A 144,179-nucleotide genomic window follows, 5' to 3' on the forward strand; every position below is an offset into this window, starting at 1 on the left:
ACTCTGCCTCCCAGGTTCAAGCAATTCTCCTGCCTCAGCCTCCCAAGTAGCTGGGACTACAGGCGCACACCACCACGCCTGGTTACTTTTCGTATTTTTAGTAGAGATGGTGTTTCACCATGTTGGCCAGGATGGTCTCGATCTCTTGACCTCATTATCCGCCCATCTCGGCCTCCCAAAGTGCTGGGATTACAGGCGTGAGCCACCGCGCCCAGCCGCCACAGGTTGTTCTTGTTATATTGAAGTTGAAATATGTATTGAAAGATGGGATAGATGAGAAGAGTCAGAATTGTGGTTGTGCTGATTGTTAAGCTGTTGTCTCTTAACTCCAAACTCTTCTATATTCTGCTTTGTGGTGCTAGGATTGGGATTTTGCAAGCCAGATTTCTCCCTAGCTAGCAGGCCCACTGTTAAGTTCAGTCAATAGGGGATGCTAACCGAAGTCCAGAAGGCTGAGGTTGAAAAGAGGTCTTATTTCTTGTTTGGTTACTCTTTTGTTACCATCACTCCAGCAATACTTCTTTATCTCAGTAATGGTAGATGATGGCAGTGGCACTTGGTTCCAGTTTCCAAGTTTCCACCCACTCTCCTAGGACAAGCCACGTTGTCCTCTCTCAAAGATACCAGAACTATCTGGGTAGCATCTCTCCTCAGGTTCTAATCCCAGCCCTGCATGGTTTCTCCTTCAAACTTCTAATAACCTCAATTTTTGTCTTTCTGTTCTCCAAGCCTGGAGATAGTCCTGGTTGCTTTCAGAAATAACTCTGTATTATATCAGTGTTACCTTTTTCCCTCTTAGTTCTCTAATAGCTGTTTAACTAGTTCCCATTAAATTATTGTCTTAGTCCATTTTGTGCTGCTATAATAGAATACCACAGACTGGGTAATGTGGAAAGAAGAGAGATTTACTTATTGTTCCTGGAGGCTGGGAAGTTCAAGATCAAAGGGTTGGCATCTGTCAAGGACCTCTTTGCTGAGTCATCTCTTGATGGAAAGTGGGAGGCAGAAAGGAAAGAGAGCATGAGCTAGCAAGAGGGGGCTGAACTCACTTTTATAACAAACCCACTCTCACAATAACGAAACTACTTCCATGTTAATGACATTAGTCCATTGCCCTCATGACTTAATCACCTCTTAAATGTCCCACCTCTCAACACTGTTGCATTGGGGATTAAGTTCCCAACATATGAACTTTGGGGGACACGTTAAAATAAACAGCAGTTATTTATTCAAATAGCTGGTGCAGTTTCTAATAACTGACTGGACCGTAACTGAAACAAGGTCCAAAATTTATTTCCTATAATATGGTAACATGAATATAGTTAGAATCAGGCCTTGCATCCAATACCAGGGGCACACCCCTCTGAAAGAAAGGTGACCTTTAGTTTCGAATCCTTGTAAACTTGCTAATAATGATAGACTTCCAGGAAAACAGCTAATGGTGTTTACTAGGAGGAGAGTTGGCACTTATGAAATGCTTTTAGCAAGATATACCTGGTCTATCCAGAATTGCTTATGGCAACAAAAAAACAAATAAAATCCCTTAGAATCTATTGATATGTGGGACATGGCTCCCTGGAAAATATCACACAAGTTATGTAGCCATCTGAATACAGAAGTTCCATGACTGAAACGACTTTCTTCTAAGTAATGGAGCTGCAGGTTTTTTTTTTTTTTTTTTTTTTTTTTTTTTTTTTGTGACGTCATGTGTTAATCTAGGCACATGTGTCCTGATGAGAAAGGGCCTGGGAATAAGTTGGCTAGCCTGGACCTGTGTGCTTCACTTGTGTCTAGCACAAGTGTCTAGCACATACTTATATCCTTGAAATTATTTGTAAAGCTTCATGCTGGGTAAGATCTCTGATTCAAGAGTCTGATTTAACAGTTGATCCTTTATGGTATTGCATAGACCTTTGCTCAGAATGCTATAGGTGCTTCTGAGCACTGTCTGATTTAACAGTTGATCCTTTATGGTATTGCATAACCTTTGCTCAGAATGCTATAGGTGCTTCAGCAAAATACAGGAGTACACAAGCAAGAGGAAGACATAGGATACAGGTATTAGGAGATCCAATGGGAAGAGAAGTGAAGGGTAACCCTAGGACAATGGTTAGAGGATGAGATGGCAGCCAGTTCAGACTGCATCAGGAGGACTCAAGAAATAGGTGGAGAGTTGTCTTCAGCAAGATGCCTTCTGGCTTTGGACCATCTTTTAAAATCTAGGGGTACATGGGAGAGTTTGACCTAGATTCTTTTATATACTTGGCTTGCTGCCAAAGCTCTTCATTTCCTCTTTATCTACTAAATGTGAGGCAAAACATTAAAACTTTTAGAATATCTATTTGATCTTTTGAGTCTTTAGGACTCAAAAAAAGCTGGCCACAAGACTAAATTTATATCAATTACATTAAAAATAAAAACTGTTCATCAAAAAGTACCATAAAGAAAGTGAAAACATAAGCCGTGTGTGTGTGTGTGTGTGTGTGTGTGTGTGTGTGTGTGTGTGTGTGTTTGGGGGAGAGATATGTTTGCAACACATATACGTGAAGGATTAATATCCTGAATATATAAAGATATATAAAGAACTGCTAAAAGTTGATAAGAAAAACACAAATAACCAAATGGAAAAATAGACAAAAACCATGAACAGGCATTTCACAGAAGAGGAAATAAGGTTGGAAAATAAGCACATGAAAGCATGCTCAATCTTCTTGTAACCAATGCAAATAAAGGCCACAATGGGATATATTATCCCTACTAGACAGGTGAAAAGCAAGAAGTCCTGTACTACTCAATGTCAGAAAGAGAAGTAATTTTTAAACAGTACTGGTATGAGTACAATATGATACAAGCATCTGGGAAAAATTTTGGCATTATTTTCTAAAACTGAAAAGATGCTTATCCTAGGAATTAGCAGTTGTACTGTGGAGCAGAAAGCTGTATATATCTTAGTGCAAAGAATGGATACAAGTGTAAAGATATATTAATTCCCTAGCTTCAAAGTAGCTGAGTAGTCTGCTTTTCTGGTTAACAGGCTGATACTCTCTTTAGGCAGCAACCAACCTGGTCCTTCCACTTACATCCTGTGCCTACAAATACCACTTTCTATATGTACAACAAAATTCATAAGTTTAGGAAACTCTACCATAGAGAAGCTTCATAAAAATGTTTAAAATAAAGCAAATAAATCTGTGAATAACCCAAGGACCAGTAAAAGGTGAATGGCTTAGTATACTGAGATAATGTATACTCCTTCAATGGAATACTATATAGCAGTGAAAATGAATCCAACTCGAGCTATACATATTAACATAGATGAATTTTAAAACATAATGTAGAAGACAAAAGCAAGTCTCAAATGATCCATAGAATGATTCTATTTGGAAAGCAAAAAAATAAAAAATAAAACAATAAAACAATATACTGTTAGGGATATATACATATGTAGTAAAACTGATAAACAGCTATAAAATAATAAACCTTTATTTAGAATGATGGTAATCTTGAGGGGGAAAAAGAGTGGTACAGTTGGGATAAGGAATGGACATGTTTTAAAAGGGCAAAAGGGTGGATATGTAAAATCTCATTTTTGTAAAAAAGAATCTACTATTTCATTAATTCAAAGGCATGCTTTTTTTCCCCTATATTTTAACAGCTCTGAAGTTAGAATGTGTCTTGAAATTGCTATTGAGTGAGTTACAATTATGATATAGTTGTCATTGCCATGCTTCATGTTGTTCCTAACGATTCACATATCACTTCAACTGAATTATGTATATCATTGGTTCTAGATCCTTTGATTTCAAACACCATTTAAAGTTTTTTAAAAAGGTTGGAGTATGACTTGGCTTCAAAACAGTTACTATATATTCGGAAGGGCACAGGAACCAAGGACTGAAAGATACATTTTATATCAATGAGGCAAATATTCAGTGTTGGAAAAGAGAAATAACTGATTCTATGTTTCCTCAGAAAGCAACAACCAAGTGCTTTCTGTGACTTAAGAAAGGAAGATATCTACAAGTAGGTGATGTTGTTATATTTTGTTCCTGACACATGTGCAAAGAATTGCCTCATACATGACAAATCATACAGCTAAAGGTGGAGAAATCACCAAATTCTTTGTAATTGAGGAGAGACATTTTAAAGCAACAAGCTAATATAACTGATTCATGCATGCCATTAAGAACATCATTAATTTTTGTGTTATGGTGTTTCTCTTTCCTAATAGTATACAAAGTAATGGTGCATGGACATTTTATAGTCAAGAGCGTTTTAGATTCAATGATTTGTAGTATATGAGTTTTGAGTATAGGTAAATAGAAAAAGACCTGGAAGAATTACACATCAGACTGTTAATAGTGATATCTGACTTTGGGATTACCAGTGATTTTTTTCCTCTTTACTGTTTATTTTTAATTTTCTACAATAGAAACATTGCTCATATAATAAAGAAAAATTAAGATTTTATAACATTTGTTTTGTTTTGTTTTTTTTGAGATGGAGTCTCCCTCTGTCTCCCAGGCTGGAGTGCAGTGGAGCAATCTCAGCTCACCGCAACCTCTGCCTCCTGGGTTCAAGCAATCCTCCCATCTTAGCCTCCCAGGTAGCTGGGATTACAGACATGCACAACCACGCCTGGCTAATTTTTGTATTTTCAGTAGAAATGGGGTTTTCGCATGTTGACCAGGCTGGTCTCGAACTCCTGACCTCAAGTGATCCGCTCGCCTTGGCTTCCCAAAGTACTGGGATTGCAGGCGTGAGCCACCATGCCCACTGCTATTTTTCTTTTCTTTCTTTCTTTTTTTTTTTTTTTTTTTTTTAAATCAAACATACTTCAAGAGAATGTCAAGGGAAAGCTGTTTCCACTTAGATCTGTTGTGGGCACTAGCTAGGTGAATGAAGTAGAGGAAATCTTTGAACAAGATCTTGGTTCTAATACTAGTTATGCTTCATATGTGTGTTCTTAAGCAAGTTATGTAATGGCCCTGTGCTTAAATTCTCCCAACTATGACATTGGGTGTATGATACTCTTTCACAGGGCTATTCTGAAACTCTTCAGGGTTTTCAGTTTTGTGCAACATCAATTTCCATGGGCGTTAAATTAAGTTTCTGTGTGTGTGGTTTAGGGAAAGAAAGCAGGTACTCTAAAGGTTTAATAATAACCTTGGAAAATTCTAGGTTCAACAAATTAATCTGATTCCTCTCATAATTTCTTAGAATTTATATTTTTTACTGTGCACAATGAGCTTCCAAGAAGGGCTATTGTGTGAGGAAGCATCTCTTGGAACTACTGTTTTGTGTAATGCCAATATATATTGATAGTATTATCTGTATCTTCCTCCAGGAAGTTTCTGAAAGGTTGACTTAGTGGTAAAAATGGCATCCATTATTGTCTCCAGTCGTCCCCGCTCATCAGCTTCCAAAATACTCTCTTTAGGTTCCAACCTTGCTTGAAACTCCATTTTAGACTTTTAAAAGTAAACTCCCTTCATCTGCCAGGAGTTAGTCCTTTGTTCTACTTCTCTAAGGAAGGTATTCTTCTCCCACTTGCTGTTCTGTGACACTGCTAGTGCAGCCCAGCTGTTTGCTTCATGTGGTTGTGCCCTTGAGACTTGAGCCAACATTGGAGTCCCTAGTGTTGGGCAGAGTAGTAGCTCAACAAATGTGTCCTTTCCCAGCACAGCAGTTTCTGTGGGAAAAGTGCTGGTTTTAGAACTATTTTCTTCCCCTGAGAACAGTATCTGTCAGTGTATTCTGAAAAGTATCTTGTTCTTGATTTAATCATACAAAGATGGCTACACAGTAATCTTAGTAAATATCAGGTGCTGTTGTACAAATGATAAACAAGACATCCCCCCCCCCCAAAAAAAAATAATAATAATAAATAAAAAAGCAAACTTTTCTAGCATTTCTTCTAGTTAGAACTATCTCCCTCTGACCTCAAATCACTTAGGTTTTAATCACTGACAGAGATGTTTGGGGAAAAGCTCTGATATATTATGGTCCTAAGAGCAGTGAGGCTGCTGTTGAGGTAGAAAGATCAATACTTCCCTCCCATGGGCTTTCATATAAATAACTCTGGCCTGGGGGTTAGAAGACAAAGTGTTCAGTCTGTGTTGCCACCAGCTCGCCATGAGATCTCATTGGGAAGAGGAGTGTCACCTGATGACCATTCCTAATTGGCGTGGTTATGGTAAACCTGTTAGTAGACTCTAGTATTTAAGTAAAGTCTAGGTGGTAGGGGTCAAGTGGTACCACCCTGAGGAAAGAGGCCTGAAGTAGGCAGGGAAGGATTGTGGTTGTGGATGACCAACTTCAACTGAAGAGGAACCAGCCATCATTTTGAGTCACATCGTCCTCAGCCACAGGGCGCTCTGCTGCCTTCACTAAGTCTTGTGTGATCCTCCTAGCCTTGCTCAGCTCTGGGATGGGAAAGCAGGTGGGCTCTTGTTCAGGTTGCTCATGGAGAAGCACTGAGGCAGTGGCAGTGGTAACCAAGCCAAGGCCTGGGAAATGTCAAATTTGGAGATGGTCTGCAAGTGCTTCTCAGTGAGTTAGTGGAAACTACTGGATTTTAGGCTGGATATTTTTTTTGGAGTCAGGGACTGTCCTGTAAATTGCAGTATGTTTTGCATTCCTGACCTCCTTCCTTCTGCTCAATACTTTTAGTAGCAAATCATTGTGATGACTAAGAATTGCTTCCACCTATTTCCGAAGTCTTGTATTAGAATCATTGGAAGGTATGTGGTTTAGCTGACTTCCCCATCATAAAATTCTTCACATATTTCCACTATTTCCAGTTTTATCGAGAGGCAGCATTTCTGCACACTCCAACTACCCGGTCCCTATAGGGTCATGCCAACAGCAGCCATTACTAAACTGAGTAACATCAGTGTCACAGTAAGACTGCGTTTTCAGAATGCACTGCTGGTGAACCAGTCTAAAACTGACTGGTGCAAAGGCTATGACCAAAGGAGTCAGGAACCTTGGAAACTAGTTCAGCTTCTACCCTTTTACTTTTTACATTTTTTACTTGTATTTTGTATTTTAGATTTGGTTTTCTGTTCCATCGTGCATTTACTTAGAATAATGGCCTGCAGCTGCATCAGTGTTGCTGTAAAGGACATGATTTCGTTCCTTTTTATGGCTACAGAGAATTCCATGGTGTGTATGCTCCACATTTCCTTTATCCAATCCACCGTTGACGGGCACCTAGGTTGATTCCTTGTCTTTGTTATTGTGAGTAGTGCTGTCATAAACATCTAAGTGCAGATGTCTTTTTGGAAGAACAATTTACTTTCCTTTGGGCATATACCTGGTAATGGGATTGCTGGGTCAAATGGTAATTCATTTTAACTTTTTGAGAAATCTCCAAACTGCTTTCCACAAGAACTGAACTAATTTACAGTCCTACCAACAGTGTATAAGAGTTCCCTTTTCTCACCAACACCTGTTATTTTTTGACTTTTTAATAAAAGCCATTCTAACTGGTACCTCACTGTGGCTTTGATTTGCATTTCTTACTTTTAAGACAAATCACTTTAGATTTTTGAGCTTTGGTTAAAAGTCATCCATATACGTAAAAATGAGAAACTCTCATATTCCTCGTCTCTAAGGGCCTTTCTGGATCTAAAGTTCAGTTCTTCCAAGTTCAGTTCTACAGAGTTTAATTCTACAGAGTTCAGTTCTACCGAGTTCAGTTCTACTGAGAAACGCCATCACTGACTCAAATTTGAATGTGAACATGGAACGATATAGGTAAGACCAATTATTTAGAGAGAAGAAATGGTTTTCATGCAGACAAATTTTAAAACACACAAATAAAATTCTTACCACTCAAATTTTGGTAAACATTTTATAATTTATATATAAAATCTCAGTAAGAAACCATGTAAAATGACAGAAATATCCACCTGACATTAAGAGTCAAAATAAAAATAAAAAAAAAACCCATACACACTGAATGTAAATTTTAATTATAAAACAAGAATATGAACAAAACATTTAAAAATAATCTCAATTATTTGGCAACTCATCACATCATTGCAAGAGACAAATTTGATCGTAAGAAGTTTAATCTTATGAAAAACTGAAGTTGGACAGTTTGCTCATATGACAGTTAAAACATGTTTAAAAAAACACCTGGCAATAAAGCCAGTTTCTATACTGAAACAACTGTGTATAAAACAACATAAAATCCTGAAACTGGATAGACAGGAGGGACCTAATCTTGAATGCATTTCTCTTCACTGAAAAAGACAATATGGAAAGAGTATTGGTAGAAGCTTCAGAACAGCACAGAGAAGGGGAATGAACACCAGCAGAGAGGGTTTCTGCTGCAGGTGACTGACGCAACTTTACCTGAACCAGAACCTGTTTTATGTCAATGGGGCTGGTAGTAAAGTCACAGATGCAAGTATAATCTAAAAACGTTACATTCTTAAAAAACAGAGCCACGACTGTGAACAGAAAAGCAATGGAGAAACTTTCTTTAGCTAAACTACTTTACTTGGATACATGCGAGTTTCTGCCAGATCATATTAAGATAGTTACAGGGCAGGCAGAGTCCTAAAAAATTTTCTACTAATGACTGCATAGCATTTAAAACCCTTTTTTATTTAAAAAAAAATAATAATAAAGTAAAATAAACAGATATATAGTAAAGTTCACAGATAAGTTTTCTCTGTAAAATAAATAGTGTTCATTGATTAGCATCATACATAGAGTAAAATACAACCTATTTTTACATGTTTATATACTATACACAGATTACCAGTAGGCAGCCTGGTGTCTGATGGGCTGGAGGGGTTTGCATTCATGATGTGTCACATTGGGAAATCCCAATTTTGAATGTTAAAATATACAACTACTTTGTTTTGAGTTCAGATACAAAGTAAACTTATTGTCCTTTATCTGAAATAAATGTACATAATATCTTCTATGAACAATAGTTTATAAAGCTGTTTAAAACATAACAAGAAAAAGCTTGCACCTAGGGACTTACAGCACATGCATATCTTTTTCCTGGTTAAAGAGAAGCCTATGGCCACCGAGGCATGTCTCTTTCCTCTCCACTGTGTTCCTCCATAAGCCTAGGGCAGCAGTGGTCAGGATTATCGCTTCGCTTTTTTCACAGGGGCTTCCTCCACCCTTTGCTGGCCTCTTGTTCGGGCCCCAGGAGGGCTGACTTCTCTCTTGCGCTTGATAGAAGGGGACAGCTGTGTCTTTGATCTGCATTAAGCAAAGTCAAGGCAATGGTGAGGTTTAAAAGCAGTTGCTTCAAATAACTTGGGAGTTCCTTAAAAAAATGGAAGAGTTTTGAACTTGACAGCTAAGAAAAGAAAAACCCAGTAAAATTTATACACGAAAAGGAGCTATTTCGCGAAGAGCTCAAGCTAACTGGTTCTTTGCTGTCAAACTCACACACACACAGGACACTGGAAGAGAAGTGTGAAGCCTGTGCTCTGGTTCCAGCTCTACCACACTCTAGGTGCTGATGGTGCTCAAGTCCACTTCCTTCTCTGGGCCCTAGTTCTTTCATCTATAAAACAAAGACATCAACAGCGGGTCCCACCAATATAGAAACTGTTCTAAGTTCAAACAATTAGCAAGAACACAGCAGGATTTCAACCTAGGTTGGACCAAGTGCAAAATCATACTTCGTAGCACAGGATTACAGAAAATAGCTGTGTTAAAAAAGGCACAGGAATTTCGGAAGAACAGTCTAACCAATCTCCCTGTAACCAGCATACCCTGTTGATACAGTCTGTGATTAAAATTATTTGTTGGAAACTCCAATTAATCATGTTACTGTCCAGGAGATGTATGAAGTAGTTCCTCTTGGGTCTCTGATGCTTTCAGGAGAAAATCATCCAGAGCACAGAACACAGAGCCTTTTTTCTTTTTTTTTTTTTTTTTTGAGACGGAGTCTCACTCTGTTGCCCAGGCTGGAGTGCAGTGGCCGGATCTCAGCTCACTGCAAGCTCCGCCTCCCAGGTTTACGCCATTCTCCCACCTCAGCCTCCCGAGTAGCTGGTACTACAGGCGCCTGCCACCTTGCCCGGCTGGTTTTTTGTATTTTTTAGCAGAGACGGGGTTTCACCGTGTTAGCCAGGATGGTCTAGATCTCCTGACCTTGTGATCCACCCGTCTCGGCCTCCCACACAGAGCCTTTTATAATTCTGCCTTCTACTTGTGCACCATCTGGGACTGTAGTCCTGCACCTTGCACATCACAGAGCAAGATGCCCTATCTTTGGAATCCCCCACAGAGAAATGCGACTTTATTGACATGAAGACTTTAGGTCTTTACCACAGCATTTATCATTGTAATTTATCTGCTGTGTTTCTACAAGTTACAATCAATATTTTGTAACTACAAGTTACAATCAATATTTTAAAACAAGATATGAATAGGACACAACAGAAAATACCACTTGTATCACATCTACTAAATTTGACTCATGAAAATTTTGTTTCAGTTACAGTAGCAGGAATGTGAGCACCAGCTGTATTGCAAAACATTCTGATAGTGGGTTGTTGCCAAAAAAGTTTGAAAGTCTTATATACATATATCTCTCCCATTAGACCCAATGATTTTCTAGGGCAGCTGCTGAGATTTATTCATTTTTCTAACTCCAGTGCCTAGAGAAATGCCCAAAACATGGCAAGCAGGCAGTAAATGTCCTGTCAATGAATAAAAGGCTTGGAAAACCAAAATTGCAGGAGACGGAGAAACGGGACTCTACTGATATGAAGACACGTCTTTCATTTATTGTTTGACAGCAAAAGTAAATAAACTCAAATTGAGTCAAAAATTGTTGCAGATGATGTGGTTCTGGCATGTGTTGACAATGACTGAAAATGTGTTTGTTGATAATCCATTTCAAACTGTTTCCATGGAAAGCCACCAGCCACTCAATGAACACCTCTTCAGTAAAGGTGCCGTGCGCAGCATTGTGCTGGGGGCCAAATGGCAGCTAACAGAAGCTCTGAGTCAGGCTGCTTCTCCCCAGCCATGTGAGCTTCGTAGCTTATCCAGGCCCTTCCAGTTCACCCAGAATGTGGTCTGTGACCAGGGGCACTGGTCACTGAGGAGCTTGTTGGAAATGCCAACTCACAGGCCCCACCCTAGACTTACAGACCCTGGATCTGCATTTTACAAAGAGCCTCAAGTGATTCGACTGCATGTTCAATTTTGAGTAGTATGCATGCAAACCTTCCTGAGATTCTGTCTCTCACATATAAAATAAAAGTAACTGTTACAATTCACTCAATGAGAGTTAAATGAGAGCATATTTGTGAAAGTGCCTAGCGCTATAGTTTGCTTTCGTTTCTAGAACGTGGGGAAAACAGCACATACATGCAAGTATGCTGTGAAGATGAAAATGTGGTAAGAGGTCAAAACGGTTTTTGTGTACAGTGAAGAGTCTTTTACTTTGGAATATGATAACGTATAGAAAATATGACAAGTTCCTATCTGAAGAAAGAAAGCTAGAGCTCAGAGGGGTAAATAAAAGGAATATACCAAACCAATGCTATGTGGCATCTCAAGTGCCCAGTACTGACCAGAAGCGCAGCAAGAAGAAGAGATGAAAACGGGCTGACGCAGGATGGAAAGGATCTGACTTATTGGAGGTGCTGGTGCACTCCTCACTAGCTCAAGCAAAGGCAAGAAAGGAAGGCTTAGGACCACCTCTGGGAGGCAGTAAGACTAGTAAGGCTGCAGTGAAAGGTGTAAGCTGGCAGGGGCTGTGCCTGAAAGAGGAAGCTTTATCACCTCATCACCTCTCCAATGCTCTACCTAGCACAGAAATGATTCTGGGCTGTTATATGCTTTACCACACTGCCTTGCCTTTGGTCTTGGCGGATGGGAGAAAGCAGATATGGCTCATAGGTGTCAAGGACAAGCCTGTGTGGCAATCCACTGCGGCAAGGCCAGACTGGTGAGGCCACAGAGACACCTTCTGCAGCCCTTCCTATTCTTCTTGGAAACCAATGATCCCCAAAAACAGTTATTTGGTGAGACAAAATCTTAAAGGAAATTAGGAAGAAAGCATTATTGCACCAAAAATAGTCTTAGGGGGTTAAAAATTACTTGAAGTGTAAGCAGGGACTTACCTTCCTAATGGGGGAGAGTTACTAACTTTTTCGCTGGTAGGTAACTTCTCTTTTGCTAATTTGTGGCGATTTCTAGGAGAAACTGTGTCTGGGCTGCCAAGTTTGGATGTTGCACGTGCAGATGGCTTGCTATGTTGCTTTCTGAAACAGATTATAGAAACACTGGGCAATGGTAGCACTGAATACTCCAGTCCCTGGAACTATTTAGGAAGTATGAGGCTCCTTGTGGGCAAGTCAGAACAATAGGAACTCAAATCAGAAAAATGGTTGGTTTTCCTGACCACTGCTGATAAGTCGATCTTAATGTCATCTACAACTACCTCTGCTTGTGTGACACTATCTTTGCTCTTACTGTGCGTGGTATTTTATTGTGATTTAGAAAAGAGATATATCTGTGAAAAATAGAAAATATACTGGCTGACAAAATAAAGATTACAAAAGAGCTCATCAGGGTAGAATAAAGGGCCAAGATTAATGACAGTACAATTCACGAAGCTAAGTGTTAAGGCCCAAGTAGTCAACTGTACAAGAATTTGATAAGGAATTCTGATTAACCAGTAAAAACTCTGAAAAAGGAACTTGTTTAGCTGGTGTGTTTTTCAATTTGAGGCTCAGTAATGAGGATGCACACTGAAGAAAAATATCCAGAAAATAAGGTAAAACAGTCCTCTTCTGGATTCATTAGACCACACTTGGTATACAGAGTTTGCTTCTTTCTCTTTCCTTCCTTTCCCTTCCTACCTTTCCTTCCTTTTTCTTTCCTTTCCTTTCTCTCTCTCTTTCTTTCTTTTGAGAAAGAGCCTCGCTCTGTCACCCAGGCTGGAGTGCAGTGCTACAATCTCTTTTCACTGCAACATCCACCTCCCGGGTTCAAGCAATTCTCCTGCCTTAGCTTCCCAAGTAGCTGGGATTATAGGAGTCTGCCATGACGCTCGGCTATTTTTTGTTCTTTTAGATGAGGTTTCACCATGTTGGCCAGGCTGGTCTTGAACTCCTGGCCTCAAGTGATCCACCAGCCTTGGACTCCCAAACTGCTGGGATTACAGGCATGAGCCACAGTGCGTGGCCTCTTTTATTTTTTATTAATTTTTTTTTTTTTTTTTAAGACACAGTGTCTTGTTATGTTGCTTAGGCTGGTCTCAAACTCCCAGCCTCAAGCGGTCTTCCTGCCTCAGCCTCCTGAGTAACTGGGATTACAGGCATGAGCCACTGCGCCCAGCTGCATATTTGCGTCTAAAAGAGGATAAAGGTAATTGAGGAGCACACACAGGGATGATGAAAGGGCTCAAGAAGCAAGCAGAGAAGACCTGGAAGCTGCCCTCAAATATGTAAGGGAAAATTAGACAGAAGGTTCTGAAAGTAGAACTAGAATCAAGAGTAGAAGCCATAGGGAGGCCGGCTTCTACTGAACACAAGTCAGAGAATGCTGAGGAGGATGTGGCCACTGAGGTCCATGCAAAAGCAGGAAGACCCTTTCAGAGGAGATGCAGGTGCAGTGACTCAGGCATGACTGGCTAGTGGTACTACATGATCACTAAGAGCCCACCCAACCCAGACAATTTGTGAAATTATGAAAACATCAGAGCCCTGGGACTGATCAACCAATGCCAAGGAATCCAAACTAGAGAGAAAAGAACTCATTTGTAAATCAAAAGTTTATATTATAAAGTGCATGAAGAAGAACTTTAATAATCCAAGTGATTACAGAACCAGATACATCAAATAAGATTTTTAAAGAATTTATAGAAGGCAAATCGGACAGCAATTTCTAGACACTGGACGGCTAGAAGGCCTATGGAACGTTCTCTGAGTTGAGCCCTACTTTCCACAATGGTTTTAGAGGGAAGCAGTAATTCTGGTGGGATGGATGCTATACCCAAATGCATGGGTTTTGGGCTCCAGCACCCTCACCCTCTCCTAGCAGCAGCAATTTGGATTCTGTGACTTCTTTTCTATTTATCTGAGTTGCTCCACCTAAAAAAACAAATATGAGACCACCTTATAACTTTCGCCATGTGAGCTTCTAGAATCCTTTGGCTCTAAAATCTGATTCTTTGAGAAATCAAACCATGGCACAAATGGCTAATAATGTGTTAAGTTTGGAGGAATTAGAAACAAGTTGATTTTAAGTTTTTTTTTGAGATGGAGTCTCACTCTGTCACCCAGGCTGGAGTGCAATGGCGTGATCTCGGCTTACTGCAACCTCCGCCTCCCGAGTTCAACTGATTCTCCTGCCTCAGCCTCCCGAGTAGCTGGGATTACAGGCACATGCCACCACGCCTGGCTGATTTTTTATATTTTTAGTAGAGACAGGGTTTTACCATATTGACCAGGCTGGTCTCGAACTCCTGACCTCATGATCCGCTGGCCTCAGCCTCCCAAAGTGCTGGGATTACAGGTGTAAGCCACTGTACCCAGCCCTGATTTTAAGTCTTTATGTAAACACAAGATACTATCATATTATGGTGTTATCATATTAGTGTTATTTTTGAAATAAATCTTATTAGTGTTATTTTTGAAATAAATCTTCCTGAACTTTTTGATCTTGAATAATGAAATTAAATAAGATGATACCAAGATTAACACCTTATAAATCACATTAATTAAAAATTTAAAAAATATACATTTTTTCAGAGACAGAGTCTCACTGTCACCCAGGCTACGGTGCAGTGGTGTGATCACAGCTCACTGCAGCCTCAACCTCCTGGGCTCAAGCGATCCTCCCATTTCAGCCTCCCAAGCAGCTGGGACTACAGGCTCATGCCACCACGCCCAGCTAATTTTCAAGATTTTTTTGTAGAGATGGGGTCTCCCTGTGTTGCCCAGGCTGGTCTCAAACTCCTGGGCTCAAGTGATTCTCCCATCTTCGTCTCCCAGAGTGTTGGGATTACAAGCATGAGCTACCATGCTCAGCCTGGAAAATATTCATGTTTGGGAAAATTATTAACGGTTAGGATGAGACTACACAGTTATGTACCATTTCTCAAATGTGCCATGGGAAAAGGAATACTGGATGAACAGTTATAATGATATAGGCCAACAACAGAAAAGGGGTATCAGCAAATAATGCTTGTTTAAACAAAGTTCAACCGGCTTCTTTCCTTTAGGAGTTTGCCAAACCCCTTTTTTTTTGAGATGGAGTCTCGCTGTATCACCAGGCTGGAGTGCAGTGGAGCCATCTCGGCTCACGGCAACCTCCGCCTCCCAGGTTTAAGCGATTCCCCTGCCTCAGCCTCCCGAGTAGCTGGGACTACAGGCGCGAGCCACCATGCCTGGCTAATTTTTTGCATTTTAGTACAGACAGGGTTTCACTGTGTTGGCCAGGATGGTCTCGATCTCCTGACCTCATGATTCACCCACCTTGGCCTCCCAAAGTGCTGGGATTACAGGCGTGAGCCACTGCGCCGAGCCCTGGAGTTTGCCAAACCCTCAATGTTTTAATGAACATGTAACTGAGAAGGAGAGAGAATTCACTGTCATTCCCAAACTCATCTGACCATGGTACTCTTTTTCTTAGAGGTTTCTGGCTATGATAGGGCTTGAGAGAACACATTTTGGGAAATATATGAAATTATGTACCTCAAAATTGGTCAAATTTGGGCACTTTCCTATGATCAACCTATTGCATAGCACTGGTGAGATGCATGTGATGACGGCGGTGCATGGGCCTGGTTCCTCCTGCTTTCTGGGTTGAAATAAGTATGCTGAGAGCAGGGATGATGTTTTATGTATGTCCATATTCATGAATGGTGCTCAATACAACGTCTGAAGGATGGTAGATGCTCAAAAAATATTTGTAAAGAATTGAATGGGTTCCACCAAATAGACGTTTAAAACCTGGTAAAGACTCTGAAGCAATCCCCTAAAATGGTTTAGGACAGAAAATGTGTTCTCCAAGAACTATGTGCCCACTAACAATAAAAATGAAAGGGAAACACTTCCACTGAAGTATGAATGATTCAGTTCAAAGAGAATCCCAGGAAACCCAGAGCAGTTTTCAGATGGAGAAGCTGGTGAAGGTCTCTGGCAGCTCTGTGCTGCCCCCATTACCTCTGAGCCTCTGATCTGGTGGTGGATCTTGTGGTGGCTCCTGAAGGCTCGTCCTCTTCCTCTTCTTCCTCTTCCTCATCAGACTCCTGCTCTTTCTTGTCCTCTGCTGGTTCAGAAACTGATTTCTGGCGTTTTCTTTCTGGCTCTGAGGATTCTGTTCAAATAGAAGGGTAACACCTGGATTATACAATTCCCAAAGATCCAAGGGAGAGAGTCATGGAGTTTAGAACTTAGGATATTAGGGACTTGGAGGCAGAGAAGTGGTTTTCCACTTCCTTTTTGTTTCAGCACTTGCAGATCACAACTGTTTAACTTAATCTCAAACACATTTTGGATAGTTTACATATGCAGTTCACAGCCAGCGTTCATAAAAAATTCACATGTACTCAGAAAAGCATCTGGGATGTACCATTTCTGACATGGGATTAGACCTATTTCACACATATTTATGTAATATTAATATTAGCCGTATCCCATTGGATTTTTCCTCATTCAAAGAAAAACTCTTAAAAAAGGTGATTTTGAAACAATAAGACTTATTAAGAATTTGCTAGAAGCATACCTGCATCATCTGACACAGTAAGAGAACGTTTGGGTTTTCTTCCTCTCCGACGCACACTTGCTACTGTTTTTTCTTCACCATCATCCTAGAAGCAATAAAATTAAAGTTCAAAGGGTGGTCAGTTGAGCATTTAAGTTGATTTGTAAACATATCTTGATAAGAAATTTAACACTTACATTGCTTATACTTCTTTCTTGTAGGTTAGCTGTTTCTTTATTGGATTCATCTTTAAGAAAAGGAAATCTCTGCATTAATATTTTATTACTGTAAATTTAAATTTCAACAGTTAGTCTGGCTTATCTGTGTATCAGTATTAATTAATACACTGTTATACACTTATTATTTTGTTATCAGTCAAGCAAAGATAGAATCAGAATACCTAGCAGAGATCACACTGGATTGTGAGTTACAAAACCTAAGTTTTCATTTCAGGTTTTATTTTATTTGCTGACCCTCAGTTTTTTTCAGCTACAAAATAGGAAGTTGGATTAGACTACTTTTTTCTTCTAAGACAGAGTTTCACTCAGTCACTCAGGCTGGAGTGCAGTGGCGTGATCTTGGCTCACTGCAGCCTCCGCCTCCTGGGTTCAAGCAATTCTCCTGCCTCAGCCTCCCGAGTAGCTGGGATTACAGGTGCCAACCACCACACCCAGCTAGTTTTCTGTATTTTTAATAGAGACAGGGTTTCACCATGTTGGCCAGGCTAGTCTTGAACTGCTGACCTCGGGTGATCCACCCGTCTCGGCCTCCCAAAGTGCTGGGATTACAGGCCTCTGAGCCACCACGCCTGGCTGGGTTAGACTACTTTTATGATCCCTTTCAGCTTAAATGTTCTGACCCCAAAGAAAGAATAAAAAAGGGGCATATAAGGAGCCCACAATATGTACCAGTAACTGCAAGTTGGAATGATATACAGGCAGAGCATCCCTAATCTGACGATCCAAAATTTAAAATGTTCTAGAATCCAAAACTTTTTGAGCACCAACATGACCCTCAAAGGAAATGCCACTGGAGCATTCTGAATTCTGATTAGGAATGCTCAACTGGGAAATGCAAATATTCCAAAATCTGAATAAATTCAAAATCTGAAACACTTCTGATGTCCTAGGCATTTCGAATAAGGATATATAACTGGTACTTTTATTTTTATGAGACAGGGTCTTGCTCTGTTGCCCAGGCTAGAGTGCAGTGGTGCAATCATAGTTTACTGCAGCCTCCAACTCCTGGGCTCCAGTGATTCTCCTGTGGAGGCCTCGGAAAGTGCTGAGATTACAGGTGTCAGCCACCACACTTGGCTAATATGGACTTTTCAATTTCAATGTAGCTCTACAAATATTATGATCCTAGCTTATAGTCTGAACAAACCAGGCTTGAGTAACTTGATTTATGTAATTTGTTCAGAGTCACATAACTAACAAGTAGAGTGACAGGTAGAAATCTTTTGACACCAAAGACATCATGGTAGTTAAAAAAGTACATCTTATGACCTGTTTGTAGGGTGCATACATACATTCTTTATGCATTTGCTTTATGCAGATGTTACAATTTTCTGAGACTGTTTCATGGTAAGAAAAGTAAAGATTAGTTCAATGCACTAGTTGAAGCTGAGATTATGGGGATGTTCATCAGGCACTCAAAAACTCAAAGGTACTTCTTTTTGGTGACTGTAGTAGTCATCGTTTTTTGCAGGTTTAAAATACCAATGAAAATGAAAAAGTTAACCCAATAGAAAGGTCAACAAAGAGGACTGTCTTAAAATGGTCATCATTTTACCCACATTCAGAAAACATTCTGAATCACACAGCTTTAATTAGCGTCCTTAAAGGGCACTCAAGTTACAAAGATTTCTTCTTGTATGGATTCAAAATACTACAAAATTATTAATACAAACTGGTGAAGACCAAATGTGCAGAATCTCCTCCCTCTTTTAAAAAATAAACAAACCTTAATTTACCAAGACACAAGAAAAAATGAAGTACGATCACACATAAATGTGGAAAAAATTTTATATTACCTATTTGCTTTATTTGCTGATCAGAATATATACTTTATCGATCTGACCATGCTATTTATTTGATACAAAATAGCTGTCACATTAACCTTTGTTGTTGATATCAGCACTTCAAAGCTCACTAATGGCTCCTCTTGCTTTTATGTAAAAAATTTTAGACCACAAAATGGATACACACACATTGCAAAAAATATCTGGAAAATGCATGCAATAGTGACAAATAATATGGAATGCTCCCATTATTCCACCCTCCAGAGCTAATCATTATCAACATTTTGGAATGTATTTTTCTCCTTGGAATGAGGAGAAAAAGAGTCAAAACAATTTCAATTCTTGAGTCCTGGACTCCGTAAGTCAATAGTCTCTCCCAGATACAAGGACAACTATTTTTACCAAGGGGGCCACTCACTTCAATGAGAAGCAGAATGGAAGTCCCAAACGTTCTCCAAGAGCCAGCCTCTCCTGCCCCTCCCTCAGATCACACACAGAGGAATGCTATAGGTACCTACCTGTTGGCATTACTTTCAGTTTGCTGCTAGGTGGAGATTGTTCTACCTATGTTTAAATAAACAACAACAAAAAAATTAAAATCAGCAGTTTATAATCATCACATAGAAATGCAATCAATGATATAAAAGTGGTATAGGATCTTTACTTACATAGGCATATTTGAGACCTATTTTCTATAATTAAGTATACCTAGCCAAACGTGGATGCCTGAGCTTCTAAATACAGACTTTCCAATAAGTAACTTCCCTTTTGCAACGCTAGAGGATGAGAAGTGAGGCAATGCAGCATGGCCACTGTGGTTAATATTCCCCAAGACAAACCATTTTACATGTTGGTAAATGCATTCACATGTGCTTATCTGGTTTTGTCTTATAATAATTCTATGAGATAAGTACTGCAGGCATCATACCACTTTACATTCAAGGAAACTGAGTCACCAGAGGGTCTATGACTGACCCTAAGTCACAGGTCTCGGGGTAAGTGGCAAAACTGAGGCTTGAATCCCATGTTCTTTTGTTAGGTCAGTGAACACACGTCTGTTCTCCTTATAATGCTCTTCTTATAATAATCCATTGAAATGCATGCAATGGAATCCTGATACAATGATTTTGGTGGGTATATACATCAGGGTCAAAGATAAAGAACGTTCAAACATAAAATATCACTGAGGATTTTCCTGCACTGAAATCAGTGTATATTTTAGGTCAAAAAGAATTCCATAGAAAGTAGTAAGATGGCAAGACAACTCACAAGTTGCTCTAAAGAAGCCACTATCTCAAAATCATATAAAATAGCTAATTTGTGTATTTTAACCACGGGTAGCCGCAGGAAGATAAATCCCTAGATAATTTTTAAATAATCAAACTCATGAGTTAGAATGGAATAAGAATGAAGAACAACTAATATAACTCTGTTTACACAAAGATACTAGTGATCAAAATATTTGAATGGTTACTCAGTATTTTATTTAAGAAACTCTTTTAAAGCTTTTCAAGTACTTAAAAAATAAAGTTCAAAATACTAGATAGTGCATTATACCCGTTTCAGGTTAAGAGCAAGTATTTGAAATTGTCGTGTTTTGCAATTACTTACAGTGGCAATGCCAGTATCTGTTTTGGAGTCGTCTTCTAAAAAAAAAAAAAATTCTCTTAGAAAATCGGTTCAAAAATTTCTTGTGTGTGAACTGAAAACACATCAAGTACCTACTCATTTTTAACGTTGTTTCTACAGGGTATTTGCGAGGTCTTCCTCTTTTCCTTTTAATAATTATTGGCTGATCTTCCTAAGGGGGAAATAAAAAACAACAGCAATTAAAAAAAAATTTAATCCTTTATTATACAAAGTTTTCTCAAAAATCAGACTTAGAGTTCCTGTCTAAGAGAGCTCAAATCCTAGCTTTGTCACTTTAAAAATATGTGATGTAGGGCTTAGTGTTTTATTTACTTATCTCACTGTAGTTCCTTCAACCTGATAAATATCACTAACTGTCGTAAATTAAAGGAGCCGTGATGATTTTGAGACAATGAAGTAATCAAAGTGTTACCTTTTACTTCTGTAATAAATATGTATGTCCATTTAATTGGGATTTAGCCCAAGTTAGTTGTGACCAAATGGTAACCCTTATAAAAAATAAAGGAGTCCACTGAATATATCATACACACAGAAGTGAGAACAACAACGAAAGATTTAAAATGGGCAAACTTGGCGATGGTTATCTAGATCTGGCTAGTGCACAGGCTGTGTCTCTTGATTTATGGTGCTCAGTCTCAAGCCACTGCAATTCTCTGCTCCACGGGCTCCCTGAAAATCTATGGGTTACAGTGGGCAGGGCTGGGATGCTGTCTGTGCCTGCAGCCTCCAGGAATCCATGACCTTGCCTCATGAACTAGGTCCCCTAGAGTATTCCCTGCATGCCTTTTGCACAACCTGCTGCTGTTCCCATTTCATCCTAGCTGGACTCCATGGCTCAGACAGCCTCCAATGTTAGGCCAGGAACCTGACGTTGACACTGATGTAGAGCACTGAGCTGATCCTTTCTGGCTATGACATAAGTGGGTCTCATACAAATGTTTTGAAGAAACAAAGATGAAGACAACAAAATTAATCAAAATGACACTGATAAAATGCACTGTATGAAATGGTGCCCCATTGCACTAAAAAAAACCCGAGCTCCTTCAAAGTACTTAAGAAAAACTCAAGGTAACAGTATTTAACGAATTTAATTTGGTTTTAGTGCTTAAATAATTGTGAACAAATAAATATGAAAAGCACATCTCACCTCCTGAGATTTTATGGTGTCATCATCGTTCTGCTCTGGCTTTTCACCAGTAGTTTCACTGCTGCTATATTCATCTGTAGAAAAGGAAGAGCTTTGTCCACTGCTAGTGACCACGGTCAGCCTTCCCCATCTTTACCCAAGTGACCTACATAGCTGCAGCCACACATGAACACACACTCCATTTTCATGTTTCTACCATCAAAATTAGTAAGCCTGAGTTGGGGTGACTAGTAAACAGCACATTTTGGGTATAGCAGGATCCAAATTAAAAATGATCCCTAATCTTAAGCATGAGGCACTTTATTATACAGGGAAAGTAAATGAGCAGAATAGATGTTTCGGTTGTTGAGAGACACGATGGCTGCTTTGAAGGTTCAGTCAATTTACCTAAGCAGATGTTTTACTCACCTTTTTCTTCCATGACCCTTGAGGCAGTGCTATTTGTCTCAGAACTGGTTTTAGATAATTCTTCCAAATCTCTGGAGTTCTCTTCCTATAGAGAAGTTGAAAAAGACCAGAAGCTTCTTCAAACTGAAGCCTTCATCCATTCATCCTCCCCACCCAAGTATGCCTTTCTATTTCAAAAAAACTCCCTCTTTTTTAGGATAGTTTTTTGGAAAATGTTTTTCAAATGTAACTATTATTGCTGCTAGTGAGACTATAAAAAAAAACATTCTGAGAACAGAAAAGCATGAGATAAGGTTCAAGTATAAAATATCAAGGCCATTTTCTTTCCTGCAAAATAGAAATTGCTCTTCTCCCTCCGCTTGGATTTTGTCTTTCTAAGACAAACTCCAAAGGAAAAATGGACAGATATTGGCAACAGATATTTATCTTTGTGGGGTGATGGAGGGGGCAGATGTGGGGAAGCAATAATTTGGGAGGGGCCAAAGGGAATTTATGGGTATCCAGATGGGCTGAATTGGAGCAGTGATCTTTCAGCAATTAAATTATCCCCCCGTAGTAGCAAGAAAGTTCTCAGCATGAAATGCCAAATCGTTTATACTATAATACTAATACAGTATATAAACAAAAATATATAAAGTAGAGTAAGATCAAGATGAAATAGGAAACTAAAGTAAGCATTAATTTTACTTTAATGGCCCATTATTAACAACTGTAAATCCTCATTTCCATTAATTTTAATTTTACTTATTTTTGAGTAGAAATATATTCTCGTGGTTCAAAATTTAAAGGGATCTATAATGAAATGCCCTCACCCCCGACTTCCCTACTTGGAAGAATTCAATGTCATTGGGTTTTGATATAGCCTTTCAGGGACTGGAAGGGGATGGATATTAAAGCAAATCCACATTTCACACAGTCTTCTGAAACACTGGAATTTCTGACCCACTTCATGTCAGATATGATTAGATCTTCATTCTTTTTTACCTAACAATGAGGATGACACAGAGCTTCTGTTACTTCCTAGTAAAAGAAGTGTCAGTTCAGCCATTTCTCTTGTTATTTGTTTGTATCTGCATTACAAATACTCTCTGTGTCTTATGGGGTTTTTTGTTGCGGTTATTTTTGCAGAAATCTCAAACCAGTGTCTGTTTTGGGAGGGTCAGTTCAATTAAAACAAGGTAAACAAACTCTGCAAATTCATTTAGTTGAGCATCTGTAAGCTATTAAGTCATAAAATGCAGAAAGTGAACAAATAAGTGAGGGTCTCAATGTCAAGTCCTCTGTGTTGTGGGACTCCCAGCTTCCCTTGAGGTACTCTGACAGTACTACATAACTAGGTCCAAGACGTGCGATTACAAGACTAACAGGTGACGTCAGAGGAGAGCTCACTTTCAGTGATAGCATCAGGGCCAATCTACACAGTAAATATTGGTAGAGATTAATTTTTAAGATTTTTAGATAAAAGGCATATATAAATGGTAGTTCTACCATTTCTTCTCACATTCTGAGGGCTTGTGGTACCTTGGGAGAGTGCTAATTTAGAGGATGGAAGGTCCACTCACTTGGGAAAGCCAAGGAGAAACTTATTTGCTCTGACCTTATCAACACATCAACATTGAGGCTTCACTGAGACCCTCATGCTGCACTGCCATTTTCAGCGCAGGACCTCTTCAAGTGCTGTGTGTGTGTGTGTGTGTGTGTGTGTGTGTGTGTGTGTGAGAGAGAGAGAGTATGAGAGAGAATGTGTGTGTGAGAGGGAGCGAGGCAGCACGTGTGTGACGCGCGGTGGGGAGAGGGAGGGAGGGAGGGAGAGAGAGAGAGAGAGAGAGTGTGTGTGTGTGTGTGTGCTGGAGCGGGTTTAGGAGCAGGCAGAAGTGTTTGAGGTCTTCTCCCTCATTTCAGCCAGAACATCTACACTTGTATCTGTTTCATATAGCGGGGGCTGAAGATGTCCTGCACAAAAGTCTTCAAACCACTGGATGAACTGCATTTCTGTTTCTGAATTGGCTCTTTCAGAACCAACACTTGGTCCTGTAAGCACTTAATCAGATCCTGATGATATGCATGCAACTCACTTTTTATTTCCTGCTTTTATTTTTCCAGTGCCTGGAATTTTTTCACTTACTCAATTTTGGTCTTCTTTTGGTCTTCCTATACACATTTCAGAATAATGACTTTATTGCTTTTATAAAATGGTACATATTTACTACACAGAAAACTTTAACAGAAATGATGAAATCACTCCCAATTTACTGTCCAAAAATTACTAATATTAAGATGACATCAAATAAATACTATTGCAGACAGCTTTCCATGTAAGAAAGGATTCTTTTGTAGTAACTGAAAATACCGTGTCTATAAAACTGCTTAATGAAAATAGTTACATTAAGGCCGGGCGTGGTGGCTCAAGCCTGTAATTCCAGCACTTTGGGAGGCCGAGACGGGCGGATCACGAGGTCAGGAGATCGAGACCATCCTGGCTAACATGGTGAAACCCCGTCTCTACTAAAAAATACAAAAAACTAGCCGGGCGCGGTGGCGGGCGCCTGTAGTCCCAGCTACTCGGAAGGCTGAGGCGGGAGAATGGCGTGAACCCGGGAGGCGGAGCTTGCAGTGAGCAGAGATCCGGCCACTGCACTCCAGCCTGGGCGGCAGAGCGAGACTCCGTCTCAAAAAAAAAAAAAAAAAAACCAAAAAAACAAAAAAAACCAAAAAAAAAAACAAAAAAAAAGAAAATAGTTACATTAGATTTTATTTAAATTTAACATTAAAAAATCATGAAATTTAAGAGAAAATAAAACAATACCCCTTCAATCTACTTTTCTTCAAATTTAGAAGTATCGTCTCAGGATTTTTGATTTTGGACAGGGCAGGGTGAGGCATAGCTTAAGAGCCTGTTTCTTCCTTTGGTCACAACCAACTAAAATTCATGACAATATGCCACTTTCCCTCTTAGATTATTAAATCTTTTCCTACTTTTTATTTAGTTCTTCAGTTACTGGGGGAAAAAAGAGACCAAAGTCTGGTTTTAGAGAACTGGAAATCCGTTCTCTAAATTAGGGAAAGAGAGAGGAAAAGATGGAACTAGTTTAGACAGACAATGAGAAATTTTAGAGTACTGAGCCTCAGAAATGGAAGAACACCCAAGAGGTATCTAGTAGGGAATGAAAAAATCTGGGCCTACAACAAAAGAGACAGCAGAGCACAAATAAAAATTTGTGAGGAGGTTCTGTGAGTCATAAGATGAAAATAAGACCACAGGAAAAAAGGCAATGGGTAAGGCCAATCCTTAGAGTACCCAGATTTTAAAGGTAGGAGGCGATACGGTTTGGCTGCGATCCCACTCAAATCTCATTTTGAATTACAGGTCCCATCATCCCCACTTGTAGTGGGAAGGATGCAGTGGGAGGTAACTGAATCAGGGGGGCAGGTTTGTCCTGTGCTGTTCTCCTGACAGTGAATAACTCTCATGAGACCTGATGCTTTTATAAAGAGGAGTTCCCCTGCACATGCCCTCTTGCCTGTCGTTATGTTAAGACGTGACTTTGCTCCTGCTTTGCCTTCCACCATGATTGTGAGGCCTCCCCAGCCATGTGGAACTGTGAGTCAATTAAACCTCTTTCCTTTATAAATTACCCAGTCTCAGGTATGTCTTTATTAGTAGCATGAGAACAGACCAATATAGGAGGTAAGCTAGAGAGTAAAGTACTAATATTTAAATATATGTGACTGTATTTCAATATTTTGGTGCAAGTATATCTGTGATAAAGCACATTCTACTTTGGAAGAAAACATTTAGACACCTTAAGAAATCAATACTACTGAATAAAAACCTAAGCAATGTTATATTTAAATTGTAATAAGACAATCTTGCAGTTTAAGAATTATAAAGTGCAACATTTGATTTTGGGGAGGAGACTAAAAATATACACCTTTTATAATAAAGTGATTATTATTAGAGACATATAAAGGGGGATACTAAAATGAAAAAATATTATAATAAGCATTCACAATGCTGTAATGAGGCCTCCCTACCCCCACCCAAAACTTTAATATGTGGGAAAAATACCTTTGTGTCATGTGGCTCAGTTTCAGAACACTGCCTTTGTGCTGTTTCTATTCTGGAATCCAGGACATCTGGATTATCATCTGTAAATCAGTTTAGACAGAATCACAAATGAACAAAAGCTAAATGAAAAATGAAATACATAGTTCTATTTTAAGACTGTTTGAGCCTTCTTTCTTAGGCCTGTGATACAGAGAAGCCAAAAGTTACTCTATATTTATAATATCATGTGATATGAGCACTGAACACTTGCCTTTTGCCCTGGCAAAGTAAAAATAAAACAAAACACAAAAATCCCCATATGTTCACATGACACCAATGAAGTAGTGGGTTCTGTGGGAAGGGCTTAGTGTATAGTTTCCAGAGATACTTTAACTTTCTAAATGAGTTACCACGTAAGAGGTATAGCATAGTAATTGAGACCATGGGCTTTGGAATCAGATTTATGTGGTGAAGATAAAATCGTAATGTTTCAGAACCTTAATCTCTTTATTTATAAGATGACAACAACACCTAACTTATAAGTTTATTGTAAAGATTAAATGGGAATGTGTATAATATACCATAGATAGTACCTGAATACATCAGGAACTCATTAAATTGCTACCAAATAATATAAAATATAAATATTTCATTCTTCACTCTTCATTCTTTCTCATGTAGTCATTCAATAAGTATTGAACTTCTCCTTTATGTCAAGTATTAAGGGTCAGTGCACTGTTCAACATGATAGTCACTAACCACAAGTGGCTACTGAAATATAAAATAATTTAAAAACAATTAAAAATTCAGTCTTTTGTTTCCACTGACCACTCTCAAGTGCTCAACAGTGACATGTGGCTAGTAGCTTCTGTATTAGACAAAATGAATGTACAACACTTCTATTACTGTTGTTCTACTAGAGGGCACCATTACAGACAATGAGAAAATCAATAGTATGAAGCACAGAAGGCGTGTTAGAGGCACTTTGGGACTAAAGTGCTTCACTAGCTCTGTAGGGCATCTGCTTATGATACAAAATACAGACTGCAGCGGCACCTGGCTGGGCCCCGGGGTGTGGTTCCAGAGAGAGTCTATCTTTGAGATCCAGGGGTTGGGTCTTCTGCAGGAAACAATCTAGTTTCTAGACTGAGGTCCAGAAAGGACCCTGGAGTTATCAAGCCAGTCTAGAAACAAATTAGCCTCAAGACTTGTGAAGTAGACAGTTACTATCCTCAAAAATTCTCTATGTTTTTGGCTCACTCTTTTGGATATAAAAATAATATGATTTTTCACAGATGTCTAAAACAGAAACATATATAAATACCCAGTTCATCTTCTGAAGAGAGATAATGCTTCTTTCTTTTTCTTTTAGGCATATGCCTTTCTTCCTCTTCAACCTGAAATTAAGAATGACTACATCAAAGGCCATAGAATCTTGATTCAAATAAACTGAAATGGGGGCACACTGTATTAGTTTCTAACCTTTGGAATAAGTTGATATACACATTTTTAAAAAATCTAGAACACTTGGCCGGGCGCGGTGGTTCACGCCTGTAATCCCAGCACTCTGGGAAGCCGAGGCGGGTGGATCACGAGGTCAGGAGATCAAGACCATCCTAGCCAACATGGTGAAAAACCATCTCTACTAAAAATAGAGAAAAAAATTAGCCAGGCATGGTGGTGGGCGCCTGTAGTCCCAGCTACTTGGAGGCTGAGGCAGGAGAATGGTGTGAACCCGGGAGGCGGAGCTTGCAGTGAGCAGCGTTCATGCCACTGCACTCCAGCCTGGGCGACAGAGCAAGACTCCATCTCAAAAAAAAAAAAAAAAAAAAAAAAAAAATCTAGAACACTTGATATTTAGATTTGGATTAGAATAATTTTGTAAGCTTTAGTCTTTTTTCTGGGTTTGAATGTAAATTCATACAAAACATGCTATTTCTAGCTACATACTGTATTTCAATAATTCTAAAACACATGTTTAAAAAATTATTTATCATTTCACTATCTCTGTAGTCAAGCTATATATATCTTACAACTGATGGCATGTCATAATTAGTAGTATTTTTCTGCTTAGTGGCTGATTAAACATGGACTTCTTATGGTTGATGAAAGGTGCATGAAAAACCATTCTGACTGTACAACATGGGCACTTCCAGACAGTCCTGAGAACTGCTATTTGCCTAAACATTGAAAGGGCATATACAGGTAAAAGTGACATGTGGAACTCTCAGTATACCCATTAATATTTGATTTATACAAAGAAGTAAAGCCTTTCTAAAGCCCTTCTTTGTGCACAGTGAAAATATTATGTATAAAATATCAAACACTTGAGTTTATTAAAACGCACCTCTTTAGGATCTGCCTCAACACTGTGACTGCTTATGGCTTCTGCGTTGTCTTTTCTATCACTGGGTATCTCTGAGTAATAAATACAAAAAAGAAAAAAAAATTTTAAATATTTTTATATTCCAATACTTATTGTAGGTGTGTGTTAGGGGGCTGGGAGAAAACTGAGTGAGTAACTTTACTGAGTACCAGCTATATACAAGGCATTGTGGTAGATAGTTCACAAATGATTTTTGATGGGATCCTCCACACAACTCCGTCAGTTAAGTTCTCTTTCTTCCTCCACTTGTAGATGTGAGGGAACGGGGTTCAAGGAGGTCAGTAACATGTCGGGGGTAACAACACTGGACTTTACACAGAAGACTTCAAGGCCCTTCCCCCCAGTTTGTGTAGCAACACAGTATTAAGAAGCATCAATGAAAACAATGAATCACTGCATCATAATCATCAGGCTAACAAACATTCACCAGTCAAACAATACCAAATACAGGAGATGGTATGGAGTGACAACTGGTACACTACTTGGGGTCAATTTAGCACATGCAGTAAAGTTGAAGAGGTGCCTATAACTGAGCAATTCCATACCCAGAAATACAAGTACACTACATATACACTGGGAAAGGTAGGAGAACATACACAGTAGCACTCTTTGTAATTGGGAAAAGCTTCAAAATACCTACATGTGCAAAATAATGTACAAATGAAGCAAAAAATACTAACTGTGGTATATTCGAAAGCAATGAAAATAATTAGAGTTAACACAAATCAACAGAACAAAATCTCAAACTGCTGAATGAGCAAATAAGGTGGGGAGGGTTTATGTAATGTGAGACCACATATTTATCTAACGAAGGCAACATATGTTACATGTTGTTTATGGACCTATATATAACTAATGCATAATAGTGGTTCCTTTTGGAGTGGGATTAAAGGGAAAGAGATTGGGATTGGGAAGGGGTAAATGAGGATTCCACCATAACTAATATTTTTTAAAAGGTATGTGAAGCAAATATACTAAATTGTAAGATAGGGCAAAACGAAGTTAGGGGTCACATGGGTGTTTATTACCACTTTACTTTTGTTTGAAATATGGTATATGTTATAAAAATAACTGTATAAGTAAATAAGCCTCTTTTCCCACTCTTACAATAGAAAATTAACAAAATTAGTAAGCATCAAGAAAATTCTATGTTCTGTTTGAGAAGGGAATTATCTGTCCAGAGTTGGCAGCCTGCACAGGTTGTATGGCCACCAGACCTCACCCCTGGGAGAAGACCCACAAAAATGTGACATCCTTGATATGCCACCATCCTAAACTGTCTGTCAGAAGTTAACACATTTCACAGTTGGGTACTTGCAATCCACAGGGGACTATGTGTTTTGTATTCATGTTGGATTGAGTCAACTGTGAGATTAATGGCAAAGTTCTAGTAGCTATTTAAAGTGAGACATCACTTTTAAGCTCTATGGCTTGGAAGAAGTCACCTGGCCTAAGACTCGTTTTCCTCAACTACAGGAGTGATGCTGTTAACTATCACTTTACTGAATTACTATGAATTAAATGAGAGAAAAATATGTAAAATAATTAACACAAGGCCTGGTATACAGACCACACTCAATAAATGGCAACTATAATTAATATTAAATCTATGGCTATGAAATTCATTAACTTACCTCCTTTGTTATAAGATTTGCTATGAATTTCTTCATTTGTTCTGAAGTCTGAATTTTCAACCTAAATATATAATATAAAAGATATTTATGGATAGTCTCACAAAAAATTTAAAGGCTAAAAGAGAGAGGAGAGAAGGTAATTCACATAACTTGGCTATTTGTACAAATGCCAACAGGAATTGGGGTACATATTCTTTTTAATTTCACCCAGAAGCTCAGAAGCATGCAGCATCTTCTTTTTGAAAAGGTTTCAGTTTAACAAATTATTGTGCTTATTCTTCCTGTCCTTAAAGCAGCCAATGGCAAATGAGTAAGAATAAATAAGAGAAATATCCTATAATATCCTAAGTCCTGGTCACAGGCTTTTGTACACATTTGGAAAGGACATTTATGCTCGACTGGGGAAAAGATAGCTGTTGGTGGACTCGGGGGACTGAGGTAGGATGGAGAACATGCCACCTGGCTCGGTAAGCTTCAACCCCATTTAAAGTCTTTTTAACTTTTAAAATTTATTTTATTAAAAAAAAATTATTTTTAGAGACAGGGTCTTGCTATGTTGCCCAGGTTGGACCCAAACTCCTGGGCTCAAGTGATCCTCCCACCTCAACTTCCTCAGTAGCTGGGACTACAGGCCATGCCACTGTGCCCAGTCAAAATATTTTTAACTCTTGGATGGCAAACTTGAACCACACCAAGTGGTGCTTTTCTCTTTCTTCTTATTCAGCATATGGTGTATGAATTTCTAGCTACAAAATAGGGTGGTTGATGAGTAAGTACTCTGATTCCACGGTTCACTGATAGTACCCCAATTCCTCTAGGGGCATTGGAAAGAATGCAGTTGTCTGCACATTTGGAAACATTTTATAAAATGTTCACTCCTGGTACAATACGAGGTTCCTTATAAATACATTAAGACAGAAAGCCCAAAAGAAGACTTTCAAGAATGAAAGGGATTATGAGAGCCACATCTGGGAAAAAAAATACAGACACATAGCAGTTACAGGTTAGTATGTTGAGAAAAGTTGTCTAAAAACATAAAGTGAAATTTAATTCTCAAACTAAAATCTATTTTGTCTATAGCACCAGGATGATTTAAGACATCAAAATCCAATTTTCAATCCTGTTATAATAATAAACAATAGAAAGTTCAGAGTTCTTTGTCAGTGAGTATAGGTGAACATGGAAAAGAGCTAGTGAAAGATGCTGTCAGGATGCCGAACTCAAATGAAGAGTACATTACCAAATGCCTCCTGGCTCCTACAGAAATATACACGTAACCCCTCCAGATGGCTCCTCCTCAATAGCTCTCCAAAAAATAAAAAAAAAAAATCCAATAACCACAAAAATCAAAATCATTACAGTGACTTACATTTAGTGATTCATTCACTAACACAGGCTCCTTCTGGAGTTCAGCTGTTCAAAAACAAAAATGAGATGTAAAGAAACTGAGTATCGTTTCTGAAATGTAGAGAAATAAATTTGAAGACTTTTAGGATGGGGAACCTATCCTATGTCACCAAGTGGCTTAGTTGCCTTCATAAATTATAACATTCTGACCACTTATTTCCCACAATCAATCCATGTTGTACTACCAGAAAATACTACCAGAAAAAGACAACAGAAATTAATGTTGACTGCATTTTTATAATAATAGCAGTGGTATATTAAATCGCTATTTAATTTATGATTTAACTATGTTGGTGATCTGAAGCTTAGAAAAAAAGTAAAAGACCTTAATGTAGCTGTTAAGCTGCAGTATAACACTGGTTCATTTAAAATAATAGCGTCAAATGAAAAGTTAGATCCTATCCCCTCAAACAGCAATGGTCTGTTTATATTCTTTGGAAACATGAAGTACAAAGTCTACTGTTTCTACTCAACAATGACAGAACACACATTTTTCTTTTAAACAACTTCCTTTTACGTAAGTAGATCTCTTACTGAACTGTACCTAAACACAGTAAAGCTATCTGAAATATAGCTGTGGGAACAATGGACTTCAGAATCCAAAAATGTTAGCTTCTTGACAATTAACAAATGAGACGTTGATTATTTGTAGTATAAAACACCCATGCACATTTTAACTAATGTATCTGTCCAAGTTTTGAATAGATTAGTCATCTTCAGGGTTTTAACATGCCAGCATAAATGACTTACTAAGTCTTGGTGTGGTCTTCGAGGACTGGCTGACACTTCTTACAAGACTTCGAGACCCTTTCAGATGGTTTTGTGTAAGAAGGTCCTCAACTGCTCCCACTCCCCAAACCTCCCCAGATAAGTCATGGGTGAGATTTATATGCACTATTCACTTAATCTGAATCACTCCGCATCTACTGCCCTTCTCTTTGCCTTGTACACCTAATGCATACCTACTCATTACTCAATATTTAGCCCCAAATGAGTAACAAGCACTTATAAAAATTCAAAATGTATACAGGTTAAGCATCCCAAATTAAAAAATGAGAACTCTGAAATGCTCCAAAAATCTGAAATTCTTTGAGTGCCAACATGACTCTCAAAGGAAAGGCTCGCTGGAACTTTCAGACTGAATTTTTAGATATGGGATGCTCAATGAGGTGTAATGCACATATTCCTAAATCCTAAGAAATCTTAAATTCTAAATACTTCTGATCCCAAACCTTTTGGATTAGGGATACTCAACCTGCATATTCTTTGACCCTCCCTCCCCCAATCTAATTTTATGAAAATACCTGGTAAAACACATGTAGTGATATGCATTATGGAAGTTTGTTGCAGCCCTGTAACAGTAGAAACCCTGAGACCACTAAAATATCTAAAACTGGTATTAGGGACGATTATTTAGCTATTAAAACAAAGAAGTGGATCTGTATATGCTGGTAAAGTAATGATGGGTGCCTGCAATATATGGTCCAGTGAAAAAAAATTCTAGAACAATATAATTTTATTGTACTGAAGGTGGTTACTCATAGGGAGTGGGAAACATTTTATGCATTTCTGTATATCTTACTTTCTATAATTAAAGGAGAGGGGTGAAGGAAGAGACTGATTGAGCCAACACAAGTCTTCCCTGAGGTCTTACATCAGGGAAGCTGACTCCCACAGTCAAGTAAGTATCTTCATTATAGTACCTTATTTGCAGGTTGATTTCAGTGAATGACTTATTTCCATCTGTCATTTCCATGTTGATTTCCCTAGTACTCACAGGTAGCAGACTTGATGTTTGTCAGGGAAATAATTTAAAGAGCCAATCCAACTACAGTAGACATTACAGTTGCCTTCCTGGCATCTTTCCCAAGAGCCCAGACTGTGGTCTGGAATACCAAGTGGATCCAGGAACACAGCACCTGACTTAAGTCAACTAGTAAGCTACATTCCTCTGGTCACAGTAATTAGCTTACAACCAAAATCACCCTGACTGTTTATTCCACTTGACTTGCATGGACATTTTAACATTGTGGAAAAAAATGGGGGACCGGCTTAAATTTGGTCACATACTCTATAGTTCCTAGTACTTAAAAAAAATATTGTGGGAATCAGAAGAAAATACGCAATCATGTTTGCAATACAAATTAGAAATAATTCCTCACTGTCACAGTTCTTCTCATTTCCATTTCCTTAAGCCAGTATGGTCCAGCCTCTCTGGGGAATTCCTGAGGCTTTCCGTCAAGGAATTCACAAGGGCCAAACTAACATTATTTGTTTTACAGACTCATGAGTGCTCAATGGAATTTTCCACAGGCCAAGATGTACCCATAATTATTTGAAAAGGCTACTAAAACCCAACCATCGGCTGGGTGCGGTGGCTCACGCCTGTAATCCCAGCACTTTGGGAGGCCAAGGCGGGTGGATCACAAGGTCAGGAGATCGAGACCCATCCTGGCCAATATGGTGAAACCCCGTCTCTGCTAAAAATACAAAAATTAGCTGGGCATGGTGGTGTGTGCCTGTAATCCCAGCTACTCAGGAGGCTGAGGCAGGAGAATAGCTTGAACCAGAGAGTCGGAGGTTGCAGTGAGCCGAGATTGCGCCACTGTACTCCAACCTGGCAACAGAGTGAGACTCCGTCTCAAACAAAACAAAACAAAAAACAAAACAAAACAAAACTAAAACAAAACAAAACAAAAACAAAAACCCAACCATCTATCTGTAATGTTGGATTTTCTTCATTTACTTTAACCAAAACAATAAATAGCAACAGGACTGAATGTGAAAACAGATATGAGAAACTGCTGTTTTTTATTAAGCCAGACTTAAAGGGATTTGCAAAAATGCAAAACAAGGTCACTTTTATCACTTAATTGTGTTGTTTTGGAAAATCTAGCTATTTTTCATGAAAATAGAGTTGTTAACTTATAGTGAGTTAATTACATTGAATTAATAGTGACTTAATATTTACTTTTCTCAATTTTAATTGCCTATTTGGCAAATGTCAACAGGTATAAGCCATATAACAAAATCTCTTTGGGGTTGTCGCTAATTTTTCAGTAAGTTTTGGTCCTTGAGACCAAAACATTTAAGAGCTCCTGCCTTTATCTTTTCTGATACTGAGGCTCTCCCTTAAAATCTGTAGTCCACAATGAAGAATGTTGCACAGAGAGACTGAGAAGAGGTTATATAAGCTGAGAGTAGTTTCTGTGCAGCCACTGGGGCAAAAGCCTGAGCAAGAGACAAGAGCAAATGGTGTAAAGTGGGTCCTTAGGCTCAGACTAGCCTTTTGGAAGTGAGCTGCAATAGTGTCTGGAGACAGGCAGGGGTATGGAGAAACACTGCTGGGATAGAGCAAGTGTTTGCTCCAAAACAACTTTCGTTTTGCATTATTATTTGGAGGTAATCAGATTTAAACAATTACCCTATGTAATGTTGATTGACATTTCATGAGGAAAAGTGTATGTTAAAAATAAGATAGTAAAGAATTCTCCCTAATCTATTTTAAAAAGTGAGAGGCAAATTAATATAGACTGTATGTTATTATGCATCAACTATTGATTTTTAGAAAGGTAAAACCACATGCAAGGCAAAAACAAAAACAATGTCGACAACCACTCTAAGGAGCTCACCTGTTCCACTTGGCTTTCCCCCACACAGACTTTCTGGTGGTGCCAGAATTTCACGATTTTTCTCTTCCTCTGAAGGCACATAAGCCTAAAAAATCCAAAGCACCGTACAAATAAGTTAACTGGGGTTTTAACAAGAAGACTAACCTCAAGTGAATTAAACAAAAAACCCTAGCATCCTGAAACAATATAAAAGCCTACTTTTAAGAGTACACAACACTTAAAAATAAATACATCAAACTTTAAAAACCAAGCAAGTAAAAAAATCAATTTAATTTTGTATTTCATCCATCAATGGGTCTTCTATTGCTTTAAAGGTAAAACCCCCAACTCAGCACACCACACAGGACTCTTCCTGATGGGCTCCCACTGCCTTCCAGGCTTAAGTCTCACCACAGCTCACCGTGAACCACTGCAGTGCCTGAGACACACCACGTGCCCTCCTGTCTCTGAGTCTAGAACACAACATTCTCTTTGCTTGGAAGGCTCTTTCTTTCTCTTCTGGGAAATTTCCACTCTACTTTCAAAATTCTATTTCAGTGTCCTCCTTGCAAGCCCTCCTGTCTGCCTGCCCCTTGCTCCTATTGGGCAAGTTGTGTTTCCTCTGTGGTGTTCATAACCCCCATGTTCACTGCCGTCTTGTCACATATACTTGGATGGTGCCTTGAGATCAGGCTAGAAAGAGGATATGGAGACTAAATTGTGTAAGCACCAAAGCCATGCTTAAAAAAAAAAAAAAAAAAAAAAAAAAGCAGATTTTATTCTAAGCATGATGGGAAGCCACCAAAAATTTTAAGCAGAGCTATGACAGGGCCTAAGTTATGTTTCTAAAGACTACCTGCAGTGTGAATCACACTGGAGGAGGGCTGGAGCAAAATAAGCCTAATGGAGAGGCTACTGAAGTAGTGGCTTAGCCTAAGGTGGTGACTGTAGAAACAGAAATAGATGGACTCATGTTATATTTTGGAAATGGAACCTGTAAGAAATGGCGATAAATCAAATGTGGGATGACGGAGAAACCTACGGTGACTCTTGTGTTTCTGGCTTGAGTAAATGGAACTGATGATGGCACTATTTACTAAGATTACTGAGGTTCTTAACTTTCTCCCCCACAGGATATGACAATAACACAACTAAGTGTCATAAGTACAATGAGAACAGGAGCTATATATCACATAAGTATAAATATGTGTATATGTGATGAAACAGTATTTAATCACTTACAGTTCAGCACAGCTGAATTATAAGCCATACCTCCATTTTCAAGTTGGCTTTCAGTTCCAATCCTCCCAAAACATTCAATGGAGACTCTTCATTGCCTAATAAAATTCAAGCCATTTAGTACAATTTAAGAATTTGCTTGCAAAATACATCCGGGGTCAAAAGTAATGGAATGTGGTTATCTGACATGCCGTGCCACCTTCCTTTTCTGGTTTATTTTGCTGTCAGTAGAAAATGACCAAAAGGAATATGTTGTATAAAAAGAATCTGGATGAAAGGCAGGGATTACTTGCTCATTTTGGGTGAGTGAAATTCTTGTTTGCACAGTAAGATAACTGCCCAGAAAGAATGACAAAAGTATTATCTGTGGAGACATCTTCATTTCCAAGTATTTTTCTGCAGCGATCTCCATCAATTTTGTCCTTAAAAATATTCTGAGTCACTAAGGTCTATTCTCAGTAAAGGTGACTTATTAACAGATTCACTTTACTTGCTTCACATTGAACACAAATATTGAACACAAAGTTAAACTGTGAGGTAGACAAAAAGAAAATAAAATTTTGTCAGGTGGAGAGATTCTACTCTGGTCTTGCCTCTTTCCTATATCCTTCTGTAGATTGTGTAGAAGCTTCTGTAGAAACCCTTCTATTTTCACTTCTTCAGGAAAAAAAGAGGGATGAGTAATTGTAGCAATGATTGAGTCATAAAAACTTCTGAAGCATTCAATTTACTCTAGGCTAAATTCAACAGAAACTTGTAAAGTTACTTGTTCCAACCCTTGGAGCATTTCTTAAACTCTCCTAAGTCTCTGTAATGAACAAGACTAAATCTATTGGCCTCAGTTTCCTGAGACTGGGTTAGCTGATGGCTAAGGTCTGTTTCAGTTAAAAGTCCAGGATGCTACAATTTATACAGTCAGAGTGGAAAAGAATTCCTCTGCCCCTTCAAGTCCAGCGCATAAGGACCCTTTGGTTCTTACAGCATCCTGTGCTTAATACCATTCTAGGCAATTGTCACGCTTTAAAGTGTCACTGTCCACTTAAAGTATCTGAAGTTGGATGGTGTAAGGCATGACTGATATAATATCCTTGAAAGTCATTAACTATTTCTAACAGACCAGCACTGTCCAAAATCTATCAGCAGGGAAAAATGTTTCCTTTCACTTTCAAATATATTCTAAACTAGAAACTCATTTCACCTGAAAAATAGGCTCAGTTAAAAAGAATAATGTGCTCCCTTGATTCAAAGGAACCAGCAGACTGAACAAATACATACTGCAAACCTCTAATCAGATGAGGGTTGGAATCATGTTTGCCTTTGTATTGTGATCCCATCTTATTATCCCCATTTTATACAAGAAATGGAGGCTCGGAAGCTTTTTTTCTTCTAAAAGTCACCCGAGGACCATCAACGCTATTTAAATTTTCTGACCGTATTTCCTCATTTGTAAAATGAGGGTGGTAAAAAAGATATATATTGCTTTCATTGGGTTGTGGTAGGGTACTCTTCCTTTTGATTGACAAGAAACCTGTAGGTCAAAGAGGTTTAGTAAGTTGCAGCAGTCATGTAAATAACATGTGGACTTCCCATGCCTCAGCCTCCTGCTTTTTCTCTCCCCACACATGAGAAATGGGCCAAAGGTTTTAAACTTTTAAACACAAGTACCTTTTAGAGAAGTTTGACCTTCAAGTTTGATGAGTTATTTTGCAACATTATGATATGAGAAAAAAATTTATAGATATTTCATCTTTCTGGAACCAAAACCATCTTTTGGAAGACTGTCCTAAACGCACTCTGTTGTACAATCATCCTTGTAAAATGTTAAAATTTGCAATTAGGTACAGATTCTCACCTATGTCACACACATTTTCTTCAGAAGACACAGTAACCATTACATCTCCTTCCTCAGGGAATGATTTCCTTGTGCTGTTACCATCTCCTGTTTTCTCAGCAGATGCTTGATCAGTCCATTTGCCACTATAATCACTCCTTACAGTCAAGTCCTGCTCACATTTAGGAGCTAACAGAGCTACACTGTAGGTAGCTGGAAGGATCATTGTGTGGGAAGGAGCAATTTTTGATTCTTGGCCAGTAATACATTTGGTGGTACCAGTTTTCAAGCTGTCTTCAGGCCCCTGTTGCTCAGGAGGAAGAAAGGAATGCTCAGCCGCTGTGCCTTGGACAGGTGGCATGTCATCAGCTTTTATAGCACCGGTATTTACTGCTGCCAAATAGTGAACACTGACAGAGGGATCCTTAACCATCTGCCCAGACGTCTGTTCTGGTCCTCTCAGGTGGGCAGGTGAGTTAGCATTCCCCTCTAAGCCCCTTCCTGCTGAATAACTTGCTGTGCTACTGCCCCCTGCTGTCCCTGTCTCTGGGCTCTTATCTTCTTTCTGAAGGGAGTTCAACAATACATTCTTCTCTTCTGCATTTATGAGGTGTGAAGTGCTCTCTTGCTCTCCTCTTCCTACAAATGGTCCTACTTCGGGGCACTCCTTGCCATACTTCTCTTCCTTTTCTGCACAAACAGCACTTGGATGGCCTTGCCCTGCAGAGGGTTTGTGGACTGATGGCAAGTTGTGCCCCTCCTCAGTGCTCACGGTCAACACGGGACCTGGTTCTTTGCCTTCCCTGACTGGCCCAGGACACCAACAGTTATTCTCAGCAATTAGGCTGGGCATGGGGACCTTGTGCTTGCTCACTTCTGTGGCTGACAGGTCACCATTTCCTTCTGGGTTGTCTGCAGTCAGCTGGTTCTCTTCATGTCTGTCGATGCTGGCAGAAATTGGCACACATTCTGCTGTGCTGGTGGAGATGATGGCAGCATCGCTCAAGTCTTCCACTCTTGTGATGGTCAGCCGATCTTCATCCTGGAGGACAGCACCAATCATGACTGCTTCACACCCTTCAGAGGTGCTTGTGGAAATCATGGCAGTGTCACCCATCTCCTCTGCTGGTGTGACTGAGGCGTGGCCTTCCTCCTGAGGGACAGCACTGGACACTGGGCCCTCACAGTCTTCCACCGAGCTCGTGGAGATGATGGCACTCCCGTCTTTTTCTTCCATGACTGTACCAGCTCGCTCATTTTCACTTTCAACGAGTACACCGGAAACAGAAGCCTCACATTCTTCTGCTATGCTAGTGGAAATGAGAGCACATTCATCCTTCTCCTCCTTGCTGGTTGAGGCAAGAGGACTTTCAGCTTCTGGGGATGCACTGGGCATAGGCCCCTCAAAGTCAGCGGTGCTTATCAAGACTGGACCTGTAGCCCTTTCTTCCACTGCTGCAGCAAGTGGCTGGAGACTTTCAGCACACTTGATGGTTGTTGCACTGGAGATAGGCACTTCAAATTCTTCCCCTATGCTTGTGGAAATCATGGCACACTCATCTTTCTCTTCATTTCTACTGACAGTGAGTTGGCTGTTATCTCCTGAGACTGCACTGGGCATGGGGGCTTCAAATTCTTCTGTGTTTACTCTGGTACCTTCCATGTTTTCTTCAGTTCTCAGAGCATTTGAGTGACCTCCTTCCACATCTGTAATTGCGCTTACCTGAGGGGTGTAATCATTTGTGGTACTGGTGGAAATCATCAAGCCTTTGCGTTGATCCTTACCCCCAGCTAAGCTATTCTGGTTGGTAATATCATCACTGGCTGTAGTTGCCATGAGACCATCACACTCTTCATTTTCTACAGAGGTGATGATGTCCTCATCTTCTTTTTCACTTGGTGATGTGTGGGCAACTTCACATTCTGGGACTTCACCAGATATAAGAATATCGTAACTACCCCCCACCAGGCCAGTGGAAATAGTGGTATCTTCAACTTTTTCGAGCTGACTGTCACTTTGATCAGATGCAGCACTAGTCATAGGACCCTCACAACCTCCTGGAACTGGTGTCACTTCATCCTTTCCTGAGACTGCACTGGTCACACTGCTTTCTACAATCCCTTTTGCACTGGAGCAGATATCTGTGTCTTTATTTTCTTCCTCTGTGCCACTCATGCTGTCAACATTATTTTCATTTGCATTCATGATGGCAGCTCCAGCCTCAGCTTCCACATGCTCTACCACAGTACCAATCTGACTGTCCCCTTCTGCACTTTCACAAATCAATACCCCTTCACTTTCTTCTCCTAACCCTGTACAAGTTGAAGCATGCCCAATTTCATTTCCTCTTCCAGTACTAGTCACAACACCCTCCCCTTCCTCGTCTTCCTCTTTTGCGCCTGTGCTAGTCACAATGCCTTCATCATCACAAGGACCAGCAGCAACTAATGGTACATTAGTGCCTTCTTTGGCTACTGTGCTGTCCATCGCACTCTCTCCATTTTCTTCCGATTCAGAACTTATAGCAAAACCTTCACTGCTATCTTCTGAACCTGTGCAACTTGCTGGCCCCTCTCCATCTTCTGTTATTCCCGTGCTGGTGACTGCACTCTCACCTTCTGTACCATCATTCACAGAACCATCTCCTTCTTGACTGGCACTTGTTCCTGGTGGTGCATCATTATCTCCCAGGGCAACACCTGCACCTGTAACCATGCGTTCCTCCCGGGGCCCTGCTCTGGTTACTGAGCAGATCACAAAGTTATCACTTCTGCCTTCTGCTCCTGTACATGTCACAGTGCCCTCTGTTTCTTTTTTGGGACCCATTCTCATATTTCCCTGGGAGCCATCCACCTCTTCACTGCTTATAGATCCTGCTCTTATTTCTGTCCCAGCACTTGTAACTGCTCCATCACTTTCAACTTCACTAATAAAAGTAATAGTTCCTTCAACTATTTCTGAGTCTCTACTTGAAGAACCATCACATTTTTCTTCAGAGCCTGCACTGGTTACAGCATCATCCTTTTCCTCTGTCACAACGCTATTTACATTGGCTTCGATTTTAACTGCATGTACAGCCAGCAGGTCTGCTGCTCTGTCCTCAGATTCAGCCACAGCACATTCCCCACTTTCCCCTTCCTTAGTGCTTGTGAGGAAGGTTTCACTTTCAGCAAATCCTTCTGTGACAACAGCCCCGCCTTCTTCAGCTGCAGCAAAAACAGTGCATTCACTGGCTTCTGCACCAACATGAAGAGGATTATTTCTGGAATGTGTTCCTATAATGAGGCCTTCATCTGCCTCAATGCTGGTGCAGGGTAAAGCCACCTCACTCTCTCTTGTTTCTGAAGAAGTAGTTGTGGCAGGCCCAGCCTTCACTGGACTTAAGGTGACATCTTTGTCCTTCCCTTCAGTACTAGTGGCAACAGAAGTCTTTTCTGCTCTCCCAGGCCCAGTTGCCACATCCTCAGTTTGTCCATTCCTTTGGTGCAAAACAGAGGGTGCAGAGCCACTTCCAGCACTGGTGTCTACCTCACTGTTTTCATTCCTTCTTTCAACATCAATTGATATGTCTTTCACTTTACCTGGGCCTCTTTTATGCTTAAGTTTGACAGGTTCAGCATATTTTTCTGTACTCATGCCTACAACATGATCAACAGCAATGCCATCCTTCTTGCCATTCTCTACTGTTGCTTTAACTGTCTGCTTTAAATTGGGCTCTGCATTTAAGTCACTTTCTTTCTTGGCCATGTCCACTAAACCACCTTCTTTGGTAACATTCTCATTTTCCACAATCATGCCCGTTAACTTGCTTGCAAGAGGCATGATTACCTTTCCTTGTTTACCATCCAATAAAGTAGGCTGGTGACCTTCCGGAATGTGTCTTTTGCTAGCAATGCTTGCTTTTGCTGGTGTATCTACTGTGAAACCTTCACCACCTTCTTTGCTGTCACTTGTCTTAAGGACTTCTGATTCCCTAACAGTCAGACTTTGATTAGAGAGAGCAGAGTGATCTACAGGGGAGGTGCTGGCTGTGCCACCTTCTAAAACAGTTCTTTTGTCAAACACAGGAACTACATCTGGATCATAAGATTCCCTCAGAGGCACAACAGTCACTAAACTTAAGGATGGAGAGGAGTCTAAATTTGTGGAATGTTCAAGAGCAGCATCTCCTTGAGCAACATGTTCTTCAGCAGCTGTGTTTTTCAAATTCTTCTGTACCCTATCATTTTCTGATGGGGCACTCAGTAACATTCTATGAACAGTTTCAGAATCTATATTCACTTCATTAGTTCCTCTATGAATGGGTTCTTTCTCCCCAGGGTTGAGTTTGGACACTGCACTTTGGATATGCATTTTCTTGGTCAGGGTGCTTCTATGGTCGGTATGCTTTTCAGAATTACTATTAACTCCTGTTCCACGGCCTGGCTTATAAGCTGGAGCTGTTGTTTTTGAATCTGCTGTGCAAGTTCTCAATTCGTCCTTTAGAACTGTGGCAGAAGTTTTTTGTTTCATATTTTCAGAGTCAATGTCTTCCTGAGAATTATTATTGCGGCTGTCTTGGGTTTTAGATACTTCAAACACATTTTCAACACCTGGCTCAAAATCAATTTCCATTGGCTCTTGTTCAGGGATCAATGTCGTATCACCACTCTTTTTTGGTCTCTGAAGGGAAGAACCGCTGGGAGTGCTCAAAGTGTTTGCTGCTAGCTTTTCTTCTCCTTTAGTCATTTCTTGTGACAAGCTTCCTCTCCGATTTTCACACAATCTTCTACTTAATTTCTTTTCCATGAGTGAACTATTACCTCTGGCCTTTTCATGATTACTGTCAATTTCTTTACCATCCTTGTCATCTGCCTTATTTTCTTCCTTCTTTTTTATGTCTTTACTACTATGTTTCAAGCTTCTGCTTTTGTGGCCATCTGACAACTTTCTCTCAAGCCTAGTGGAAGTGGAGTCTTTATCACTCTTATATTTCTCCTTTGCTAATGGTAACTTGGTTCTGTGACTAGAATCCTTCTGTGTACTATGTGCTGAAGAAGAAGCAGCCTCTAATGCAGGTTCAACACCAGTTTCTTCAAAAGGTTTGTCTTCAACTTTAGACTTTCGCTGTTTTTCTGAGTCATTTTCTTCAGTGTTCTTCTCCTTGTCTGGTTTTGGAATGGTTGCCTGTTTTGTGACACCTTCTTGTAATTCTGTTTCTCCAACTTTTAACTGTTTGCCTTGACTTTTTGATTTAGACTTCAACGTAAGTTTCTCTTCTAACAAGCTCTTTGTTCGTCGTTTCTCCTTGTGAACAAACTCTTCTGGTTTCAAATTACTATCCATGTTAGTGGAGTCCATATCACATTTATCTTCCGAATAACTTTCACTTCTTCTCTGTAATGTGATACCATGTTGCTTGGAACCCAGAGAATCTTTCTGAATTTTAGAATCACTTGACCTTCTTGATTTGTGCTCTGCCTTAGTTTTTTCGGCTGACAAGCGTCTCTCTTTTTTGTTGTTTTCTTTACGAACATTCTCATCTGTTTTTATAATATATTCAGAAACTGGCTTTCCATCTTTGCCTAATACTGATAATTTCCTTTCATTCCTATGTTTACTTTTTCGTTCGGCTTTATCATCTGAAGAAAGCTTTGTTTGTTGACTTTGCTTTTGAATATTCTCCTCTACCTTTAAACCTTTCTCAGAAGAGTGAAGCTCAGTCTCATCACCTGTTTTATGCATACAATCACCTTTATATTTATGTTTCACAGGCAATTTGTCTTCCGATGGAGTTTTCTCTCTTTCAGGCTTCTCCTTGGAGGATTTCACCTCTTTCTTAAGTAGGCTTTTCAAATGTGGTGTTTCAGAATCATCTTTCTTTAGATGTTTTTCATTTTTAGGTACGCTTTTCTGTTTCTGGGGCTCTTCGGTGCAAATTTCTGCACGTTCTACTTGCCTTTTTGCATCTCTTGTGTCAGTCTCTTCCTGTGCCCCCTCCATGATAATAGGGGTAGATGTCCGTCTTTTATGTTCTCTTTCTACTCTGGATTCATTTTTGTTTTCATCAACTACATGCAAAGACTCTGAAAGTCTCCGGGCAGGTTTACTTGGTTCACTTTTTGCATGAACATGCTTCAGCTCTTTTGAAGAAGACATTTTTTCCTTTTCACAATGCTGAAAGAAAACAAAGATTAAAATATGAGAACTACCAAAATCAATTTTTAGATTCAAATGTAACATTTGGGTGCACTTAATATGTTGAGTGCTGTCACATATGTAACATCTCACTTAATTCTTGCAAGCAGCCTGTGTAGGTGTCAAAAACTCACCTGATTTTAAAAAATAGATATTATTAACTTGATTTTAAAAAGCTAAATTCCTCAAAGAACTAACAGGAGTTTACAACAACCACATTTCACAATAAAAAAACTAATTCTAAACAATATGAACACAATTTTATGAGATTATTTCTCATAGAGATTTATCACAAAATAAAGTTAAATACTTAAAAATATGCCATTAAACCATCAGGAAATTGAAGCTCAGCATAATTCTATAACTTGACACTCAGGCCTCAAGTAGGTGTGTTAGAAATGAGTTTAGATGGCCGGGCGCGGTGGCTCAAGCCTGTAATCCCAGCACTTTGGGAGGCCGAGACGGGCGGATCACGAGGTCAGGAGATCGAGACCATCCTGGCTGACACGGTGAAACCCCGTCTCTACTAAAAAATACAAAAACTTAGCCGGGCGAGGTGGCGGGCGCCTGTAGTCCCAGCTACTCGGGAGGCTGAGGCAGGAGAATGGCGTAAACCCGGGAGGCGGAGCTTGCAGTGAGCTGAGATCCGGCCACTGCACTCCAGCCTGGGCGAAAGAGAGAGACCCCCTCTCAAAAAAAAAAAAAAAAAAAAAAAAAAAAAAAAGAAATGAGTTTAGATTATTTCATTCCATGTCTAGTACTCCTTCCAGTATACCACAGGCACTGATTTGTCTATGAATTCTTCAATTCTGAATCACTAGAGCTCACTAATGCTCAGTACTCAATAATAAATACAAGCTAAATAAATGACAGTCCAATGTCCTTTACAGTCAAAAACATAATACATGAAGGCAATTTAAAATTGAAATACACTGAAATATAGATTTCCTATAGTTTGATTTAGAAACCTGAAATATGTATGGAAACCTCATGAATTTAGGCTACTTGTACAACATTCTATACACGAAGCTTCAAATGTATGCAATAACTCATAGTAATCATATCATATATAACATATGCATATGTTTATGTATTCAAAAAAGATACTGAGACAAGAGCATCTAAACCTTCCTCCTGGCCCTGTGGTTTGGCCCTAAGTAGGTGATTAATATTAATGAGGGGATGTTGACTAAATCTACTTCAATAAAGACCCACTGACTACTTGCTATAATTATTCTTATGCAAATAATGGGCCAAAGTTCTTAGACAGACCTTTGTGCCTCTAGGTCAGTTTAACACTGCATCTCCTTAAATGTCAACACAAAGATTAATATACTAATAATAGGGTCCAGGTCATAACAAGACCTTATTAAATAGCTTAAAATTAAATTACTCAAAGGACTAACAGGAGTTTGTGCAACCTAACTTCACAATAAAAAACTAATTCTAAACAATGTGAATACAATCTTATGAGATAATTTTTTATAGAGAATTATCACAAAGTTAAATCTTTAAAAATATGTCATTAAACCAACACTATATATTTCTAAATACGCCTTTAATTTCTGAGTAAATAAATTTATGTGTGCTGATGATAAACAAATAATCACTAAACTATTGCTTTTTCCCTCTGGAAATAATAAGATATTTTAGCTACAGAACTATAGATAATGTGGCTTTGTAAATAATAATTTTGCAAGCAAAAGTTTGTCCCACGAAAATAATCCTGAAAGGGGGAAGAAAACATTGTACATTGCTTTTACTGCTCAAAATGATCAAACCTTGGAAACAACCTAAGCGCTAAAATATAAGGACATACTTAAATAAATTATGGTATCTACATTAAATGTAACACTACACAATCATTAAATAATTAGGAAGCCTAGAAGGTGACATGAAATGAGTAAAATGTTAAAAACAGTTTGCCAGATTACTTGTACTCTAAAAAATTATGTGGACCTGTGGATAAGGAATTAAAGGGAATAAAAAGGATAATTTGTTATAGTGGGGGGATTTTAGATTTTAATTTTAGCCTCCCTTTTTCTTTTTTTGTCATTACTGGCATTTTTGTTATTGCAATTATAAGAAATGGGAAAAGAGAAGAAAAGTAGCTATTACCTAGATAAAAGACAAATATATAAATCAACTCAACAAAATGGGCAATTTGGGACATAACAAAATGGGGTTTCAAAAATGCTGAATGTAAGTGACTTTTTATTTAACTTGAAAAAAGTCAAATGACATGCTAAGTTTTATTCCAAAGGAATAAACAGCCAATATCTAACAAAACAGCATTTGAAATGAGGTTTTATTAAGACATACCTCACTTGTTTTAAAGGTTTCTTTGGAATCTTCTTCAGATTGCTGTTTCTTTTTGGAGTTCTCTTCAACATTCCTAAGGGTGAAAGTCAAATATAAAGCATGGATCAAATGTGAAAATTTTTCAGGAAGGTTGAAAACAATAAAAAGCTTTCCTTTACTATAATTTTTATTTATCTTATTTTATTATTATTAATTTTTAAGGTGGAGTCTTGCTCTTGTTGCCCAGGCTGGAGTGCAATCGCGCAATCTTGGCTCGCTGCAATCTCCGCTCCTGAGTTCAAGTAATTCTCCTGCCTCAGCCTTCCAAGTAGCTGGGATTACAGGCATGCACCACAATGCCTGGCTAATTTTGTATTTTTAGTACAGACAGAGTTTCACCATGTTGGTCAGGCTGGTCTCAAACTCCTGACCTCATGTGATCCACCCACCCCTGCCTCCCAAAGTGCTGGGATTAAAGGCGTGAGCCACAGCGCCCAGCCGTTTACTATAATTTATACACTTAATCGATAAATGGAGACTTGTTACATTTCAATTTAAATCCTATCAATTATTGGTCAACAAAGGAGAGCACAATCCCAAATATGGCATGCACAGTTCTTGGTGCTAAAGGAAAGTGCAGCCGAAACAAAAATTCCTAATTTGTTGCTTAAAGATGAATGTTTTATGGGCTATAATTACACTTCAAAATTACTATCTTTTGAGTAAAGAGGGAAGTCTTATTTATTCAGCTCAATAAGGATGAGATGCAATAACAGTAAGAAATTTGAGAGCTTACTACTCTTCCAAGTTCTGTAAATTATCAAATCAGTTATCTTGAAGTCTGTGATAAATTTACATAAATGCAACTTGATGGAATAAACAAATTGCAGCCATGGCTCACAAGACTTCATAGCTATCCTCAAGAGTCTCTTTAGCTTTCTAATTCTTAAAAAGTTAACCATGATAATGCAGTGTTAACAAGGAATGTGGCTCAGATTCTGGGTTGGGGGAAAATCATGGAATACTGGTAAAACTAAAAGCGTGGAAAGACTGGAAATAATAATTGTAAACAAGTGGTTACTGAACGCCAACAAGAGGAATACTTCTAGATAACTTCTAGAGGATCCATAAACTCTGAAACTCTAGGGATAATTGTTAGCTTATGCACGTACATTTTTCAGGGGAGAGGGTCTAAAGCTCTCATCAAATTATCAAAAAGATCTGAGACACCCAAAAAAATTAAGATACACTACTTAGAAATGTTATAGATATTAACATTTTGATACTAAATACGAAACCCTAAGGTCCTTCATAAATATGCAGTAACATACACATCCTAAGTACAACTCTTTAGTGTCACTTCAACGCCTCTCTTCTGAAAGCACCCAGGGGAGTGTTACAAGGGAAACATGACCAGATAAAATATGTACCTTGAATCTTTTTTTCTCTTTTTGCTTAAGGCTACTTTTTTTTCTAAAACTTTCCGTTCTTTAAGGACTTCTTTAATTCTGGGGGCTTTAGGTTCCAAACTCTTTGTTGATGATTCCTCTAAGTCCACACTACTCCTGCCTAGAAAAGAAGCAATCAATAAAATGTATTTCAGAAAAGTTTTATAAACAGTGTAATATTAATTTTTCATTAAGATTTTTCTAATCATCGTTAAAGCCAAAATGGCTTTAATATTCTTAAGCTGTGCTGGAACAGACATAATATTTTGGATGAAGAAGTCTTATCTTTCCTATTTCAAATGATCACATAAGTGTATGTATGTGTGAATTCATATATTACATAGGATTAGTGCCCAGAGGGAATACAATTTTGTTCAATGCAATATTACAGGTAAATGTTTGACATTTTAGTTAACATAAGCATAGATTAATTTCATTAATCACCAGCAAGGGTTGATAACTCATTGTTAACAATCTACTTTCCAGTGATAATCAAATCATTACAGAAAAATAAACCGCTAACAAACGAGTTGCGTAAGCTGGTATCTGATAAAATGTTTAATTAAGATTTAGCAATATAATAAAAAAGAAAAATGAATAAACATATGAGATTAAAACCCAAGGAAATCTTCCACATTTGAGAATAGATCCTTTTATTTTATATCCATGTCTCATCAGTAACATAAGAGTACCTGGAAAATAATGAAATATATAAGATAGTTTAAAATATTAAAAGTTAACATGTATACCTTGACTCTTGGTTTTTGAAGACTTTGTCTTTTCTGCTTTCTGTTTTCGTTTTTCTTCAAGTTTCTCTCTATTAATTTGCCTTCTTAAAAGCCTCTCTTCTTTTTCTTTGGCCTAAAACCACAAAATATCCTAACAGATTATTAGGCAAAGGCAGAAACACACTGAAAAACTGTATTTTTAAAAAATTTTAGTTTACCCTTCAGATGTTCTTACAAATTAATGGACTCTGAAAAAATGCACATACACTACATATATATACACACATTTATCTGTATGTGTATACATACATATGTGTATGTTTCAATCTGAAAGTTACCAGAATAAAATAAACAGTTATGAAAATTTGCCATTACTCTTTCAGAATGCCATTAGTTTAAAGAATGGGAAAGGTATTATTTTGGGAAAAAGTGATTAAATAAGCTGGTTGTTTCAATTAAAAAGACAGCTGTGAAAATATCTATGAACATTAAGTATATATAGGTAGGTGTTTATAACTTTCCAACTATTATAGAAAACAGTTGAAATAAAAATTCAAGTGATAGGCTAGTTCTACAACATATATGACTTGATGGTTATACGCTTGGGACCCAAGGGACTTGGAACTTGCAGCTGTTGTCTTTTACAGCAGGAAGAATTCACAATCATTGTGCTATTCCCACTACTCTTTTCTGGCCCGGAGTGCCAAAAATCCTAAGCAGGTGCATAACTTCTAACCAAGTAACCTTTTCAAGAGATAAGCCTGAAGGCAAAGCTGATCACCACTAGCATTTTGGGGCAGTTTCTTCAAATCATTTTCCTATGTAACAATATTTCCTGATTCTGAACTTTTCACATTTTACAACTTTTCATACTTTAATGTTTCTAAAATTGTAAGCTATCTTAAAACTAACATACATATATAACAATAAGGTAGTAATTTTCTTTAAAAAGCAGTTATTAATTCAGTGGTACATTTTATAATTAGAAATATTTTCGAATCCAAGAAATAAGTGAATAGCATTTCCATCTCAATAGCATGTTAACAGCTGCATACCATATCCTTGCAGGATTGGATCTACACTTGGTTTAAACATTTCCATACTGTGAAGCATTTAGGTTGTTGCCAGTTTCACTACTATAGGTTGAGCAACCATCATCTGAAAATGTGAACTCTTTAGCACTGACATGCTGTCGCAAGTTGAAAATTCCACACCTAGCCGGGCGCGGTGGCTCAAGCCTGTAATCCCAGCACTTTGGGAGGCCGAGACGGGTGGATCACGAGGTCAGGAGATCGAGACCATCCTGGCTAACACGGTGAAACCCCGTCTCTACTAAAAAAAAAATACAAAAAACTAGCCGGGCGAGGTGGCGGGCGCCTGTAGTCCCAGCTACTCGGGAGGCTGAGGCAGGAGAATGGCGTGAACCCGGGAGGCAGAGCTTGCAGTGAGCTGAGATCTGGCCACTGCACTCCAGCCTGGGCGACAGAGCGAGACTCTGTCTCAAAAAAAAAAAAAAAAAAAAAGAAAATTCCACACCTGACTTCATGTGACAGGTGGCAGTCAAACTGTAGTCAAAACTTTGTTTCATGCACCAAATTATGAAAAACATTGTATAGAATAATTGGCAGGCTATGTGCATAGGTATATAAGATACACAAATGAATTTTATGTTTAGACTTGGGTTCCATCCCTAAGATTTCTCACTATGTATATGCAAATATTCCAAATTGTGAAAAATTCCAAAATTTGCAACACCTCTGGTCCCACCCATTTCGGATAAGGGATATTCGCTTGTATTAGTAATGATGACACAAACATCTCTGTCACATGTTTACATCTACTCTACCTAGTTAAATGACAAGGTTCCTACAGGCAAATCCTGTATGTCTCTGCTTCATATGCACACCAGTACCTTGCAGATAGACTATTTAAGTTTGTTAACTTGATGTAGTAGGTTAAAATAACAGAACAAAGTGGACTTACAATGGACTGTCGTCGTTGTTCTACAGTAAGCTCATCATCAGAATCACTATAGTACTTTGAGTAAAGATACGGTTTGTGGACATACGCATGCCGTACACTTTTTGTTTTTCCTTCACTAGAATCACTAGTTTGAGTTTTTGTTTTATTCTGTTTGTTCTTCTCTTCATCTGTAAGAAAGTTAATAGAAAGAGGAGTATGTCTGTGAATTAGCATAAAATCAACATTATGCTGTACAAGCAGCAAAGGCAAGATCAATTGGAGGTCCAAAAGGGGAAATATTAGGATGTGAAAATTTCAGAAATTGACTTTTAAAGGCTATAATTCATATTTTTATTTCTTATCAGCTTCTCACACATAAATAAGACAAAGAAAAATTAGACATTATAGTTATTTATGCTGTTAAAAGGAAAATTTCAGACAAATTAAATTTAACAGAGTTTTTTGGAGCAAAGAATGATTCATGAATCAGGCGTCAGAACGAGGAGAGGTTCTGAGAGCTCTGCTTCGGCAACACAAGCAGTGGGCTTTTACAGGCTGAACACAAAAGCAGACGAAATACATGACTGGATTGGCTACAGCTAGGTATGTGCCTTATGTGACTATGATCTGGTGGAAAGTCCCTAGTTAGAAGTTAATTGGAGGTTTCTGATCGAGCTACGTTTAATCTCTGTTTTACTATTTAGACTGAGCTTCAGTTTGCCTTTGTAGGAACCCAAGGCACTGGAGCTATCTCAGCCTAAAAGCCTCCATCTGTGCCTCAGTGTTCTCTGGACAAACAATTCTTATTTTTCACTGGACTTGATATTTATGCTTTACCATTGTTAAGTTCAACAAATCCACTGGAAGCTGTACTTTAAAGTAAACTTGAGATTTTAATGACCACCTCTGAATTTCTCATTTAGGGAAGAGGCGGGAATCAATAACTGGATTGAATCAATAACTGGATCAATAACTGGAAGGTAATCTGTTTTGCTTTGACACAGGAAGAAGAAAAAAAAGGTAAACAAGGTTTTCATTTCCTACCATGTACTCTTAAAATAGCCATCTTCTTACTTTTAAAATTCCATACATATAAAATCTAGTCTTACCAGGAAAAAACTTAAGAAGACCCAAAAAGGCATCAAGAATTAATTTTAGTTAGGGTAGAGAAAGTGGAGTGTTCACAGGATAGGGAGCACTCTTCCTACACAGGTAACACAGAGCTGACCTCATGAGGACACATATGACAATTAGGAAGTGCTGCTGCTGCTTTTTTTAGTTTGTGAAATTGAAGGAAAAAAAATGGGAGGGACTGACACATTCATCTATGGTGTTACAAGCTTATACTTTTTCTCCTCTATGATTTTCTCTCTAGGTAGCCTATCTGAAAGCTAGCAACAAATTTATAAGATGTTCTCTACAGGCAATTGCAAATAAAACTCAGTATTTTTATTACTCCTAAACAGAATTTAATCAGGTGGTAAGAGCAGCATAAGATATCGGTAAGAAGCACAGACTCAGGTTTGAAATCTGCACTAGTGCTCACTAGCTACATGACTGGACAAGACATGGTCTCTCTGACTTTGTCTCCTTGCCTATACCTACTTCCTGGGGTTGTTCTGAGGACTACAGGAGTTATTACACGAACGTCCTTAGCACAGTGCCTGGAAGATAGTAAGTGCTCAGGAGGGGTTTTCTGAAAAACAAACTATTACAAAGAATTCAGCCTTGCCCAGAGAGGTCTGGCCTTTACCATTAGCTTCTGGGAGGTAATCTCTAAGCCTCTGGAACGCTAGGCCTGACTGGAGTGTTTCAGAGTGCAAAGGCTCTTGAGTCAAGCTAAACAGTCTAACAATGTGATTTAGGGTTGGAGTGGTGGGTCATGGAGTATGAGTTTGACCTCTAGAGGGGTTAGAGACTCAGATCAGCCATGTGGGCAGCCAACTCTGACTACATGCTAGAGTCTTGGTGAGAACTTTGGATCCCAAGGCTCTGGTGAACTTCCCTGATTGGCAATATTCTGCATATGTCGTCAGACATCAATGCAGAGGAAGTAATTCAAGGGAGAACAATTGGAAGTTTGAAACTTTCCTGGACTCTGCCCTATGTGCCTCTTCCCTTGGCTGATTTTAATCTGAGTACCTTAACTGTAAACAACCATAGCTGTGAGTATACCACCTTTCAGTAAGTTCTGTGAGCCCTTTTAGCAAATTATCAAATCTAAAGGTGGTCTTGGGGAACCCTGAACTTGCATTGCAACTGGTGCCATTAATTGAGGGCAGTGTTGTGGACTATGCTGCCCCCAAATGTGACACACACAAATAAAAAGCATCTTCATATATTTATCTCCTCTACATTTTAAGTTAATAATCATACTAGGGGATAGAGTTAAAGAATGAAGAACCAAAGGTTGTTGAGATTTAGTAACTTACCAAGCTTGCCCAGACAGACAACTTTGGAGCTGGGACTCAGAAACAAATCTTCCAACTACAAAATCCCATGCTCTTGCTATTATACCACACAGTTTTTCAGGATATAGCCGTTAGAATATACAAATAATGCTTGACAGGATGCTTCAGAGGCATTATTATGTAAAATGCTTTACCATCTGACGTAATCTCTCCTTCTTCCATGCTATCAGACATTACAACTTCCTCTTCAGTATCTTCTTCAAAAGATGAAAGGTCACTGGTATGAACAGAGCTAACTGTGATGTCTGTAAGTCCATCCACATCAGAATCTATCAAAGATAAATCTTCAAGAGGAAAATAAAACAGAAAAAAAAATCATCTCGTTATAAGAACATATTCAGAGCTCAATTACTAAATTACATTTAAAATTTTCTGCTTTAAATACGTGTCAAACTATCAAACAAGGCAGAGCGGTTTACAGAAAATACAAAGGCAAAGTAGACTTCTGTGAAAATAACTGAGCTATTAATTTACAATGTATGATATAATAAAAAAATGAATTTTAAGTAACTGAAGTATTTACTACCTAATAAAGATTAGGATATCCAACTATGAATTAAGTTGCTTAAAATAATGTATGTGAATAAATTATAAGACAAATTATAAATTCATAATTTCTGTTAATTTACTCTGTGAACAGATATATTAGTATACAAAAATACAAATATTTGTTTTTTTCTTAAGCAAAGGGGATTTAAGTTTCCAAAAGTATTAAACTTATTAAAATATGAAGGCAAATTTGATACTTCCCTGATCCCAAAATACTGTTCTTTAAACTTTGTAGATGTTTGTAAGTTTTTATATACCTTCTTTTGTCCCTTCAACAGTTTTAGCTTTATTACTGTTCTTGTCTGAAGGAAGTTTTAAACTCTCTACTTCTTTTTCTTTTGCTTGTTTTTCATCTTTAACTTTCTGTGTATCTTCACTCTTTTTTGAGTGATCAAATTTCTTTTCAGTCTTTTCCTTCTTTTCTTTCTTTCTTTCTCCTTTTTCATTGCTGTCTGGCTTCTTTTCACCTTTGTCTGTTGATTTATTTTTTTGCTCACTGCTTTCCTGTTGAACATCCTTATTTAGCAGAATTAAATTATTATGCTCTTTTGTGTAATTTTTAATTTCTTCAACTGGACAGGGAAGGTCGCTAAATTCTTCAGACTTTGGGGCTGCTTCCAGTCCTTCACCTCCAGAGTCAGCTGTAGATTTTTCTTTATCAGCCATGTCCTCTGAAGTTCTTTCTTTGTCAGTACCAGTATCAGTGGTTGGCTGAGATGGAAGTTTTTTTGATGCCCTCTCACTGGTCTTGGCATTTGATGTTTCTGTTGAAGCCCTAGCAGCACTGGCTTCTTGGTTAAGAGAAGTGATGGTTTCCAGTATCGACATGGCATCATTGGCTACATTAGCACTGGGCCCAGGAGCAGGAACACCTTAAAGAAAAAGAGAAGTTTTAGAATACATTTAATCAGAAGGAAGATACCTCTGCTAAATCAATACCACATACCACTGTCATATACGATGCATATGCTGTGCAGACCATCTGTATATTCTTTCAGACTTTCAGGTACCAGTACTAGTATATACCATATTCTGAATTATCTCTCTCTCTAATATATTATCTTAGGAAGAGCACCATGCAAATCTGAGGCATTGTCTACCTCCTAGAAAAAGACTATATTCTCTAATTATTTTAGTTATTCCTTCTATTATCATACTCACACACCCCATTAATAATATGCTTATTATTTTTATTAATCTAAAAAATGAAATGTTATGACAATTGAGGAACTTAGGAGATATTTAAAGTAAGTACAATTTCACTGGAATAGCCAAATTAAAAAATGTGTTAAAGAGCCAAGTCTCCCTAACTTGATATTCAGTTCAAGAAGAAAAACAACGGAACTGACCAAGAGTAAAAGCAAAGCACCTTGTGTAATAAGGGAAGAGTCTGGTTTCTCATCATCGGGAGCTGTGTTGCCACTTGCTTCCTCTTTGTGATTCAGCGTGGCCAAAAACTCATGCACAGCTTTCTCCACCTGAGGTCTGAATGTGTGGTTGATCTTTGGATCCACAACCTGAGAAATAATTCGGTCAATACCAGACTCCAACATTCCTGATCTGAAACACAAGATAAATTATGGAAACGTGAAAAAATAATATATTATTTGCATTAATTACTTTAAAATAACACTCTATCTATCTATCTATCTATCCATCTATCTATCTATCTATCATCTATCTATCCATCCATCCATCCATCCATCCATCCATCCAACTTAAATTGTCCCAATCCATTTTCTTGGATATAGATAGACAATGGAAACTAAGTTTCATGCTATACTAGCTTTAGATATACCATACTATAAAAGTCTGTAAACTTTTCTACTACTGTTTCACTAGTGCAAATACTGAAACAGACAAAACAAAACACCCTTAGAACTAGACACAGTACACTACCTAGGGTCCAGTATAGAAGTGATGCTTATCTCACCCCTGCTCTGCTCATGGCATATAGGAATAAGCTCATTAAAAAGTTGAGTTCTGGGGATAAAACAAACCTATGGTCTCCATAACTTTTTTTTTAACAGAAAAAAATGTAAGCTTTTTATAAGCATTAGAGTCCCCAGAAAAACAACAAACAACACACACACAAAATATAATTTCATCAAATTACAAAATAAAAGAAGGGAAACTTTAGAGAAAATATTTGGAGAAACAAGACTTCTGGCTTTCTATTATCTTCCTGCTATAAAAACTGGATGATTCATTCATTCAACAATTATAAGTGTCTTCTATATAACAGGTACTATGCTGGCCACTGACAGCTACAAACTGACCTGGTCCCTGTTCTGGATGGGGATGTATACACAATTAAGACATGAGATGACAGGCACTAGTACACATCATGTACTATAGGAAAAGAGAGGAATAAGAAATTATTTGCTTATTAGAGGAATAAGAAATTATTAGATATGTCCAAGATAATTTAAGAGTGCTTCATAAAGGAGAAGACATTTGAGCCAAGTCTTGATTTCTACAGAAGAGAAGGGGAAGAAAGGTACATGGAATTAAAGAAATATCATATACAAGAGACAAAAGAGAGATGAGGACAACTATCTATGAAATGTGCTTCTGCACAAAGGCATCTCAGTAAAATAAGAGAACATGAATTTATTTTAAGAAACACACTTAAATATTATCTTCCTAAAAAGAAGTGGACAAGTCAAGGTACCCGGGATAGGGCTGGAAGATCAAAGTGCTAGTCATTTCTAGCTTCTAAGCCTCAATTTCTCTCTATGGAATGGATGAGGAGCCATCTTTCCTTACACTTTACAAATGCTATTTTTGAGTGCAGTTCCATCTGGAGTGCAGGATGGATTAGTTTTTCATTTCTGGAGGCACCTTGTCGCCTTGTGAAACTATAATTCTACTTATGTGGGCCAGAGAAAAATTGAGCCAATTCGGCACAAAGTAGGTTACCTGCTTTTTAAAGTTCTAAGATTAAAAAAAAATGCAAATCTTGCAAACATTGTTACATCTTAGAGGTGTATTTAAAATGTAGTAGGTAGAAAAGAAATAAGAAAAAGTAATCTTAAAAAAGGTTTTAGGGTACAAGTAAAAAGGTACAAAAAGGGCCGGGCATGGTGGCTCATGCCTGTAATCCCAGCACTCTGGGAGGCCAAGGTGGGCAGATCACAAGGTCAGGAGATCCAGACCCATTCTGGCCAACATGGTGAAACCCCATCTCTACTAAAAATACAAAAATTAGCTGGCTGTGCCTGCAATCCCAGCTACTTGGGAGGCTGAGGCAGGAGAATCGCTGGAACCCAGAAGGCAGAGATTGCAGTGAGTCGAGATGGCACCACTGCACTCCACCCTGGCAACAGAGCGAGACTCTGTCTCAAAAAGAAAAAGAAAAAGAAAAAAAAGTACAAAAAAAAAAAAAATTAAAACAATCCACTCCCAAATTTTTGCTTCAGTCTCTTTCTGTCTGCCTATGTTCTAGCCTCTTGTCCTGCAAACAAACAAAACACTTCTACTTTAGTCCTTTCTCACACAGAGGTCAGCTCTGGTATCTTATAGAAAAATGGAGTCCAGTACTAATGATCACACTGCACGTAGCGGCCATAACTGCCTCACCCAAGTGGGGAGAAGCTACAGCCCTCAGTCAAGGGCAAAGTCAAAATGCCAACAGCTGGCAGTTTTCTGGTTAAAGTCACTTCCTTGTCTTCTTTTCAAATTATGTTTAGCTAAGATCATTATTCAGTTATCTAGGATTTTCAGATTCTGTTGTACAAATAAAAGCTTAAGTAGAATAAAATTTTCCCTCCTACTGAGTCAGCAGATCAGCTATTAAGTTGAACCATCTGAAATTGCTGATATTAGACCATTTTTGTCTTACAAAAATGGCAAGTGCAGATAGCTCAACCTAATGGAGTCAAGTGAGTATGTCTCAAAGCATACGTACGAAAAACTGTTTGAAATTATATTTATTTACAGGGGCTAGTCCACCCCTATACCTTCAGAGTGAACACAACTAAATAACATTTTTAAGGAAGCTTTAAAATGTTATTATCAGTATCATAAAATGTTACTAATGGATATTAAATGAAAATAGTTCATTTAAAAAAATAAATACAGCTAGAAGAAAATTTACAAATGTCCCAGGAAAAGCAACGCCTAAATTATCCAAGAGAAGGCAGCTGTCTTCCCTCTTTCAAAATGGCTCCAGAAAAAGAGATTCCTCATTACTCATAGGCAAATTGCTCCAGCATTTAATCACTGACACAGCCACAAGAACTCCTTACCTCGCACCAAACATGATTTTGTGATCACAATGTCTTACTGGTACAGCAGTAATTTTAAGTGCTTAATGTCAGGCCTCGGAGCCCAAGCCAAGCCATTGTATCCCCTGTGACTTGCACGTATACACCCATATGGCCTGAAGTAACTGAAGAATCACAAAAGAAGTGCAAATGCCCTGCCCCGCCCTAACTGATGACATTCCACCACAAAAGAAGTGAAAATGGCCAGTCTTTGCCTTAAGCGATGACATTACCTTGTGAAAGTCCTTTTCCTGGCTCAATCTGGCTCACAAAGCTCCCCCACTGAGCACCTTGTAATCTCCACTCCTGCCCGCCAGAGAACAACCCCCCTTTGACTGTAATTTTCCTTTGCCTACCCAAATCCTATAAAATGGCCACACCCTTATCTCCGTTCGCTGACTCCCTTTTCGGACTCAGCCCGCCTGCACCCAGGTGATTAAAAAGCTTTATTGCTCACATAAAGCCTGTTTGGTGGTCTCTTCACACGGATGCGCATGTCACTTAATTTTCACATGTGTAAAACTTAGGTCACTTAAATAAAAGAACAGAATGACTGCTCCCTTACCTTATAGATTTTGTACGCTATAATGCAATTCTAAGAAGTTTGCCTTCAATCTGAGTGTCAATATATGAAAAAAAAAAATGCCAGACTCCCAAAAAATATGCTTTTAAAGCAATGCGATCATTTGTGAACAGGGAGGTGGCTATGCAAATCATTGAATGAAAGTAATCAGTAGAGCTCTGTATAAGTGTGTGTGAAGGGGTGCTCTACCCTACCTCCACTCCCTTATCCCCCAGTTCTAAGTTACTTTGGTCACTGTTCTCTTTGAAGGCCTTTGTGGAAACACAGGCAGCAGGCCTGTCACCCAACAGATCTCTTTTGTTTCTACTTTTTCTAGAAACAGCTTTGACCTTTTCCTACCAGGTATTATTATGTAGCCTTCTAATGGCATCTTTTGATCTCACCTAGACTCTTTTACAGGTTTCTCTGACATCCTTTAAAATGTAGACAAAAAAGCTATTGTGAATTTCCCTCTTCTCTTATGCACAAGGAGACACTGTCTGAGCCCCTAGGCTCCTGGTTTCTAGTATTACCTGTGGCTAAATAGGTTTGTCTTTTAGTCAGGTTGTGAATTTTGATTTGTGGGACTTCCTGTTAGTTGAAACTATCAGACTAGATAGGCTTTCCAGAGGTTCCTATGGGACAAAAGGAAATTAACAGGTGGCAGGTATAAAACAGATTGGTTGAACTGTTTAAAAGCTACACTTCATTCTCAAAGATGTACTTGAACATAAATACTTGTCAAGTCAGGGAGACTGGATGCTCTCTAAATAACTTAGTCACCCTTTTTTTGAGGGGTACAGCAGGGGTAGAAGGCTTTCTTGTCTTTGCAAATATTTACATTCAAGAACAAGTAGTGGCCAGGCGAGGTGGCCCATGCCTGGAATCCCAGCACTTTTAGAAGCCAAGGAGAGAAGATCCCTTGAGCCTGAGTTGGAGACCAGTCTGGGCAACATAATGAGACACCGTCTCTACAAAAAAATACAACGAGAAGCTGGGCATGGTGGCAGGTGCTCAGGATGATGACGTTGAGAGGTCTGCTTGAGCCCAGGAGACTGAGGCAGAAATAAGCTATCATCACGCCACCGCATTCCAGCCTGGGGAACAGAATGAGACCCTTTTTTGTTTTGTTTCGTTTAAAAAAAAAAAAAGTAGAAGACTGTAAATCTAGTTTTCTAAGGATGCTCCAAATATTCCAGTTCTTCTAATTCTCATTACCTTATGTTCACTCAAAATGGCTCTGACAGGTCCAACACTTTGAGGGGAGGTGGGGAGCTATATCATCCATAAGTAGCAGTTAAAAGTCATAGTCAAATGCAAAAGATGGGGGCACTGTATTAAAAGAAGACATGGCCTCAAATCAAGAGAAAATATTTTAATTTCAGTAATCTTTAATGTCTTTATTTGTAAAATAAGAATAATAAAGCCTGCTTGCTCTCTTAGGGTCAAGAAAATAGTTGTGAAGGCAACTGTGTATATCATCTGTTAATATTACATCTAGATTTTTTAGAAAGTCATATTGTTATTTCCTTCTTTCAAATATTTCCAAAGGTCTACAGGAACAATCAGACTGTTAAAATGTATAAGAAAATGTGAAGTGATTAGACCCAAATCCAAAATGTGCTACATCACAGGAAATAGCCACACCAAATCAAGTAAAATTGTCAACATCATTAGGTGAACAAACTTGTATGTAATTTATCCGCTTTCAGGCAAAGTAGGTTAGGACATTTTAAAACCTGCCCAGAACTCTTATTTCTGACACTTACTTGAGGACTTGTTGTCTAATGTTGTTTCTTAGCTGGTTCTTATTGAGATGGGGACTCCATGTGTGAGTTGCCAAGTGATTTGCAACAAAGTTGTCAACACGCTGTCTCAGATTCTGATAGGCAGGCTAGAGAGAAAAAAACGAAGGTTAAATCTTCAATGTTATACAGTATCAATATTCACCTCTCAGAAAATTATTTTTACCATGGGATAACAAAGTTTCACAGTTTCTGACAATTCTGCTTCAAGATAACTTACACTCATTCATATACTACTGATTTTGTGTAAGACAAGGTGTTTGGAGATATGAGGAATATAAAGAAGAAGGATACACCTCTTATTTATAGACAGAGGACTGGAAAATAAGACACAAACAAGTGTTATTATTAGATGATTTGGAGTAAAAAAAGAAGATCTGAGGAAGCATGCTTCATTAAAAATGTGCCATTTGAGCTGGAAAAATCAATTGCACAAGGTAGCTGGGAATGGGAATGGCTGGCTTTGCTCATACAGTCAATGTAAACAAAGAGCAAGTGGATGAGAGAACTGGAGGCCAGGAGCATTTAGTGAGCCCCCAAATCGGTGGTCCAATTTGGCTACAGAAGAGAATACAAAAAGCAGAGAAATGAGGTTAAGACAGAGAGCTTGGGGCCAGGTGCTAAAAGGCTTTGGGTACTTGTACAAGAAGTTTGGAATTATGGGGTAGAGAATGGGAGCCCACTGCACATATGGGCAGAGTGATAAAACAGCTAAGCTTTTTGATGGTTAATCATCCTACAGCGCAAGAGTAAACAGACACAAAATACTTTTAGGAAAGCATGCAATAACTACAGTGAGGACAGTCTGTACTGGGGTGGCAGAAACCAGCTAATGGTGTAGACCCAAGAGAAATTACTGAGGGGCAACTACTTGAACTAGGCATTAAATGTGAGGTAAGGCAATGGTTCTCTACCAAGAAGGATTTCAGTCCCATCCCCCAAGGGACACTTGGCAACGTCTGGAGACATTTTAGGTTGTTACAACTGATGAGAGTGCTATCGGCATCTAGTGGGTCAAGGGTAAGGATGCTACTGAATCTCCTACAATGCACAGGACAATCCCCTGACAGGAAAAGAACTATCCAGTCCCAAATGTCGACAGTGCTGAGTCCGAGAAGAACCCTTGATGTGCTCCCTGAGGCGAGCATGGAGGGGAACACATATTATATCATCTCTACTTGAAGGGGCACTGCCTGGAAGGAATATGTGACCACACACTCAGGACTGCACTCCATTTCTAGAGGCTGTCCCCCACCACTGATGTTCTTTCTACCTTTCTTCTATATAGCTTTCAATGGGGATGAGTTTGAGTGTTCCTGACTGATACTAAGCAAGCATTGTACAGCCTCACCTTCTGCCATTTGCCTCCTTTTAGCTTCAAAGTTTATACTCCAGTGATAAACTCTCATCTCTGCACCTACCATCCTGCAACTACCATTCCCTCTGGTTGTCCATCTGACAAATTTCTCACCTTCCAGAGCTCACCCTAATCTGTGAAATCATCTTGACACTTATGGGCTCTTCATCCACGCTCCTACTGTTTTCTATACATTTTACCATTCGAGCAATTCTTGTACTACATTGTATTTTCGGGAGCAAGGCATATTTATCCTCCATTGAAGTGTAAGCCTCCTCCTCTACCTCTCTTACTCTTTGTTTTCATGTAGTGTATCACACTGCTTGGCAAATGAGCAATTAAAATACAGTCCATTAGCTGAATGGGTAACCATCTCTAACACAGAATGATAAAGATTTTATCCCTCTGATGCCCTTACATCAGTTCCAGTTTTCAGGCCTTTGCTGATACTTATTTCCTATCCTACAAGGTAGTTTCATGATCATTTCCCACCTGCCTGTCCATTTATCCAAAATCAATATGAACTAAAATTAATTTTTTTTTTTTTGGCAGAATCTTGCTCAGTTGCCCATGCTGGAGTGCAGTGGTGTGATCTCGGCTCACTGGAACCTCCACCTTCCGGGTTGAGTGATTCTAGTGCCTCAGGCTCCCGATTAGCTGGGACTACAGGCATGTGCCACCGCACCTGGCTAATTTTTGTATTTTTAGTAGAGACAACGTCTTGCTATATTGGCCATGCTGGCCTCAAACTCCTAACCTGAAGTGATCCATCTGCCTTGACCTCCCAAAGTGCTGGGATTACAGATGTCAGCCACCATACCCAGCCCTAAAACTAATTCTTAACGAATTCTTTCTCCCCAATGATTCTAAAGCCTAATTCTTCTTTCCAGTATTCTCAAATCTAACACATATTCATTAGGCTCTAACATCACAATGCATTTGGCATTCTAGTCTAGTCTTCCCGTAACAAGTTCAAATTTGAACTACTCAACATGTAATTTTCCTTGTTTTCAAGTTCTCCTTTAAGTAAAAAGTTGAGTGACTAGAGAAATATTAAGTATTCATTGAGAAGTATTCTCCTACGAACATATATGTACCCACATGTACATACACACACACACACACACACACACACACACAATTACAAATATTTATACCCTTTCTTCCTTTTCCAGTGCTTTGGTGAAAAGCCTTGGAGTTATCCTTGAGTTCCCCCTTTGTCTTCTACTTCACTTGCAAACCATTAGCAAATTCTCTCAACATTAGCATGAAAATACTCCCAGAATCTGACCACTTCCCACTAACTATACTGACCCCATTCTGTTCCAAGGCATTCTCATCTCCTATCTGAATTATAATAACTGCTCTCATGCTTCTATCCTTACCTACAGCAAAGTAAGTCTAAAAATAGGGTAACCATGTAATTCACTGACCCATTCAAATCACAACTTAGCATGAAAGGGGAAGCCATTACACATGGCCAACCCATCTGAAATGGAAGTCAGATCATGTCCTTCTTTTGCTCAAAACCTGCTAATGGGTTCTGAGCTCGAGTAAAAGCCAAACTCTTCTGATGGCTCCCAAGACCTGCCAGATCTGTGAAGGCATACCTACCTCACCTCTTGTCACTTTCCCCTCAGCGGGTCTCAGGTCTTCTATACTTGCTATGCTTTCTTCTTGGAATGCTAAAGCCCTAGACAGCTGCATTGCCCCTTCAATTCCTTCACAGATGGCTCAGGTATCATCGCATTGAAACCTACCCTGAACAGCTTACTCAAAATAAAACAGTAAGCCCATCTATCCTCATCTTGCTTTTTTCCATAGATCTATCATACATTATTTGTTGTCTATTTTGTTTTCCATTAGGATGTAAGCTCCATAACAGAGGGATGTTTGGTTCACTGCTGTATCCCTGGCACCTAAAAAAATGACTGGTACATAAGAGTTGTTGAATGAATGTTTGTTGGGTGAATAAATTGACCAGGGGCCATTTATAACTAAGAAAATGTTCAAAAAAATCAGACTTTGTTACTTGAAAAAAGAGGTGTCATATTTACCTGGTTGGTGAACTCCCTGAAGGGCCTCTTGATCATCCCTCCTCACACTCTCCAGATGCTAATCAGTGCAAAGGAGACAGAATGGCTTTGTAACCACTAAGCTTGCTCCAGAGATCTGGAAACTGGTAGTCTATAGTGGAGTTGTCTTCGCAGTAGTTGGAGCTTAGGGTTGCCCGTGGTACCATTTCTTTGGGTGGGAAGGGTTGATTTGGTCTGCTACAGTCAGATCTCTCTCCTGGTTAAGGACTATCAATGACCCTGGACAGTTAGGAGGGGGGTTCTATGGTCTTCCAGTGTAGCAGCAGACTTTGGTACTTCTCATCCTTGTTTAAACACTAAACTGGACGACAGTTTTGCTCTTAGATAGCACCTGGCAGGTAACAAATGTCTTGATTCTTAAATATGTATGTGACTGACATAATCCACTATAACTCTATATGCTACAAGTTAAGACTTTTTGACAGAAAGCAGGTCAGTCTTTGAGGTTCAAGTGGCAGATGAAACTCAAGGATTCCATTAAAGTGATGGTTCTTTGCATGAATAGGGAATCTTCTACTTTGGCCCACTCATCACATTGATATGAATGTTATGTTCTGATGAAAAAAACTTTGGCTTTTTGGGAAGCAGGGGGGGAATAACTTTTTTTTTCCAAATAAGAAAATGAAGTATAAAATGGTATTCAACGAGAACAAATCTTTTAAATCAAATTAAAATCTACTAATTGCTAATTAAGGGAGTGGAAGAGAAGGAGAGAGTCATGGGGGGAAGGAAGCACCAGAACATAACCTGTAACATAACCAGGAGCAGGTACAGATGTTGGTGGCAAGCGGGGAGAAAGAGAGAGATTTTGTGGGAAAGTTTAAGCTAGCGTCTGAGCGACAACTTCAACCATAACGAGTGTTCTTTTTTGTCTAGGAGGGTGTCATTTCAGTTCTAATTTCTCAAAGCAACATAAATATTAGAAATTTTCATAATTATTAAATAGTATTTGTAATTGTATTGAAAAATTATTGTTGCTTTTTAAAAAATTGCTTTTTTTAGACCAAGTCTTGCTCTGTCTCCCAGGCTGGAGTGCAGTGGCGCAATCTTGGCTCACTGCAACCTCTGTCTCCCGGCTTCAAGCAATTCTCCTGCCTCAGCCTCCCGAGTAGCTGGGATTATAGGTGCCCGCCACCACACATGGCTAATTTTTTTTTTGTATTTTTAGTAGAGATGGGGTTTCACCATTTTGGTCAGGCTGGCCTTGAACTCCTGACCTCAAATGATCTGCCCGCCTCAGCCTCCCAAAGTGTTGGGATTACAGGCGTTAGCCACCGCTTTTTAAAGTTCCTACATCTGTGGCTGAATATGTCTTATTACTAGAAGTAGGGTTGATCATCAATTCTATTCCTATTTCTAATTGTTATAGTCATGTGCCCTGAGAAAACTTGTTCATATAAACAAGTACTGTGCCTGGGAATGGAAGAGCTTTGTTGTAACAATATCATTCATTTCTTGACCTCAAAAAAGAGGCTAAGAACATTAAAATGGGTTCTTATTCCATGGTTTCTGAGATCCCTGAAACTGTATACATTATTAGATTGATTCTCATGAAATTGTCTATAGCTGACCATTTTCAAGCAGAAAAACAGCGTTTTAATGTGTTATTTGTGCATTTTTCTCGAGAGAAGGTCCTAACTTTCATTAGATGATCAGAGCTACTGTGCTTCCCTCCTTCCCTCCAAAAACGGTTTTAATCCTTTACTTTGAAGGATCTGGCAGGGATATTATAGACACATACCAATAACATTTTGTGGGAATAGGATAATAAAAAAGTTGAGCCTTAGACATTGCAGCAGTACATTACAATTTTTAATTTGTATACATAATGATAACACACAGATTCATGGGTTTCCGAGTACAGCAAAGTAAAAATTCTATTTGTTGAATACGAATAACTACCTTTATTTGGTAACATTTACCTGGCCATGTCTAACCTTTTCCCACTAAATAACAAAAATAATAAAGGCAATAGGCATTATTTCTAAAAGGTAGCAGTGCATATTCCTGAAGACAAAAGTAAAAAAACCATACTTCCTAAATAGATGAACACTCCCAAGTGAACTGAATTCTCTGTGGTGCAAAACCTCCAATATTCTGAAAAAACACATTTTACATAGTGGGCCCAGTATGAGTCCTTATAGAGAAAGATGTACCAGGATATTCAAGAGAGTTTCCCCAGAAGAGATAGTGGAACTGTGTGTAGTTCACCTGAAAGATTTAGAAGAATCTGCAGATGTTGTAAACATGCATTTCTCAGAGAAACAAGGCTCCTCACAACAACTAAACATACTATGAGAAAACCCTCGGCCGGCGCGGTGGCTCACGCCTATTGGGCGAATCACGAGGTCAGGAGATGGGAGACCATCCTGGCCAACATGGTGAAACCTCGTTTCTACTGAAAATACAAAAATTAGTGGGGCGTGGTGGCGCGCGCTTGTAATCCCAGCTACTTGGGAGGCTGAGACAGGAGAGTCGCTTGAACCCGGGAGGCGGGGGTTGCAGTGAGCCGAGATCGCGCCACTGCATTCCAGTCTGGCCACAGAATGAGACTCCGTCTCAAAAAAAAAAAAAAAAAAAAAGAAAAAAGAAAAAAAAAGTAAACCCTCATTTCATCAAAACTCCTACCAATGGACCCAACCAGATTTAACAAGCAGACAAAAGCAACCCCTACAAACCAGTTAATTTTCCAACATGCTTTCTGCTTCCAGAAATCTAGACTCTACTGTGGTTTTCCCACCACCTCACTGACTGCCCTTTCCTGGTGTCTTTGGCTAATTCTTTGCCAATCCAGCTAAGTTTATTTGTTCCTGCTAATTTCTCTTTCACTCTGACATTTGGTACAAAATCCATTCCCCTTTCCAGCCTCTCGTTTTGGACAGGGAACCTCGCTGCTGACCTTTCCCTTCTCTACATTACTCTCCTGAATCTGTTCTTTCCTGTCCTTTCTCCACTTCAGTATCTGCTGTCACCTCTCCTGCATCTTTTCTCCACTGCACGACTCGGTTCTCTCTACCCTACCTTCCTGTCCCTTCTTACCTTAGAATGGTGACATGGCCTAAGTTACCTAAATCAGGTAGTCACTGCTAGAAACCATACTAAAGTCCTTTCTCAGGTTTGCCTCCTTACCTTGGCGCTCCCACCCCCACGATGTCCAGCAAAGCATATTGCACATAACTTGATTCAATTACCATTTTGTGATTTCTCCAAAGGATAAAGGTTCATGGCCCTTACCGCCCAGAAACCTTCAAGAAAGAAGGCAAACATAACTTCGATACAAAGTAAAATCATCAGATATGAGAATGAATACAAAACTAGCCACTGTTAGCGCTACTATTTCCAAACCAGTTCCTGTAAGAACAATGCCTTAGTCTTGCTCACCAGACCGGCGTAATCACTGCGCCGAAACCGTGACTGGCACGTAGTAGGTACTTAAACACTAGTCGGTAAAACGAACCAATGGACATGCTAACGAATGAACACGCTGTGCTTTACACAGCGTGTGGCACACAGCTGCAGCTCCAAGAGGAAGCCACCGCAAAAGAAGCGCGCCCTTGGGTCCTCCCCTTCCCTCGCAGACCCCCAAACCCGGCGGCTCCGAACCTTGGTGTCCACGTCGGCCAGGCAGTCTCTGCGGAACTGGTCGAAGAGCCCCTGGCTCTTGAGGTGGTTCACGATCATGGCCACGAGCTGCGGGTCCCCGGCGCCCGCACCCGCGCCGCCCGCCCCGCCCGCGCCGGGGCCAGCCCCGGGGCCCGGCGGCGGCGGCGGTGGCTGCGGCTGCGGCGGGGGAGGCGGCGGCGCTGGAGGAGGCGGCTGCGGCTGTGGGTTGGTGGCCATGGCGGCCTGTGCCGGGGAGGGCAAGGGCCCTGACCGGCGGGCGCACCTGGGAGGCGGCGGCTGCACTGGTCCCGCCGCCTGAGGGAAGCCAACGGGATGTTGTTACGGAACCAGAGGATCCAGAGCAACCCCGGAAGTAAAAGGGAACGGGGGGAAAGGAGGAAAAGACGGTGACAACATTGACGAAAGTCCGGCGACGGAGGCCGCGAGGAGCCAGTTTCGGCCGTCGCCGGGCGCGAGCGCCCTCGCGAGGCCGAGGTGCGCCGGAAGTGGCGGCGACAGTGGCGACGGAGACGAGAAGGCTGTGCTGGCCGCGAGTTGTGGGGTTTGGGTCACTGGCTGGGGTCTGGGGTCCCCGGAGGTTAGGGCTTCGACCCGCGCGACACCTGGGGCCCTCGGTCTGAGCGGGAGCAGTGAAGTTCTGGCCCGCTTCATCCGCGACGGCATTTTAGGCCTGCCTCTCTTGCTCCTGTTTCCCGGAGCAGTGCATAGAGATCCATAGACATGTATAATTCGAACCCTTCGTGGATCTGCTCATTCTAAACTCGCCCAACCCTCGTCGTTCTTAGCCTGTGAACCTGCACTATTCTTGTCCCAGCAGGTAGCTCCACGGTCCTTCTGGCTCTCTTCTGCTTGCACATCCCGTTTTCCCTTGGGAGTCCCTTGTTTCTGGCAGTGTGCCTGTGGATTAGACCGGATCCCTCCAGCCCCTTCTTCCTATGTGTGAAGACAAACCGACAGGCTTTTGGTTTTAGGCTTTTTGCTATTGATTACTATGATTATAGCCGGTAAAACATCCATAGCACATATTAGGTACCAAGCGTGGCGTTAAGTGCTTTTACATATATTAACTCATTTAATCTTTGGACAAACACTAAGAGCTAGGTCCGATTACTATCCCCAATTTGCAAATCAGGGAACCAAGGCCCAGATAAATGAAGTGTGTTGAATAAGGTTACACAGCTAGCAAATCACCTGCTTTAGGACTGCATCATCCTTAAAATTGTTAGTAGTACCTGGTCAAAGCAACATAAATATTAGAAAATTTCATAATTATTAAATAGTATATGTAATTTTATTGAAAAATGCATATTGTTGCTTTTTAGAGTTCCTACATCTGTGGCTGAATATGTCTTATTAGTAGGAGAAAAAGGGTTGAGCATCAATTCTATTCCTATTTGTAATTTTTATAGCTGTGTGCCCTGAGAAACCTTGCTAATATAAACAAGTACTGTGCCTAGGAATGGAAGAGTTTTGTTGTAGCAATATAATTCAATTCTTGACCTCAAAAAATTGGTTGACTTCAAAAAATATGAGCTGACTTCAGTTAGGCCCTCCTTCCTTTTTATCAGAAGCAAAGAACCGAAAACCACCTGACTTGCCAAAGGATTTGTTTACTTAATCCTTACTTTTTCACTTTTTCAGATTCTGGGAAATATACCAGATAGGTTTTACCAAGATACCAAATGACTATGAATTCGACCTGATTTTTTCAATGAGATGTACCTTTCACCCGATATACTGAAAGTGTGGAGAATATCTAAACATTGTTCATTTCATAAATAGTTTTGGATAAGATTTATTTTTGTTATCAGGTGGTTAAATTTTGTTTTTGTCAAAATTTGCAACTGCAGATTTAGCTCATTCAAGTTCAAAATCTTTGTCACTGGGCACAGTGTCTCATGCCTGTAATCCTGGCCCTTTGGGAGGCTGAGGCAGGAGGATCGCTTGAGTCCAGAGTTCAAGACCAGCCTGGGTGACATGGCAAGACCCCCACCTCTACAAAACAATAAAAGAAATTAGGCGGTGTAGTGCCGGGCATCTGTAGTCCTACCTACTTGGGAGGATTAGGTGGGAGGATCACCTGAGCCCAGGAAGTCAAGTGTGCAGTGAGCCATGATGGGGCCACTGCACTCCAGGTTGAGGGACAGAGTGAGACCCTTCTCAAAAACAAGAAAATAAAAAGATTTGCAAGTATGTTAAATGTTTACCTTATAACCTAATAAACAGCCCATTTTCATTGTCAAACTAGACAAATCAGATTTACTTTAAATCAGAAACAGTTTGACTTCATTGTTTCAATTCAAAGTATCCTGTGTGTTTTGAGGAGTTTGATGAAGATAGCAGAGAGGAAAAAATCATGGAATGAATCTTAAAAGATGAATTACTATATGCAGTCAAGGCTGGGCATGGCAGCAAACCCCTGTAATCCTAGAGCTTTGTGAGGCTGGGGCAGGTGGGTCACTTGAAGCCAGGAGTTCAAGACCAGTAACAAAACAAAACGAAAAGTAACCAGGTGTGATGGTGCAGACCTGTAGTTCCAGCTACTTGAGAAGCTGAGGTGAGAGGATTGCTTGAGCCCAGGAGGTTAAGACTGCAGTAAGCTATGGCAGTGCCACTGCACTCCAGCCTTGGTGACATAGTGACACCCTGTCTCAAAAAAAAAAAAAAAAAAAGAAAGAAAAAGGCAGTCAAGATTACAGGATTAAAATAGCGTAAAATATAAATGTTTTATTCATTTTAAAAATTAGTCATGAAAAGGTAAGACTATAACACTTAATTACCAACAATACAACATATGTTGCTAAATTCTAAGTTTATAAGTTATTAAGTGTGTAGTATGATAAAAGGCGTGGTATTTCTTTGGTATATTTGGATGTGTTAATCAAATTTATTTAGCTTTTTGGGGATTACTAGTAGAAATCATCCATTAAAGTTCTGAAAAACTTTACAAATTTAGTTAGGCATAATGTCCAAGTTTAAAAAAATAAATGAGACAATAAGGTATTTACTGCTAAAAATGAATTGGGTCAGTGACTAATAAATGATTTGTGAACAGCATATAGAAAATATTAAATATTTTCTGCAATGCAATAAGATGAGATCTTTATAATAGTTCACAATCCATTTTCTCAAATGTGCCCTAATTGCCTTATTGAATAACACACACTGAATCTAAAAGATACATCATTTGTGTCTCTGAGTTCAGGTTACACTAGGTAGACACATTATACTGGTTACAGTGTAACTTGAACAATTTTGTGGCCTTGAAAAACATTCTAGATACATTGAAAAGAATCTGGGTCACTGATCTGTACTGCCTTGGCTGTTCAAAGGTGATTTTCTTTTCATATGAATACAGGTCTTAGGGAAGAGTATTTTAAATACCCGAAAAAGAACAACAACAAAAAGCATACATTTAATTTGTTTAAAAGACTGCTTTAAGCAGTCAGCATTTCCTACCAGTGACGTCTTTGCTGTGTTTCCTCCTGATTGTCTCTCTAGAAAAGAGTATATAGTTTCTTTTTTTTTTTTGGTAAATCATTTTATTTCTTCCATGATGATTTAGAAGTACAAATCATGATTTAGAAGTACTATATTTAAACCAGTACAAATATTTCATAAATAATATCTGGCCGTTTTCTAAACAATTGAGTAATTTGTTGCACAATAAGCTACCTCACATCTTGCAGCAAGAAATATGTTAAATTTGAATAGTAAAGACATTACATAATGAATTAGGACACAATTAAAATTTGCTTTAAATATTTTTTTAAGGTAGAGGACACCACACTTCCACTCAATGAAGAGAAACTTTTTTTTTTTTTTTTTTTTCTGTGACGGAGTCTCGCTCTGTCACCTAGGCTGGAGTGCAATGGTGTCATCTCGGCTCACTGCAAGCTCTGCCTCCTAGGTTCACACCATTCTGCCTTAGCCTCCTGATTGCTGGGACTACAGGTGCCGCCACCATGCCCAGTTAATTTTTTTTTTTTTTTTTTTTTTGTATTTTTAGTGGAGACGGGGTTTCACTGTGTTAGCCAGGATGGTCTTGATCTCCTGACCTCGTGATCTGCCGGCCTGGGCCTCCCAAAGTGCTGGGATTACAGGTGTGAGCCACCCCACCCAGCCGAAGAGAAACATTTTTACAGTCCAGAGGTCTTTTATTTTTTTAATACTTATTTTGCCATGAATTCATAGGGAATAGATTCCAGCAGCTCAGGCTCCTTCCTGTTGGTTCTCTCAAACTGTGCTTCCCTGGGTGGAGCAGGCTGGCACTTCAGTTGAACCCAGGTACCTTTCTCTTTGGCTTCTTTTTCTGGTCATTTTCCTTCACGTGTTTCAGGAAGCTATTTTGGTTCTTAGAGAGCTTAATGTGCTCCATACACACATTAATTCTCTTGGCAAGAATCAGGCCCTTGTTTGTATACAACAATGCCAACAACATGCTGGGTAACACTGTAGACTCTTCTAGTTTTGCCATAGTAACACTTGTGGGGCATTCCTTTTTGAACAGTACCCATTCTCTTGATGTCTACAATATCACCTTTTTTTTTTTTTTTTTTTTTTGAGACAGGAGACAGAATCTCGCTCTGTCCTCCAGGCCATAGTGCCGTGGCGTGATCTCCGCTCACTGCAACCTCCGCCTCCTGGGTTCAAGCAATTCTCCTGCCTCAGCCTCCTGAGTAGCTGGGACTACAGGCGCACGCTGCCATGCCCAGCTAATTTTTTTTTATTTTTAGTAGAGACGGGGTTTCACTGTGTTGCCCATGCTGGTTTTGAACTCCTGAGCTCAGGCAATCCGCCTACCGCAGCCTCCCAAAGGGCTAGAATTACAGGCGTGAGCCACCAAGCCCGGCCTCACCTTTCTTCTGGATTGATACATACATGGAACAACTGCATGTTTTCTAAAAGGCCTAGAGGACATCTATTGGGTGCCTCTCCTCTTTCCCTTTGTGTTCGTCAATTTGGCGAATTACTAGAAGATGGCGGTTCCAGCTGAAAGGAAAAGAGTTTATTAATTTCTAGCAGTACTTAGGGCATAGAAGAGGTGAGATCTTCACAAAAGAAATTGCCATCCTTCTCCTGCTCTACTGTATGCCTGTCTGAATTGAGAACATTCCAACAAGGGTCAGATACTTTCTCCCTTAACAGGATTGACTCTCGTTCTGTTCCCCAAGTCTGATGTGACGGACTTTACAGTTTGTAAATTAGGGAAGCAACAGTAGGTGATGATGGCCTCCATTACTGGTAGCCATGTGTATGGTTAGGCACCAGATTCCTGACAAATGGTTGGCCCCTGGGATTTCTCCTTTGTACAGTCCAGCCTGTCCCCCACCCCTACCCAGTCCTCCAGACTGTTTCTGTGAGCTTGTCCAGTGAAAGTCAAACATTGATCTCCTAACCCCAGGGATCCCGTCTGATTATTCGGCAGAGTTGTTTCCTTATTTTCTTCCCCTTGTACCCCCGTGGGATCCCCACTCTTTGGCATCTCCATTCCTGACTAGGCTTTTGATAATCAAAGGGAAATTAATATTTCCTAAATGACTGTCCATCAACCCAAAGCTTAGTAGAAACTTTGAAAGTTCATTTTTCAATGATAACAGAAAACACAGGAGGAGGGGGAGAGGACATGTGTTAATATTATTTGTCTTTCCAATGCAAGCTGCATGGTCACACGTATTCTATTTTTGTTGCAGTATAATAGTGCCCTGTTATCCGTAGGGAAGATGTTCCAAGACCCCTAGAGGATGCTTGAAACCATGGAGGACCAAACTCTATACTGTGGGCTGGGCGCAGTGGCTCATGCCTGTAATCCCAACACTTTGGGAGGGTGAGGTGGGTGGATCACCTGAGGGCAGGAGTTCAAGACCAGCCTGGGCAATGTGGTGAAACTCCATCTCTAGTAAAAATACAAAATTAACTGTGTGTGATGGCATGTGCCTATAATCCCAGCTACTTGGGAGGCTGAGGCAGGAGAATTGCTTGAACCTGAAAGGCAGAGGTTGCAGTAAGCCGAGATTGTGCCACTGCACTCCAGCCTGGGTGATAGAGTGAGACTCCATCTCAAAAACAAAAACAACAACAACAAAACCCCCAAAACTCTATACTGTGTATATTATGTTTTTTTCTGATCTGATAACCAAGATGGCTACTAAGTGATTAACAGGCAGGTAACATATATAGAGTCGATATGCTGGACAAAGGGATGGCATGGGATGGTGCAAGATTTCAGCATACTTGTCAGAATGGTGCAACACTTAAAATGTATTCATTGTTCCTGGAATTTTCCATTTAATATTTTCAGACCACAGTTTACCATGAGTAACTGAAACTGCAGAAAGCAAAACCTCAAATAAGGCAGGACTGCCATGACGGTGGGGATGCAGAGTGTTATACAATGTTACTGTGAAAAGTGGGTATTGATTTTTCCCTTGAAAGAATTGTTACTTGCCCTAGGGTCAGGGCATGGAGGTGGAGTGGTACAGGGGGATGGTAAGGCAGAGAGGGAGAAGGGTGATTCTGGGACATTTGGCAGAGAATGGAAACTTCAGCTCCCTGCCAGGCTGGGAGTGTTCTAGGGCAGGGGTGCTTTGGAAATGGTGGCTTTGTGAGAATGTATTACCTTGAGGAGCTGCAGAATTCAAGAGAGTGGCCATGTCCTAGTTAGTGGGGAAAAGGAGGATGTGTCTGGGGCAGCAAGACAGCAGTAATGTCAACTGAGATGAGGATTGGGATACATCAGCCCCTGGGATATTGGGGTAGGAACTTCAGAAGAGGAGGGAAATAGAGTGGTAAGGGGGGTTTGGTGAAGTTGGACCTATCAATCACATTAGTTATTAATACTTTATGGGATGGGAGAGTCCTCTGTGGGTAATCTGGAAGACTAATAGTGGTTCTCAAATTTTAGCCTGCACCAAAATCTCCTAAAGGACTTGTTAAAATAGAGTGCTAGGTGTGCCATCCTGAGTCCCTGATTTGATAGGTCTGGGACAGAGCCTGAGAGTTTCCATTGTTAACAAATGCATTTAAGAAATGCTGATAGAGCACTATATGAGAAACACTGGACTAGACAAATCACAGCCCACAGGCCTAATCCAGTCTACCTGTTTTTATAAACAAAGTTGTATTGAAACCATGCTTTCTAGTTTGAACTTTTTTTTTCATAAGATGATACTGCTTTTATGCAAGTTCCATTAATTTTTATACATTTCTTTGCTCATAAGGTTTAAACTCCTGGTAGTGATAGCAATCAGATTTATAGAAGTAAGATTTATTATGAAGTTAGGTAGCCTGTGTCTATTAATGCTACTGAATTGCTGGCTATTTTGAAAATTGAGATGTCTATATTACAGATGACTTGAAATACAAGGTATCTTTTATATGCTTATAAAGATGGAAAGAAGCTTTGCATTTAGCATTTTCCACTTAGTCTTTGTGAAAATTATTCTTATTTTAAAAATAGCCTTAATGTGTGTGTGTGTGTGTGTGTGTGTTTCCTGAATATTCTAGATGGTACATGGTATTCTGAAAACTGAAAGTCACACCTCCAGGAATAAAATTAGGAAAAGTAGAAATTGGAGGGAGGTCTCTAGAAATGATGTAATATTATCTGAATACCTCAAATCTAATCCAGGTCATCTGGGTAGAAATTCTGGGACGGATTTATTTATATATAAATAAAAATTTGTATACCTAAATAAAGATTGTATTCTACATTTGAAGAAAGAGGTGTTTTTTTCTTTTTTCTTTTTTTTTTTTTTTAAGAGTAAGAGGTGCTGGGCGTGGTGGCTCAAGCCTGTAATCCCAGCACTTTGGGAGGCCGAGGCGGGTGGATCACGAGGTCAGGAGATCGAGACTATCCTGGCTAACATGGTGAAACCCCGTCTCTACTAAAAATACAAAAAACTAGCCGGGCGTGGTGGCGGGCGCCTGTAGTCTCAGCTACTTGAGAGGCTGAGGCGGGAGAATGGCGTGAACCCGGGAGGCGGAGCTTGCAGTGAGCCGAGATCACGCCACTGCACTCCAGCCTGGGAGACACAGCGGGACTCCGTCTCAAAAAAAAAAAAAAAAAAAAAAAGAGTAAGAGGTGGTTGGCATGCATCTATGAAAGGAAGGAATTCAAAATGTCTAGAATTGGCAATGTCTCTGGAGAGCATGTATTTGCTATTGGGTGCCAGCCATTAAGATGATCTCATTCATTTCTCCTCTAATTCTGTAATTGTTAAGTAATTTTTGGATCATATTTGGCTTCACATTTGGATTTGCCTATAGGAGGAAAAGTGCTGATTAGTAAATAGAAGAAGCTGTCTACTTGGTAGTTACATCTCTCCCCATGAATGATTTTTATGCATAAAACCCTAAGAGCTTGATGAATTTTTAAACCACCCAGGATTCAGATCTTTTTTTTTTTTTTGTACTGATAGTCACCTCTTACCTTGCAAGACTGAAGGCTGGACCCCACACTATGGTCAACAAATTTAAGTGTTGCTGTGGGGGTCCAGTCAGGGTGACCAGCTGACCTATCTTAGGTACCATTTAATTTTATTGGCCATATTTTAAATTTAAGTTGTTATTATTACAACTTAAATTGTAGAGAAAGAGTAGAATACTAGTAAACTAGGAAAAGGAAGTCTTTCTTGTAGAAAACTAGGAAAAGACAAGTCTATTGACAACAGGGAATAGGCTGGAGATGAGGACCTGACCCAAGCTGGACCAATTAGAACCCTTCCTTGGCAGTTTTGAAGGTAATTGGTATCCCTCTCTTGGCTACATTGTAAGCAGATGTCTGGAGTAGGTAATAACCAGATCCTCTGTCTTGTTCATCAAGCCAATCTGCCAAGAAAAAAAAAAAATCCGCTAATCTACAGAGCGAAGCACAGATGAAGATGGACAACGAACACCCTGCCTGCAGTCCACATATTCCCGAGGACCAGGTATGCTTGTTTCTACCATCATTTGATTAAGTGAAACAAATTCACAACTAAGAAAAGTCCTATTTTTAATAGGAAATGTGCATTGTTACGGTAACGGAAGGAAGCTAACACAGGTAGGGGTTGTGAGGAATTGTGCAGTGTGGATAGGCATCTAGTGAATGTCAACATTTACCAACATCATTTACCCCTTTGTAAGCAAACTGAACATTGGCTTGACACACCAGTACTGGCGTTTATCAAAACATCAATAGAAGTCTGATACTCTTCAAGCTAGGTAAGTTGTTCTTTTCATTTTGGTGCCTCAGTTGCTCTAGAGAGGTCATGGATTGGATGGGGACAAGTCTTTTAAAACAAGAACTTTCTTGCTAGAAAGATTTGATTCAAGAATGATTTCTATGGAGTTTAACCATATGCCTCAAAAGTTGGAATTAGGCTGTTCATTTTTTAAGATAATAAATAAATAATAAAAGAAAAGAGAAGATATGCCTATTTCTTGAAAGAAAAGTGTATAAAAATATTCATCAGTGATTATTTTAAATAATGAATACTAAATTGACAATTGTACATTTTTGTATTTAAGTGAAGTGATTGTGGTTAAATGAATCCCTTTTTCTGTGACAAGAATAAGAGACTATGATTGAAAGTTGAGATTCAAATAATCATTACAAAAAGACTGAGTGACAGCTATGATTCTTCTTGATTGAGTGTAAATTTAAATTTCTACTCTTTTAAGTTATTAGAAATACACTTTGATGTGGCAAATATGTTGAACAAATTATAATGGTGGTTAAACAATTTTTCATTAAAGCATTTCAACAGAGAAGGGAGAAGGAGATGCACTTTGTTTATAAATTCACATTTTCTGTTATTAGGCAACTGGACAGGGATTCTTACCATCTTGTTGGTGCTCATGTAGATGTGCTTAGGATAGGAAGCCCAGTGGACATGGACCCCAGTCTCTGGGAGCCAATGTGCTAATTGTAAGGATAAAACATGCTTCTTATATATACAATACATATATAAAATACAACAGGAGTAGTTGGATAAGTAGAAATGAGGTCAAAGTGGTAGAAAATGATGTGCATTTATGTATTAAGTTGGTGCAAAAGTAATTGTGGATTTTTGCCATTACTTTCAATGGAAAAAACGGCAATAACTTTTGTACCAACCTAATAGAAGGGTGGCTGAGATGGGCTAAGCTAACCAGTGAAACACTCTGGAGAAAGTGGCCTTGAACCAGGAAATGATGGGCTGAAGACAAGAACAAGTTGTAAGCAGCTTAATTTTCAAGATCAGTCATAAGAAAATATGTATTCAGACGTTCATAGGTATATTCAGTTTTCTTAATTTACAGAAAACACTAGATAGCTCTTTGATTAATGAATGGTAGAGGAAATAATTTAAATGAAATCTAAAGCAAAGGCAGACGTGTTTCAATTTCTTAGACTAAATGTGAAATGTATTAGTATAAAACAGGAAGGATGGATGACGAAGTTTTTTTTTAGAGGCATAAGGATGAAGAGGTGAAGCCTGGGGTCTTTGAATTTCAGCTTTGCATTTCAGCTTTGCTATTTTCTAGCTTATGACCATGAACAAGTTGCTCAACCTCTCTGTGCCATTTTTCTTGTGAAATTGTAAAAATAACAGACCTTGCCATAGGATTTTAGGTACGGTTGATTGAGATCACTCCTTCATTCACAAATATGTTTTGGGCTCCTATTATGTGCCAGGTGTTGTACTAGGAATGGGAGAGAAAGCAGTTGAGCAAAACAGACAAAGCCCTTTCCCTAATGGTGCTTCCATTCTAGTGGAATTACTAGTCAGAAAAGAAACGCACAAGTAAAATATCAGATAGAAATAAGCACTCTGTAGAAGATTAAGTGGAGTGATATGATAAAGGGTGACTGGAAGCAACTTACAGGTTAGGGTAGGCCTTTCTCACCTCCGAACATCACGTTGAAGTCAGCCGTGAGAAAATAAGGAGGGGCAGCCCTGGCAGGGAGAACAGCTGGTGCTGAGGTCCTGGGGCAGGAATCAGCTCGATGTATTTGAAGAACGTAAATAAGGTCATTGCAGCTGAGGTTAATGGGCAAGAGGCAGAGTGGCAGCGAATGAAATTAGATCATGTAGGTTTTTGAAAACAAGGATAAGGAAGTGTGTTTTGTACTAAGTGCAATGCAAAGCCCCTCAAAAATTTTAAAGTGGGAAGTGGCATGACTTCATAACAGATGTAAAGAGCTCATTTCCAGTCTTGGCACAAGATAAACACCCAAGTGTGTGTATGTTAGCTGTTGCCATTTCATTTAATCCTCACACCAGCCCTATGTGATGGTTACTATGAAAGGAAATTATCCCAAACCTGAGCTAGGGCAGAACTTTGTAGGCTAATAGGATTTTCAGCCTCTTTGGAAAGGATCTAGCATTCCTGATAAAGCACTGAAGTATTTTATTGATAGTTGGTTTTTTTTTTTTTTTTTTTGAGATGGAGTCTTGCACTGGAGTGCAGTGGCATGATCTTGGCTCACTGCAACCTCTGCCTCCCAGGTTCAAGTGATTCTCCTGCCTCAGTCTCCCGAGCAGCTGGGATTACAGGCACCTGCCACCACGCCCAGCTAATTTTTTGTATTTTTAGTAGAGAAGGGGTTTCACCATGTTGGCCAGGCTGGTCTTGAACTCCTGACCTCGTGATTCGCCCACCTTGGCCTCCCGAAGTGTTGGGATTACAGGTGTTAGCCACCGCGCCTGGCCTTTCTGATAGATTTTAATGAGGTTTAGAGTCCTTCTGGGAAGCTAGATTGGCAGCACTCTGCTGTTATATTTTAGATGTGTTCAGTAACCTTTAACCAGACATTTAAGGGCACAACACTCTTTAAGCCTTATGCTATCCTAATAATCTTTAAACCAGATATTCCTCTTTTCAAATTCTAGCTGAATAATATTAATAAGTCATTTTTTTCCTCCCAAAAGTAAATTTTTGAACTAGTTTTTTTTTGAAGTCTTTTCCCTTCCACCAAGCTTGAAATAAAATGTGTGTCAATGTTCCATTGAATTTATCTGAGAAACTGCTTTGACAGTATTATTAATATCACCATTTTACAGAGAAGAAAACCATAGCCTGTGCATTTAAGCGCTCCATCGTACCTACACCCAGGGAGAGCAAATTAAGCCAGCGTTCTAGGAAGCAACAAAGCAAATCTGAACCCAAGAGGTCTCAGTCCCCAGTAAGAAAAGAATCACTCATTTCTTTTACTGGAATCCCATTATTACCTGTTTTATTTCATATTGATTTGTAAAGACTGGTAGTCTGTGATTCATTGGGGCCCTCTTTTTGCCCCCAAGATATATGTGTGCAGTTTACTCTCACTCTGCTTTCTAACTTTGAAAAGTTCTAATTTGCTCTTTCAGTAATTGAACCCAATCTTGACTTGGGTGAAACTTTTCTCCAGTTTATCAAGAGCCATTTAATCGATTTTTATGGTCTAGAGTGTCACTTCCTTGGATCTTCAGCCCATCAAGGCTGGAGCTTTAATTCATTAGTGTGTATGGCTTATGCCAATCAACTCAGCCAGATTGTGTGGGTCTGCTGAGCTGAAGTAAATTACTCATTGGTTCTTGTGAGAAGAACCTTGAACGAGATCACTGAGGGATGCTAAAACAATCTGGATGCTTTTGGACTGGAGAATGGGGGATCTCTTTTCTAACTAACAAGCATTATATTCTTAGAATGAAATCAATTCCGTGGTGTACTGGAGTCAGTTCAATCAACTCCTGTTACATTTTCAGGAAATCTGTGAAATAGTTCATGACAACTTTGTAGCTTTAAAATGGCCATTGTGGCTGTATTTATGCCACAGAAACTGTCAAATGCCACAAATCAGGGCTTTCTTTCCCCATAGAGTCTGTTTTTAAACACTTAGCGATGTTACCCAAACAAAACCAAGGTTCATCTTCCTGGCAAGCAATCAACAACTCTCCACAAGAACACAGGTTTTGATCCATAGGAGTTTTATTACTCATCACAAGTAAGGAGAGCACTGGGAGCGTTCTCTAAAGCAGTGTCTCTGTGAGGGAAAGTGACAGGAGAGTTTTATGGGGCGATGGAGGGGGTGAGAATGTGTCATCTCATGCAGGGAAGGGGTCCCAGTGGCGCAGATGCAGTGAGTCATCATGCCAGCGCATAGGTCACCTGCTTTATAGCTCCTTCTGGGCGGGAGACATTAGCATGGTAATGAGGAAAGTTCACTTGGGTTCATCTATAAGTTGCCAGGGTCTGTCAGAAACTGGTTTCAACTGACTAGGTGACTGCATTCCACACAGGGCCTGAAACAAACAGTTTGTAAGAGAGGGAGCTGTGTGGTTTGGTAAAGCCCATTGAGCTCCTATGGACTCTGGAGACCTAGCAGTACACCATTACAAGTGCCTTGCAGGTTCTCCCTGCTTTCTTCCTAGTTATAGGACAAGGAGAAGATAGGGAAAGAGGAGAAACTGCCAATGGGCTTTTGGCTTCTTGCCTGCATTTTCACTGCCAGAAGTTCTGTAGTCAAATAGACCCCACACTCCTAGTAACAAATGAGGTTTGCTGTCATTTCCCCCCCTAAGGTTGAAGACCAGCTCCAAAACTACTTGCTTTGGGACTTTGGCTGATCAGTTTATTTACATCTCTAGGGCTCAGTTTCATTATCATTACAATGAGAATAATACCACCAATCTCGTTTTGTATAGATGTATGTGTGTGTGGGCGGCGGGGTGGGGCGTGTTGGGGATGGGATGGGGTGGTAAATGATATGGTTCCCATTAAAGTCTTTGCTGAAGACTTGGTGCATTGGCTCTCCATAAATAATAGCTCTAATGATATTATTCAGTAAGTTCTCACACATGCTCAGAGGTAATAAAAGAAAAACTTCATCTGAATTAAATTTAAAGGAGTTTAATTGAACAATGAACGACTTGTGAATTGGGCAGCCTTCCCAGCCAGAGTAGGCTGGGAAGAGACTCCAGCACAGCCACGTGGTGGAGAAATATTTATGGATGGGAAAAGGAAAGTAATGCCCAGAAAACGGAAGTGAGGTACAGAAAACAGAAGTGAGTTACAGAATTGGATTGGTTACAGCTTGGTGTTTGCTTTATTTGAACATGGTTTGAACAGTTGTACATTTGCTTGACCAAAACTCGTGACTGGCACAATCGTAGGTTATGGTCTGTTTATACCTCCACTTGTTATAGTTCACAATGTACAGAGAAATCCTTAGGCTGAAATTAAAGTATGTAAGGAGGCAGCTTTATGCTAAACTTGATTTAACAGAGGGCACTTGTAAACTACGATTTCATAAAGGCCTTTCTGGTAATGTCTGATGCCTCTGAACCAGCCTGACTTGTACCATTTTCCCCATGAGCTCTCTCTCACTCTCAATATCTCGCTCTTTCTCTGCCTGTGACCTATGTGGGCTGGAAGCTCCAGTACAGGTGTGATTCCAGTACATTGCAAGTCTCACCAGGCACATATTTTTGCATTCCGTTCAGTGCCTGCCTTCCAGTGGTACCCCAAGTGTATTGAGCTTGACAACTTTTTCAGCTATAAATAAGTGGTGGTTGAGGCGAAGGGGTGGGTGTGAGAAGAGACTTATCTTGAAATATGTTGATTTAGGCTGGATGGCTTTTCATTGACTTGCAGAAGTAGTATTTTGTGTCTCTATGCAAGATTCCCCCTTTATTTACTGCAAGGATGTTTTTATCAGGTTAAGGAGAAAGCTGAGGTTGGAGAAGGCGTGCTTTTCTGTTGCCTTTTATCTGTCAATTTCTCTCCTCATTCTGCAGAATCCCCAAGATACCATGTTAGAGTTAAATCAGTATATGATCAGCAATCAGACAGACCTGAATATGACATGTGATTCTGCTACTTATCAGCTGAATGACCTTGTGATGGTCATTTGAATTTCTAATCTTTAGCTTCCTCATCTACAAAATGCCTCTCTCTCCCTTTTTGTCTTTCTCTCTCTCTCTCTTTTTATCTGTCTTGGGCTAGCTCTGTACTTCACAACCTGGCTACACATTATGTTTACTTGGGGAGCTTTTCAAAAATAGTTAATTCCTGGGCTCTGCTCCAAAAGACTGATTCAACTGGACTAGGTTTCAGCACAAACATCCATCTATTTTGGAAGCTCTCGGTGAAGTACTATGTATAGTGAATGTGAGGAACTGCTGAGCTTCTCTTATTAAGCCTCTCTGGACCCCGTCTGGCCGCCATGCTCTTTACCTGGATGTTGCTGGACCACAACAACTCATGTTAATACAACATACAAAACAATCCGTTGCTAACAGTCACTTTGTAACTCCAACCCTCCACCTGCTCAGATTGGCAGGCAGTGCAGTCATCTGTAACTTCTTGTCTTCAGGAGCCCTTTCATGGAATGTGCAAGAACCCCTGTTGGTGCTCTGCAGATGAGAAAAATAGCTACTGAGATCCTTGTTCACTTGCTGAAGCTGGAAGGCCTTGTGGTCTGGAGAAATGCCAACTTTTGCAGTGGTTCATCTGAGAACAGTGGATGCTGGTCTTTCTCTGGGTAATCCTTGGGCAAGAATACTCTCTCCCCAATTGGCCTGGGTTGCCAGGGAAGAGAGTATTCATCTGAGAAACTGCTTTGAGAGTATCATTAATATCATCATTTTACAGACAAGGAAACAGAACCTTAGAAATGGTAAGATGATCAATGTCATAAGAGGTAACCTGACCTGACCATAAGACCTGACCTTAAGAGGTCAGGTCTTCCACTTCACCTAAGTGAAGCCAAGCTTCCCAAGGCACAGCTCAGCACCTGGGGAGCCACATTGCAATGAGTTACAGCACCATCCACCTACTGCCTAGAACCACCATTTTGTTCCAAAAACGTAGGTCTGGGTTACCCAGTCCACACTCCATCTTCCTGTTGGTGATTTTCTTTCATTTCTTCCCTCCACCTGGCCCCAGGTGGGTACAGTCTTGTCCATCAGATGTGTTCTAATAAATAGTTAAATACCAAACCCTCTTCTTCCAGAAGCATCCTTGGTTCCTTCTACATATATGTGTAGATTCATATATGTAAACTAAATATGAAAAAGGATCTTTCATCAGTTTACTTATCAGCTTCTTCTAAACCCATGCTCTTTCCAAGCTGCATATCCAATTTTAAAAAGTCCCTATTCCAAAACCAGTGGGTAGGAATGAAATTACTTTACCCAGGTATAACTCAAAGGGATCATTGAGTGATTATTTCCAGAACAATGGGATGACTTGCTCCAAAGGTAAGTTCAAGTTTTCACCATGAACATATAAAACACCCAGGATTTCTTAGTTTCAACCAGTTTTAGGATTCAATCTCCGCTAGTTAAGTCATTATATGTAAATGCCGTTGATATGAATGTCGATCTCACAGGGTTGTTGAGAATAATACATGAGATAAGATGTAGATAGATCAATTTGTAATATTTTATTACTGACACTGTTGCTAATTGGTTAAGCTAATCAGCATCTTATTAGAATTGTCCCTTTGGGCAGTGAACATCCCTCTTCCTGTTCCTCCTGCGCCCTTCCTGTAGTCAGTGTGGTAGCTCTGACCTCTGGTCAGTACAATCCAGTGGATTCTAGATTCTCACCACATCACCACTAAGATTATGGTCACGTTAACCAGGGTGATGGGGCCTCTACATTGAAATGCAGGGCTGTGGGATCAGTGATACTTGCTGTCTTGCTGTCTCCTGCTTTGGTTATGAGAGAAATTCAAGAAAGCAGCTCTTGCTCAGGTAGACTTTGGGTTAGTTCCTGAGCTTTGGTTTTCCTCTGGATTGGCCTAAAGGTCTTAAGGGGTTGAGGAGAATACTGGAGAATGTCTGTTATCATCCATGTTCTCCAACAGAGTAAAGCCAAAACATTAAGTACTGGAGTTATTCAGTACTTGCCTTCCCGAAGGGAAGTGTAGTACTTACTGTGTCTTGATTCTCATGGAGCTACTTGCCTCTGCCCTCTGTTAGTTAGCAATCTGGAAGGGAGGAGGGTTGTACTCAGCATTTCTAAATAGACAATAGTTCTCCTGATTGAAAGGCTAAAACACTTCCACCCTGGAGTTTTACTGACCACTGATTTTTTTTCTTTTTTTTGAGACAGGGCCTTACTCTGTCACTCAGTGCAGTGGTGGTGCCATCTTGGCTCACTGCAACCTCTGCTTCCTGGGCTCAAGCTATCCTCCTACTTTAGCCTCCTAAGTTGCTGGGACTACAGGCACATGTCACCACACCCAGCGAATTTTTGTATTTTTCATAGAGACAGGTTTTTGCCAAGTTGCCCAGGTTACCCATGCTGGACCATTGACATTTTAAGAAATGTATGCTTGTCCCTAAAAGGGGAGGTCAGTTTGGGATCCTCCCTCATGGATGATGTGAGTTTGATTACGTAAGGGGACTGGTTTATCTCTCTTATGGGTGGTCACATAATATTCAGGAGGTGTACTGACTAGGCTCAATGATTGACTGGGTGAAGCAGGAAGGAGGAGGGGAGCTATCCAGGTAGACAGGTTTTCTCTGGAGCAAGAGTTGGTTGACCTCAGCCAGCAGGTCAAATCTCGCCTGCTGTCAGCATTTATTAACTTTTTATTTTGAAATGATTTCAGACTCAACTGCCACCTGTGTTATAAATAAAGTTTTCTTGGAACATTACAACTCTTACTTGTTTACATATTGTCTATGGCTGCTTTCATGCTACAGAGACAGAATTGAATAATTACAATAAGAACTTATTTGTACCCTTTGGCTCTTTATGAAAAAAGTTTCCTGATTCCTGCTCTAGAGTCAAAGATGCTTCTCAATCAAAAATACTCCCCCAAATTGCTGTATGTTTCATAATCTCCCTCACTGTGACCCAAAGGCCACAAAACCCTTGTAGAATCAGAGAACACAGGGTTGGAAGGGGGTATTAGTGGTCATTCAGTGCAATTCCTCATATAAGGCCAGAATCTCCCAATGGTGCCCCTTCAAGCAATCCCCTAGTGATGGAGGCATATCATTGTGTGTAGTAGTCAGCTCAGCTTTTTTGGGGAAGTTCTGGCTGTTGGAAAATGATTTCTTATATTGAGCTAGGCTGTGGTGGATGAGAAAAACTATTAAAGTGTTATTATTTATGACCCCCTCTCCAGCCTTTGAAGGAGGAAGACGTCATCACCAGCAGAATGGGCTGTACCACCTGTGTTGTGTGGATCAGCATGATGGATGGAGAGGAGACCTGAAGATGCTACAATGGCAAATTTGCTCTACCTGGAGATGCTGGATGTCCCTAGACATAAAGACCCACAAAAGGATGCTGGAAGGGCGTGGCTGGACAGGGGTGGGGTGAAGGAGGAGCTGCAGATGAGGAAGGAGTCAAGGTGTAGAATTTGTCTCAAATTATTCTTCAAAGCTTCTCAGGTAGGATTTGGGCATTTGGGTGCATTTCTAGATGCTTCAGTCAGTTGAAGAAAACTGGGCAAACAAAGGTGCCCACATGACATGGTGCATTTTGGTTGTGTCTGTCACCTTGAGGCTCCCATGCATTGGTTTTCTATTCTCAGTCCAAACAACTTTCAGCCCAAGTAGCACCCTAGCAATTAATTGTCCAAATTCTACCTCGTTGTCTTTCTCCCTAGCCACAGATTTCCTCCCCTCTCAGCTCAAATATTTCTTCAAACCAGCATGTGTGGCAGGAGAGAGGTGGAGGAAGGCTATGTGCCATCTTTGTGGCCCATGTTGAAGGTTTTCCAGGGTACAGGGTAGTGCCACGATCTCTAGATGTGCATTAAGGGCTCTGGCTTCCACATCTATTTCTGCAGTAACTTTCTGTGCAACCTCTTGTCATCATTTCTCTTCTTCATACTTTAATTTACTTTTCTGTAAAACGAGCTGGAGCTGGAACAGAGTTTCAACTTTTTTTTTTTTTTTTTTTTTTTGTTTTGAGACAGAGTCTTGCTCCTTCGACCAGGCTGGAGTACAGTGGTGCAATCTCAGCTCACTGCAACTTCTGCCTCCTGGGTTCAAGTGATTCTCCTGCCTTAGCCTCCCGAGTTGCTGGGACTACAGGCACACACCACCACACCTTTCTAATTTTTTGTATTTTTAGTAGGGACAGGGTTTCACCATGTTGTCCAGGCTGGTCTCGAACTCCTGACCTCAGCCGATCTGCCCACCTTGGCCTCCCAAAGTGCAGGGATTACAGGTGTGATCCACTGTGCCTGGCCTCAAATGCTGCTTACTGAGCCTTGAGCCAAGTGACCTCTGGGGTCTTGAGCAAGGTGAGCAGCAATGTAGATGCTAAAAGGCCAGATTTCCAAGCCGCCCTGGGCAGCTTTCTTCAAAGCAGTTATCTATTGGACAGATTGGGGTCCATTAAAACCCCGAAGTATTTCCACTGCTAAAAAACAAGCCTAGAATCCAATGAACTATCAGTCTTTCTCAGTGTGTGGTGCAGGTCCCACTAGGGAGATACAAGCTTATGTATGATGCATGGATGAACATTTTAAGTTTTCATAGTTATGTTTATTTTAAAGTCTATTAGGAAAAAAATATAACTATCACATCAAATGTGTGATTTCATTGATATTGATTAAGATGAAGCTACATTTAATTGAATAAGTGAGCTTACTTGAAGAAAGAATAAGTAAGTAATAGTGCAGGTGGTATAGGATTGTGGCCAACATGATTAACATTTGGGAAAATGGGCAAAGCGACCTCCACAGGCCCTCCTGGCTGTGACATTCTAGCATTCCTCCTCCTCCCCATCTTTTCTCTTGTTTCCTCTCTGTGGTCATGTCCTCCTCAGCGGAGACGGCATTATAATGTGTACTTTCAGATTCAAAACAGTGGCCTTGACATGCACAAGGTCTGCGCTCTGTGAGTCCCCTTGGCCCTCCCTATGAGAGCTTTACTTTGGTCAGGGGGCAGATCTGTTTTCCTACCTTCAGTTTCTGATGAGGTACATGAAACCCACAGGAAGCAAATCAAAATGAAAGCAAGAAAAACAAGGCTCGGCAGAGAGCGTCTATCTGCACTTCACTTGGGATTAGAGAAGGCGCTTTTGGCTCCATTAGCAGAATACCTAATGTGCTTGTGTTTGAAGAAGCAAATCTGCAGAATTAGCAGCCAGTGAATTGTTAGTCTTGCAGGCTGTTGATTCTGTCTTGCTCTTTTTTAACCATCAGAACTCACTTAGTTTTATTTATTTTTTGGCATGAAATAATTTCCTATATCCTCTTTTTAACTCACTTCTAGTAGGATAGCACATCTATTTTTCTCGTTCTGAATTCTGGATGATTTTATTGTTGAGGGAAGACAGTAGATATTGCACATCTACTTTATTTTTTCTGTTATTTATTTGTTTATTTTTTACAGTTTTATGTAAACACAAAGCAGGCCCATGAGCTGCCTACTCATTTTCTTCACTGCACAGCCTGGCATTGGGGTTGGCGACTCGCATGGCCACCTGGGTGGCCCTTTCCATGATGGCTTTGCAGTTCTTGGAGGAAACATTGTGATCAGTCTCAGCACAGTAAGATTTGTTGCACATCAACAGTACTTTCAGCTCCTTGACGTTGTGAACCAGGAACTTCTGGAAGCCACTGGGCAGCATATGCTTTGTTTTTTTGTTGCTCCCATAACCACTGTTGGGCATCAAGATCTGGAGCTTGAACCCTCTACGAACCCTGTTGTCAATACCGCTGGATTTCCGCCAGTCACGCTTAATTTTGATATATCAGTTTGACTGGTGCCCAATGAACTTCTTGGTTCTCTTTTTGACTATTTTGGGCTTCACAAGGGGTATGAAGGCGGCCATGATGCTGAGGAGGACATGGCTGCCACCTCCATAGGCAGTGCCAAGGAAGAGAGAACATACCTACTTTCTAATGTTGGACTTGCACTGTGTGTCCACAGTTGATGAAGTGTGGCATGCCATGGTGGACAGACCTTGGGCATCTGGGGCAGACAAACCTGGATTTAAACTTGGCTTAACCATCTGTCATCTGTGGACAGGCCTTTCTTATTTAAATAAGCTTGATTTTTTTTTAAAAATTTCTTAACAAGAATTATGCTTTTTTTCCCCCACAGAATTTTTTGTGTGTGGATTTAAGAGGCAATGTATAAAAAAAACTCCAGTTTCAGTGTGTTGTTTAGATGTGTAATAAATATCAGCTCTTTTTTCATTTCTCACAAGCTTGACAAGTGCTTGTACTAGATACTACAGCCAAAGCAAAGATGAATATGACATAGGCCAGGATGGCAAATAAGTTTTCTTTCATGCCCAGCTTTCATGAAGTGGTGAAGCCTCAGGGAGTACTGTGTTGAGATGGATTTTAAGGGTCAGCAGGGAAGAGTGGTGTAGTGGATTAGCCATATCCTTCAAGGCTCAGGAGGGGGCACTGAGGAACACAAATGTCACAAATTTGCCATCACTGACACACCTCTGTTTTGGGAAGTCAGAGCAAATGGAGTGTGAAATTTGTGTAGAAGAAATGAATAGCTATTGAACATAAGGAGAGTGGTAGACACTCTTACATGTGTTATGTCTTGAATGCACTCAGCAAACTGGAGAGGAATGAATTACTCTTTGCAGGACAGTGCTCCAGGTGGTCTTGGACCAAACCAGTTTTTACTCCTTTTCCACTTGTAGTTCTCAAGAGTAACTATAGAATGTGCCACGAGTGTAGCATCTGAGATAAAGGGGGAGATGGCTGGAACAGTCATCTCCTGTTCCAGTTCTGTTCCAGTCCTGCCCCGTCCTCCTAAAGAAAAAGGGTGTCCTCTGCATGTTCTCACTCATAAGTGGGAGTTGGAGTTGAACAATGAGAACACATGGACACAGGGAGGAGAATATCACACGCCGGGACCTGTAGGGGGTGGGGAACTAGAGGAGGGATAGCATTAGGAGAAATACCTAATGTAAATGATGGGTTGATGGATACAGCAAACCACCATGGCACGTGTGTACCTATGTAACAAACCTGCATGTTCTGCACATGTACCCCAGAACTTAAAAGTATATGAAAAAAGAGAAAGAAACAGGGTGTCCTTCAGTGCTTTAGCCCAGCATGTCATGTGACCATAGGGAATACAACCCAGGGTGGGCTGCTTTCCCTGGTTCCTTAGCTGCTGTGCAAGTAGGACACAGGCAGACGGAGCATCATCTGCCTTAGGAAGCTTTTCTGAGCCTTGGGGACGAGCTTAAAATGAATCCCAGTCTTCTGTTATCCTTGCTGCCTATCTATAAGTAATAAATCTGCTTCATGTAACTTGTGTGCGAATGTGTTCTGTCTCACTGCACCCAGAGAAGTTGGCAACGAGTGCGTAGTGATCTGCTTTCCATTATTCTCACGCTGTATGAAAGAAAATGGAATCGTAGACAAGGTAAGTCATTTTCTCAAGATCTTACAAAGTAAGAAGTGGTAAGAAGAATCTGAGATTTGGACCCAGATGCCTGATTCCAGAAGCCTTTTGTTTGTGACTATTTAAACTCAGGTGTTCAAATGGAGTTGTAAAAAAGAAAATACTGAGGTAAAAAGTAGGTACATTAAGGTGTGTCCAAGTGCATTAGTCTTAAGTGCTCAGCTTGATGAACTTTTTTTTTTTTTGAGATGGAGTTTTGCTCTTATTGCCCAGGCTGGAGTGCAATGGCATGATCTTGGCTCACTGCAATCTCTGCCCCCTGAGTTCAAGCAATTCTCCTGTCTCCACCTCCTGAGTAGCCAAGACCACAGGCGTGCACCACCACACCCAGCTAATTTTTTTGTATTGTTAGTAGAGATGGAGTTTTACTATGTCGGCCAGGCTGGTCTTGAACTCCTAATCTCAGAAGATCTACCCACTTTGGCCTCCCAAAGTGCTGGGATTACAGGCGTGAGCCACTACACCCAGTCTAGCTTGATGAATATTTAATTAGTTTTATATACTTGTGTAACCATCACTCAGACCATGACATAGAACTTACCATTCCAGAAGCTTCTCTTGGGTACCTTCCTGGTTAAAAGTGTCTCCAGGAGGTGTGCTACTATTCTGATACTTACCACCATCAATTGATTTTGACTCTTCTTCAGTTTCATACAAGTGGAATTGTACAATATTTTCACTTTTGTGTCTGGTTTCTTTGTTCAACATAATGTCTATGAGATTCATCCATGTTGTCATGTTAGTAGTTTTTTTTTTTTAATTTACTTTGTAGTACTCCATTTTATGAATATACCATGATTTATTTATCCGTTCTCCTCTTGAGTGGTAATGAGTGTTTCAATATACAGATAAGTAGGGAATACTACACTCAAAGGCCCCAAGAAATACACAGACATTTGTGACTGTATCCATAATCAGTACAAATGCAAAGTGAGAGGGGATGATCTGCTAATGCATATCATGTTTTGCACTGTTGTTGGTGATATGATTTACCAAATAGTGACCAACTCCTGGTAAAATTTATCATAAAATAAAGTACAATCTTTCTTCAATTGACCCTGGAAAATTCACTGGATATTAAATGGTATAAGAATTTACTTGTTTTTAGTTGTAAAATGGAGCAAGGTTCTAGGTTCACATAACTTTTTCAACTACACAAATATCTTGTGGGATATGTAGGGCATCTACTCACCCTAGTCCTCAACCATGAAATATCATTGAGTGCCCTCTTATCATAGCACCAGCTATCCTCACAGTTTTCCAAAATATCCTTGGGTGTGGTACCATCTCTGCAGAAACCCTGATTCTAACTCAGCTCTCTGATTTTACAGATGAAGGAATCATCCCTTTGGGGAGGGAAGAATTACTCACTGGAAAACATAGGGATTCAAACATAAAGCCTGGACCAGGACCACAGACTTCTGACTCCTTAGGCTCAATCCCAGTTGTATCCACCACAGCAATTGAAGCCAAGGATTAGAGTCAGGTAGGCTTGGGATCAAATCCTGGCTCTGACCTTGGGAAAACTGCTCCATGTTTTCAAGCCTCTGTTTCATCATTTGCATAAATGAGATTAAAAATAGCATTTACCTTAAAGAATTGTTATGAGGACTAAGAGAGGTTATGACTTTGAATTCCTGGCACATAGGAATGTGGTACTCTTAATTAATGGTAGCAATTATCACACTGCTTATTCCCTGCTTTAAAGCTCATTCATTTAAATGCCAACAGAAATTGTCATATCCTAGAGAACTTTACTTGAACTTTTTTCTCTGTAGAGAAACACTTGTTTATCATTTGTTTCCAATACTTCAAATCATTCCTTTCCAGGACAAGGCCTCCTTCTAATCTCCCCATTTTCCTCCAAGATGTCCCGGGCCACATTTAAGGGAAAAATGTCTTGAGCAGAGTAGCTCGGAGCATTCTCATACCTTGACTCTTACTTAAAGAAAGGAAGAACCACCTTTGGGGCTTTGATTTGGTTTGAAAAGGCGGAAGGGAGATGATATCAAGCACTTATTTTAAGCAATTATTTTGTACCAAGTGCATTGCAGGTGGTCTATTTTGTTGCATTCTCTCAAGAATAGTCCCTGTGAGGTGGACTGTTAAGGATCACCTCCATCTTACAGATGAGAAGGTGGGCACTCTAAGCTGATAAGACCCTTTCTTGAGGTCATACAGAGCCAAGATTAAAATATAAACAAAAAATAAAATTCTAGAGCCCCTCCAAGCAACTGAAGGGCCCCTCCTGGCCCTTCTTGGCCAGGGCACTCCAAAGTTAACCTGAAAAACTGGTTCAGGCCATGACAGGAAGGGGTGTCAGACATGTCTCATTATACCCTCCTCTCTTTAGGAATTCAGGAAAAGTGACCAGCATTTAACATCAACACAGACCTTAAGTCTGATAAGAAACATTTACATTCTATTCTCTCTGAAGCCTGCTACCTGGAGACTTCGTCTGCATGATAAAACCTTGGTCTCCACAACTTCTTATTGTAACCTAGACATTTCTTTCTATTGATAATAACTCTTTCAACCAATTGTCAAATCAGACAAATTTTAAATCTACCCACAACTGGAAGCAGACCCTCCAGTTTCCCTTTTCAGGACTGAAACAATATGTATCTTAAATGTATTTGATTGAAGTCTCATGTCTCCCTAAAATGTATAAATCTAGGCGAAGCCCCAACCACCTTGGGGTCTTGTTCTTAGGGTCTCCTGAAGGCTATGTCACGGGCCATTGGTGACTCATATTTGGCTCAGAATAAATTTCTTTAAATATTTTAGAGTCTGACTCTTTTTGTCAACAAAAATCAGCTCTCTGACACTGATGTGATTTGGGTTCTTTCAAAAGCAGATCCTGAGACAAGGGTTTGAGTGCAAGTGGGAGTTTGGGAGGTGTATTTATCTTTTTTAAAAAATATTTTTTTATGCCTGTCAGCCCTGAATGGACCCTTTATTAATGTATGTTCTGGGACTAACAAAGGCCTGCCTTTGAGCCTGTCTTCTTTAAGTGCGCGCGATGCTAGGCTTCCTCAGTAGAGGGCGCTGGAGGACACCACAGCTGGAGGAGGGTTCTTGCCGGTTGTGCGGGGACAGCGGCTCAGTAGTGTGGGTGAGCAAGGACAGCGGGTGGAACTGGTCCTTCTGTGACTCTGCAGCCCCGGCTTGGTGATATTTTTTGTGCAGCCCTCTTGACATGGAAAGCAGAGCCCCCCAGCACAGAATGAGCGCTCCGAAGGGCTCCTGCCCTTACCGGTGCCCGGATTACCTTCCCTTTCCCTGTTTGCTGCTCTGGGGCCCGGAACTCAGCCTCCCTTTACAAGCTTCTGCTCGGCCTGTGTGCAGCTGCACTTAGCTGGCAGGGTCACGCGTTGAGTAGCCGCTCCTTCTGCAGCCTCCAGCAGCCCCCGCCAGCTCCCGGGCTCCAGCCCTCACCATCAGTTGCTGACTGGCTCTCGCTGCACTCCGGAGGCTGGCCAAAGCAGCTTCCCTGCTGTCTCGTGGGCTGAACCTCACCATTTCCCAAGAGGTCTGAATCCCTCTCAAGTTCATCTTTTCCTAAGTTCTCCCTCTCAGCTCTTTTCCTAAGTTCTCCCTCTCAGCTTTGTAGTTTCCTTATGTCTATACTCTTCATAGTAGTCCATGACTCTGTGTTAACATTTGTCCTATTGAACTTACTGTGTGGTTTCTGTCTCTTGACTGGAGCAAGGCTGTCACAGGAGTCAATCCCGGAAAAATGATGAGAGAGTAGGGACGAGAGAAAAGCCAATAAGCAGTATGTTAATGAGTAGGTCCCACCTGGGGCTCAGTCGCACTGGTGTCCCTCTGAGAGTATGGGCACCACACACTTTGGGATTGCTCCAGCAAGGGGCAAGCAAGGGAACTGGGTGTTTATCCTCCGACTCATTGCTTGAGGCTTGCTCTTGGGGATGGTAGCTCCCTGGAACTTCTGTCCTGCCCTGCATATGTGGACTGTGCAGGGGATACTTCTGTGGCCAGAAAAAGGCCTTGGGCAGAGAGAAGCAGGTTCTTGATGCTGAGATGTCTGTGTGCTTGGGAGTTGACCACTGCAGCTGCAGGTGACCTCTGGGGTGGGCCAAGGGGATGTAGGTGGGCAGTGATGCATCTGCTACAGACATGTTGTAGGATGTGGGGCAGCAGAAGGAAACTGATAGCTGGATGCCAATGAGTGGCCCAGATTGATTCAAGGGTAAATTTGCTGGAAGAAGTCTGCTGCAGAAGATCAGATGCTTTCCTGACTGGTGTAATTTAATTGTATGGTCAGTGTTTGCTATGGATAATTGGTTTTTTCTTTGACCTTCACAATCTTGCTGGCTCAGTCACACTGGAAGACACTTTTCTAGCTCTCTCAAATGCAATAAGACTAACCTGGCTTCCACCAGGAGCTCGCGGGCTTGCCATTTCCAGGAGGTGCCGATGGCTGTGGCATGCAACCAGCAAACGGCGGTGGTGTTTGGATTTTCCATTTTGCCCTCTACAAGAATATTTCAGCTGAAGCAAAAGGCTTTTTCCTTTACCCTGGGTTTTTAAATAGAAATCTTGGTTGCATTAAGCACTTTTAATTCTGAGCATTAGACTGTAAAGTTCAAAGCTCTGTTCTGCTCTTGAACGCAGTGGATACCAAGGCGAGAGGGTCTAATAACAAGGAATACCAGAAAAAAAAATATAGGCAGGAGACAAGTTTATTGCGAAGTGTTGTGAACAGTATTTGTGATTAATGTGGACCACAAAAGGCTATTTCTACATTAACATCATTCACATCTGCAATAATTTAAACAACTTATCTGATTTCCCCAAGAGGAGATGTGTTCTTTCCACATATAACATGCTCAGGGAAGGAAGAACAAGGAAGCTTACTCTGCCCTGAAACATATCTGGGAGAGCTTTTCTGCCTTGGAAAGATCACCAAGTTATGTTGTTAAGTGACAAAAACAATGTCCAGAAGAGTATCAAATAGCTAATTATTGTGTAAGAAGGAAAAAAAGAAGACTACATGGTCACATTTACTTATATTTATATGAAAAGCTAATAAAAGTAGCTAGGTATACGTAAGGCAGTCAGAAACAAGACTTTTCAATTTATAACTTTTATATCATTTTAATTTAAAAGTGATGCTAATGTATTTCCTGTTAAAGAAACAAATAACAACCTGCCCAGTGGAAAGCATCATCATTGTAATAATGTCCTAAGATCATTTTTTATGACCTTTCAAGGTAACTTAGGATAGGAAAATGCGTTCCATAAAATTCGGCTACCTGCACATAGCAAATCCTTGGCAAACACTTGGAATAGGGTGAAGGTTTTTGTGTGACCATGGAATTTTTTTTTGTTTACATCTCTGCTGCTATTCGCCATCCAGGCAGCAGGGGGAGGTGTTTCTCTGTTTTTCTTTGCGCCTCCCGCGCCTTCTCCCCAACTTCATATGCAAAACTGACCAAGAATTCTCTAATTCAAATCTATGCACGAAATGCACCACATTTTCTAGATTCATGTTGTTACTCTCTCATATCCAAAATCTTTGGGAGACTTGGAGCTTCCAGCAGGCTGCTAATGATTATTCAAAAGGGGTTGATTGTTGGGTTTGCTGGTGTAAAGTTTATCTTCCCTCTTCTCTGTGCCTCTCCTTGTCACTCCACTCAGCCTTCATACATCACTTGCCATAATCGAGTCACAGAAAACAAAACTTACATTATGGAAATTCACAGTCTTTTTTCCATTTTACAGATGAGACTCAGGATTTAGAAGGCAAAACAAACACACAAATAAAAAGGAGATTAATTTTGGACCTTCATGAATGGTGCCAAAGTGAAAAAAAAAAGGTAAAAGAGGAAGGGACTGAGTGTTGGATGAATGTTTATCTCGGTGCCTGGTACCATACCTGCCTTACACCCTCAGAATGCAAGGAAGCGTGTGTCACTAGAGCCATTTTGCTAAGAAGGAGATTAAAGCTCAGGGGGGCTGAGCAACTTGCCCAAATTTGTGTTGCTGGAAAATGATAGAATTGGAATTGGAAGCCATACTGTATCTAAAGTAGAGATGTTTAAATATTTTCTTCCTATACCACACAAAATAAACAGAAGGCAGTGTCTCTCTCTCTCTCTCTCGTCCCTGTCCGCCCCCCAGTCTCTGTACCTGTTTTCTCACAAGGGTGTACCACCTGCTCCCTACTCCACATTGCGTCTATGAAGAGAGAAAAGGAAAAAAGGAAGTTGCTTCAAGAGCTCCCCAAATGCTCAAGGGAAGCTGCTCTTTGTTGTACATGGGCAGTGATTTCTTTAGAAAAAGTAGTGACGTAGACCTGCCTGAGGTCAGTGATTCCTAGAGCTGTGGACTTGGGGAAGTGCCAGGGAAGCATTGTGCTGTTTAAAAACTTGTTTTGGAGCATGTGCTTGTGTGTGTGTATATTTCTGAGCCTATCTGTTTTCTCATAGGAGCTGCCTGGCAATGGTTGCAAGTGAAGGTAATGGTGAAGAAGATGCAGATATTGGCAATTTGGAGCATTCGATGAACTAATTACAACATTAACCTAAAGACCAGTGGTGAGAACATTTTACCCAAAGTGAAGTTCTTGAGGGCAATCTTGGGTGGCACCTAGCCTCTGTATTAAATAAAATGGACATCCCTTGGGAGAGAATGTGGCTCTTTTCAATTCTGATTAGGGCCAAAAGAGTCTCCTTGATGCCAGCATGACCTTAGTGCCTTTAAACATATACTGTGCTGCCATTTCCACAGACAGGGACAAGCAGCAGGCTGGGGTCCTTGGACAGGCAGTGGGGCCCAGCCAAAATTTTCTTAGATTGCTTTATTTTCCTTTAATTATGATTACATTTATAGCAAATGATTACGGTTTTTCTATTTGTGGTAATGATAAGGGATGTCTTTTAAATATATGTATTTAAGTAAAAAGGTCAATTTAAAGAAGAAAACAGTTGAGTGAATGATAGTAGTGTGGAGATGTGGCAAAAAGGATGAAAGTGTCACTAAAATAATTGAAAGATGGGGGCTGGGTGCAGCAGTTCACACCTGTAGGCCCGGCCCTTTGAAGGCCAAGGTGGATAGATCACTTGAGCCCAAGAGTTCAAGACCAGCCTAGGCAACAAAGTGAGACCTTCTCTGTACAAAAAAATAAACAAAATCAGCCTAGTATAGTGGTGAGCACATGTAGTCCCAGGCACTTGGGAGGCTGAGGTGAGAGGATCGTTTGAGCCCAGGAGGTTTAGGCTTCAGTGAGCCAAGATTGTGGCACTGCACTCCAGCCTGGGAGATAGAGTGAGATGCTGTCTCAAAAAATAAGAAATAATTGAAATATGGGGATATAATAGTGGATTAGTTTTCAGCATATCTTCCATTTCAGACATTTTATAATTCTAATTCCATCATTTGAGAATCATGGGAAAAGTAGAATCATGCAATATTAGAAAAGAAAGGGATAACTGAGTCTGCCCTCCTCATTTTACAGCTGACGAAATGGAAGCTTAGAAAGATGTGACTGGCCCAAGGTCACACAGTGTTCTGTTGGCTCACATCCCATTTGTGTGTGTGCACGGGTGTGTGCACACAGGTGTGTGTGTGCATGTGTGTTGATGGGAATGGGGGAAGGAAGAGGGCTGGAGGGTAGCCTGAATATAGAACCGCCTGGGCTTTAATGTAATTCAGGTTGTCTTGGCACCATGGAGGGAAAGAGGGAAGACAGAGGGAACAATCTTGGAACAAAATGAGAACTCCTAGATAACAAGGGAGGGGGCGGGGGAAATGTCCTGAAAATCTAAGTTTCCTGTGTGTGCTACAGCAACAAGGGCAAGAGCTGGCTGATTTCCCCCAGTAAACACAGCAGTGGCTTTTTGCTGGGGAATGTGGCGTTAAATTCAATAGGTCAGCATTAAGCTTGAACAAAATGTGATGACTGATTAGGAAATGAATGGTAAGTCATGGACGGCAGATCCTGATTGTGATGATGCTTATCAACACCTCCCCCCCCCCCCACACTGGAACAAACAAAGCTGCACAATGTCCTTGCAGGCTGACAAAACTGGACCCACATGTGCTGGTCCTGGGACAATTGAATTCTGGCTATGCCAGTCATCTATCAGGAAATTAGATGTCAAAGGAAAGGACCCAACGACGCTTCAGGGCCTGTGCTTCTGGGGAGGGGGTGCCCCTGCCTCTTCCTCACCATGAGGTCTGCCCTGAGACCTGCTTTCCTATTGAGATTACAAAAGTGGGATGTAATCCAGGATTAAAGCTCCTCTTTTTGGATGGGACTAGGGGCCCGATGCATGACCCAGAGAGGAAACTTAATATGTTTTTGTGGAATGACCAGAAGCCTGGATAAATCAATGGGTCTCTCACCATGCCTGATGTAGAGCCAGAATTTGATAAAGGTTCATCTCCTGCTCATCGTCATCCTGTGTGAATAAGTCACTCAGTGTTTTCAGTGTCACTATTTCTTCATGCCTAAAATTCAGATAAGAAAGTGTCTCCTACAAATAGGTTCTTGGGATATGGGACAAAATGAGTCTGCTGAGTGTGATAGTTGTCTGTTCATTCACTCATTAAATCGTTCATCCAACCAACTGCTATTTGTTAAGTATTTAGTAGGGCTGTAACATAGACACCTCCTTATAGAGGTTAAGATCTAGTGGGCAAGTCAGATAGCAATTATGTACATAAATAGATAACCAAGATAATACTTTCAGAATATCATACATGCTAGAATGAAATAGTAATTAGATAAAAATAGTAATGGTAATAGTAATGATAAAAGCTAACATTTATTAAATACTATAAACCACACACTGTTTTAAATCTTTACCTGTATTACATATTTAATCCTTATCAACATCTTAGTCTTTCAAGGAGTAATAAAGCTATTATTCCATTTTATAAAGAGCTGGAAAGCAATGGGGAGCAGTTGGCATTTTAGACAGAGTGGCCAAGAAAGACTTCCATGGGAGGTGACAGATAAGCAGGGCTGGAAGTGTTCATGTCTTGTGTATCTCTAAGATCCATATTCCTCTTTCCACTCACCCCACCCCTGCACCACCATTATTTGGTGAAAACCACCATATTGCTCATTGGCATTGCAACTACCTTCTAACTGGATGCCCTTCTAGCAGCCAGAATGGTGTGAGAGTGACTGGAGGTGCAGATGGGTTGGCTCTGTGCATTTGGTCCATTTACTTCCCTGCTGACCTTTTTAGGATGTGGCTTATTGGTATTCCCTGAATTTGAAGACTACATGGCTGAGACTCTGGGATGACATGACAAGGAGTAATGACTCACTACCATGTATTTACCCATGGGGAAGCTGGGAGGTTCTTTTTTTTTCTTTTAAACATTAAGTCATGCCATTTACTGTGGGAATGGGGCAGAAAATTACCCAGTGGTGGAGGCAGAAGCAAGAATAATGTCCACAAACGGTAAGTTCCACAGCTTTTCACCTCCAATATCCCACCTGGGTCTCCAACAACCTTGTAAAACTGATTGCTATGCATGTTGCATGTTTGGGAGATCAGAGAAACAAAGGCCGAGATGCTTCATAAGTGTAGCCAAAGCCATACAGCTAGTGCTTGAGCTTTTTCATAAATAAAGAACCTGTTAATTCACCTGACCATAGCCGATAGAGATAGTTTCTTTCTTAAAAACAAAGCCAACCACCAGCACCACAATTACTACTAATTGTTATACGTATTTACCCTGTGCCAGTGTCTTAATTCTGGTTGCTATAACAAAATATTATAGACTAGGTGGCTTTTAAACAATAGAAATTTATTTCTCACAGTTCTGGAGGCTGAGAAATCCAAGATCAAGGTGCTGGTAGATTCAGTGCCTGGTGAGGGCCTGTTCTCTAGTTGACAGATGACACCTTCTCACCGTGCCCTCACATGATAGAAGGAGTAAGAGGTCTCTCTGGGGCCTCTTTCATAAGGGCACTAATCCCACTCGTAAGGGCTTTAAACCCATCACCTAATCACCTCCCAAAGGCTCCATCTTCAAATACCATTACCTTGGGAGGCTAGGATTTCAACTTATGAATTCTGGGGAAACATAAACATTCAGTCCATAGCATTCTATTTTGGCTTCCCCCAAAATTCATGTCTTTCCTACTTGCAAAATACATTTATTCCATTCCAATAGCTTCAAAAATCTTAACTTGTGCCAGCAATGACTTTAAAGTCTAAGTCCAATGTCTCATCTAAATATGATATTTAGATATCAGATGTGGGTGAGATTCAAGATATGATTCATTCTGAGGCAAATTCCCTTCTAGCTGTGAGACTATGAAGCCAAACAAGTTATATGCTTCCAAAATGCAATGGTGGAACAGGCACTGTAAGACATTAACATTCCAAAAGAGAGAAATAGAAAAGAAAAACGAGTGACAGGTCCTGGGCTAGTCTAAAACCTCAAGGCTTGAGAATGATTTTCTTTGACTCCAGGCTCTGTCGTCTAGTCTTACTGGGATGATGACCCTGATCCCATGGCTCTGTTGAGCATTGCTATAGTGGAGGCTCTCTGTGGTGGTTGCACCCCATGGCAACTCTCAGCCTGAGTCATGAATCTGAGGATCTGGGCAGCTCCATCTTCCTAAATCTGGATGGAGGCAGCCATACACCAATGGTTCATGCACTTTGTTACCGGCAGATATGGTACCCTGTGGATGCTGCCAAAATTTATCATTTGTGTCTTCCAGAGGGGCAGCCACAGTGTCCTGTACCACACCTTGTTGGAGACTGAAAGAGTGAGGGTCGTGATCAACTCAGTATACCACTGGAGGCTATATGAGTAAGCAGCAAACTGTTTCTCATAAATGCAGCATTTTGGCAAATTGACAAACTGCGTATGCCACCCGGAAGGACTGCTGAGGGCAGTCATGACCCAGGTGCAAGTGTTTCTTGTGATTACACATAATTTAAGTCTGTTAGTAACAATATGAACCTGTGATCAATTAAGCAGCTGACCCATCGTTACCTCCTCCTCCCTCCTCATTCTACCCAATAAATAAGAAGGGCTGTGGAAGCTCGGGTGGCTGCTTTTGCTCTCTAGAAGCAGGGAGCCCTTTTCCTCTTCTCTTCTTCTCTCTTCTTCCTCCCCATGCTAACCTTCCCTTAAAATAGTTACTTTTGTTTTTTGTTATCATTTCTATGTTTGTCCCTTCATTCAGTTGTAATGACAGTCTCAAGCAGTAACAGTAGTAACTGCTGTAATGATAGTCTCAAGTAGTAACCGTGGCAGTCGTCACACACCTGGCCTCACTGGAGCCACACCTGGGTGGCTGAAAATTGCCATCCAGGAATTGCCATTGGAAAGTAGGGAGTAGAGCCTAAGGTAGTGCCAGGCAGCCAGTGCTGAGGGCCCACAGGTAAGTCTGAGGCTCTTCCTTTAAAATTGTTTTGTCCTCCAGGCTCTGAACTCTAGGCCTGAGAAGGTAAAGGCAGCCTTGATGATCTTTGAAATGCTCTTGGGGTTATTTTTCCCTTGTCTTGGCCAAGAGGTCCTGGATAATCCATACTAATCTTCTTATCAAAAGGTTGCTTTGCCACACCCTATTCCTGAATATACTTTCTCATACTTTTAATCGGGTAGGCTGTGAAATATCCTAACCTTTAAATTCTGTTTCCCTTTTGATTAAAAATTCTGTCTTTAAATCATTTTTCTCTTTTTATATTTGACTATAAACATTTAAGAGGAGCCAAGCCATACCTTTAACACTTTGCTTAGATATTTCCTCAGTCAAATATCCTATTCTTTGTGTGCAAATTCTATCTTTCACAAAACACTAAGACACAGCAATTCAGCCAAGTTCTATGCCACTTTGTAGCAAGGATAACCTTTCCTCGGGTTTCCAATAACGTGTTCCTTATTTCTATCTGAAACCTCACCAGGCTGGCCTTTACCATCCATATTTCTACAAACATTCTGTTCATGACCACTTAAGTATTTCCTTAGAAGGTTGAGGCTCTTTATACAGCTTTCTTCTTTTCATCCTGACCCTCACAAGGTTCACCCTTAACAATCCACCTGGCAATGTAGGCTGTTTTTTAGACTGCACCTCAAAACTTTTCTAACTTCTACCCATGATTCCATTCCAAATCTGCTTTCATATTTTTAGATCTTTGTTATAACAGTGCCGCCAATTCTTGGTTCCAATCTTCTTTGTGAATTTGAGCTGTTATAACAAAATACTACAAGTTGGATAGCTTTGTAAAGAAGAGAAATCTGTTTGTTACCGTTCAGGAGTCTGGGAAGTCCAAGGTGAAGGTGCTGGCAGACTTGATGTCTGGTAAAGGCTTGCTCCCTGGTTCATAGTTTTTTCTTGCTGTGTCTCCACATGGTAGAAGGAGTGAGGGGTCTCTCTCAGGTCTCTTTTTTTCATAAGGACATGGACACCAACTCCACTTATGAGGGCTCTGTTCTCATGATCTAATCACCTTCCAAAGGCCCCACCACTTAATACCATAACCTTGGGGTTTAAAATTTTAACATATGAAATTTGAGTGGACAAAAACATTCAGACCATAGCAGCCTGATCCTGAATCAAGAGATTTATATATATTAACCCATTTAATCCTGTTGTATGCTGTGTAGAATTTGGCAGTATCTAGCATATAGTAATAGTTTAATTAATGTTAACTTATATGACTCTATTTTTGGATAAGGAAAAACTGAGGCCCAGAAAGGTTAAGTGTCCTGCCCAAAGTTGCACAGTTGGTAAACAATGGGCCTAAGGTTTGAATACAGGCTGTGTGGTTATGTGGTTGAGCTCTCATCCATGATGTACTTTGCCCACCTGTGTAATGGTTGGGTTGTCTCAGTGTGTGTTTGTGGGCAGTACATGCTGAGTTTTAGTCTTTTGCAACTTGTTTCTGTCAATACTTAGAGGTTTTTTCTTTTTTATTCAGATTTCTATTTGAAGTCATTTTAGCTTTGGATCTCCAGTTCCTCAGAGACTACTGTGGGTGTGGCCCACACTGTGATTCCTCCCTAGAACCAATTCATGTCTTTCTCATTTAGGAAGGTCTGAGGATCTGAGATCTTGGAGGAGGAGGATGTTTACTCGTGGTGCCTGAGTGATGGATGCTTTTTCAAAGAGTTTGTAGAATTCAATCCTCATGAGCACAATTGGATTTGAAATTTAAGTCATAGGGATTTTCTATTTTGCATTTTGTGAAAATTTCAAATATAAAGCTATTCCCTGAGTAGATAATGTCTTGGCATTCCCTCTTCTCTAGTCCAGGCTGCAACTTTTTGTTCACTTTGCTTTATTCCACAAAGATTTTATCTGTCAGGCTCTGTGCCCAATAACATAGAGAAAGCAGACTGAAGGGGATTCAGACTCTATATTCAACTCTCTGGGATATGGCAGATAATTCCTAGGGGAAGGATTCATGAAAGAGATAAAATTTTACCCATGACTTGAAAGATGCTTGGATTTTGATAGAAGGAGAAGGAAGTATAGCTCAGAAATCCAGAACCATCCGAGCCTAGGGATGGAGGTGAGAAAGGCCAAGATGAGCTGAAGGAGGCAGATGACATTTCAGATAAACTTGAGATTTCTGTTTGCAGCAGAGGAAAAGGTGACTCTTTAAATTTTTGGATGCTCTTCTCTGACAATAGGGTAGCCTCAGCATGGGCTTTCCACTCAGTCTTACCATTGGAAACCTTCACCTGTCACATCTCCCCAGAGGATGAAGAGACCCTTCATGTCTCACGAAGTTAACAGTAAAAGCCAGCCTTTATTGTTCACTGTCTTAGCCCATTCAGGCTGCTATAACAAAAATGCCATGGTCTGCGTGGCTTATAAACAACAGAAATTTATTTCTCACAGCTGTGGGGGCTGGGAAGTCCAAGCTAAAGCACCAGCAGATTTGAAGTCTGAAGAAAGCCCACCTCCTGGTTCACAGATGGTACCATTTTGTGTAACCTCATGTGACAGAAGGGACAAGGGAGCTCTCCAGGGCTTTTTGTAAGGGCACCGAGCTCATCCACAAAGGCCTTGCCTCATGACTTAATCACCTCCCAAATGCCCCACCTCCAAATACCATCAGATTGGGGTGAGAAATTCAACATATGATTTTGGGGACACAAATATTCAATCTATAGCATGTACTTTCTGTGTGCTAGAGACAACGGTAAGCACTTTATATGTGTATTGCCTTTGAGCCAGTCTTGATTATTCCCATTTTGCAGGGGAGAAGCCAGCAGGCTCAGAGAAGTTCCAGGTCACAGGTCAAGTAAGGGGTGAAGTAGGCTTTCAAACCTTCTGCTGTGTTGAACTCTAAACCTTCTGCTTCTTTCACTACACTTTGGTACTAGAAGGAGATTTTCCAGGACTTGGCAGTGGAAAGAACACTGCTGTTGGCCTTAGGAGGCAAGCTTAGAGCTGTGGTGGTCACTTCCCATTGAAGTCTTTAGAGCATATGATTCCAGCCACATAGGCAATTTTAAATTTACTATTAGCCCCATTAAAAAAGGAAGAAGAGCCGGGCGCGGTGGCTCAAGCCTGTAATCCCAGCACTTTGGGAGGCCGAGACGGGCGGATCACGAGGTCAGGAGATCAAGACCATCCTGGCTAACATGGTGAAACCCCGTCTCTACTAAAAAATACAAAAAACTAGCCGGGTGAGGTGGCAGGCACCTGTAGTCCCAGCTACTAGGGAGGCTGAGGCAGGAGAATGGCCTAAACCCAGGAGGCGGAGCTTGCAGTGAGCTGAGATCCGGCCACTGCACTCCAGCCTGGGCGACAGAGCGAGACTCCGCCTCAGAAAAAAAAAAAAAAAAAGGAAGAAGAAACATGTGGAGTTCACTTTAATCATATATTTGATTTAACTCAATATATCTAAAATATCATCATTTAACAGGAATCAATACTAAAAAAGTTATTAGTGGAAATATTTATATTTTTGTAGCAAATCTTTGAAATCCTGTGTTCATTTTACACTTAAAGTATATCACAGTTTGGCCTAACCATATTTTGAGTACTCAATACACACATGTGAGCATTTGCTGCCTTCCTGAATGTCACAGGTTTAGAGGAAGCTTTAGTCATCATCGCCATGATAACAACAATTGCTAACAGTAATCAAACATTCATTAGGTGTTGGAACCTGTGTTAGTTTGCTAGTGCTGCCATAACAAAAGACCACAGAGGAGGTGGTTTAAATAACAGAAATTCATTTGCTCAAAGCTCTGGAGATGACAAAACCAAGCAAAGGTGTTGTCAGGTTTGATTTTTCCTGAGGCTCCTCTCCTTGGCTTACAGATGGCTACTTGAGTCTCACTGTGTCCTCACATGGTCTGCCCTCTGTGTAAGCACATCCCTGGTTTCTTTCTGTGTGTCCGAGTTTCTTTCTGTAAGGACACCAATCAGATTGGATTAGAGCACAGTCTGACAGCAATGTTTTAATTTAGCCACTTCTTTAAAGGTTGTCTGCAAATACAGTCACATTCTGAGGTATTGGGGCTAAGACATCAACATATGAATTTGATGGAGAGGCACAATCCAGCCTACAAAAGACATCAAGTTGTATATTTTTATATAACGAGTTTAAACTTTCATAATTTCATGATTAGTACTGTCAGTAAATGTATTTTACAGATATAAAATTTGAGGCAAAAAGAGATCAGGTATCTTCTTTAAGGTCATACAAAGTAATGCAGAGCCAGAATTTATTTATACACAGTTCTGTCTGATAAGAGTCTTCATTCCTTTGCAAAATTCAGTACAGAAATTTCAAAATGTAATTGGAAGCCTTGATAACAGACTAGACAAAGCGGAAGAACGAATTTCAGATCCTGAAGACTGGTCTGTTGAATCAACCTAGTCAGGCAAAAATAAAGAAAAAAGAATTTAGAAAAATGAACAAAGCCTCTGAGAAATATGGAATTATGCAAAGTGACCAAACCTATGATTCATTGGTGCTCTTTAGAGAGAAGAGAAAGTATGCATCTTGGAAAACATATTTGAGGGTATAATCCAGAAAAATGTCTCCAATCTCACTAGATGGGTTGACATGCAGACACAGGAAATCCAGAGAACTCCTGAAAGATACTATACAAGGTGATCATTGCAAAGGTTTGTACTCATCAGACTTCCCAAAGTCAACACCAAAGAAAACATCTTTAGGACAGCTACAGGAAAAGGCCATATTACCTATAAAAGAAATTCCATCAGACTAACAGTGGACTTCTTAGCAGACACCTTATAAGCCAGAAGAGATTAGGGGCCTGTTTTTAGCATTTTAAAATAAAAGGAATTCCAACCAATAATTTCATATTCTGCCAAACTAAACTTCATAAACGAAAGAGAAATTATAGTCTTTCCCAGACAAGCAATCTCTAAGGGAATTTGTCACCACCAGACTGGCTTTACAAGAGATGTTTAAGGGAGTTCTAAACATAAAAACAAAAAGATGATACTTGCTACCACAAAAATACATGTAAGTGCATTACCCACAGACCTCATAAAGCAACTACACAATCAAGACTACACAACAACTAGCTAACAACACCATGGCAGGAACAAAATTTCACATATCAATATTAACTCTGAATGTAAGTAGCCTAAATGCTCTACTTAAAAGACATAGAGTGGAAAAATTGGATGAAAACCATGACTCAACCATCTGCTATCTTTAAGAGACCCAGCTCACATGTAATGACAGTCATAGGCTCAAAGTCAAGGGATAGAGAAAGATGTATTATGCAAGTAAAAACCAAAAAAGAGCAGGGGTTGCTGTTCTTGTATCAGACAAAACAGACTTTAAACCAATAACACTAAAGAAGAAAAAAAAGAAGGAAATTTCATAATGATAAAGGGTTCAATTCAATAACGTTTAACCATCCTGAATATATATGCACCAGTATTGGAGCACCTGGATTTATAAAGCAATAACTACCAGACCTAAAAAAAAAAGACTTAGCCACACGGTAATAGTGGGGGACTTCAATACCCCACGGACAGCATTAGATAGATCATCCACGAAGAGTCTTCATTCTTGCCACCCAAGCTGGCCAAATGAAACATGGCTGCCTTCATGATAGCTATATTTGGGTGCAGCTAAGAGCCTGTTGCACTTTTATCAGCAGTTCCTCCTAATTGTGTGTGGAAAAGCAGCACCATCAGGAAAGGGATCCAGAAGGCTAGAGAAGTTGAGAGCGCACACGTGTTTTTATTTTTATTTTTCTGACAGATACTTTGATCTTGGAATGGAGATACAGGTCTGGGAGGAGAAAGGCTGGCTGCATCAATGGAGTTGAACAATAGGATTTGACATCCTGAGCAAAGGAGGAGATGGTGATGGCTTCTTGGGCTGGCTATATCACTGAAGATGAAGAATACACTTTTCCCCCTGAAGTCTAGCTGACCAAACATGCATGGATATGAAATAAATATGGATGGTATTGTAGGAAGAATTGTGTTCCCCAAGATAATATGTTGTAGTCCTAACCCTGGAACCTGTGAATGTGACTTTATTTGGAAATAGGGTCTTCACAGATGTAATTAGTTAAGAAGAGATTATACTGAGTTAATGAAGCTGTAAGTCCAATAACTGGTGTCTTTATAAGAAGGCCATGTAAAAACAGAGACACACAGGGAGAGCACTATATGAAGATGGAGGCAAAAATTGGGGTGATGCATCTATTAGTTTGGTACAAAAGTAATTGCATTTTTTACCATTACTTTCTTTTTTTTTTTTTTTTTTTTTTTTTTGAGACGGAGTCTTGCTCTGTCGCCCAGGCTGGAGTGCAGTGGCGCGATCTCGGCTCACTACAAGCTCCGCCCCCCCGGGTTCACGCCATTCTCCTGCCTCAGCCTCCCGAGTAGCTGGGACTACAGGCGCCCGCCACCTCGCCCGGCTAATTTTCTTGTATTTTTAGTAGAGACGGGGTTCCACCGTGTTAGCCAGGATGGTCTTGATCTCCTGACCTTGTGATCCGCCCGTCTCGGCCTCCCAAAGTGCTGGGATTACAGGCTTGAGCCACCGCGCCCGGCCTGCCATTACTTTCAATGGTAATATATGCCGAGGAACACCAAGGATTACCAGCAAACACCAGAAGCCAGAAGAGAGGCATGGAACAGATTGTCCCTCAGAGGCTGAAGAAGGAAACAAGCTTGCTGATATCTTGATTTTGTACTTCTGGCTTTCAGAACAGTGAGAGAATACATTTTTGTAATTTTAAGCCACCAAGTTTGTGGAACTTTGTTACGACAGCCCTAGGAAACTAGTACAGATGGGAAGGAAGAAGCATTCATGGAAATAATTGATTTGGATGATAATAAGTATGACTTAGAGAGAAGAATAGAGATGCAGAATGTGTCTTGGGACTTACAGGAAAGAGTAAATTTAGAGGAAGATAGAAATTTTGGTCTTAGAATCTTCACCCAATTTGCTAGGGCATAATATATAAGATAAAGTAATGAGAAAATGTGGTAGGTGTGTGATATTTCAAAGTCACCAAAAAGTGAGCTAGAAATTACTATTTGGTATAAACATAAACAAGAAGAATATACCCATTACGTTGGGAGGGAATTTGTGTTAACAACAACAACAACAAAAGACAGATTTATGAAAATCAGAGGTCCTGAGAGGGGAATCAGGCCAGCAAAGCTTAGGGTGAGGATATAAATAAAAATGAATTGAAGTGATGTTCTTAAAGGTATAATAAAAAGCCATGTGAATATTGGAATGAACTGATGTCTTTGTTTCCTGTGTCACAAGCTGGCTCAAAAGTAAGATTTTGTAGTATTGGAAACTCATGTTAACTGTCCAGATATCCGCTACACATTTTATTTGACTGAAAGTAGAAAAGTGTGATATGATTTTTTTCTTTCTTAACTGATAATTTCATTTCACAAGGGCCAGTGGCAAAAGAAATTTCTACTCTGGACCTAATTATGAGCTGTTAATTGGTTGGTGAAGTGGAGGTGGTGGGAATCTTAAGAGAGCCAGATGGGATTTCCCCTTTTGGAGTGATATGACCTTATTGAGTTTTTGAGCACTGATGAGAAGATTAGATAAACTTAGTCAGGATTGCACCCTAGACTTTGGAAGGAAAGGTTTAAAAAGCTTTCAGAGAACATCCTTATCTTTACTTCTTATTGATGGATAATGTCAGATTCCATAGGCTTTCTTTTTCTCCCTCCCTTCCTCTCACGTACTTCTACTTTCAAATGAATCATTAAGGAATATTAAATTTTAGCATTTAAAAGTTGAAATTTGCCAGGACTAGCATTTCAGGAAAAATGAAATTGGTGCTCAGCCAGAAGTCAGGCAGCCTCATGAAGCTTCTGTGCGTGGCCGCATCCAGGTGGCGGCACTCCCACTGGATGAACTCTCGGTTGCTATATATCAAGGGTAGATGGTTGTGCTTGTCACATGCTGTTCTCATGCTTGTTAGATATAAATGGCAGCTTGTTTGTTTCATCATTGTTAATTTAGATTGTGTACATTGTTAGCAAAATTTTATAGTGGTTTGTTACTTTTATTATGGGAAATGAAAATATTTTTGTCATTTATATGTTGAAACTATAGTCCTCCAATAACTATACCTTATTATATATATTACCATAAATTAGAATGTGAAATAGCAGGCTGCTATGGTTAAAGCCAAGGAATGCATCATCTTAACCATCCTTAAATATTGTACTGTACACATTTTATTGCTAACACTAGAAGCAGATTAACAAGTGTGAATGTTGGTCTCACCTAAGCTGTTTAAACCACACTTCTTTTATCAGTAAAATGGGAATAATAGGACCTATTTTAGTGAGAGTTAAATGACATCATACATATACATTGTTTAGAAAATGCTCAATAAATAGCTAATAATTACTACTACTTAAAGAGTGCTTATAATTGGCTAGGCACTGTATGAAGTGCATATATTGACTAATCCTCAGAAAGCCACATAAGGTAAGTACTACTATTATCTCTAATGGTAGTTAATAGTTGTAGATAATGGTAGTTTTATAAATAAGAAAAGCCCAAGGTACAGGGCATTTAGATTAACTCTCAAAATCACAGTTAGTAAGTGGCAGATTGGGTATTTGGACCCAGGAAGCCTGCTCGTATGCATCTTACTGGTAACTAATTTGCTGCCTCTGATAATAACAACAACACACCCCTTTCTTTTTCAAAGGCGTCATACAATAACATGACGAGATGGCCAAGTGAATGGTCTCTATTCTTTTGTAAACCATTTCTCTCCCTACTTTCTGTGGGCATCTGGAGGGGATGTGTTTTACCCCAGTTTTCAACGCTAAGCTCAACCCTTCCTCAATGAATAGCTGTCAATCTTATCCCCTTATTTACCTTTTTGATTATGGTATTTTTGTTGATGATGCTAATAAAGCATTGTTCTTTCTGGGAACACCACCTGGATGGAAGACTTTCTAGATTCCACTTTGAATCCAATGCTTCTTGCTTGAGGTATACTTTGTTGAAATTCCAGGACATTAGGCTGCCTCTAGAATGGAAGCCATCCAGCTGAGCACCTGGAAAATACCATATTCCACTTGTGTTTATCAGGAGCTCCCTGGTCATAGATTGTAAAAGAAATGTAGGAGGTACAAGTGCAGATTTCATACATGCATGTATTTTGCAGTGGTGAAGTCTGGGCTTTTAGTGGACCCATCACCCAAAGAGTGAACATTGGACCCAATAGGTAATTTTTCAACCTTCACCTTCTTCCCACCTTCTCACATTTTGTAGTCTCCAATGTCTATTATTTCACTCTGTATATCCATATGCACCCATTTTTACTTAGCTTCCACTTATACCTGAGAACGTGCAGTATTTGACTTTCTGTTTCTGAGTTATTTCAGTTAGGATAATGGCCTCCAGTTCCATCCATGTTGCTGCAAAATACATGAATTTATTCTTTTTAATGACTGAGTAGTATTCCATGGTGTGTGTGTATATATGTATGTATATATGAACATGCTATAAATATCCTTATGTATGTCCTAAAAATGTTCATTGTTAAAATAACCTTTTAAAACTACAGTTTCCACTTGTTAACAAAGCAACAGATGAGTATTTGTTTAGATTTTTCAGCTTTAATTCAAATATATGACATATTAGTAAAGCCCACATTGCAAAATTCATAATATTCTGTTTTTTCTATATGCAAGCTGAAAAGGACATGTGCAGTGTACATGTATATATGTTTATGTACACATATATACACACCGTACATATGTACACACATATGTACACACTGTACATATAGAACACAGTACATATGTACACACATGTACACACATATACACACTGTACATATACACACATATATGCACATACTGAACTTGCATATATATACACATATATACTGTATACATACACACACACACACACACCCCCCATATTTTCTTTAATCCTCATTGATGGAAATTTAGGTTGATTCCATATCTTTGCTATTGTGAATGGTGCTGTGATGAATATACGAGTGCAGGTCTGATCATAGATTTTTAGTCTTGAAATGAATCTTAGTGATAGGCCACAAGAGAAGAAATAGAGATCCAAAGATGTGAAGTTGCTTTCTGGAGCTTACAGTCAGGGGAAGATTACAGACTAGAAGCCAGGATGCCCAACACTGTATATGTCTTTTTCAATTTACATATAGAAAGAAAACTTGGAAAATTATGAACTTTACAAGATGAGCTTTACTAATACATCACAGAATATTTGAATTAAAGCTGAAAAATCTAAACAAATATTCGTCTACTGCATTGTTAACAAATGGAAACCTGTAGTTTTAAGAGGGTATTTTAACAACAAACATTTTTAGGGCTTGTATAAGGACATTTATAGAATGCTTATGAGCAATAAAACTGAGACAGTACAATTTAATGGCACTTGATGGGACCTCAAGTGAAAGTTCTGTACAATTAGCTTTGTTTTGCACATCATAAGTAAGTGTTCTATGAAAGATCAAAGGAATTCAAAACATTTAAACTCTATCATTTGTTGAAATCTGCAAGTATCTAAGAACCAAACTAGACAGTGCTTTAGGCAAACTCAAATTATTCCACTAAAGGAAACCATAGAAAAGACAGTTTGAGTCAAGGACTCTGTTTGAATCAGGACCCATTAAAATATTACTTTAACAAATGAGCCATTTATGAAATTAGATTTCAAGCAAATGACTAGTCCATATTTTAAAATAAGTGGCTTAAGATTTTCCTTAGAAAAGAAGAGATTAGTGAATTTAGGGGAAAGATATCTTCTTAATGAATATATTAATAGTGGTCAAAGATAATAATTTATTAGTTAATCAATGCAAAGCATTTACTAGATATATGACCCAGATACAATCTGTCATTCTTTCCTTAGAGCTGCCTCTGTCCTTTGCGTATACTTCAGGTATGGCAGTAATCTCACCCTGAAAGTGTATATGGCCAATGAGCAACTTATGGGCAGGGATACTACCTCTTTAATTTTTTGTTTTAACAGGTAAGGTGAGTTATTCATGTCACATATGGAATGTGTGGCAGACTCAGGATTAGGACGCAGATCCTTTGACTCAAAGTTCTGTGGAAATAAATGAAGACCCACCAAATGAGATTAAGCAAAGGCTATTTACTCAGAGCTTGCAATAGCAAGGGAGTCAACAACCATTATCACTTGTTAAAGACAGGCAGAGTAATGAGAAAGTTTAATAGAGGAAAAAAGGGAAGACTTCTGGTATGCCCTGGCTGTAGACTGTTGGCCTGGAAAAGCTGGAGATGGCTAACCAGAAGTGAGCATCCTATGAGATTGGTTAGGGGTATGTATTTGACTTCTTTGGTTGGTCCTAAGTTGGAAGCAGGAGCAAAAATTAGAGAAGCTGTCAGTTATTAATCAAGTCCTAGTTGTTTTGGGCCAATCATTACAGGGATTATTATTTGGCTTCCAGGACTGGTTAGTGGAGATATTAGGTTGGTGCAAAAGTAATCGCAGTTTTTGCTATTGAAAGTAATGGCAAAAACCGTGATTACTTTTGCACCAACCTAATAACTGTCTGACTTCCTGTATGTGTGACTCACTGACTTCCTGTTAGTGTGACTCCTGGGCTGGGTACGGAAGACAATGGGTTGATTTCTTGAGCTGGTTGCTGCAGATCATGGGTCAGAGTTCATATGGGCTCTTAGGACTCATTTTGTCTAAAGTCTGGCCATTGTATATTCTGTCAGTTCAATTATCTTCCTTCTAGATCAGGAGCCAGCAAACTTTCTGTAAAGAGCCAGATTAAGAAACAATATTTTCAGCTTTGTGAGCCTTACAGTCTCAGCTGCAATTACTCTGTCACTTAAGCACAAAAGTAGCAGCAGACAATAGGTAAACAAATGGATTTGGCCATCTTTCAATAAAACTTTATTTTCAAAAACAAGCAGCACGCTTAATTTGACCTGAGGGCCCAGTTCACTGACCCCGGTTCTGGACTGAAGAGTTTACACAAAATCAACAAACGTGCAAATAGCAACTTTCTCCTCCTATGTTGTGATTCATTCCCTTTTGGCCTGTCTTAATGCTATTGAAGCTGTGATCATTGTGGTCTAGTTTCAAAGTGGCATCATATTCAAAAAACATAATTCAACAACGAAAATTTTTTAAAAAATATTATTTTTTCCCTCCTCTCAAAATGTATTATATAGCACTCATTTAATTACTAAAGCAATACTTCTCATCATAGTTTCCTTCTGTCTCATTTCTCTATAGCCCATACTCCCATTTATAGCCCACACTCCCATTTAAGAACCTCTTAATTGCCAAAACCCCCAAAGAAAGCCTCTGCCATGCACAAAGAATCATTCCCTCAACACATCACATGGCAGGCAAAGGTAACATTGTCAAATTGGCAAAGGTGGTCTGTCCATAGCCTTGAACCCTTGTGTGTGCAACAATGACTGCCACAGTTCCAGGCATCACGAGATAGAATAGTATCCAGAGAAAATAGAGGCCATTTCTTCCTTGCATCTCCTTTAGAGTGAAGAGCCCTCTCCCAGAAGCTTCCCAGCAGACTCATCCTCATGTCTCATTGACCCAATTGCATTACTTACTCACACCTATGTCAACACTGCCAAGGGCAATGGAATCACCATGATTGGCTTAGATCAAGCAGAAGTCACCCGCTGAGGCTGGGAATGCATACTGTCTTCTCTGATGCACATAGTTTTACAGGGGAGAGTAGAGGTGAATGAATGAATTTGAGATTCTTTAGGAAGGCTGAGGAAGAGAGGGTTGATACTGAGAAGCCAACCAGTGGTATCTTCAGCAACAGGCAAAGGGGTAGGGAGAGAAAAGGGAGCAAGAGAAAGCAGAGGATTTTTGAAGAATCTGTCTTTAGGTTTTTAAACATTTTTCAAAGTAGAAACAATCAAGGATATCCTTTTTGTGGCAGACAGAAGGCCTGGCTTTGTTGATAATGAGGTGACTCCCACCTTCCTCTCAACACATTATATGTCATGCAAAAGCAGGTAAGAGCAACATTGTCAAATTGGCAAAGATTGTCTTTCTTCTCTCCAGTCCAAATTTGATGTCTACTTTTACTCTTTCCATAAATCTCACCCTATTGTGCATTGAGTACCTTGCATGCCCCATTGTGAATGTTTTGAGTGGAGGGAGCTCTGGATATGGAGATGGAAAGGCCATGGGCATGAATTCTGGCTCTGATACTCACTAGGTTATGACCTTGGACAAGTTACTTGACACAATGAATATTAGTTACCCTGAATATACAGAGAAAAGATGTCTGCCTTTCTAGCTCATGCAGTTGTTATGAAGATTAATGAGTGAAATCATTTTTCTTAAAGCACCTGGCACATATGCACTAAATAATATTTTCATTTTTCCTTTGGGTTAACCAAACCTGTCTACTCATTGTTCCCTGAACTCACTTATTTCGTGATTTTCTATCTTCACATGTAGCTTATATCATTTTTTTTTTTCTTTCTACTCTGCGACTCTCTCCACCTGCAATGCCTTTCCCCCTCTTCTCCATCTTGGTTCTGAACCAGTTCAGAACGCAACACCACAAAACAGGAATGATGATAAGGCCTGGTGTACTAATTTATGATTAAAGATTAAGAACCAAATATGATCTGAGATGTGAACAAAGAACTACAGGCAAGCATCTTAGTCATCTATAATGTAACTGTTGGAAATCTGGCTTGATTCCAGATTATTTATAAACCCCCTTTTCCTATTTCATACCAGGAGTATCATTCTCTGAAGGAGCTGCAGGACCTGTGGAATGGAGGACATAATTGGGGAGATCTCATAGTACCATGTAAAGCCCCCAAAAGTTAACATTGTACAAAAAAATACCAGAGTAGTACAATCCAGAAGATGTCAGTTTGAGATCAGGGGCCACATGAGACAATGGAATAGGAGCTCAGGATAACTCAGTGGAAGAGAGAAATTACAGTGGGAGCTTTTGGCTGCAGTATTGATCCCTGCAAGTGTCATTTTTCTTCATGGGTGACTTATGTGTTATTTGAGCATGAATTTTCTCATCTTCAAAAGGGAGTCCATACCTAACTCTTATTTCTTATCTTTCATGAGAATGTAAAGCCCAGAGAGGTAGAGTCAATATTTATTTTATTTATTAATTTACCAGTTACATCTAACTTATAGTATACTACCTGGCATGTAATAAACACAATAAATACTTGTTGAAAAATGAAAGAATGTAAAATAAGAGAACATAGATGCAAATCTTTGTAAACTTAGGGTATGATACAAATTCAATATATTCTGTTGTGCTCACCTCCAAGAGCTTAGCACAAATCTCTCTATAGAATAGGTATGCAGCTGATGTTCACTGATAGGTCCTATGTCTTGTAAGGAATGTAGAGCATACTGTAAGTTTGTTTTCATAGAAATCTGAAATCTTTTAAAGCAGAAGGCCTGTCCTGTGTAAGAGCATCATCTATATATCTTGCCATTTGTTTACTGGCAAATGGCTTCCTCCAAACGCAGGGCAAATATTATTAATTGATTGTGATACTTTCCTTTACATGGCCTTCATGTTATTTTAAAAACTTTTTTTATAGGCAGCTAATACCAATTGTTCAAAATTGGCACTTACATTGAAGATTATTTGCCATCCATAGTCTTAATTCAAGAGTACTCTTTTTTATTTTGCATGTTTGTTTACTTTCCTGAGGATCTCTATTAATAGAAACTCCACAGTCTCATTTGCTGATTATTTCTTTGTTCCCATTTTTTTGACCATCAGAAAGTTTTAGTATCCACATATAAGCTCTCTTGCTGTAAAAATGGGGCCGTCCTTGTCCTTCAACTCTAACAAGTACTGCAAAGAAGAATGATTTGCTTTGCTTCTAAGAAATAAGGGAGACATCAATGGGGAAATGAATCAATCCACCTCATTGAGATTACTGAGAAATTTCTGAGAAACAAGCCCCCATGCATACAAGAGCCACACCTAGAACACCAGATTCACTTTTAAGTGTACTTTTCTGTTTCCATAACCTGCTACTCTTATCCACACTTTTAATCTTGTAAAGCACTTTATAAACATTTACTGATTGATTTATTATTCTGGAACCAGTTCAGAACACAACACACAAGAGTGATGAAAAGGCCTGACGTACTAATTTATGATGAAAGATTAAGAACTGAATATGATCTGAAATTTGAACAAAGAACTACAGGCAGACATCTTAGCCATCTATAATGACTTAGGAATCTGTGAACTCCAAAGCAAGAGATAGATTATTTCACTTGGCCATCAGAGGTTTCAAATGAGAAAGTTTATTTATTTCTTAAATGAAGAAAAATTTAGTCAGGCAGATTGATTCATTAGGGCTATGAGCTGTCCCAGGAAGCTGCAGATTCAAGGTTGTTGCAGAACCAAGATTGAGAGCAGAGAATGAAGCTCATTTACATGCAGGAATAAAACCAAAGCCTCTTTCCACTCTGCTCTTCCCATTCTCGCTACACTGACCCATCTGTTTTTAATATATAATTTTGAGAAACTTTACCATCCTCATGTCTCTGGAAATAAACTGAGAGTATGCAACACTAAACCTAAGAAAGACTACAATTTAATACACTGTTAAGAATACTCCCTGTTGGGGAACATCACATACCCGGGTCTGTTGGAGGGTTGGGGGCTAGGGGAGGGATAGCATTAGGAGAAATACCTAATGTAGATGACGTGTTGATGGGTGCAACAAACCACCATGGCACGTGTATACCTATGTAAAAAACCTGCGTGTTCTGCACATGTATCCCAGAACTTAAAGTATAATTAAAAAAAAAAAAAAAGAGAAATACTCCTTGTGAAAAAGATTGTGTCTGTTGATTACAGACTTTAAAATGGGCATTTATATGACTAGTTCTTCCAGGGTTTTTGTTAGCAATTCTGATCTCAGGTCTACAGAAAATGTGTAATAATAGTATCAACAAAACTAGCTCATATATTCTTTTTAAATTTTTTATTTTAATTTATTATGTTATTTTCAATTAGCAAATCGTAATTGTATACATTTCTGGGACACAATGTGAAGTTTTGATATATGTATACAATGTGGAATGATTACATCAAGCTAGTTAAGATATGTATTACCTCCCTTACCTGTCTTTTTTATGGTGAAGCATTTTAAATTTACTCTTATTTTGAAATATACAATACATTATTATTATTGATCTATTACCCTACTGTGTAATAGGTCTCAAAACATATTCCTTCTGTTTACTTTAAACTTTGTGCTTATTGATCAACAGCTCCTCATTCCCTCCCTCTCTTGTCCTCTAACCCCTGGTAACTCTCATTCTACTCTCTACTCCTATGAGCTGAACTTCATTGCATTTCACATATAAGTGAGATCATGTGATATTTGTCTTTCTCTGCTTGACTTATTTCACTTAGCATACTGTCCTCCACATTCTTCCATGATGTTAGAAATGGCAGAATTTCCCCCATCCCCATTTAATGCTAAATAGAATTCCATTCTGTATATATACTGCATTTTAAAAAGTCTGTTCAATTGTTGGACACTTAGGTTTATGCCATATATTGGCTATTGCAAATATTGTTGCAATGAACATGGGAGTGCAGATATGCCTTGAACATATTGATTTCATTTTTTTTTGGCTATATACCTAGAAGTAGGATTACTGGAACATAATTTAGTTCTATTTTTAGTTTTTTGAAGAACTTCCACAGTTTTTCATGATGGCTATATTAATTTACATTTGCACCAACAACATATAATAGCACCCTTTTCTTTGTGTCTTCTTAAACACTTATGTTTCATCTTTTTAAAAAAGCCATTCTAACAGGTGTAAAGTGACATCTTACTGTGGTTTTAGTTTGCATTTCCCTGATTATTAGTGATGCTGAGCATTTTTTCAGGTACTTATCGGCCACTTGTATGTCTTCTTTTGAGAAATGTCTATTCACATCCTTTGCCCATTTTCAATCAGGTTTTTTATTTTTTTTCTTGCTATTGAGTTGTTTGAATTCTGTTATGGTTTGGCTGTGTCCCCACCCAAATCTCATCTTGAATTGTAGCTCCCATAATTCCCACATGCTGTGGGAGGGACCTGACAAAAGATAATTGAATCATAGGGGCTGTTCCCCTATATTCTTCTCATGGTAGTAAGTCTCACGAGATCTAATGGTTTTATAAGGGGTTTCCACTTTCACTTGGCTCTCATTCTCTCTTTTGCCTGCTGCCATGTAAGATGTGCCTTTTGCCTTCTGCCATGATCGTGAGGCATTCCCAGCCACATGGAACTGTGAGTCTATTAAACATCTTTTTCTTTATTAATTACCCAGTCTTGGGTATGTCTTTATCAGCAGCATGAAAATGAACTAATACAAGTTCCTTACATATTTTAAATATTAACCCCTTATCAGATGTATGGTTGTAAATATTTTCCATGATTCTGTGGGTTGTCTTCACTTTGTTAATTGTTTTCTTTGCTTTCTAGAAGCTTTTTAGTTTGATGCCATAACATTTGTCTATTTTTGCTTTTGCTGTTTGTGCTTTTGGGGTGATACCAAAAAATGCATTGCCCAGAGCAATGCCATGGAGCTTTATTCCTATATTTTCTTCTAGTGGTTTTAGAGTTTCAGGTTTTATATTTAAGTGTTTAATACATTTTGAATTGATTTTTGTATATGGTGTAAAGGTCAAAAATTGTTTCCTCATTGTGTGTTCAAAGGTTCAAAAGAGTGTACCTGGCCTTTATAAATTTGGAAAATCAACGTTTTTCCATCAATTCCAAGGTTATATTTAATTGTAAACTCTTTTTTTCCTAGTTGGTCTAGCAAAGGATTTGTCATTTTTCTTTATGCCTTCAAAAAAACCAATCTTTAGTTTTGTTGACTTTCCTATTTTTTTCTAGTTTCCTAATTTCTGCTCTGATCTTTGTTACTTCCTTTCTTCTGTTAACTTTGGGCTTAGTTTATTCTTCCTCTTTTAGTTTGTTAAGTGTAATGTTATCTGTAATCTTCTTGTTTGGTATAGGCATTTATTACTGCAAATTTCCCTTTTGGGACTGCTTTTGTGGTATGTCACAAGTTTTGGTATGTTGTGTTTCAATTTTCGTTTAAGTTTTTTTTTTTTTTTATTTTAATTTTCTTTTTGCTTTCTTCTCTGGCCTATTGGTTTCAAAAGATTTTGAAAACTTTTTATCATCATTTCCTTAAATGTGCTTTTTAGGCTTCTTTCTTTTTTTTTTTTTACTTCAGAAACTAGTATTGTAAATATTTGTTCACCTGATATTCTATAATTCCCGTAGGCTTTTTTCTTATTCTTTTTTTTTTTTTTTGCTCTTCAGATTAAATAATTTGAAATAGGTTATTTTCAAGCTCACTGATTCTTTCTTCGGCTTGATCAGTTCTACTATTGAAGCTTCCAATGAATTTTTAAATTCAGTTATTGTATTCTTTATTTTTAGGATTTCTATTTGTTTTATCATTATTTCTATTTCCTTGTCAAGCTTCTCATGAATAATTTTCCAAATTTTATTTAATTTTCTATCCATATTTTCTTGTCATTTTCTGAACTTCCTTAAAATAATTTTTCTGAATTCGTTGTTAATCATTTCCTAGATCTCCATATTCTCTGCAGATTTATCTAACTTCTGGTGGTATTGTATTTCTCTGATTTTTTCATAATCTTTGTGTCCATTCATTGATGTCTGGTCATTTGGAGAGGTGACCACCACTTTTGGCCTTTGCAGGTATTATCTGGTGGTGATAGACCTTTATTGTTTAGCCTAGCCTGAAATTCTGGATGGGCCACTAGTAGCAATCTAAGGAGAGCAGACCTTGGTGTCAAGCTCTCTAGTTGGGCTTGGTTGCTTTCTGTTTTCTAAAGTTGAACGGTACTGTTTATTGTGCTCCATGGTCTGGTGAGAACACTGACCAGACTCTGTAGTGAGGTGGAACTATTGCCTGGGCTTTGTGATAATCTCTGCTGGGACAGCATTGCATATTGGGCAGGTTGTCTTCCTGGCTGGGCAGTGCTGTTATATGGAATCTGTAGTTGGACAGGGCTATGTGCTTTGCTGTAAGGCTGGGTGAGGTCTCTGGGATTGATGCTCAACCACTTAGGGTGGGGAGGGCAAAAGGCTATGCTCCACAGTTATATGTAGACTTGGGCCTGCCTCCCAACCTAGGGTAGGCATAAGAAGAGCACCATGGATTGGTGGTCACTACTTAGCAACTTGGGCTGGGTGAGACCAGATGCTCCCTCTGTGGGTGATCACTAACCTGTTGTTACCTCCTAGTCTGGGGTAGACTTTGTTTATTAGTTGATACATAATATGGGTACATTTTTATGAGGGTATATGTGATATTTTGATACATGCATACAGTGTGTAATTATCAAACCATAATATTTAGTTTACCTACCCAGCATATCATTTATCATTTTTTTGTGTGTTGAGAACATTTCTTCTCTACTAGCTGTTTTGAAATATACAATCTATTATTGTTAATGATAATCACCCTATTTGTGTTTTGAACACTAGAACTTCTTCTTTCTGCCTAACTATGTGCTTGTACTCATTATTGACCTCTTTTATCACCACCCCACATCAGTCTACTCTCTACCTCTATGAGGTCAACATTTTTAGCTCCTACATATGAGTGAAAACTTTGTATTTGTCTTTCAGTGCCTGGATTATTTGGCATAGCACAATGACCCCCAGTTCTAACCATGTTGCTGCAAATGACAGAATTTCGTTCTCTTTTATAGCTTAACAGTACTCCATTGTGTATATATATACCACACATTCTTTATCCATACACTCATTGATGGATACTTAAGTTGATTCCGTATCTTGGTTATTGTGAATAGTGCTGCAATAAACATGGGTGTGCAGGTATCCCTTTGATATACGTATTTTCTTTCTCTTGGATAAATACCCAGTAGTGGGATTGTTGGATCAGGTAGTAGCTCTATTTTCAGTTTTTTGAGGAGCCTCCATATTATTTTCTTTAATGGCTATACTAATTTACATTCCCACCAGCAGTGTAGAAGAGTTTCCATTTCTCTGCATTATCACCAGCATTTGTTACTTTTTGTCTTTTTAATAATAGTGATTATTTTTACGTAACATGTATTTTAAGTTCAGGGTACACGTGCAAGGTTTGTTACAAAGGTAAACTCATGCCATGTGGGTTTGTTTTATATATTATTACTTAACACTTAGATATTAAGCCAGTACTCATTAGTTATTTTTCCTGATTCTCTCCCTCTTCCTACCCTCCACCCTCTAATAGGTCCTAGTGTGTGTTGATCCCCTCTATGTGTCCACATGTTCTCATCATTAAGGTCCTGCTTGTAAGTGAGAACATGTAGTATTTGCTTTTCTGTTCCTGTGTTAGTTTGCTAAGGATAATGGCCTCCAGCTCCATCCATGTCCCTGCAAAGAACATGAACTTATTCTTTTTTATGGCTGCATATTATTCCATGTTGTGTAAGAATCACATTTTCTTTATCCAGTCTATTATTGATGGGATTTTAGGTTGATTCCATGCCTTTGCGATTGCAAATAGTGCTGCAGTGAACTTACACGTTCATGTATCTTTATAATAGAACACTTTATATTCCTTTGGTTATATACTGAGTAATGGGATTGCTGAGCCGATGGTATTTGTGTCTTTAGATCCTTGCATAATCAGCACACTGTCTTCCACAATGACAGAACTAACTTAAACTCCAGCCAACAGTGTATAAGCATTCCTTTTTCTTTACAACCTCGCCAGCATCTGTTTTTTTCTGACTTTTTAATAATTGGCAGATAATAGCCATTCTAACTGGGGATATCGCATCATGGTTTTGATTTGCATTTCCCTTATGATGAGTGATGTTAAGCATTTAAAAATGTGTGTTGCCCATTTGTATGTCTTCTTTTGAGAAATGTCTATTCAGACCCTTTGCTCACATTTTAATGAGATTATTATTTTTTCTTGTTGAGTTGTTTGAGTTTCTTTTATATTCCAGAAAGCAGTCCCTTGTCAGATACATAGTTTGCAAATATTTTCTCCTATTCAAAAGATTATCCCTTTATTCTGTTGATTGTTTCCTTTGCTGTGCAGAAGCTTTTTAGTTTAATATAGCCCCATTTGTCTATTTTTGTTTTTTAATTTCTTGTGCTTTTGAGGTCTTAGCCATAAAATTTTTGTCCTGATCCATGTCCTAAAGCAGTGGCCTCCACCTTTGTGGCACCAGGGACCAGTTTCATGGAAGACAATTTTTCCACGGACCTGCAGTGGCGGGGGTGGGAGGGTGCATTAGATGATCATAAGGAATGTGCAATCTAGATCCCTCATGTGCACAGTTCACGATAGGTTTCATGCTCTTATGAGAACCTAACGCTGAAGCTGATCTGATGGGAAGTGGAGCTCCGGCAGTAATGCTCCCACCTGGGGTTTGTGACAGGCGGAGGACTAGTATTGATTCATGGCCTAGGGGTTGGGAACTTCTGTCCTAGAGCATTTTTGCTATGCTTTCTTTTAGTAATTTTATAATTTTGAGTCTTATGCTTAAGCCATTAATCAATTTTGAGTTGATTTTTTGTATGTGGTGAGAGATAGGCATCTAATTTCATTCTTTTGCATATGGATATCCAGTTTCCTCAGCAGCATCCGGAAAGGATGTCATTTTGCCAATGCATGTTCTTGGTGCCTTTTTTGAAAATCAGTTGGCTGTACATCTATAGATTTATTTCTGGGTTCTCTAGTGTGTTCCATTGGTTTTGTGTCTGTTTTTATGCCAGTGCCATGCTGTTTCTGGTTATCCGTTTTGTAGTTTATTTTGAAGGCAAGTAGTGTGATGTCTCCAGCTTTGTTATTTTTGCTTAGGATTGCTTTGACTATTTGGGCTCTTTTATGGTTTGATACACACTTTAGAATTATTATTATTATTTTAATTTCTGTGAATAATGTCATTGGTATCATGATAGGGATTGCATTGAGTCTGTTGATTGCTTTTGGTAGTATGCACATTTTAACAATATTAATTCATCTGTTCTGTGAGCATGGGATGTCTTTCAATTTGTTGGGTCTTCATTCAGTAGTATTTCATAGTTTTCCTTGTAGAGGTCTTTCACCTCTTTGGTTACCTTTATTCCTAGGTATTTGTTGTTGTTGTTGTTGTTGTTACTGTAAGAAAATTGCTTTTAAAATTTCTTTTTCAGCTAGTTCATTGTGAGTGTATGGAAAGACTACTGAGTTTTTATGTTGATTCTGTATCCTGCAACTTTCCTGAATTCTTTTATCAGTTCTAAGAGATTTTGTGATGGAATTTTTAGATTTCTCTCTCTGTAAGATCATGTCATCCACAAATAGGGACATGTTGACTTCCTTTTTTTTCCAATTTATATTTCTTTCTCTTGTCTGATTGTTTTAGCTAGGACTTCTAGTGCAACATTAAATAGGAGCGATGAAAATGAGTATCTTTGTCTTGTTCCAGTTCTTTGAGGAAAGGCCTTCAACTTTTCCCCATTCAGTATGATGTTACCTGTGGGTTTGTCATACATGGCCTTCATTATATTGAGGTATGTTCCTTTTATACCTAATTTGTCAATAATTTTGTCATGAAAGGATATTGAATTTATAAAATATTTTTCTGCATCTATTGATACCATCTTATTGGTTTTCTACTTCATTCTTTTGATATTATGTATCACATTTATTAACTTGCATATGTTCAACCATCCTTGCATCTCTAGGATAAATCCCACTTGATCATGGCCTACTATCTCTTTGATGTATGTGGGGTTTGATTTGCTAGTATTTTGCTGAAATTTTAGAACCTATGTTCATCAGAGATATTGGGCTGTAGTTTTCTCTTTTTCTCGTGTCCTTGTCTGATTTTGGTATCAGGGTAATGCTGGTGTCATAGAATGATTTAGAAAGAATTCCCTCCTCTTCAATTTTTTGGAATAATTTGACAATTGGTGTTAATTCTTCTTTGTAAGTTTGGTAGAATTCAGTAGTAAAGCTATCTTGGGCTTTTCTTTTTTGGGAAACATTTTATTCAGTCTCATTACGCATCATTGGGTTGTTCAGGTTTTTGACTTTTTCATGGTTAAATCTTGGTAGTTTGTATATGTCCCATTTCCTCTAGATTTTCCAATTTGTTAGTGTATAGTTGTTTATAGTAGTTATGATGATCCTTTGTATTTCTGTGATATCAGTTGCAATGCATCTTTTTTTTTCATTTCTGATTTTATTTTGGTCTTCTCTCTTTTCTTGGTTAGTCTAGCTGACAGTTTATTGATTTTGTTTATCTTTACAAAACATTACTTTTATTTTGTTGATCCTTTGTATCTTTTTAGTATCTATTTTGTTTTGTTCTACTGTGACCTTTATTATTGCTTTCTTTTAAATTTTGAGTTTCACTTGCTCTTTCTTTTCTAGTTCATTGAGGTGCACCATCAGGTTATTTGAAATCTTTCTGCTTTTTTGATGTGGGTGTTTATTGCTTTAAACTTCCATCTCAGCATTGCTTTTGCCATTTCCCATAGGTTTGGTATGCTGTCTTTTAATTTTTTTTCAAGAAATTAAAAAAATTTCCTTTTTAATTTCTTCACTGACCCAATAGTCATTTAGGAGCAAATTGTTTAATTTCCATGTGTTTATAGAATTTCTAGGTTCTTCTTGTTATTGATTTTTAGTTTTATTTCACTGTGGTCTGAGAAGATAGTTGATATAATTTCAATTTTTAAATTTGTTGAGACTTGTTTTGTGGCCTAACATGTGGTCTACCTTGGAGAATGTTCCATGTGTTGATGAGAAGAATGTGTATTCTGCAGTTGTTGTTTAAAACATTTTGTAAATGTCTATTAGGTCCATTTGGTCTAAATTGCACTTTAGATCTAGTGTTTCTTTGTTGATCTTCTGTCTAGATAATCTGTCTAATGCTGACAGTGGGGTGTTAAAGTTCCCAAATATTATTGCATTGGAGTGTATCTCTCCCTTTAGATCTAATAATGTTTGCTATATATATCTGGTGCTCAAGTGTTGGGTACATATATATTTAGAATTGTTATATTGTATTGCTTAATTGAACCCTTTATCTTTATAAAATGACCTTCCTTGTCTTTTTTTTTTTACTGCTTTTGACTTAATTCAATTTTACCTGATATAAGTATAGCTACTTCTGCTAGCTTTTGGTTTCTACTTGTGTGATATCTTTTTCCATTCCTTTATTATCAGTCTGTATCTGTCTTTACAGGTGAAGTAAGTTTCTTGTAGGCAGCATATACTTGGATAATTTTTTGAATTCATTCAGTTTACATCTCTTAAATGGGATTGTAATTCATTTATATTCAAGGTTATTATTGGTAAGTGATTACTTATTTCTGTCATTTTGTGAATTTTTTTCTGGTTGTTTTGATTATCATTTGTTCCTTTCTTTCTCTGTTATAATCCACCATCACAGGTTGGTGACTTTTTTGTTTTTTTAATACCCTTTGTACCTTATATTTCTCTCTTATTATGTTTCATTGCAGTTTTGTGGTTTTCTGTAGTACTAACATTTGGCTCCTTTCTCTTTCTAAATTGTGTGTCTGACCTACTAGTGTGTTTTATATTTTCCCTTGTTTTTGTGATGACAGGTTTTATCATTTTTCTTCCAGATGTAGACCTTCCTTAATGAGGAAGACTTAATGCAAGCACCACGACTTAATTGGATCACCTCTCCACTGCTAGGATTGGGAAGGGACAGATGCTCCCTTTATGGGTAGTTGCTGACCAGCAATTGCTTCTTGACAGGGTAAAAGTTAAAAAGAGCACCCTAGGCTTTGTGGGGAAGCTGGCTAAGACAAACCTGGAAGACTTATGGACCATGTTTCTTGCAGCGTGATGCTGTTGGTTAGTTTCTCTGGTATGGTACCTTTTTTGGCCAGAATGCAAAGCAACTACTAAGGTCTGCATGCTGGTCTTTTGAACCCCACCTCTGTTTTTTGCTTCTAACTGATCCCATGTAATCTGAACCTGCTGGTCCTGGGCATGGTCTGAAGAATGACAGGAGGAAACACTTGTGTATGGAGTTAGAAGTGACAAAGAGGTACGTGCTGCTCCATGGAGAGCCTTTAACAGCATGTTGGAGCGTGGCCATCATTCTGCAGACATGGGGAAGCCATTGCAGAATTACATAGGAAGTTCTTTGATCAGAGAATAATTTAGAAAGATTACATTGTCAGTGGTATGAAGGATAAAGGTAGAGAGAGATCAGTGGCAGGGGACTAGGTAGAAGTCAATTGAAATAATCCAGGTGAGAAGTAATGAGTGTCCAAACAAAGCTGCTGCATTGAGACTGGAGAAATGGCAGGGACAGGTTTTCATAACTATTTCCTTCACACTCTTGCCTATGTGTGTCACCTTCTGGATGAGTCAAGCTGGATATCTTTCACATTTATACTGTCGAGGTCACTGCTGACTAACATATGAGAATACCTGGAAATGATTTATTTTTAACTTGCTTAGGCACAGAGATTGACAATATGTAGAACAACAGAACCTGGCACATTCTACATCATCTGGTGAAATGACTACCTTATTAATAGTGGGAGGCAGTTCATAATTCTTTGCCACATTTCATTTTTTCATTAATACTTTGCTATATTGTCATAAAAAATATATATTTATGGATACATACATATATATTTAACAGAGTTGAGACTATACTGCAAAAACTATTTTGCATTCTATTTTTCCCCTTAAACCTTTTGTTATATTTTTCATTCCACAAAGAATTTTTAGTAATGTAATTTTTAATGATTTCAGGTTTTTTTGTATTACTGTATACTGTTTTAACTAATCCCTTATTGCTGAATATTCAAGTCATTTCTGGTTTTTAGCTATTATAAATAATATTATAATGCACATTTTTACAAAATTGTTATAGCAGCTTTATTAATAATAGCCCAAACTGGAAAACAGCCTAAATATCCTTCCACAGAAGAATAAACACATTGCTGTAGATTCAGTATTGCTGAATCCTATTCAGCAATATAAAGGAACAAAATACTGATACACAAAACACACAGGTGAATCTCAAAAACATGATGTTCATGGAAAGATACTAGATAGAAAAAAGGACGTACTATACGATTCCATTTACACATAGTTCTAGAATGGACTAAACAGCTATGGTAGTAGAGATTAGGACAATGGTTGCTTCTTTAGGGTGTGACTGACTGGAATGGGAGAGGCGGAGTTTTCTGGAATGATAAGATGATCTATGCCCTTGTTGGAATTGTGGTGACATAGGTATATACATTTGCCAAAGTTCATTAAACTATACATTTAAAATCCATATACTTTATTATATGTTAATTTTGCCTTAATTACAAAAATTCACAATAAACACTTCTCCTTTCTCTGGGTTGATGAAGTTGATACAAATTTGGAGTAGTAAAAAAAGATTATGTGGAGCGTATCACACATCTTTTAAGTTGACAAGAATGGATTTTAAGTCATAGATTCTAATAATGTATAATATTACAGGGAAGAAGATGCAAGAAAAATATTACAGCAGCCCCAAGACTATATCTAACACAATCTCCTGAGTTTACAGCCCTCCCACAAGATGCCTAATATACAAGATTGCCGTGCAATGCTATAAAAGGACTTACACAGTCTATTCTGAAAAACTGGTACTTCAATAAATAAGATAAGTGGAGGAGCCAGGATATAAGAAAACATATAAAAACTTTTAGAAGGTCAACAAAGCCTGGGGAGATAAAACTCAATAGTTCAGGAACAGAAGTGGAATGGAGTTTTCTTTGTTTTAGACAGAAAATTACAAGGTGCTGTTTGAGATTACAGCTGGAGTTGGAGTAGTCCCTTGCAGGAGTGCAATTTAACAAGCATCTAGGAATCTGAGCCCATCCACATAAAGGAAATGGAAGGATAACTTTTTGTTGACTTTTCACTGTGATAAGAAATGTTCCACCAGCAAGGGAAATTCTGAGGGGATGAAAAATGTTCTGTCTTGTTTTGGGTGGTAGTTACATGACATTATACAATTGTCAAAACTCATCCAACTGAACACCTAAGATGAGTGCATATTATTGATATCAGTACCTCAATAAAAATAATATAAATAGTAAAAAAGCAAAGAAGAAGAGGAAGATTATTCTTCTCTTTGCCACTATTTCAGTAACAAATTAACATCCACTAGGTAGTAGAGCAGATCAGATCTGGAGTTGTCAAGACCATACCTATTGCTTGGAGGAATGGCCAAATTCATTTAGTGCAGTTGAGTGAGGGGTGTCCAGGTAATCTCTGAGTAGCAGATAGACTGGCTAGAGTAGAGATATCATCTATGCCTTTGGCACAAAACCAAGAAAGTCTTTCTGTAAATTTGCAACCCAGTGTGGTGATAACAAATAGGTCTCATCTTCTCTGATCATGAATCACACAGGAAGCCTTGGGTACATGAAGATGAAAACCTCAACTCATGCTCAAATTGAAGAGTCAGCATTGATTAGTGATGTCTGTTAGGGGTGGCAGGTGGATTGGAGACATGTATGCCAAATATTTACTAAGCACTCCTGGCCCAATTTTTTGAAGGAAGGAGGAGGATGGGGGCTGGATGCTGAAGACCACAAGGAAATTTCTTTAGTGGTGCTGGTCATGTTTAGGTATACTGGATTTGGAGATCGTATTCCATTTCTTCCAGAAGCTTCCAGGAGTGAAGCCAGCTTAAAAGAGCCAAACAGCTTGACCGAAGCATCAGTCTGAAGAGGCTTGGCAGAGGTGGAAACCAGGCCTAAGAAAAGATGGCTGAAGCCAGAGAAAATGGGGGCAAAGGAAATGAGTGTTGGCTAGTGTAGAAGGTGGCCCTGGATTCTCTGACTGGATGGGGTTTAGCTCCAGAGGCTTTGTGGGTGGAGTGCTGCTGTCAGTGTGCACAACTGGATTGGACCACAAATCAAAAGCCATGGATTGCTGAATTCCAGATCCCTTAACTAGTCTTCCTTCCTTGAGAACAGGTCTGGTGCCAGATCCTGGAGTCCAGTGGTCAGATGTGAGAGAAGGTCAGAGAAGGTAGAGATGAAAGGATCCACTGGGAGCCTGAGAAAATGCCCCTTTGTGATGCCCATCTCCTCCACTGTTGGCCCTCTCATTCCTGCAACTGCTCACCCTTTTAAGGCCCAGGTCCTTTCTTATTTTTAAATGAGTAATATCATACATACTGTAAAGTGAGTAAAGTGGTCTAATCTTTGATAAGCACTTTTATACACAATGAATTTGACACATGTATACAGTATGAAAACCACCTCCTAAATCAAATTCTACATTTCTAACCACGCCAGTCTCCACCAGAAGTTTCCCCTGTGACCCTTCCCAGTCTCTAACCTCCTCTTCTGGGGAAATCACTAGGGGGAACAATGATCAGTTTGCCTGAGACAGGAGTTGCCTGGGATTGAGGGGTTTCCTGGAATGTGGGACTTTCAGTGCTAAAACTGAGAAAGTTCTGGGCAAAACAGAACAATGGAACATCCTAGTCCTCACAATTCTGACCTTGATCATCATTGATTAACCTTGCCTGGTTTTGAACTTCATTTAACGGAGTCAGACTTTATGTACTCTTTTGCATCTGGCTTCTGTTATGTAACACTATTTCTGTGTGTTCAGCCCTACTGTACATATAGCAACAGTATTCTTTTCAATTGCTGAATAATATTTCGCTGTATGAATATACTTTGTCTATTGTCCCGTTGAAAGGCATTTTGGTTCAGCTACCTTCTGATATGAATAATGATCACACTGACCAGCCTGTTAAGTAATACCTCCCTTTATTGTAAGTCTTCTCTAATTTTTAGGAACTAGGTAGAGGGGTAAATTATAAGCATGTTGTCTTAGCCCATTTAAGCTGCCATAACATAAACTGGGTAGATTATAAACAATGAAAATTTGTTACTTACAGTTCTGGAAGCTAAGAAGTCCAAGAACAGGGTGCCCGTATGGTTGGATTCTGGTGAAAACCCTCTTCTGGATTGCAGACTGCCAACTTCTTGCTGTGTCCTCACATGGTAAAAGGGATAAATGTACTTCCCTGGGCTTGTTTTATACGGGCAGTAATCTCATTCGTGATGGTTCTGCTTTCATGACCTAATCACCTCCCTAAAGGCCACAACTCCTAATACTATCAGGTTGGCAGTTAGGATTTCAATATATGAATTTTCAAGGGACACAAACATTCAGACTATAGCACGTGTCTATAATCAAATAGGTGTTGGTGATTACTCCATTTCCCTAAAACAATTTCAGGGACTGTGCCAGGGACTAGAAAAATAGCTTAATTATTTGATTTTCTTCTTTTTAACTTTTATTTTAGGTTCAGGGGTACATGTACAGGTTTGTTAGATAGGTAAACTTATGATGTTGTGTTTGTTGTACAGATTATTTCGTCATCCAGGTACTAAGCCAATAGTTATTTTTTCTGATCCTCTCCCTCCTCCTACTCTCGACCCTCAAATAGGTTCCAGTGTCAGTTGTTCCCCTCTTTGTTCCCATGAGTACTCATAATGTAGCTTTCACTTACAAGTGAGAACATGTGGTTCTTGGTTTTCTGTTTCTGTGCTGGTTTGCTAAGGATAACAGCCTCAAGCTCCATTCATATTCCTGCAAAGGACATGATATCATTCTTTTGATGGGCATTTAGGTTGATTCCATGTCTTTGCTATTGTGAATAGTGCTGCAGTGAACTTTCACGTGCATGTATCTTCATGGTAAAATGACTTATCTTCCTTTAGGTTATATACCCAGTAATGAGATTGCTGAGTTGAATGGTAGTTCTGTTTTCGGCTGTTTGAGGAATTGCCACACTGCATTCCACAATAGTTGAATTAATTTACACTCCCATCAACACTGTATAAGTGTTCCCTTTTTTTCTGCAACCTCACCAGCATGTTATTTTTTGGCTTTTGTATAATAGCCATTCTGACTAGTGTGAGATGGTATATCATTGTGATTTTTATCTGCCTTTCTAATACTAGTGGTATTGAGCTTTTCTTCATGTGCTTGCTAGCCACCTGTCTTCTTTTGAAAAGTGTCTGTTGATGTTTTTTGTCCACTTTTTAATGGAGTTGTTTTTTGCTTGTAAATTTGCTTGAGTTCTTTATAGATGCTGGATATTAGACCTTTGTCAGATGCTTAGTTTACAAAAATTTTATCCTGTTCTATAGGTTGTGTATTTACTGTGTTGATAGTATCTTTTGCTATGCAGAAGCTCTTATTTAATTAAATCCCATTTATCATTTTTTGCTTTTGTCGTGATTGCTTTTGGCACCTTCATCATTATATCTTTTTCTATTTCTATATCTAGAATGGCATTGCTTAGGACAACCTGCAGGGATTTTATAGTTTTGGGTTTTACATTTAAATCTTTATTCATCTTGAGTTAATTTTTGCTTACAGTGTAAGAAAAAGGTCCAGTTTCAATTTTATGCATATGGCTAGCCTGTCGTCTCAGAACCACTTACTGAGTAGGGAATCCTTTCCCCATTGCTTATTTTGTCAGCTTTGTTGAAGATAGATGGCCGTAGGTGTGTGGCCTTATTTCTGGGCTCTCTATTCTGTTCCATTGGTCTATGTGTCTATTTCTGTACTAGTACCATGCTGTTTTGGTTACTATATCCCCATACTATTGTTTGAACTTGGGTGACATGATGCCTCCAGCTTTGTTCATTTTGCTTAAGATTGCCTTGGCTATTTGGCCTCTGTTTTGGTTCCATTTGAATATCAGAATAGATTTTTCTTCTAGTTCTGTGAAGTATGTCATTGGTAGTTTGATAGAAATAGCATTAAATCTGTAAATTATTTTGGGCAGCATGGCCATTTTAATGATACTGATTTTTCCTATTCATGAGCATGGAATGTTTTTCCATTTGTTTGTGTCATCTCTGATTTCTTTGAGCAGTGTTTTGTAGTTCTCATTGTAGAGATCTTTCACCTCCCCGCTTAGCTGTATTACTAGGTATTTTATTCTATTTGTGGCAATTGTAAATGGGATTACATTCCTGATTTGGTTCTCGGCTTGGCTGTTGTTGATGTGTAGGAATGCTAGTGATCTTTGTACATTGATTTTGTATCTTGAAACTTTGCTGAAGTTGTTTATTCACTGAAGGAGCTTTTGGATTGAGACTATGGAACTTTCTAGACATAGAGTCATGTTGTTGACAAACAGGGATAGTTTGACTTCCTGTCTTCCTATTTGGATGCTCTTTATTTCTTTCTGTTGCCTAATTGCCTTGCCAGGACTTCCAATACTATGTTGTATAGGAGTGATAAGAGAGTGCATCCTTGTCATGTGTTAATTTTCAAGGGAAATGCTTCCAGCTTTTGCCTATTTAGCATGGTGTTGGCTGTGGGTTTGTCGTAACTGGTGTTTATTATTTTAAGGTATGTTCCTTCGATATCTAGTTTATTGAGGGTTTTCACAATGAAGAGATTAAATTTTATTAAAGGCTTTTCTGCATCTATTGAGATTATCATGTGGTTTTCGTCTTTAGTTCTGTTTATGTGATGGATCACATTTATTGGTTTGCATATGTTGAAGCAAACTTGCATCCCAGGAATGATACCTACTTGATCATGGTGAATTAGCTTTTTATGTGCTGCTGAATTCAGTTTGCAAGTATTTTGTTGAGGATTCTTACCTGAATGTTCATCAAGGATATTGGCCTGAAGTTTTATTTTTGTGTTTGTGTCTCTGCCAGGTTTTGTAACACGATGGGATGATGGTCTCATAAAATGAGTTAGGGAGGAGTCCTTCCTCCTCGATTTTTTGGAATAGTTTCAGAAGGAATGATACAAGCTCTTCTTTGTACATATGGAAGAATTTGGCTAGGATTCTATCTGCCCCTGGGCTTTTTTTGGTTGGTAGGTTATTTATTACTGATTCAATTTTGGAGCTCATTATTGGTCTGTTCAGGGAATCATTTTCTTCCTGGTTCAGTCTTGGGAGGGCATATGTGTCCAGGAATTCATCTATCTCTTCTAGGTTTTCCAGTTCATTTACATGTTTGTGTATGTAATAGTGTCCGATGGTTATTTTTATTTCCAGGCAGTCAGTGGTAACATCACCTTTGCCATTTCTAATTGTGTTCATTTGAATCTTCTCTCTTTTCTTCTTTATCAATCTCGCTAGTGCCCTATCCATTTTTATTTTGTTTTCATGATGACCCTATGTAGTACTACCATCACCCCCTATTTAACACATGAGAAAATTGAGGCACATAGAAGTTAAATAATTGGTACATGACAGAATCAGAATTTTAACCCAGTGTCATAATTGTAATCTGGCCCCAGAACCTGCTTTCCCTACACTTCACTGAATAAGCAAAATCTTACAATGAGGGGATTCAACCTTAAACCTTCCTGAATCTATTATTGAAATTTGCATGGCCCCTGTAAATTTGGAAAATTAATGCAGTACTGCCTACTGCAAAGTTATATATAATTGTAAACTCTAAAGCAGTCTGTACAAACAAGAAATTGAGAAAATTTTTTTTTCAGATACTACAATAGTCCAGTCATTTCATGGCTTCTAACTAAAGATCTGCCATACCGTGTTTCTTAATTTTGATGGCCTTCTTATTTTCCATGAGGTTCTCTAGGCTTGAAATATCATAATTATCCTAGAATTAAGATATTTACTGTATGTATTCTATGTTTCAAACAGTTGAATGCTGTAAGGGACATAAGAGAGACAGAATATGGAGATTCTAATTTTATCAGTGGAGTGAAAATTACGGTTTCCCACATTGTGCCTCCAGGAATATTGAGGCCTTGGCAGTCATCAGCTTAGACAAGAGGAAAGTTTTGTCCACAAGTCACTGTGTAGTACCTAGAGGTGTGGAAAGAAGAGACCTCTGAGTGTTTGGTAAACTAGAGTCAATCAGTACCATCTTTAACTGAATTGTTTTCCATATAAACTGAGGGCTAAAGGTGAATTGGGCAGATAACACAAATAATTGCTTTATTTCAAGGGTGAGTCATTTCTGGCCTGGGGCACTTGATCCAGATTTCAGTTTGATTTCATCACATTCTTACAGTCACTCCTGCTTTAGCCTAGAGATTAATTTCTATCCTGGTGGACTTGTATGAAGAAACTATTCCACAGGATGTCTGAAGGTTTAATAATTAAAGCAGATGAAGATCTGTAACTAATCGAAGGTTCAAAGTGCCATGAGTTTTAAACACAGAGCCCTGATGAACAGCATGCAGTCTCTTACAATCAGCATTCACCTCAAAAACTTCTGAGTTCACACCTCTTTTCTTAGCGTTCCCTTTCTTTTCTCTGTTGGAATCCTTCCCATCCCCTCTCCCTTCAAATTTTTTTCCACATTTCTTCCTCTCACTTACATTCTCTAACTGGTCACAGTGTATAATGGAAGCACCAAACCCTAGATATTAAGAGCAACCCCTGGGTTTTGCAGATAAGAAAACTGAGGCACAGGCTGGAAAAGGGGTTTGAAGCAGTCAGAATGGAAACTTGGCTCTTCGGATATACCACCCCAATATTTTTATTTAGCATTTACCAAAAGTATTTAAAATATTGATTATTTTTTGTCATATTATAAAATATTTCATGGCCATTGTAAAAGATGTTCAAAAATACAGAGACTGTAAAGAAAAAATAAAAATCACTTACTAAGTCTTCACCCAGAGATAACCACTATTAACAATTTGGGTATATTTCCTTTCACTCTCTTTTCCATTCAAATGAGCAGACATTACATTTATTTTAAAGAAATAAGATTCTACTCTAAGGGCACATTTGATCATGTTTTTTTTTTTTTTTCTTTTTCCTTGTTAGCATTGTCTCATTGATACAGGAATTAAAAAGAAATCGTTGGGCAGATGTGAGGGTATGGAAGTCCTCGGTAAGGCTATTCTTTTTAATGAAAAGCAGCCCCAAATTATTTTCTAACAAACAGCAGTCTGTAAAGTCGAGCTGCAGACACAAAGAAGCAAGCTGGGAGCTTCCACAAGTGAATGCCAGCAGGAACTAGGGACAGGACATGTTTAAGATGGCAGCTCCATCTTTCTTTGTCTACAAGCCACGTGAACAGTAAGGAGCAGACAAGATGGGCCGGCCAATGATAATTCATTTGCATAATAAGATTAGGATGGGGCAACCAGCCTTCCCCACACACTATGTAAATGTCATGCGTGATCGAACCAATCTGTGAGCCCTATGTAAATCAGACACTACCTCCTCAAACTGGACTATGAAATCCAGCACATCCGACCAGTCTGTTTTTGTTTTTGTTTTTGTTTTGAGACAGAGTCTCTGCTCTGTCGCCCAGGCTGGGGTGCAGTGGGGCTATCTTGGCTCACTGCAAGCTCCGCCTCCCGGGTTCATGCCATTCACCTGCCTCAACATCCCTAGCAGCTGGGACTACAGGCGCCCACCACCACACCGGCTATTTTTTTTATATTTTTAGTAGAGACGGGGTTTCACTGCACTAGCCAGGATGATCTTGATCTCCTGACTTTGTGATCCACCCACCTTGGCTTCCCAAAGTGCTGGGATTACAGGCGTGAATGGAACTGTGCCCAGCCCCAGCCAGTCAGTCTTTTCAACTCAGAGACCCTTCTCTCTATAGAGAGAGCTGTTTTTTTTTTCTTTTTTTTTTTTTTGTCATTGTTGTTTGTTTTTTTTTCTCTTCTCTTCTGCCTATTAAACCTCTGCTCCTAAACTCCTCATGTGTGTCCGTGTCCAAAATTTTCCTGGCACGTGATGATGAACCCCAGGGTATATACCCCAGATAACATAGCTGCTTCATCATAGCATTAAATATTCTTGAAAATATGACTTTTGATGGAGGCATACTATTTCAATCTATGGCTGCTACATAATCTGTTTAACTATTTGTGACACTTATTGAATAATGTTCTCTGTTTTTGATTTAAAAGTAGGTGAGTGAGACATTTCATATGTCCCAAAGGAGAGGGGAGAGAACTCCAACAATTCTGAATGAGTTGCTTTTCCTTCATAGCTTTCAATTGATTTTTCTTCCCATGGTTTACAGACCCTCACAGGGGAGAAAAAGGATGCTTCTGCACTCTGTGTTGCTTTCATTACCATCGTTGTCGAGTGACTTCAGTTGCTCTTCTGTTCCCACACTGAGTACAGAGTCCACTTCATTCTGTGCTTCCCCCCCTTGCAACCAATCTCATCTTAAGAACCAATGGCTGCTCATGTTGCCTGCCCTTATGTGGATCACCCACCCCGCTGGCTCTGTTCAAAATCCTTCTCCTTTTTTGTTTTTAGTTTTGTTAACTCGTTCTCTCCCCCTCCTTTCTCTTTTCCTCACCTCCTTCCCTCCTTGCCTTTTTTTCCTTCCCTTTCTTCTCTCTCTCTCTCTTCTCCCAGCTTTCCTGAGATATAATTGACAAATAAAAATTCTATATCTATGGTGTACAATATGATGTTTTGATATCTGTGTATATTGTGAAATGTTTTTACAAACAAGCTAATGAATACATCAATCACCTAACATTGTTATTATTTTTTTGGTGATAAGAACATTTATGATGTACTCTCTCAGCAATTTTCAAGTATGTAATAGATTATTTTGAACTAGAGTGACCATGCTGTATCAACATCCTCTTGAAGCAGAAAAGTTCCTCCTGGGCATGTGCCAAGCATAGAGAGAGAAGGCTAAGGAGAAATGTGTTTATTGTTGGAGCATGGTGTTTTACAGTTTATAAATCCTCACCTGCTCTGGGAAAGGTAGATAGAGATGTGCCTGAGGTGTTGGAATTACAAATTAGACCCAGTGTTTGGAATTCTTTTCTATTTTGAATATGAGGCAGTACAGGTAGTGCAGTGGATAAGAGGGCAGACTTTGATGACAAACAGATCTGTGCTTGAATCTCAGCTTTGTCTGAACTTGCTGTGGGACTTTGGTTACATCATTCATGTAAATCATCTGAGCCTCATTCTTCATCTGTATTTGGGAATAATAAAGGGCCCTAACTCATAGGCTTTGGCAAGGATTGAAAGACATAGTATACCTGAAGAATTCAGCATGGTGTCTGGAATGTCAGAATAGTAAACAAATGGTAGCAAGGAACATCATTTGTCCTATTTGTCTTGCCCTGGTGTTCTTACATTCAAGGTCAATGTTTATCTTTTCAGTGAATAATAGAGAATGAAAATCGAAGTGATAGCCAAAGAATGATCCCTTACATATATACATACACACACGTGTGTGTGTGTGTGTGTATGTTTGTGTAAAATAAACATACTTGGTTTAAATTAAAAATGAGAGTTTTAAATTAAAAAATGAGAGCTTTTGATTATTAGAACTTGTTGAGCTGGGTGTGATGGCTCACACCTGTAATCCCAGCTCTCAGGGAGGCAGAGGCGGGAGGATAGCTTGAGCCCAGGAGTTCGAGACCTGCCTGGGTAATATAGCGAGACCCCGTTCTCCACAAAAAGGAAAACAAACAAACAAACAAAAAAAAACACAGAACTTGTTGAAAAGATGGAGATCAAGTTTAAGAGCATCTCAATAGACATATTTAAAGCAAGGTACTTAATTTTTCACTTTTTCAACACTTATAGCCTTGCAAAGCTTTACAGTGGCCAACTTTGAGGGTCTGGGTTCCATGCACTGAACTTCGTGGATAATGGTCTGTTTCTGGGAAGCTGCATAATTGAGCTTCCTGGTTCCAGACAGGCAGACTGGCCGCCCTCTGGCTTTGGAACTGGATTGGAGCTGTCACATCCACTTACTGGGACCCACATGACCTTTGTTCCACACCTGAGGCTATTCTCTGTGAGCCAAATATGGATGTACCTGGTGCAGAATAGATGTTCTTTGCTGTGAGAACAATTTGGAGTAATATTTGCTCATAAACGCAGTCGTTTCCTCGGAAAGTAATGCATTAGCAGCTTGGCTGACCAATTCCTGCCGTTCTTTCAGGCTGAACAGCAGCAGTGTCTGAATCACCTTCCGGAAGCACCTTGTGGCAATTCGCTAATTATTTTTATGATGCCAGGTCAGCAGTAAAGGTGGCCTTCCTGCTTCCCTCTTTCTCCCAAGCCATGTGACAGAAGAGACTATTTTTCAAACCTGAGTTTGAGTGCCCAGCCTGCCAGGAGAGGAAGGCACTGAATATTCAGGCTGAATTGCTTTGCACCCTTTTCCCCTTTGCATGTCCTTGTCCTGGTCCTGGTTTGTTGTCCCTGGAAAGTGTATTATTTTCTGAGGGCTGCTGTAACAAAGTACCACAAAGGGGGTGACTTAACACAATAGAAATGCCTTCTTTCATAGTGTGGAAGCTAGAGGTCTGAAATCACGGTGTTGGCAGGGCTATGCTCTCTTTGAAGGCTCTAGGGGGGAATCTGTTCCATGCTTTTTTTTTTTTTTTTCTTTTTTAGCTTCTTTTTTAGTGTTGCCAGCAATTCTCAGCATTCCTTGGCTTGCCACTGCTTTGCTTCATTCTCTGCCTCTGTCATCACATGGCATTGAGACGTGTCATTCTCCTGGCTGTCTGTCTCTGTGTCTCTTCTCCTTATAAAGACATCAGTCATACTGGATTAAGGGCCCACTCTACCCCACTTTGACCTAATCTTAACTAATTCCATCTGCAATGAGGCTATTTCCAAATAAGGTCACATTGCAAGGTACTGGGGGCTGAGGATTTTCACCTCTTTTAGGGGGACACGATTCAAATGATAACAATACATACCCAAGCATACCTTACTTATGAAAGCTGGGGCATTATTCCTAATTATTTTTCAGGTCTGAGACTGGCTGGGAGCTGTTTTGTTTCCTTTGTAGGTAGGAAGAGGGTGGCTGAGCTCCAACCCCAGGTTAGTTGTGTACACTCATGTGTTTTCTGACCATGTCCTCTGCGAGCTACAATCGTTTGGGTGAACAAAACTCTTTACTTATTTTTATGAGATTATAGTGTTCCAACAAATAAAGAAAAAGAAGACTCCTTTCTCCTTGCTGAGTCAAGGCTTGTATTCTAGGACTCCTTCATTCCTGTGACACCTCATCCATGACAAAACTCTTGTTTCCAGCCTGGAGGGGAAAAAAAATTACAGTCATATTAAAAGTACCACAGGAAAGTTAAAACCCTGGAGTCAGTCATTTCAGAAAAGGCTGAACTCTTTTAACTAAACAGAGCAGCTTTGAAATTTAATAGAAATCTAGCGAGGTGTACTATAATGTGAAACAGTATTTCTTTTAGTTATCTCATGAAAAGATGAGCATTTCTGTGGTGACTTTCATCTGAAGTACCTCAAATGCCACACTAATTTGATAAACTATGCTGTCTATGGGGTTTCTGCATCCTGCCCACTGTTCTTCCCAGTTTCCAAATCCTACAGAGGCACAGCCACCTCTGGAGTACAGGTTGAGGCTCTGCGTGGTAGCAATTCTACTTAAACAAGGTGTTCTGGGATTTTGAGAATTTTCCATTCTTTATTTGTATTTCAGGGAGATACTTGGCATCATAGAAAGAACTGTGGATTTAAAATTAGCTGTGTGAATCTAGGCCTCAGTTTCCTCAAGTGTAAAATGAAGCATTTGGACTTACGACTTCTGAGGTTCTCTTCCAAGTTTAAATATCTAGGAGTCTATGGTTTGTGAAGACTTTTCTAAATTGCTTCGAAACGTTGACCAGGGAGTTAAATGTGCCTTTAGGAAACCGTCTGTGACTTGGTATTCTGCTCAGTTCTGCTGACAAAATCTTCTGTTGCATGAAGGATTTCCCTGGTATTTGACCTCCATGTTCTTCAGGCTTGTCAATGTTTATAGCACAGCAGTGACCTTGCAAAGTGAAATAGCCACTTTGTATTTCTTTCTGCCAGTGTGCATGCTCTCCAAAGGCTGCCCCAGAGATTATTGATGAGGCGTATGGCCCAGTGTGATTCCTAGTATTTCTGTAGCTCTTTATAGTTTTCACAATGAATTCATGAACATTCATTTATTGAATCCCCTGATAGTCTGGAGGTAAGCTAGACTGGCACTATTATTCTCATTTGAAGGATGAGGAAGCCAAGGAACATTGAGGCTACATCACCTTAACAAGGTCACAGAGTAAATTAGTGGCAGCGGAAGGATGGAATACAAATATTCTGGCTTCTAGTTTAAGTTTTCTTTTATTATATTACATTTGAATCAAACTGTCCAGATGGAGAAAGAAAACAACGTGACATATATACCTACTATGTGCTGGATATACTAGTCAGGATTCAAACCACCATGTATTTGATTCTGAGGATGAAATTCTTTACATTGCCCGATATTTATTCCTTGATGGCTGGAAGAAAATGGTAAATACCAAGTGCCATCATATAAAATAGATTAAATTAGTTTGGTTTTATAAGCAACTTGAACACACTCATTTTTTTTTTTTATTATACTTTAAGTTCTAGGGTACATTTGCACAGCGTGCAGATTTGATACCTAGGTATACATGTGCCATGTTGGTTTGCTGCACCCATCAACTCATCATTTACATCATTTCTTCTAATGCTATCCCTCCCCCAGACCCCCACCTTCCCATAGGCCCCGGAGTGTGATGTTCCCTGCCCTGTGTCCAAGGGATCTCATTGTTCAATTCCCACCTATGGGTGAGAACATATGGGAACACACTCAATTTGATGTGTACACATAACAGAACTTCCCTAAGCTATGTGCTTAGGGATGTGAATAGCACTGGGCTGGGATTATTCTCCTAGTGCCTTCCAGGGAGCTTCCATGGGAAGTGAGTGGGGAATGAGGAAAACTGTGTAGGAAATATATTGTTTCTTTGTAAAAGACACCACTAGAAAATGTGAGGAGCCAGGAATGACATTGCCTTCTCTCTTGAATGGCTGGTGTGATGTTCAGAGATGCCAAGAATTCCTTGTGGATGCTCTTAAGTCTTTTTCCCTGGTAGCTGGGCCTACAGTCATAGCTCTAGAGACTAACCTGGAGAAAGTATTTTCAAATAGCTATAATAGTGCTGCCTTAAATTCCTCATTTTCTGTTGTGAGGACAAATGAGAAAACTTACGTGATTGTATTGTGGAAATACAGCCAACTGGGCATAGTAAGAAACCAACATTGTGTTTCATGAGAGAGTAGACTTGGGGTGCAAAAGCTGTTCTGCTACTTGCTAGTTTTGCGTTCTTGAGCAAGTGCCTTATCTTATTGGGCTTCAGTTTTCCCATCTTGCCTTCTAAGGCTTCAATGAAATGATCTCAGTAAAATCTCAGACCTAATACCTGGGTCTTTTCTAGTCTCAGACGAGAAATCCCTCTTTCTTCTCACCTCTTTTGAGGTAGTGGCTTGATTCCCCTTAAAATATTCTGGGATAAACCCATTTCTTTTTTTTTTTTTTTTTTTTTTTGAGACAGTATCTCACTCTGTCACCCAGGCTGGCGTGCTCTGGTGCAATCTCAGCTCACTGCAGCTCCAAATTCTCGGGTTCAAGTGATTCTCATGCTTCAGCTTCCCAGGTAGCTGGGATTACAGGGGTGTGCCACCACATCTGGCTAATTTTTGTATTTTTAGTTTCATCACGTTGGCCAGGCTGGTCTTGAACCCCTGACCCCAAGTGATCCACCCACCTTGGCCTCCCAAAGTGCTGGGATTTCAGGCATGAGACACCATGCCTGGTCAAAACCCATTTTCTAAAAAAGTAATTTATGTTCTTCATGAAGACAGGATTAACAAACATAATAGATTTTTTTAGAACAAGTTTTCAAAATTGTATCCTCACATCAAGCTGTATTAGTTGTTCCATTTTTTGTATATTCAGCATTCCTTCCTTCTTGGAACTCTCTTACCTCTCATGTATTTCTGGTGGGTTGAAAATGATGTGGCTCTGCCTTTCTTGCCAAGTGATTGGCTCAAGGATGGACATGTGATCCTAGAGGAGCCAATCACAGTCTTTGAGTTTGCCTTGGTCACTAGTGGATAAAAAGCAACACTATTCTCTGAGATTGCTGGCTGTACGAAAGGTTGAGCCTGGGCTGTCTTTGATGCCATATTGAAAGAGCCTTTGGAGGATGAAACCCCCATGTAGGAAAACGGAACAAAAAAAGTTAGAAAGAGATTTTTTTGTGACATATTTGAACCTCTGTATCTATCTGACCATCCTTAAAATCAGCTCTGTCTTTGGTCTGACTGATTAGTTCCTTAGGATAAGAACTTCCTTTGTGGTGCAAGCCAGTTTAAATTGGGTTTCTGTCGCTTGTAACTGAACAAAACCCCTAGTGGGTGCTCGGAGTGGGTGGCAGAGTCAGTTGTTCTGGGCTTGTTAGGAAGCATATAGTGTAAGGGGTCTGTGTAGAAAGCAGGCGAAGTGTTAGAGTGGGTCCCTGATGACCAGCTCTGCCAAATCTCCATGGTCAGGATCTGGCTTGCTTTTTCAGAACAGACTTGCGGAGTGAATTCAGGGCATACAGATTAATTCTTGATGCTCATCCAACACAGCTGGACTATGGACTTTTTGAAGAGACTGGTTCCAAGCCAAAATCTTATGTGTGATCTTACAGGCCCAACTAGAGGCAGGTACAAGGCTTTGTCCGGCAGGCCTTGTGGCGGGAAAGCTACCCTCCCCACACCAGACTTGGTGCACTGCCAGTGAATTGCAGTTCTCTGGAGGGAGATGCAGTCAAGAACTCAGGCCGGGCACAGTGCCTCACGCCTGTAATCCCAGCATTTTGGGAGGCCAAGGCGGGCGGATCACGAGATCAGGAAATCGAGACCATCCTGGCTAACACAGTGAAACACCGTCTCTACTAAAAATACAAAAAATTAGCCGAGTGTAGTGGCACGCGCCTATAGTCCCAGCTACTGGGGAGGCTGAGGCAGGAGAATCATTTGCACCCGGGAGGCGGAGGTTGCGGTGAGCCGAGATTGCGCCACTGCACTCCAGCCCAGGCGAAAGAGCCAAACTCCGTCTCAAAAAAAAAAAAAAAAAAGAACTTAGCCCCGCCTTGGGCCAGCCACGCTCACCTGAATATCTGCATTTCTAGACAGGTATATCCATTCAGAAGCCTCCTTGCTGAAAGCCTTGACTGAGGCACTCTTCTCCACTTTGATTCAGTATCTTTCTACTCCTAGCCCTTCTTCTCCTAGCTGACATGTTCGTAAGAGGAAGAAGGCTTTTGTTCAGCGCTCCTCAGTTGTGAGACAACCGCTCCCATCTGTGCTGCATCCACTCGACTGTTGCCCAGTGCCATTCTGTAGGGAAAAATGGACCACAGGGGAGCCAGCACCTCTTTTTACATCTTGCTTGCATTGTTGTAGTAAGTGAATAAATGCTTGGTTATTACTTTCAGTGTGGCTCATTGTCCTAATTGACCACCTGGACACCTGGCAACTAGACAATTTTAAATTCATTCCTCCGGATTCTTCTAAACATTATCATGCATAATTATCCAGACTGGCAAGGAGCAGAGAAACATGGCTGAGAGTGGAACTCAAATGTCAATGTAGGATTTTCAACCCCAGCTGTTTGTTTAAAAGAAACTGATGCTCATGTCTCATCCCAGACTATTTATATGAAAATTTTTGTGGACGGAGCTCAGGCATGAGCTCCAGGTGACCTAAGATGAGCCAAAATTGTGAACACTGCATTAACAGGCATCAGAATCCTAATCCTGGAAATTAGTAGCATAGATTTCTAAGCTCTCTTTGACCTGTTGGATGAGAATAATCTAAGAGTAGGGCTTGGGAAACTGGGGAGTTCAGGTAATTTTGACATAGGTGGTGATTAATGTGAGGAAGATTGAAAAATATTGGTCCAGTGTATGAATGTGTGTGTGTGTGTGTGTGTGTACTTTCTCGATGGAGAGAAAGACTCATGGAGAAAGGGAAGCAAAACCTCAGAA

General features: G+C 39.6%; 1 protein-coding gene, 1 long non-coding RNA gene and 1 pseudogene across 2 annotated transcripts in view; 1 reads left to right on the top strand and 2 right to left on the bottom strand.

The window, feature by feature from the left end:
* Positions 1-7,844: 7,844 nt before the first annotated feature.
* Positions 7,845-67,798, bottom strand: BOD1L1 (biorientation of chromosomes in cell division 1 like 1). The gene is made up of 26 exons (XM_025386231.1): positions 67,426-67,798; positions 60,334-60,458; positions 55,104-55,294; positions 53,992-54,606; positions 53,320-53,469; positions 50,736-50,902; positions 48,774-48,885; positions 48,007-48,145; positions 46,598-46,670; positions 38,119-44,254; positions 36,300-36,364; positions 35,049-35,133; positions 31,379-31,422; positions 30,010-30,070; positions 28,337-28,407; positions 27,314-27,386; positions 26,011-26,090; positions 21,942-22,026; positions 21,534-21,607; positions 20,462-20,537; positions 20,348-20,382; positions 19,255-19,300; positions 16,911-16,960; positions 16,735-16,819; positions 16,173-16,326; positions 7,845-9,234 (listed from the first exon to the last, which is right to left on the bottom strand). The coding sequence occupies exons 1-26, from the start codon at positions 67,660-67,662 to the stop codon at positions 9,117-9,119; spliced, it is 9,147 nt and encodes a 3,048-aa protein (XP_025242016.1). The 5' UTR covers positions 67,663-67,798; the 3' UTR covers positions 7,845-9,116.
* A 19,997-nt stretch (positions 67,799-87,795) lies between these two features.
* LOC112625306 lies at positions 87,796-88,203 on the bottom strand (annotated as a pseudogene).
* A 5,515-nt stretch (positions 88,204-93,718) lies between these two features.
* Positions 93,719-144,179, top strand: part of LOC112625359 — a 269,763-nt gene continuing 219,302 nt past the window's right edge. The window contains exons 1-2 of the long non-coding RNA XR_003119569.1: positions 93,719-93,892; positions 96,266-96,373. This is a non-coding gene — a long non-coding RNA (uncharacterized LOC112625359). The remainder of the gene's footprint in view (positions 93,893-96,265; positions 96,374-144,179) is intronic.

The sequence above is a fragment of the Theropithecus gelada genome, chromosome 5 (assembly GCF_003255815.1).
Source record: "Theropithecus gelada isolate Dixy chromosome 5, Tgel_1.0, whole genome shotgun sequence".
In the NCBI taxonomy this organism is placed as follows: domain Eukaryota; kingdom Metazoa; phylum Chordata; class Mammalia; order Primates; family Cercopithecidae; genus Theropithecus; species Theropithecus gelada.

Bases quoted from the DNA above. Each gene is read 5' to 3' on its own strand.
- BOD1L1 (XM_025386231.1), bottom strand. From the start codon at position 67,662: ATGGCCACCAACCCACAGCCGCAGCCGCCTCCTCCAGCGCCGCCGCCT. The intron at 44,255-46,597 runs GTATGTCTTAAT...GTTTTCTTTCAG, and splicing joins AAACCTTTAAAACAAGTGAG to CATTGTGAAAAGGAAAAAAT. The intron at 20,538-21,533 runs GTGAGATGTGCT...TTTCCCCCTTAG, and splicing joins ACACCATAAAATCTCAGGAG to GAAGATCAGCCAATAATTAT.